Below are 144,179 nucleotides of genomic sequence, written 5' to 3'. Positions count from 1 at the left end.
TCAATCTAGGTTGACAGGGCTGGTTTGTTTGAAGTTATTTAATACGCTAAACAAGAAGGATCAGCTTTATGGATAAGATCAGGCAGTTGCATGGGCTTGGGAAGAATTCTCACCACCTCGCTGACCTTTTGCTCAGAAGCTATGGTTACATTTCAAATATCTTACTCCAAATTATTTCCAGTTTTCTGAATTTATTTATTGAAGCATTGCATTCCAGAAATTCTAGTTTGTTGGCATTTAAGCCATGGGATCACTGGTTTAAAGTGTCTTAATTTGCTTTAGAGAAAATGTCTCTATATATTGTATACACCTCTGTCTACAGAATCTCACATTATAAAATCAGGGTGAGTGGAAAGAAGCAAAAATATTTCTTTGGATTTAAAGAGTTGACAAAGCTCTTTCATTTCCCAGTTCTGTGGAAATTCCTCTTATGTTCAAGGAAGGATTTATGTGGTGGTGTTTTCTGTAGTAACAAGTGACAATTACAGGCTCAGGGGAACCCTTGGTATAATCTTCATTACTGTGAATCCCTAGTTCTATACTTAGCCCAGAAAAAGTGGGACAGTTACAGATATGGAAAGGTTTCTTGCTTAGCTTTGCTAAGGCTCCTTCTTACTTCCAGCTTTTGACTTGTTCCCTCCTGGACAACTGTGCATGAATAATATGTGCATCATGAGAACGTGTTTCAAGGGAAATGCACTACTTGGCAACTAAAAAGGAAGCACACACTGTGCTTAACGATTAGCTGGCACTTCACCACACATAAATCTATTATGGGATTAAAAATCTATCACAACATAAATCCGTTATGGGAATAAAAATCAATCACAATGCCAGCTGCAGGAAATGAAACGCATGGCTGCAGGGACTACTTGGTGAGCGTTCACATAGCCCCATCCCCCCGTGTTGTGATTATAGGTATGTGATCAATTTCCTGAGGTGTTCTCTGGGAAAATGAGGTACAAATGTTTAATTTTGGATTATATTTTAAAACACAGATTCAGGAAATCCCAAAAGTAAAACTTTAGGATAAGTAACAATAAAACTTTGTCAATATACAGACTGAGTCATTAACTATCACTCCTTGCATCTTACAACACAGAGAAGTGGCTGATTGTTTGTTAGTCTGAGACACCAAACCACCCCCACTGACTATCTCTTTTATCCTCACTTAAATGTCTTCCTTAGCTTTTTTTTCATTTATAAGTTTTCTTTTTTGGATAACTTCTTTTTAAATCTGACATCTAGGTCACTCTGGAAAGAGTCAGTATTATACTTTCTTTTTGGAGTTGTTGGTTGGAAGCGGGAGATGTTTTATGATATAACAGGTTTTCTCCTATTCACAAATAATTTTCTTGAAGTAAATCTGACCAGCTTGTATGCATCTGTTTGATAAATTTTTGTTCACATACATTTAGATGTGTAAGTTTGCCATTGTTTGCATCTGTGCTTAAAGGTGCACAAAGTATATAAAGTTATCTGTTACCGATGGTCTGGATGAATCACAGAATCATTGAGGTTGGCAGGGTTGTTGGTTCTCTTTGATGCAGAGACACTTGCAATATGAGGTGCAAATGTCCCTTGTGCCACTACTTTCCTTCCCTGCTAAAGAAAATAATAACTTCAAGCATCTTCTCTCCAGTCCTTGCTGACTGAGCATTAGAGACATCAATGCAGTACCTGGAATACCATCCCAAGGTGTTCTGTACACATCATTATCTTGGGAATTCCCATTACCACCATCAATACTTTGGGGAAAAAATGCATCAAAACAAAACAAAAACCAACATCAGTTATTAACCGATTGTCATTGTTATAAAATAACATCTTGATGAAAAACAAACTACATACATATGTTTTACAAGAAGTTTTTCCCATTCTTCCACAACATTTTAGACTATGTAAGCATCAAGACTGACAAGGTCAGAAAAAGAAGCAACAGAAAGTTCAGTTTTACATGCTTAAGTTTAAGAAATCAATGGATTCTCATCTTCTAGGTCCTGCTCAATATAACATTTGTAAGCAAGGTTAGGAGCATGAATGGGAAGCAAAACTATTCCAAAGAAGCAAAATTTAAGTATCTTCTTTAAATTCTGAGTAATAGGACAGAAAATATACAGTGCACAACAATGAAGTTTTCCTTAAACAAATGTCACTATACTTAGAGAAATAGGGATGAGATGAAGACATACAAGTAAAATAGTGATGTAGAGCCTAAAATAAAATATTTTTTCAGATAAAAATCTCAGCCAAAGTTGAATTTAGTAAGCCCTAAAAAATGTTTCAGCATTCATTTTTATTGCTAATTTGTATGTTATACAAAAGTTTATATTATTTAATGTAACTTTCAGCAAAGTGCAAGGACTCTAAGCATTTGAAAGCACCAGCATGCTCATCTTACCCTAAAAGAAAGATATGAAATAGGTCAGTGGACTCACACACCAAAAACAATGACTTCTCCCCATGGTGTGAAAAGCAAATGGGAAATCTTACAGATAACAGGGAGGAGAACAAACTTTAGACGTTGCAAGACAAGGTAGCATATTCTGTGACAGATGATGCCATTAATTTCTTGAAATACAACCACTTTCTTGACACCACATCCAATAAAGCCAGTCCAAATTCAATTATAATGTTAACTTTTCACCTACATCTGCTTAAGTCAGATGACTTTCTTTTCAAAAGAGCTTGAAACAGAAACACTTAACAGCCAAGAAAGAATGCAGTAGGCCTCAAATGAAAGATCTATTTAATTATTTTCTTAAAATTTCTCACAATGAACTTTATAATTTCTCAGCTTTTGCTTTACAGATACAGAAAATCTAAAACACAGTTCAGGACAAAAAAACATGAAAATTTTTGCTTGTGTGTGGTCAGCATAAAACCTAAGATATGAGAAAAGTATTTAATGAATGTAACTTTCCTGAATGTAATTCAAATGTCAGCTTGAAAAGTTACTGTAAATCAGACTTGCCTGAATTAGCAATTTGTATTGCAGCAACTTTACAACCTAACTGTGTAACAGAAATCTGTTAAGGATGTCACAAGCAAAAAATCCTGCATATAAAGAAAATGACTGTCCAGTTCATGGATGGATTTGCAATCTGATCATTCTCAAATACTCCGTGTTCTGCACTTTACAGGATAAAACTGCTATTCTGCCAGGAGTAAAACATTTATTTCTCAAGTCCAAGCTCAGACTCCTCAGAAACATCCAACTTCAGCCTCAACCCCAACTTCCATGCCTCCCTCCCAGAGCAGATTTATACCCCCTCCAGCAGCAGATTTATACGCCCTCTGGGGCTCAAGATTTCTGCCAGTTTTCATTCCAGGGCATACTACTTTTTATCCTTTCTGGTAGGAACATTTTTTCCTCTGTGGTAGGAATTGTTTCAGGTGAGGGTTTAGGGGTTTGGGGGATCTAATTTTGTTTGTGTTGTTTTTACACCTGGGTTATTCTGTGACTTCCCTGTTCAGCTGGAAAGAGAGGAAAACAGAAGTCTGCTTCCAGCCAGCAACTGAAGCCTACAAGTAAAGATCCTGTTGTGGCTCTGATAAAAGATTGTAAATTGTCTTCTCAGTGAGTTACAAGCCTCTCTGAGGGGATAAGTAGATTTATGTCTCAGCAATGCAGACCAGGGAAATTGAATGCAAAGACAAAGGGTTTTGTCCTTCTCACAGCCATTCTGATAGAGTAGAACCAGCATGGGAGGCATAACACAGAAGTTACCCTGTCTCTTGTGAGAAATTCAGTACAGTGGCTTGGCTCATGCCAATATATAGTAGGAAAAATTTTATATGGGTACTTCGTTACAATTCAGTGTTATCAAAAATGTATTAGTTTCTCATTCATAATGTGACTTACAGCAAGACTTTCTCCTGTGTACTTAATATTATAGTGATGTCTTGTGAAGGATGATCTAGAACAGAGTCTAGACAGAGCTAAAGAATAAAGATATTTATCAGAAGGCCTCAATGGGTCCACCTTGGGCAGTACAAGAGCCCAGCCAGGGCTACACCCAAGATGAACCCAAAATGGTCACAAAAAGGACGACTGGTCACAGGGTCTCACACTTTTATAAGTTTTGGTCCATTAGCATATTGGAGTTAATTGTCCAATTATAACTTTGGCTTATGACGTCCCATTCTTCCTGTTTTTCTCTCTTGAGTCCACATTGTTTATGCTCTTGGGCCTGAAATTTGGGTGACTGTCCTTGGTCCCTAGCTAGAGAAGGAATTTTTTTGTCTAGCTACTCTGTGAAGAGAGCTTACCATCCTTTAATATGAAGCTCAGAACTGTAAACTAAAGCAATACAGAATCTGAAAAATATAAAAGTTAATACCTAAGGCATCAATAGGACAAGACTGACTTGCAAATATGGTAGAGTTACGCTGCATTTGGCTTAGTATTCATAATAAATCATGTTGCAGACAGTTATCTCTCAAGAGACCATTGCTTATTTAACTGAAATTTTGCAGGTGGGATCCAAACATATGGTTGGAACTCTGAAAGCTCTTGTTGAAGTCCAGAGGATTTGACAGGCTGAATAGGGTGCCCAGATGGGCACACTGACAGAAATATCTACAGGTTCAAGCTGACAAGAGAATAATGAAATACAAGCTGAATTGCCAAAAGCATCATTCTCACTCTTTCTTTATTTTTTTTCCCTTCTGCATGCAGGTTTCACTGTTCTTCCCCAAGAATTCTGGAATGTTAGCAGAAAGAATTTGCTGGTTCAGATTCTTGGATAGAAATTCACTTCGATGAAAACTATTTACCTTGGCAAGAAGTTTTCAATTTTCCAACTATCACTAACACGTGTAGCCAACATCTAAACCAAAAAATACTTCATGTTTTAATGGTGCCAAAAAAACCAATAAAAACAAAACCAAAAATGTACAAATTAATTTTGCTACAAGTGTCAGTTCATGATACCGTTGATGTTCATCAACAGATACCACCATGTTTCCCATAAGAAGAAGCAAAGTTCTCTTTTCATCCATCAAATGGAAGCATATTTGGCTGTAATTATTGCAACTTATTTCTCTTAATTTAACATCCCACAGGAGAAACTGGACAGTTTCAAAAACACAAAAAGCAAAGAGTAAGCAAGCTGCTGCAGTCTTCATAGAAGCCTGTCTTGTCTGTTAATGAAGCCAAATGATTTGCAACATTGATTAAATGAATGAACGTTATGCTTCATGAAGAGAAATCAAAGACGTCTCAATTTCTAGCTGAAGATCAATAGAGCCCAGATTAGTGCAGTAAAAAATATGTTTGTTATTCTACTTGGGCTTTCTACAACGTGTTCTACTTAAAGAAGACAGTTTTGCACTCACTCCATAGCCTTTAACATCAAAAAAGAACCTTTTCATGTTCAGCAGCTTCATGAAATCAGTGAAGTCCAAAAAGAGTACATAGAGAAGAAACCATGAAAATAGAGCAAAGCAACTCCAGTAATTTATTTGAAATATTTCTTATATTAATCATAGAATTGTTTCGGTTGGAAAGACCTTTGAGATCATCAGGTCCAACTGTACATCTGGTACTGCTGAATCCCCACTAAAGCATGTCCCTAGATGTGCCACACCTACGGTTCTTGTAAATACCTTTCAGGGCAGTGACTCAAATCACCTCACTGGACAGCCTGTTCCAATACTTGACCACCCTTTCCACAGAGAGGTATTTCCTAATATCCAATCTAAAACACCCTTGGCAGAACCTGAGACCATTTCCACTTGTCCTATCACTTGTTACTTGGTAAAAGAGACCAATCCAACCTCAATACAGCCTCCATTCAGGCAGCTGTAGAGAGAAATAAGGTCCTTCCTGAGCCTCCTTTTCTCCAGGCTAAAAAACTCAGGATTCATCAGCAGCTCCTCAAAAGAGTTGTGCTCCAGACTCTTCACCAGCTTCATTGACCTTTTCTGGATATGCTCCAGTACTTCAAAGTCTTTCTTGTCATGAGGGGCCGAAAATTAAACATAGATGAAAAGATGAACATGTATTTTCCGTACCATAATTGTGAGGTAATAGTTTATTACAACTTCAGTTACGAATACTACATTTTGAGATGAAAATGTTTTAATTTTTTTACCTGAAAATAACAGATGGTTGTTAAGCAAATAAAAAAAGTACTTTTAAAAAAAAATTTAATGCTTTTTAATGTAAGAAGTCATAGAGTCACAGAATCTTAGAATAGTTTGTGTTAGAAAGAACCTTAAAATATCATTTAGCCCTGCAATAAGCAGGGACATCTTCAACTCGATCATGTTGCTCAAGAGCATCATCCAGCCTAACCTGAAGATTTCCAGGGTGGGGCATCCACCATCTCCCTGGGCAACCTCTCTGGGTTCCAGTGTTACACCAGACTCATTGTAAAAACTAATTCTGTGTATCTAATCTAAATCCACCCTCCTTCAGGTAAAATAATTTAAATGAGAGGGTGCAAAGACTTTTTGTTGTAGTTACTCTGTTTAATGAGACTCATTCTGAAACAGTTCTTTCTTGTAGACATCTGTCATGACTTTAATTCCCCGTTGCACTGGAGCAGTGAAGCACCAGAGGGAGCTCCAAGACAGGCTCAAAGCCAGTGCTCCCCAAAAAGAAGATGCTCAGGTGGGACGTGCCTGTGAGCACAAACTGCTACGGTTGTGAGGGTTGTATATGCCTTCAGTGCTGTCTTTCATTATTATCACTGGTGTCATCTTCTGATGTTGATAATACTGCAATTTGCAATAGCCAGGAGATTTCCTGGTGATGATACAACTGCGTTGTGCTGCCTCTTCAGGACCTTGTCAGAAGAGAGCTAAAAGCTGCTGTAGAATCAGGATAGGGCTTCCTGGTTGGGAGTTCAGAAAATTGAATGACTAAAGATAATTTTGTGCATATGGGCAAGAGCAAATAAAGGCTGAACAAAGTGTTTGAATTCATGGGGTGTTGCTGGGGGTTTTTAGTTTGTTCACATGGGTTGTTTTTTTTTGCTTCAAAAGGCTTGACTGTAATATTAATGGCATCATACCCAAAAGAGTGTAAGAGATATATTTCATTTTAGGAAATGAGCAGACATTTTGTAGGCCAAAACTGATGTTGAACTCCCAGAAGAGATACTGCAAAACGTTAGTGACAACTGGACTGTTTCAGTAATATATCACATGAAGAAAGTAAGCAGATCAACATGAAGTCTTGATTTGGTTGTTCTGAAAATTATGAGGTGTAATGCATGAGTGTAAAGTCCCATCTTTGGAATTCAGTCTCTTTAGAGGTGGTCTCAGGACCTTTCAGGATAAAGAACCAGGATTCTTTCTTTTTTTGTGAGGTTCTTTGTACAAAGACTCTGTCTCATTTGTACTGCAAATAAAAATGTAACTGCAGTTAGAGCCCACAGAGAGATGCTGTACAGCAAAGTGAAGGAAATTATTCACCTGCAGATGTAATATCTGCAGAAATGTATCCTTAGAGACTACTGCATCTAGTGATATGATTTTTCAGGAAAGTAGCAACTAGCAATCTTTTTAGGCAAAGAGAATTATCACAAGTAGTCTTGAAAACTTTGGGGTGAGATTGACATAGCTCACAGAAGGAACCACTTTACTCCAGGTTATTTCAGTCAGTGGTCAGTACTACCCACTGCAATGTAAAGGCTCCTAAAAGGTATTCATGACACGGAACCTCCTTTAGAGAATTTTTTCCACAAGTTAACAATTGCTTCCCTACACCATGAGAATTTATAGCAGTTAGCCTATAGAGTTTTAGTTCAGCACTAAACATGGAAGCTGGCATTGGCAAATCCTGAGGTCTTTTCAGATCTTTTATGTAAATAAAATTTTATCAATAACATCGGGGGGGAAGTGGAGAGAGGCATTTATCATTATTTTCAATTTTCAACCAATCGTCTTTCAATTCTGTTAGACCATATTAGGGGAAAAGATCTTAACAAAAAGACTATAAAAGAAGAAACTCAACAGTTCACCATTCTGCTTTCAAATGGTTCCCCCCCCGTAAATTTAACAGTTCCAAATTTACTCTTGCAGCCTTCAGAGACAAATATCTGAACAAGATTGTAATAATGCATGTCTCTCTTATTTTTGTCCAGGTTTTTAGACCCATCCTCAGAAAAGAAACTTCCCTTTCAAATTTCCTTCTGATCTTTTCACTATAAGTTTTGCCTGAGAAGTTCCTCTTCACCTAAGCTTCTGTGTAAAAGTTTGTTGCTCTCTAACAGCCGTCCATTGGATAATGACACCCTCCCAGTTTCATGAATAACACTTTCTACCAAGCCCTCAGCACAAAACCAACACTCCACATTCAAAGTTTCCATTTGAAATCAAGTCTTTAAAATAAAATGAGATTCACATTTAGACAGACCTCCAAGATAAACAAGCAGTTTTCCCATTTTATAATCTCTCCCAGGTGGTTTCACTCTTTTTCCTACTCTCTACCCCTTTACAGGCATACCACAACATTCTCTGACACTGCTTCATCTTATTTAGCATTCTCTGTAGGCAGCGCAGTGTGATCCTATCAGCCCTGCCTCCATCCAGGCCTCTCTGGAGATGACTGCTCCTCTACAGGGCTGTATAGGCATTCCTAACACAGTGAATTCATAATGTGATTTCCAACAGCCTCTTCCTCATGAAATCCACATTAAACTCATTAAAGCACTGATTTCCATAGACACTAGAATACTAGCATAATAACAATAAATCTAATTTCTCTATTCTCAGATTGGCTATCTCAGAGCTTTGATTATGTTTGAAAGCATCACCTTGTTCCTTCAGACAAAATCAATGCTCAAAAAATAAATTATCATCTGCATTTACTTTGGGGTCTTTTCCAAATGCCATTTTAAGGTTTCTACTCCCAAATGACTGCTGCTGCTACTGCATGCTATTTGAATATTACTAGTTCTTGCTTGCTATTACTAAGAATAAAAATTAAATATTTTGCATAACAAAAGTGTTCTCAGTAGTAAGACAGAATTTCATTACCTACAAAATTAAAGATAATAAAAAGAAATATTTCAGGATGAGTTAGAACTTTGAAACAAGTTCTGATCAGTTGATTTCCCAGGCATACCTCAAAAATACAGCAATCAAGGAATAAAACACTCCAGGCAGTGCATACTGGTATGATTACTGCATGCCTCATGTGGTTCTCTAAAACTTACAGTTTTGAACTTGAACCACCCAAGAAGAAGAATTACTCCATCAGCATTGCCTGGGAAGTTAGCATGCTGTTGGGGAGAAACTAAAACATACCTATTGTATGCATTCAGTTATAAGCAGCTTATGAAATATTACTTTCTGTTTTCGTTTTTTTTTTTTAAGAGATGTAATAAAACCATAAAACACACATTTTATGCGTGTAAAACTAGACAATGATTAGGGCACAGTGGTTTGAAATTACCTGTTTAAAGAAATAAAGAGCTAATCAGGAAGACATTGAATGTCCAGCATGGGACTCTAATGTGAGAGATCACTCTAATGTACTCCAACTGTGAGCTAATTGCAATTTCCAACAGAACAAGCCTGAGCTGGACTCAGTTCAGGAAAGGAGAGCTCTCTCTGGAGTGTACCTGAACTCCTGCTTAGTCTTGAGCAGAAAAACAGGTCTCCATTCTTTCCAAGAATAAAATTTAAAGCTCTGTTACATGACAGGACTTCAAATGGCAACAAACATTTGTGTTTGTGGTATGAGGCCATACTTGCTTTCAGAGCCTTTACTCTCAGTGCTTTGACTTTTAGATTAGAGGAGAAAGGAATTCTGATAGGATAGAAAGAAGGAGAGACACGACAAAGCTTAGAAAACCCCTGCTGACCTCCAGGATCATCTCCAGATTGCTCTGGGCACTTCCAGCTGCTCTTGTCTGATCTTAGTTCTCAACAGCTGTAGAGAGTAGAACACAAGATACTTCATGTGCAAGTACAGGTGCAAATATGAAAGTAAAGAGTCACTTGAGAAAATTGAGTAAAAGTCATTTGTCTCAGAGTCAAATAGTTCTTGATAGCATTTGGTACAACTGCATTAAATTAGAAGTAGTGCAACAAATGCAACAGCAAAAATACCAGGCCCTTCTTATTCACCAGAACCTATCAATTTAATAAAATAATAGAAAAATGGCAATGGCCCCTGCAAATCTCTTTTCATAGTGGGTTGATAAAAGTTGAATAAAGACTTTGCTGAATTAAACTCAGCCATCAAGTGACAAAAGCTATGCTGGCCTCTCCAGGATTATCAGCATTACTTGGTTTTCTATTCTCTTTGGCGCAAATTACAGTCTACTTCAATCTGCAATTATTTTCCACATGATGAGCGTCAAAAAAAAAAAAAACAAAGTGATATAAATCAATTAGATATTGGCATAAAAAGAAATCTTCAACATCTTAATATTTATTAAATTTGCACTCTAAGCAGGAAATTGGAGTCATATGAAAAAGAAAGTGAGAGTCATGGAAGCTAAGAACCTTGTTCAGCCTCCACATCCCTAGACAACTTGTTCCAATGTTTGACAACCATTTTGGTTAATAACTAATACCCTACCTAAACCTCCCCTGGCACAACTTTGCAGTATTTCTTCCCATCTTCTCACTTGTTACCTGGGATCCCCACCTGGCTACAACCTCCTGTCAGGCAGTTGTAGAGAGGTCTCTCGTGAGCCTCCTTTTCTCCAGACTAAATAATCACAGCTCCCTCAACCACCCCTTGTAAGACTTGTGCTCCAGACCCTCCACCAGTTCTGTTTCCCTTCTCTGGACATGCTCCAGCACCTCAAAGTCTTTTTCTGTAGTGAGGAGCCCAGAACTGAACACAGTTCTTGAGGTGTGGCCTCACCAGTACTGAGCACAAGGAATGACCTTTGCCTGTTCCTGCTGGCCATACCATTGCTGATATAGGCCAGGATGCCATTGGCCTTCTTGGCCACCTGGGCACAGCTGGATCATGTTCAGCTGCTGTTGACCAGCACCCTCAGGTCCTTTTCCACTGGGCAGCTTTCCAGCCACTCTGTCCCCAGCCTGTAGCACTGCCTTGGCTTGTTGTGACCCAAGTGCAGGACACAGCACTTAACCTTGTTGAACCTCTTATAATTGGCCTTGGCCCATTGATCAGCCCATCTAGACCCTTCTGGTCCTCCAGCAGATCTCCACTCCCACCAAAATTTAAGTGGATATTAACTCCATTCACCACCACCCTCTGGACCCAGACATCCAGCCAGTTTTTTATCTAGCAAACTGCACCTTTCCGAGCCATGAGCAGCCATTTTCTCAAGGAGAATGCTCAAGACGATGATGTTTCCTTAAAGTCCAGGAGAACAACACCCACAGCCTTTCCTTCACTCACTTGTCATAGAAGCAGATCAGGTTGGTCAGGTAGGACCTGACCTTCATAAACACAGACTGACTAGTGCCAGTCCCTTGTCCTGTATGTGCCATGTGATGACACTCAAGATAATTTGCTCTGTTATCTTCCTTGGCATTAGTGTCAGACTGACAGTGCCCTGGATCTTCATTCTTGTAGATGAGCATTACATTTGCTTTCTGTCACCTGGGATCCCGCCAGTTAGCCAGGTCCAATGACAAATTATTGCCTTTTTTAAAATTTTACCTTAATAGAGGAATGTTAGACAAATCAATTTGCAGCAGACTGATTTGGAGGAAAGGATTAAATTTTTTCATCATTTTTAAACTTTTTTAAATACTGTCTAAGCAAGCCAAGACATGTCACAACAAAATAGCTAAATGCCAGATTTCAGGCTATTTGTATCTCACCTGTACCATGCTAACCTTGAACTACCTGCTCAGGACCACAGCCAAGGATGCAGGGATAAGGATTAAAGGATGTGTACAGGGCCAACAAAAGGGTTTATTTTTTATAGTTGTATTGTTCACAACATTACAAGTGTGGGTCCTACCTAGGATTCTCATGCTTTCATGTAACTCTGGATAGAGAGGGGCATATTTGTATTTCCCTTCCTTCTTCATCAAATTAAAGATTCTAGCCTCTACAGCTCTGTGCAGTCACTTTTTTAATTTTTCACGCAATGAAACTCTGCATCATATTAATTATATCCATATTCATGCTTCCTTTGATCCTAGGATACAAGATTAACAGGTATATCAGAGAACGGGCAACAACTTGAATTAATCAGCAACATACAAAAGAATGAAATTCAAGGCTGTTTGAAATAAGCCAATTACTATAAATTATCACACAAGTTAACATTAGGCACAAATAAATAAGGAATCACATTCAACGGTCCATAGGCATGATCATCAGAAAATGGACAAGCCATGTTATGGCTCTTGTGAGTTATGGCTCTTATGAGTTCAAATGAATGTTGGTATGTGTCCTGTTAAACCATTTTCTTTGGTAGCATTCACATGCATGAACCACAAAAAGACTGATGTAAGTGCAGTGATGGTACATCCAAATTGCATTTCCTCCTGGGATACTGCAATCTGTTACTGATGATCTGTTGAGAAAATCTGCCATCACCAGCATGGTAGTTTCATCAGAGGACAGGACACAAAGGGACATGCAGTTCTGCAGAACATTTCATTAAATGAGAAGAGAATAACAGAAGTTTCAAGGTGTTCTGAAAAGGATAAATTAGTGAGAATTCTGATGCAAACACTGTGTGGATTGACAAATGCACTAGTCAAAAACGTCCTCAGCTCACCCCGATCATATTAGGTACTCTGGTTTCACAAGTAAGAAAGCCTGTTGGAGAAACAGCTGGACTGTTCTTACTCCATCTGACTCTCACTTTTTTTATCATAAGACTCCACCACCAGGTTCAGTTACCACATTTCAGTGAAATAAAGTGCCTCAGATGAGCTGCCAGAACAGGCCAGGAGCAACTTTCAAACTCTATCTTGCAGCAGTTAATTGTGTTCACTGGAACATCTTGATTACAGAATCACAGAACATTCTGAGTTGGAAAGGACCCACAAAGACCATCTCCTAAATGAATGGCCCATACAGGAATCAAGCCCACAACCTTGGCACAATTAGCACCATGCTCTGACCAACTGAGCAGATCTTCATCACAGTTTGAGGGCATTTTTTAGCTTGCATTTATGATGGGCTGGGAACACTCCCCAAAATGGGTGCTGCCATTCAGCTGATGGGATATGCAAGCACTCTAACTTCATCCAGTTTGAGTCCTGGAAGCTCTAGGACACAAACATCACTTAGTTTAAAAAACCCCAGCAAATAGTGATTACTGAACTCAAAGGTTATAGGAAAAGATTATAAATGGAAAGCAAAACCAGAGGAAATCTCAATATGTATGTGAAGCAAGAGTACTACGAGCAAAAAAAAAAGTGCATTCAGACTATTTATTTTTTGTACAGCAGCATACCAAGGAGATTCCCACTTCCACATCTCAGATGAAGGATGCTGAACTAGTTGCAACATCAGCAAAATAGAGAATAGAAAGAAGAATACTTTTCTCAGGGGTAAAGTAAGCCTTCTGTGCAGTAGATATATATTTTAAATGAAACAAACAATGAGGCCCTAGACAGGATTATAGTGGCCTAGGTGTAAAAAAGGCTGAGTTACACATTGGTCCTGCTATGGAGAGATTTTAGGAAACTGCAAACTCCAGCACACAATCCCTTAGTCAGTCTGTATGTAGGTACAGACTGTAAACATGTCAACAATGAATTAAGAAATTGACTGAGAAAATCCCCCATCTGTTGTTTCTTTTTTCTTCACCTTTGTTTCCTTAGATGCTACAAGATTATAAAGTTGCAAGTCTTTTGCTGCAAGGAATTTAATCAAAATTCAGGTTTGAAATCATTTAGCTTCTCTATCATCATCTTGCAATTACTCTGTTTAATCCATACTATGTTAACTAAGCACAGATGTTTCCCTTGGCTCATCAGTGATTCTTCCTGAACTTATGTTCCTCTTCAGAGGAGCTGAACCCTTCCTGGAAAGCAGAGCACAATTTCCATTTATCATGTTTCTCTCCAAGAAAGTGTTGCTGTTGATAAGTATCAGAGAACTTGACTGTTCAAACACCACATGTTCCTGCACTTTGCTCTGAAATTATGTTTTTCTAAACCAAAGCTTGGTTTCATTGACGATAACTTCAATTCAAAAAGATGATCTAAACTGTCAAAGATTGCATGACAAAGATAAGTATTTTATAGCTTCTTGTGGCATCTTTCAGGATGGGATCTTAGACCTTAAACCATTTATGCTTACTTAAACTTTACCCTTCTATGAGGGAACAAACACCTTAAAGATGAATAAGTGAAGACAAAAAACATTTACTGTCCATGAGATATGTGCAGCTTGAAAAGAAAATCAGTGAGATTGTGACAATTTGAGGAAAAATATCTCTTTTAAATGTGTAAGCCTGACCTCGAAGCATTTAGGAAGACTATTTAATTCCTAACATATTTTATTTTAATCACACACTGGTTTCAATCCATAAATAGTCAACATCCAGCTTGAGAAAAGGATTTCTTAAAAAGTATTCTTAAAATAAATGCACCACTTGCAGTCTCACTTGTTTGCCTCAATCTTTGGTTAATCAGAGGAAGACAAAGGATTCTTCAGACTAAAAAAGAAAACATGGAAGAAAAAAAATTGAAGAATTTTTTGCAGTCACCCATATCAATTCCAAACTGGCTTTTCCCCATGTTACCTTATATTTTTGATATATTGATATATTTCTTATAAATTTACATATCCTCACAAAACGTACAGAAAGTACAAGTGAAATAATTTTTCAATTTAACAGCAAGAGCTGATCATTAATGAGCCTTACCCTTATGAGCAGTCAAGTCTATCATTAACTATCTCTAAGGCAATAGAAGTACTCAGTTTGTTGCCAGCTGTTGGTGTTACTTGCTATCAAGTTGACTAATGAGAATCAAGCGCAAATAAATTCACTCCAGCACTGGAAAATAACAAGAGTGATATCTTTCTTTTCCTTTAAATAAGATACATCAATGAGAAAAAGAAGGGGAAAAAAAGGAAAGGGAGATTTGAAAAAGGGAGAAAAGTTTGAAATACAAACTAACATTATTCTCACATGTCATGGCAGAAATAATTACTACAGCACTACAATTGTATTTTCTTACACCAGAATACAGTGGGAGAGCATGTTGGCAATTTGTGATAGGGAATGCATTCTTAAATTTCTACTTAAAATCCACACGTCATTCCATTCTTACTGGCAGAAAATGGGATAAAGGCAATACATACTGACAAAACAAGGTCATGCCACACTAGTGTATTTTCCAAAGGAAGAAGGAAGTTGCACTTTATAAAAAAGCATATCTTGGCTTTTGTTAGTTATTTGTTAGTTATAATGCTAACATTCAGGCATGAAGAAATACAATACAGTGAAATTATTATAGGTTACATTAACTTGTTCAAGCTGTCATGAGAAAATAGAACATGTATGGGTTTGTTTGCAAGGACTTAAGGTATCACCCACAAAATAAAGAAGAAACCATTTCCTTATAAACAACATAGGAGCTGATTGCTTCAGCTGGCAGCTGCAGGTGGGATTAGAGAAAATTTAGTCTCAAACTAGTGTAAAGGAATGTCAGCTCTCTACTGAGAATGGAACTTGTAGCTACTGTCTGAAAACCTGATTAATCAGCCTGTTAAATGATTCTATAGTTTGCAAAGAGTTCTTAGAAAATCCTCTCTGGTGAAAGAGTAAGATGAGGTGATCCTTTGACACTAGATTAAAATAATGTGCGTGAATTCAACTGGCCATATAAATTCAGTTTTCCTAGTGAAAATCTGGGCTAACTTCACTGAGTTTTGGAAAGTTACACTCACATAACCAAAAGCTGCTGGCTGCCTACCTATGACTTAGGAGGCATGTCATAAGGAGGAAAGCAATCCATTATTTTTATCTGTCACTGACATCATAAACCATAGGCTTCAACTCATAGCAGAGACTAGTTTAAAATTTCACTTTATTAGTAGAAACAAATAACAAATACTCTATTGCCAATATTAATGTGGACTTTTTTATCTACAAGGGATTATTTCACAATAGGGGTTCATTAAAGAACCCATTTTCAGCTTTGTCCAGTCCAGTCTTAAAAGAAGGGTCCTCAAAGCTTCTGTCTCTTCAGGGTCTCTCAAGGAGTATATCTTTATGTACCAGGTTTTTACTGCTCCTGAAAAAGGAATTTGCAGTTTTATTATTAGTAGCCCAACTTTACATTCTTATATAATATATCAATTAAGGCACTTGATATAAAACTTGCAGCTATGTCTTTTGGCTGAGTTCCTGCTTAGAGCCCAAAGGCCCTCAAAAGGAGAGACATACTTCTCTGAAGTAACTTTCCGTATTTGAAGTTGCTGTCAACACATGTTGAAGTTTTTTTTCCACTGCTTTTTCCCTAGCAAGTGTGAAGGGCCTTAAAGCCATCAAGAGGAAGACTCAAAACAAACAAAAGTAGAGAGTTCATACACTAAATGTGTAAGTTACAAAACTGCTTAACGCAGGATAGTGACAGCCAGAAGTGTACATAGGGATAAAAAGGCACTGACATGTACATGCACAAGAATTTCACAAGGGGTATTAAACGCAGAAACCATTTCTGCCTCAGAAAATCCCTGTGCCACAAGCCATTGTCAGCTGGGACCTTTCTCAGAGCAATTTTCATTGCATCATTTCTCTAATCTTATCTTTTTTTCCTAGACATGTGCTTGAGACCATTGCTCAAGACAAGAGAGTGACCTAATACAGCCTCAGTTCTCTGATGTCCATTGGTTTTTCACATAAAAAGCATAAAATGGGATTTAAAACAACAAATACTAGAACAGATGCTTAAGTCATGGCCTGCTTCTCCTCTCTTCCCAAGACTTATCTGTTCTGTACATCAAGTGAGATACCTTCTAAGTCCAGACTCCTCAGTTTCTGGGCTTTCTTTCCTTGGAAGGAGTTAAGAGGGAGGTCAAGCCCTCTTCTCTCTTGGTTATGTAACTGTCTTTAAATGTTTACCAAGATATGGCTTATCTCTGGCAGTTTTTTCTTCATTTGGTCTTCTTAGAGCCCAGTGTTTAACTAAACAAAGAGCCCAACAGTCATCCCAACGGTCATGTCAATACAGTGTATTCATTAACTACTTTTGCAGCTCCTCATCCATCACTGTGGTTCCTAGAGCTTGACCTGGACATGGAAGTCATTGCCTTTAAGGACAAGCATCTGTGTGGTTTCATGCTCATTCAACGGAGTGGGTTTGAAGTGATGATAAGCACAGCTGGGCTTATTTAAATGTGGAAGATTCTAATCTAAAACACACTTCAAATAAGCAGGTTCAGATCTTCATTTTTCAGAAGTGCAATTAACTACTGAAAATGGGCTAGCAAAGGAAGTAAGAGACTGTCTGTTTCCTGGGAACTTTATGGCTAGTTAGATGGGAATGGTTCAGTCAAACATTTGAGATACAAATGTTATTTGTATCACAGGAGGAAAGGGATGAAGGGGTAAGATGACTGATGCATTATGCTTTACCACAGGGGACATTGAAATGATCCATTCTGGCCTAAATAAAATATTTTGATTTTAAAATCATGTTAGTATAATGTAACAACAATATGTGAGATTTCTAAGTGTATTTTTCTTGCACTAGGGAGTTGCATATGATGAAACAGAATGAAAAAAGCTTTTTTTTTTTTTTTTTCATTTTACTGTAAGTGGAAACAGCATTTGCACCCGCAACACTGCTCAATACTTGCTCTTTAAACTTTCACATGAGGCAGGAGATCATCCTTCCTCAGCTAAGGGAGTGCTCCAGTACAACCCAACTAGAACTAACTGCACTGGAGTGGGCAGGAGCAGGGACACAGCTCCATATCCCAGTCACTGGTGTCTTCCAGGCACCCAAGACTGGACTGGACTGGGGAAGGGACAAGTCATGTGCCAATTAGCAGAAAAATTTGACGAGAAAGGGTTAGAAATCCACAGGGAGTAAAAAACTGAAAATGGCACCGTGTACATAATAAATAGAGCATAATGGAAATAGAGGCAAAAGTTGGGTTCTAATAGTAGGTTATGAGATTTATTTAGATGTCACTAAAATGAAATATGATTTTTTTCCTTTTGAGGAGAAGGATTATGTGTGTTTGTTCTACAAACCAAAAAGAAATCAAAATTTACACCCTTATCAAAGCATAGTATCCAAAGGAATTCCAACCCAAAGACTATTTTCTTACTTTCTACTATTAAATATATCGTATTTTTTCTAAAACTGTGAAAAAACAAATACTTCACATTTCCATAGTGGAAAATACTTAATGTGAATAGGTCCTTGAAGTGCAATCTAGTTCAATGGCAGATATTCCAAAACAGTCATATATTGAAAAATATATTTATACCTACTCTGTAATGAAGTACAGATAATAAATGTGCTTTACTTCTGTATTTTATTAAATCTTAAGTATTCATAGATGAAGCCATGCTGTGCAGATTTCTCATTACAAAAATACCTTTTAGGGAAAAGCATTTTTCCTGTGTACAGCCAAGAGGGAACGTCTTGGCACAGCAAAAGAACTGGAGAAGCATTAATTTTCTATTCGTCCATACACTTAACAGTGATAACTGTTTTCTGACAACGAGTTCCTTGCCAGACATGCCTCTTCTTGTGAGTCTGACCTGTGCTTTTTAACCCATTGCACTAAATTCAATCCTGAGCAAAGCTCACAGGCCTGAGCATTGACATGTTGGGCTTTGATTTACTTGCTCTGAGGGCAGAATTTCTGATCCATTGACCCAAACAATGCTCCCCACCGAAGTGAGAAACAGCCTGGTGCACTCTGGCCAGTTCCAGGTCAGCATGCATGACACCAGGGCAGTGGAGACTGGGACAAGGTGACTGACCCTCAGCTGGTGTGTCACTGCATCTGTTGTGCCACTGGCTGCAGGGATTCAGCACACAAGTCACAAGGCACCATGTCTGCAGAAAGAGAAAGCCCTGGCCAGAAACACATCTACAGCCTTCTCCTGCAGAGCTCTGTTGTGCTGATGACAGTCACTCAGAAGTGTCCCTGCCCCAGCCTTGGTGGCCTGCTGCCACAGTTCCCTTAGGGGTGTCCATATCCTCCCCCACAGCAGCACTCCATTCTGATTCCAAAAGACACCTGCTGAGGGGCCCATGGGCTCCTCCAGCTGCCCTAAGTTGTGGCACACACCGGGGCGTTCATGCCAGTCCCAGAACCATCTGTGGCTGGCACAGGGCAGTTCACGGCCCCCAGAGCCTCCTGCTGCCCACACCCTGCCAATCATGGCCAGCAAAGCATCTGTAAAATGGCCAAACTGAAGAGCAAAAGAAAAGTGACCCTTTCTTAATGGCGGGATCAAGCAAAGGAGCGTGGTTGTGCCGTGATCACCCAGCTCAGGGACATGGATCTCCCATGGTCACCCAGCTCCTGCTGTATTTATGAAGGGACTCTCCTCAGCCTGTTCTTCAAGACTCCAGAGCAGTTCAGGCTTATTCAGTGGTCCCAGCTGATGCCCCATGGCCTCAGGAGGGATTACTGAGAAGAAGTATTAATGGGCTTTGATAATCTGGAAATTAATTACAAAGTAATATAATTTATTGCTAAACTAGGACTGAAACTATGTGGTCGTGGCTGGTATACAGTACTCCAAGGCTGCCAATGTCACTGACACATGATATCATCTTCTGGGCCAGAGGGAAGCTTTCAAAAGTAGACTCAGAAATTACAATTTTTATTTTAATAATTCATCACAGTTTTCTTCATGGTCAAGAATGCCTTGTGTGAATGATCACATTGTGGGGATAATTAGAACAATATGAAATAAATGGGATGAGTAAATGTGTTTTTCTAACAAAAATCAGAGTTGAACAAGGAATACTCTTTTTTGACTGGGTTTCTACATACAGCAAGGGTGTTTATAGCAGTACAAATGGCTTGTGATTCAACCTTAATTTATGTTTCTGGCTGGATCATACTCTGTATCAACAGGAATTATAGTTTTAATACCGGTCCTGTATTTAATTCCAAAACTGGTGGAGTTGTGTGTTTGTTTACATATTTTGATCCAAGATAAAATCTCAATGACAGTAAATAAACAGTGTCATGAAATCACTATTTATTTATCACTGCTAAGAGAATTCATTTGTGTTGAACTGTTTTTCTAAAAGGGTTTTTAAGGGTTTTGTGGGTTGCTTTTATTTTGTTTTCTGTTGGTTTCTTTTTTTTCTTTTACAAGTATTTTAACCTTATTACCATGTTACTGAAAATGCTGGCTTTGCAGTGAATACTGCTCTCACTTGTGTACTCCTGTGACTTTTAGTTAGTAAACACACTTTGAAAATAAGTGTTCCAAGTACTGGTATTTGCTTACAATCTCACCTTTGGAGAAAATATTTATTGGGGTAGGGCATCCTGTGGAAATTTTCTTTTCTCCTTCTGCAAAATATATCATTTTAATAGTTTTAGTCTACTATTTTGTTCTGCTATTTTTATAGGGCAATTATTGCATATAGATACATGATGGGAATATACACCAGGAAGAAGGAAAACTTGCTTAAACTGTAACAACATTAGTGATACCCAAGAACAACTGGGTACAACTGAGCTATGAAATTTGGAAATAACCTTAGTTTCAAAATCTTAACCATCAGAAAACCAAGGTTATGCTTATTTTTGCAATAAATAATAGAGGGCAAAAAGACAAATTTATTTTAAGACACAAACTGGCAGAAAATTTTGACAACAGATGAGTTTTCTTGGAGGAGGAGGAGATGATTTTACGGGATAAATGAAACAGGTTTCTTCCATGGTAGCAGTTTCCAAACTAACCTGTACAAAGAGCCAAGACTTTTCTGAATATGAACTGGGAGGCCATGTTTTTAAGCCCTTATAGCTTCAATCTCCACAACTGAGTATGAAATAGACTTTTACAAAGGCTTGTAAAAAGGAGGGCGGAAGACGTAAGTTTCACAATGACACAAAGATGGGAATTTAAGGAGGCATAATTCAGTAGTTTCATAGTCTATGCTATGTTTTCCCTGGATATGAAGGTAGGAAAAAGAGGAGTTCAACAGAGCTAAGAATGCCTTAAACAGCCTGTGCTAAGGATATAAACTATTGCATTGAGAAAGAAGAAAAAAATGCACCAAGATCACTCCAGGCAGATCAAAAGCTCTCGAATGTCTTCAAAATACAAGGAAGCATCCAAATAAGGCCAAACTGCCACCAGTATTAACTAATAGTGTAAGGATTTAGGCCCAATTCATGGAATAAAATATCTCTTGCTCTTGTTAGTTATGTCAAAGGTTATCAGAAGATAGTTTTAGTTGAAATTATGAAGCAGGGGCTATTCATTCATTCTGCTCAGTTCTGCTTTTTCTGTTAAAGGTAGCAAAGAGAAGTTTTTAAGGAGCCATACCTTCTATTCCTCCGCATACACCAAATCATTCAGACTGCAGAAATTAAAGGAAAAATAGTGTATCATATGTAAAAATTCTCTGTTTTAAACATGACCATTAAAGTTCATATTCTAACAGAGGGACTACCATTTGGAAAATCATCTAGTGTTTTCTTAAAGATACTTAGGCAAACAGTGTGGAGTCACTGACACTTGAGAAAATTATGCAAATGTCTTACCCAAACACTGTTGACCATAAGCCATGTATTTGTACTGAGCTCCTTTCAATAAAGCACAGTGACCACACTTCATCAGCAGAAATTCAAGTGTAGGCAAGTAAACTCCCTAAACATTTGGCATGTCTGAGCTAGAAAGGAAAATTCCACTAGTTGCACTCATCTGAAATTTAGCTGTCTCACAAGTTATACAAAGTAAAATAAATAGCACCTGTAGGAGCTTACTGACCTTTCCTCCAGCTTGAGGAAGGAGTCAATTTATGTTCCCAAACAGCTAACTATCTCTTCTGGTGCTTGGGGATTTTTCAATCTATCCTATGTTCAATATTTCTTTGAAAGTGCAGAAGTGAAAATTTTTAAAGTACAAACTAGAGAAGTAAGCATTTGCACTGCTGTAGAGTCTTCCACCAGGTGATGATCTGGGACAATGGTAGAATGATTGAAATACTATTGCTAAGTATTTTAAAATACTTCCTAATCAGACCACTTAAATGACTTGAGTAAGACCCACTGATAAAAAAATTTACAATTGTTTCCCAGTGAATCACCTGGCAAAGGTTTAATATTAAGATTTTCTGAATATGAGAGTCAAAAGATAAACCACAAAAATGTTAGTGCAACTATAAAAGAAATAAAATTTTCCATAATGTGAAAACTTTCACACTTTCTGTGTGAAGTGAAACATCTCCTTTTGGGTAAGGAGATCACCCATCTACCGATCCCTGCCTTACTGTGCTCTCTCAGATATGCCCATATAAGCAATTGGTTTAAGGAATTTTACATTTGTAAATAACCTGATTCTAAACCTTATCTGTCTAAATAGACCACATTAGATATGTGGTCCATATATGTGGACATCAACTGTGGACCTGATTCAGATGTCCTAACTTCCCACAGTCTTACTGAGTCAGATGAGAGCTGTAAGTTCTCACAGGTTTTAAGACATAAACTCATTAATTCTAACAGGCAGTCTCAAACAGACCATTGTATTACAGATGAAGTATTCATGATACTAAATGTATCTCTGTAATTTAATGTCTGAAAAATTGCCATTTTCTTTTGCAGATTACCTCACAAAACTTGTAGTTATAAATATAAGTGGTGGAATTGGAGCCTACAGTGTTGAAATAAGTCAAAAAATATGCATATGTTTTCCTCGTGGAAAGCTAGTCAGTACCAAAACTATCTGTTGCATCAATTATAGCTGATGCCGAGCAGCTACTATTACTAAAACCATGCTTCAGAGCACATAAAGCTTGATAAATTCTTTGCTTTCTTGAGCTCAGCAAGCAAGGTGGCCATGAAGGCCAATGGCATCCTGGCCTGTATCAAAAATAGTGATGCCAGCAGGACCAGAGCAGTGATCATCCCTTTGTATTTGGAACTGGTGAGGCCACACCTTAAATATTGTGTGGAGTTTGGGGTCACTCACTACAAGAAAGGCATTGAGGTGCAGGAGCGTGTCCAGAGAAGGGCAATGAAGCTGGTGGAAGGTCTGGAGGACAAGTCTTACAAGGAGCAGCTGCAGTTGTTTAGCCTGGAGAAAAGGAGTCTCAGGGAGGACCTAAAACTACCTGAAAGGCAGTGCTAACAAAGCAAGATGGGGGTCAGTCTCTTCTCCCAAGTAATAAGTGATAGGACAAGAGAAAATCGCCTCAAGTTGCACTGGGGGAGCTTCTTGGGCTATTGGGAAAAACTTTTTCATTGAAGGAGTAGTCAAGAACTGGAGCAGACCGCCTAGGGAAGGGCTGAGTCACCATCCCTGGGAGTATTTAAATATGTATAGGTGTTAAACTCAGGGACATGGCCTGGTGGTGGACTTGGCAGTGCTGGTTTAACAGTTGGATTCGATGATCTTAAAGGTCTTTTCCAACCTAAACGATTCTACCTAAACTTTACACAAAGTGTCTACAGCCAGCAGGAGCCTGGGGAGCGGCAGGTTATACAGCAAACAGCCCAGATTAGAACCAGTCCTGTACAAACAAACATGAGATGAAGGACTGCAGTGTAGGAGAACAAAACTACTTTTGAGGCAAGGTCGTGTGGTGAGATTAATTATAATACATGAAAAAACATAAAATTTGGTAATACCTAATAAATTGTTAATGGAGGCAAACAGGGAAATTACTGCTATCTTGAATTAGTGTTTTCAGCTGTAACTGAAGTACAGAATCTCTAGTTAAACAGAGTCATTATGGAATGAGTCAATGAACCAGGTAATAATAATGCTTGTCTCCTCACATATTTCATCCCCAGCAGAGGTGTTCAGATAAACTGTCATGCACAGAAAGCAAAGTCTCTACTCCTTCATCAACAGGCAACATCTTGTGATTGCATTTCCTTCTCAACACCAATGTACACATTGAAGTTTAGCACTTTATCATGCTTGGGCTTATTTTTTAATTAAAAGCCAAACTAAAAAAACCAAATGAAGCATAAACCTTAGGATATCAGTATATTTTAATATAATATCCCATTTATATTTCTATATAAAATTGTATTTATTTATAGAAATATATATATAGATATCTTTATGTAATTATATATCTATTCCCTCCTCTCACCAAGAGGTCCTTTCTGAGTCTCCATTACTACCTTCCCTGTCCCTTTTCTCTCCCATAAAATCATGGTGCTGAAGCAGGTCAGTGTGAAGCGTGAGGCTAAAGACCACATTTCAGAATTAATTCTTGATGAGAGCAGAGTATGAATATGATTTTCTTCACAAATACATCTTCATTTTCCATACAAATTTAAGAAAAACTTTTCCCTGATTCCAGAACTCCCTGTGTAAGTTTTCTCCAATACATTACCCCTGGACTAACAACTGGTACAGTCATTCATAATGTGTCAACACCAAGGTACTCTCTAAATCCAAGTTAGACAGAGATGCTAGGAACACATTTGACATCTATCTGCAACCAGCTTGAGGGACTTCTGAGTTCAATCGTAGCCACTTCTTGCATTGGGTTTGAAGCTTGGTTTGCTTCTCCTCCCACTTGTCACAGAGGGCTGTTGGATTGCAATGAGCCTCTTTCAGCTGCTGCTGGACTTCCACTTCTGTGGGTTGCTGTGGGTGTGGAACTGCAGCCTCAGCCAATGTAGCCAATGTTGCTGTTCTGCCAGCCACTTTGGGAGTATTTCCATCTCTTACTTTGTATGAAAAAGACACTGTTAATTTCTTATAACACACAAGAGGCAGAATTCTTATCCAATATGCTTTACCTAAGAAAAATAAATAAGCAGAGTTGTTTTTTGTATATTATATATATATATATATGTATGTATGTATGCATAAAAGAGAAATATGTTATCTTTTTATTTGCTGGAGCTTCCTTGTATCACAGTTACAATGGGCAGTTAGCAACAGAAAAATTAAGTCAGCTATAGATTTTTGGTTCTCTTTCAAATCCAAAGAATAAAAAAATTTATGATGCTGTTCTGGAATCAGTCCTAAACATACATTCTTGGACTTGTTTTAAAAGAATTCTTTATTCCAAAAATAACTCCATATTCCAAAAATTTTGACTCAGTATATACTGCCCATATTAAAAGCTTACACTGCTTTTAATATATTAAGTTATGCATATTTCCTTTGCTTCAGAAAGATACCGTACAGCTTTCATTGTCTCTTAACAAATAGGTTGATTAAAACAAAACTTGTCAAGGCAAAGTTGTAAAATGTGATTCATGGCATAATGACTTTAAAATCAAATTCAGATCCCATGTAAGTAGATGCACCACTACATTTTTCATAGCAATGACTCATTCCAGTTCTGAATTTGGCTCTCTGTTAGAAACTGAAATCTTGATACCTCCATTACTGCAACATCAGCCAATTTTGTTTCCTCTGTAAATTTTAGTAGATTCTGTGTTTTAGAGCTGTCTTTAATTCAGAACAATAGAAAGGTGCACAAATTCTTAAGGTGCAAAACTTGGACAAAGAGCATCTGGCACAGACTTCCTGTGAGATCTTTGTCTCTGGAAGTATTTCTGTTTGAAGACCTAAAAATTCAAACAATAGGTCTTTCTATTTTTACTGCCTCTGACTCTGGGATGCAATCCAGACCTCTAATTTGAATTTTTCTAGTTTGGTGTCTAGGCTTGTGTAAAGGTGTTTGAGGAGAGTTACATAGTTCAAAACATATGCTTTCACAGTACCTGTCTGAACAGTGATCCAACTTAAATATCTGTATCAGGAAGCTGGCTTCACTATGTATTCAACTGAGACAGATATTTCTTCTTCCTTTCATTGATTTCAGTTGTACAGTTGAAGTGAGTTACAACAGTATGTCCTCAGAAGCAGCAATCCAAAAGCCTCTCTCCACCTGCAGAAAAGCCACCCAGAGCTTAGATCACAAGTCACACTGATGGAACTTCTCTGGACAGTTTTTCCTTGGTTTCATTTAGGCTCCAGAGTCTGCAATTCCTTCCTTTCCCCAAACCTGTGTTATGTACCTAAAGACATCCTTTCCAAGACCTTTATATTTGCCAGCTCCTTCTGGCTTTTAAACATAACTGGCAGAGGAAGCTGTGTGGCAGGCCCTGCTCTCCATCAAGATGCTGAGTGACTGACAGTCTCAGCCTCCACATGTCCAAACTACCTTTTGTCAAAGGAATGGCCTCTGATTTCTGAAAACGCAGATGTGATTTGCGCTGAGAAAGACGGAGCCTGACTCTGCAACCTACTGCACAGGGCCTGTATCTATGAGGGAGGAATTTTGGTCTCTACCACCGTTTTACCTATTTCCAATACCAAGTGAGGGAGAAGGACTCCACTTTCTGTAAGGTGAATGCCTCAGCCAGCAGGTGACAGAAGCAGTGGTCCCCTCCCATCTGGTCTGGCCCTATGAATGCTCTGTTTTCTGCTGCTTACAGAAACACAGGCATCATCTGCTTAAACAAGTTAGGCAACCTTTCTGAAACAAGCCTTAAATAAGCAATTTTCAGGATGGCAATTGTTTCTCAACAGCTAAAGCTTTCTATTCAGTCCAAATGCAGTAGCATTCACATTCTGATCTGGATGATCAGCTAACATGAAGCAACAAATATGTTTGTGTATATTCTCAAGTCCCTACAGTCATGATGTAACCAATGTTTTCAAATACCCTTATAATGCTATCAGAGTAAATAAGGAAAAGGGAACACATCTCCTCATGGCAGGGGAGTTGGAACTAGATGCTCTTTAAAGTTCCTTGCGACCCAAAATTTTGTATGATTCTACAATTACATGACTTTTTCATAATTTTACCTTTATAAATGAAAATTTATTTTATAAAGGCAAGTAATACTGTAAAATACATAATTCTCAATTAGCCACTTTTAGCAAATGAAATATGAAAGGGATAAATAGAGATACTATAGTGTATATGTTTATACAATAATAATATATATTAGTATATATCAAGTAGATTCATACTGACTTATGTTATTTTGTGTTAGCTTACACAATACACTTTTATATAATTATTTATGAGTGTTTAAAACTGTAGTAAATACTAATGCTGATGTAAAACACAAAAAGAGTTAGACCTTCAGCTCTGCAAATTCCAACAGATTCTTCCCCCAACACTAAGCTTATCCACAGCCTAAATATTTTATGGTGCAACATTTTTAACTTCACATTAAATTAAGCACCATGATTGTAACTTAGAAAGGAAAACAGAAATAAAAAGGCTATTGAAGTATTGTATGAGTGAGTTAACAGTATTGTAAGAACTCTGGCTTCTGGAATTTCCTGAGTTTTGAGTGCCTGACTTTATGACTTGGTACTGCACCAAAACTAAAACTTTCTTTGTAAAGAAAAGAGGCAACAAAACCCAGCATATTTTCTTTGGGATTTTTCTACATGCTTTTGACTTCCTCAGTACATCTTATAAATTGCCTAAGCACAACCTTACACTTCTGTCTAACATTGGCTAAACAGAGAGATAAGGAGGCCTCAGCAAACAATAATCTGTCATACACCATATTGCAGAGCACAGTGCTCTCCAGCTAGCTAGACCCACTACTTTTCACCTACTTTCCATCTGCTGCTCTCTCTAATTCTCATGCATTAGGGCATGCCAGTCTGCTCTCTAAATCTTGCACCTTGCTCCTATAAAATTCAGACTTAAGTAAAAAATGCCTTTAAAAATGTGACATGCAAAAGTGGATGCATGGCTTTGTGAATCTGGACAAGGAATTTATACTTACTGAACTTACCTTTGTATTCACTGTTGCCTCTTCTCTGTTTAGACATAAGTTTTCCACTGCAAGAGCTCTGTGCACACTTCTGATTAATGCTAGAGCATAAGGCCACTTCAAAGTTGGTGCACAGACTACAGTGTCATAATCTCCTGACACTCAAACCCTACCAGCTGTCTACTTATCCTAGCAGCTTCCCTGACTTTCAAAATACTGAGAGGCAATGCACACAAGCCTCACTTACTGATATTTATTCCTCTGCTTAACAAGGAAGGAGGCCCAATACAGACTCCTACAGTGCAAGAAAAAAAAGGGGGGCCTTAGCTCATGGCGAGACTAATACACATTTAGTCTCACCAAGGACAATGTCAGTGTGAACACAGCTTATGTGCTTGCCATGCACCTTACAGAAAGGAGTCCCAGCTGCTGCAGCTCAACAATGAATCAGGAACACACCCAGAAGTAAGGGGGGGTTGGATTTTTGGATTTTTTCTTTTAATGGATTAATAGAAAGTAAAAAACCTGCTTGCCCTCCTCATATTTTTACTTTTTTTTTTTTTTTAACTTTATCAAATAGCTTCTGTTGGACCTCATAGATATATACAGCTCAGACAGACAACCAAAGAAAATGTCATTGTTACTTGCTGTTTCCATATATATCCAAATCAATCTTTAAACTGGTTTAAAACTGTTCAAGGGCTTCTCTCCTTGAATAGCATCGGAGTCCTTACAGCAATACTGTGTAATTCTCAAATGTGCTTTGTTTTATAGCCACAGAAGATATAAACCAGACTAGAATGTGGCCTTAGAATCAATGTTTATTGTGTGGGTCCTACATAAAGATATTAAATATATCTGATGCATGATATGAGAGCAAATAGTAAATGAAAACTAGAAGATTGCTTCAGTACCCAATCAAAATAGTATCCAGAGCTACCAGAAAGAAAAAAAGCTAGGTTGAAAAGAAATTTTGCAAGCACAAAAGCTATCTTGCACAAAGAGCCAAATGCAGCATGTGTGCTTCTAAATCTCATCCTATTTTCAGGAATTTAATCATGGATAAGCCTTTTGCTGCCACCTGTACAGAAATCAATGCACAGAGTACTTCAGGGTAGTGAAAATAAGTAGGATACCAAACAGCTGAACTCACAGACATGAATCAAACCAGGGATCCAAACTTTTCTGCAATAAAAGTTTCATCCATGCTCATTCTTACAGATGCAAGTTTAATTGCTGTTTAGTAACATTCATTTTTAGGTGAAATATTATTTCAACTTTGGCCTCTCATTTACCCAGTATAGAAACTACACAAGCATAAGTAGCAGGTGTCAGAAAACAAACCTGTGGTAGAACCACGCAGCTGTTTCCAGAGCTCTGGAGAGACTGCTAGTGCACTGAGGGTGCTCACAACCCTCTTATGCTGAGATCACAAACTTTTTCTCTGTGAAAAGTAGTTCTCCTGCCTCAGAGGCATGCCAGAGCAGAGTCCTGGAGGACCACTGACATCTGGTGGCCACTTCACTCTAAAGAAGACAAAGTCATATATATTTAATTTTACTGTGACTTGATCAAATTACATTTTACAGGTGGTCTGACAGAAATACATGCCAGGGAAGCATTAAGTTACAGGTCTTACTCTGTCTTTATTAACTTAGTGGAATTTGATAGCTACAAGTAAATGCAGATGAACTGCAATACACAAACAACAAACTCAGTTAAAGCTGCCAGTACATTAATAGTATTGTTGGATTAAACCCACTCTAGAGATAATAAATCTTTTCCAAATAGAGCACATTTAATTCAACAAGTTCTTGAGAACCACTGGATCATGAAATAGAATTATATAAAACTATCTTTTTTACAAATAAAAAAGCACATTTTCTCCTAGGTAAGATGTTTCTTATTACTGAAAAGGAGTAATGAGATTTAGGTCTACTTTTGCTAGACAACTAGCACAATATTAATTAATAAGCAGGAGTATCCAATAATTTTATCCATATTGATATGTGTTAGATGGTGATCCTGCCCAGCCAGATACTGCCTCAGTTCTCTCCAGCAAACTTGAGATGATCTTCTTGACACTTAAATGCACTTGTGCAGAGAGACCACACCCACCAGCACTGGACCTAAAATGTACTTAGGCCTGTTAGCACTGATTTTTGATAAGCAAACACTTAAAGCTATGCTTTCTTTGTGGCATCTATGTACAACTTGTAAACAAAACTCGGAGGCTTTCAAACATTCATCAAGCATACAAAAGTTTTATGAAACTGTCATGAGAATTTTCAGCCCTTCCCAAATGCTTTTTTGATGCAAAATGATTCAAAGTCTACCTTCAGGTAAATGTACATTTCTTATTGAAATGGGAGCTCAGTTCAAAACTAATAAAACTCACAGCATCTATTGAGTAATAGGAAGTAATCAAATTGTTTTTCTACACCTTTCCTCCATGCTACAATAGGGCAGTTTTGCAAAAAATCAGCAGTACAAATTGTCTCAAAACTTTCTGTATTTTTCACTTACCATCAACATGACCCCATCCATAAGTAAACAGATTGCTAAATTACAGCTTTACCTTCAATCTAGGCTACCTAACCAGACTGATAAATAGTGAACTATTTTTAATTACTTATACAAAAAGGCATTCCTCTGCGTATGTTTTCTAGTTGGCTGTGGCACGTTGTGGGCAAGCATTTTATACAGACATGTGCAATTGCTAATGCTGCCAAAAAGTGTGCAAAAAATAGCCAGTGCTCAGAGTGAAACACAGTACACAGGACACTCACATGGAGGCAACCGTATCAAGCCACCCCAAAGAAAGCAGCAAATGTGCACCAAGACAGTTTGATTTGATTATGCCAGAATTTGAGGTTGAGCCCAAAAGGCTTTCAAAGGACAAGTGTCAGGGGTTTTGCTTCCATTTGTATTTCAGCAAAATTGTAGTATCTGTTGTCCAGTGATGCCTCTGGAGAATTTCTCTTGCATGGCACACAAACCACTGATGTTCTTACCTGCTTCAGGTCTTTTCCTGAACTGCTGCATGAACATACACTGACAAAAGTGGCTTTACAAGATTATTTTTAACACATTCCTAAAGGTCCAACTGCAAATTAGCAGACAATAATCAGTACAGAGAAACTTGGTCCTGTACACAACAGGCACAATGTTCCAATTAAATCTTACTCTGAGCATTTAAAGTAAGAGCTATTTTCAGTATTTTAACAATGCTGGTTTCTTTACAATAATGCATTTCATCTACAGTGAAAAGCTGTCACATTGCTGCATATCTATTAAATAACAGCATTTTAATTAGGTCAGCTACTGGGTATAGGAGACAATAACCACTTTAACAAAGCACTGTCACAGTTATAGGCCCTTGGCTGAAAAGTACGTCTCTTCTTTCCTTTGTCATCCTCCCAACAAATATTTTTGAAAAATATCTCAGCATTGCCAACCCAATTAAACAGCAGCAGGAGATGATTACTCTATGGCAATGTTCTAATTTGCAGACATAATCGTTCTTCTACATTTATATTTATTGAAGATATTTTCCTGGGGGCAGAGATGCCCTCCACTCACCACCAGGGACAGAGAAAGTCTAAAAATAGTTTTGCCTGGTTCGAATCGATAGCACCATGTTGGCAAATCTCTTCCGAAGACAGAGGAAAGCAAGGTAACCCAGCCCTGCCAGCATGCTGACCAGCAGGGTGGAGCCAAGAACCCTGGGAGCCCTTTTCTTGGCCACACGGAATGCTGTTGGCAGGACAGCTGAGATTAATATATTGTTGACGTGTCCCAAAACTTTGTAAAATGCTTTTCTCTTCACGACACGCTCATAATAAGCTTCCAAGTTGGGCCGCTTTCCATTTCCCCAGTTTCTTCTTGCTAATCCCAGAAACTTCAGGCGATGTAATGTGACAGCAAGTGACACATCTGCCAGACTGAAGAAATCACCACAGAGCCAAGGCTGATTTCCATCTTCTAAGCAGAGATAAAACATAAAGCATTAGGAACTAATGGAATATAAGCACATTTAGTTTAGTTGCTACTTCAAAGTAGCATCTAATAAAGAGCAACGACACTTCAGCTAAAATATTACTTTAATCAATAAATATTTTACTAATTCCTGTCCACTCTTTGCACAATCTTGTAAAGTCTTAGGCTCAGCAGCCTGACCTACATTTGTTAAGGGAAAAAAAAGATCCACATTCCAGGTTCATAAATTAAAACCCACAGTAAACACTTATTTTGCTCAACTAGATTTCTCAAATCTGGATTAAATTAAACAGGATTGGAAAGGAGGAAAGCAGTTTAGCTTTTACTGAAAAGCTATCACTTGTCTGAAGAATTTATCTTGCCTGTGTCACTCAGCTCAATGGCATTCACTCAAGAACTAACTCCAGCTAGCTTGTTGGAGGCTTTCAAGTCAAAAAGAAATGGATCAGATGACTGACTTGCACCAAACATATCAGCTCATTGAGATGACAGAATCTGTCTACCTGACCCTCTTTTGTGTCTCTTTGACCCCAAATCATGGGGGTTTTACACTGAGATGTTTGAGAAATGACTAATATTCATACTGCTCACCACTAGTCAGGAGCACAGATGGAGACCCCAGGTACCCTCTCCAGTCAAAGGAAAGAGGTGAATCTTCCTGGGATGGCTCAGAGCAGGCACTGCCAGGCAGCATCACACTTTACTGTCAGTGATCTGAACCACCACCACCTGAAAGGGCTCACATGTACTGACTATACCAAGAGCTTTTGAAACCCAGGATATGAAACTTGATAGCCAGCACAGCTATCATAGCTGCCAGCAAAGTACTCTGCTCTAGCCTAGATCTCAAATAGAGAGGACTATGCTGTTCCTGTCTCATTTGTAGCTTTTGCAGTTCGTCCCACACAGCAGGCATGGAAAAATGCTGGCATGAACACTCAGCAGCACCTCTCTGGAAACAGAGAAATTTTGCAATCTCCTTTCCAACACATTTTCCACTAGAGAAAAGCAACAGCTTGGCACAAAGTTGGTACCAGTCCTTTTTGACTGGTTACACAGGTCTGGAAGAAAGGCCTCTGTAGAAAAGGAGCTTATCCTAGGTTGCTGAAAGGATACCTGGGAATTCATCCAGTGCATTAAATAAGATGATGGAAAAGACCAACAAATCTATCCTGCGTGAAAGAAAGATGCCTGCAGTGGCAGCAGTAGCAGTTGAGGGATTCAAGAAATTGCAAGAGAAGCAGGATCTCTGAGTTTTACTAGAATGTGGAGAAGTACAGACCACAAACCTCCAAAGTGGGACTACCTCAGACAAAATTCCAAGAGGCAATAGTCCCATGTTTCACAAAATCCAGAAATCCCAGAAGCTTTCATAAGCTCATCAATACTGCACCAGTTGACTCCTTGGAAAGGCTACTTAGCAGAGAAAGGAAAGGGCTTGCTGGAAATGGTGGCAGACATAGTTTGCTGAACAAAATCCTTCCATCCTTTATGAGTTAAAATATTTTCTGTGACTCTTTCACTGTTGAGTCAGTAGAAAATTTAATCTGGATTTTCAACTGCTGGTTCAAACCTACAGTTGTCATAGCAATCAGTAGTTATTACAACAGCTATTTATAGAGCCAAATGCAAAAAGTTATTGATTTGAGCAGATGCAGTTGATATTGACTGATGCTTCATGCAGTTTCCAGTGAAGTCAGGGGAAGGACTCCTACTAGCACCACTAGGAGTTGAACCACACTGAGAAAAAGAAGAAGGCTAATCCCATTTAAACAGAATTTAGGATGCTGACATGGTTAAGTGCCTGTGGGTATAGATCAGGGGGAAGGTCAGCATTGCAGATGTCCTTGCAGGAGTGTGTTACAGACCTGCTAGCCACCATGAAGAGGCAGATGATGCACTCTACAGGAGGCTGGCAGAAGTCTCTCAATTTCCAGCCCTTGTACTTGTGGGGACTTCAGCCTGCCAGATGCCAGCTGAAAATACAACACAGTGGAGAGGGGGCAGTCTAGGTGATTCCTGGAGTGTGTGGAGGAAAACTTACTCTCAACTGGAGAAGAACTCATGGGTGATGTGGTGGTCAGTGGCCATCTTGGCCACAGCAACCACGAAATTATGGAGTTTTCAGTTCTGGGTGAAGTAAGGAAAGGCATCAGCAGAACTGCCACCTTGGATCTCTGCCAGGCAGACTTTGGACTGCTTAGGAGTTTGATTGACAGAGTTCCTTGGGAGTCAGTTCTGAAAGGCAAAGTCGTACAGGAAGGACAGGCAAGATTTAAGGAGGAATTCTTAACGGTACAGCAACAGATTGTCCTCATATGCTCTCAGGGACAAAGACCAGTGTGGGTAAACAGGGAGCTTAGGCTGGAACTCAGGGTAAAAAGGACTGTGTCTCACCTGTGGAAGGAAGGGGATAACTACAAGGATGCCATGAGATTATGCAGGAGAAAATCAGAAAGCCAAACGAACTTAATTTGGCACTGCAGTTAAAGACAACAAAAACAGTTTCAGTAAATACACTGGCAGCAAAAGGAGGGCTAAGGATTCTCAACCCTTTGCTGGATGAAAGGGAAAACATAATAGGGATAAGGAAAAGGCTGAAGTACTTAATGCCTTCTTTGCCACAGTCTTTAACATTAAAACCCATGGTCCTCAGGCTTTCCAGCTCCCAGAGCTGGAAGTTGTTGACTGGGACCTGAGTGAAGCACCTACAACCCAGGAGAAAATGGTTAGCAACCTGTCATGTCATTTAGATATTCAGAAGTCTATGGGTCAAGATGGGATGTGCCCAAGAGTAAGACGAGAGCTGCCAAAACCTTGCCAATTATTTCAATCATTTACCAGCAATTCTGGTTAACCACAGAAATCTCTGTTGCCTGGAAATTAACAAATGTCATACCCATCTACAAGAATGGTCAAGACCCAGGAAACTACAGACCTGTCATCCTGACCTTGGTACTGGGAAGCATCATGGAGCAGATTGTCCTGAGTGTCACTACATGGCATGTGCAAGACAACCAGGGGAACAGGCCCAGCCAGCATGAGTTTACAAAGGCAGGTCTTGTTTGGCCAACCTGACCTCCTTCCATGACCAGTGACATGTTTACTGGATGAGGGAAAGGCTGTGCATGTTATCTAAATAAAGATTTTGACCTGTCTCCCAGAGCATTCTCCTGGGAAAACTGGCATGGGTGGGTACATTCTTCATTGACTGAAAAACTGGCTGGATGTCCAGGCCCAGGGAGTGGTGGTAAATGGAGTGACATCCAGTTGGTGGCTGGTCACTGGTGGAGTTCCCCAGGGCTCTGTATTTGGGCCAGAACTTTCTAACAGAATGAGAGGAAATGGCCCTAAGTTGAGCCAGAAGAGGTTCAGATTAGATATTAGAAATGTTTTTCACTGAGAGTGGTCAGGCATTGGAATATGTTGCCCAGGGCAGCAGACAGCAGGATATGGTTAGGTGTGGTTATGATGGTGCTGGGTTGACAGTCAGACTAGATCATCTTGAAAGTCTCTTGCAACATTGATGATTCTATGATTGTGTGAATAATTTGACTTTCATTTGGGTGGAAGCAGGTAAACAGGACTGCTTTCCAAGAGGGTGAGAGAAGAGGGTTGCCTAATGATTAAAGCAATTATTCAGACTGCTTATTCTGCATATACCACAAATATCAGCAGAGTATCTGCCCAAGATTATAATAAACCTGTGTTAGACATTAGGGTTGTGATCATTATAGTGAACTGAAGCCTACACCTATAACAACAACATTCTGTAGTAAATTTTTTTCTGATTTTGTTGATAAAAATACTAAAAAAAATGTACAGCTAATTATACTAATTTTCCTGAAAATGTGATCAAGCACTCTCATGAGACAGTGAGAACTCACTGACTGAAACAGAAAAGTAAGCTAGTATTTAAAACAGTATTGATCCCTTCTGTGATGTATAGATCAATACATACTAAAAGTACCAAATCAAACACATTAAAAATTGCTTTATAATGGTGCTGTCAACAAGTTTACTCAGTATCCTCAAACAGAAATATTAACAGGATTTAGCAAAAAAAATTCCTTACCTGGTGTTTCCTCATTTCGCCGCTGCAATTCAGTCTCAACCTGATCCAAAACTTTTTCCAGTTCATCCAGTATTTTCTTTAGGTATTTTATATTATCATGATCCAGCAGTTTAGACTAAATAAACATACAGGTTAGTGTTTAATCATTGTACAGAGTTTATACTTTTATCAGAGAAGCTTATATTTAGGATAATACACAGTGTTTGTTCATAAACTGTGATCATTTTCTCCACATAGTCAGATGGATACTACATGGATGCTGGTGACAATTCAGAAAACAGAAGAAAACTTTAGAGATACCAGATATTAAGGTTTGCCTACCCCTGCAGGGTGCGCAACAGCCCAACACCAGCACTGATGTGTACTTACCTTTGAAGTCAGTGGGACCAGTCCAGTACTTCAGCACACACTTGAAGTGTGTAGCTGATCTGAGGACAGACTGTTTCATGCCTTGAAGGGTTAAACCACTGCATGACATTACTGGTAATGACAAGTGAAACAAATGTTTATATTATGACCAAAAAATCTAACACTAACAAGCTCATAATAAAGGGGCCCATACAAAGGGGTTTCTTACCTTAAGGCGCTTCTGTTTTGCTATATAGGCATCTTGAAGGTCTGGATTTTCTTCTGCAAGTTTCTTCAATTCTGATTCTGTGTTACTTATTTGGCCTAATTTAAAAATATTTTAAAAAAAGAAGAAAAAAAAACCACAAAGGCAGACAAAAAAAGGAATGACAAATATTAGATATCCAAACATACTCATAATTCAATCCACAGGAACTGATCGATAGCCTGTGTACAAATATCATACCAAGGAAATCGGAAGTGCTGCTTCAATACAGCAACTACACTAGGTTGGGATTTAAATACATCACATTTTGGAAAACTTGAATGCTTTTTAAACTGACCCACCATACCTTCAGCTCATCAGTTGTGACAGAGCTGGTAGGCCCACACTGAGATTTCTTGTCACTGTAGGCCATAGGCATAATTTCACAGCAAAAGCCTAAATGCCACTGAATATGGAGCCAAGGTGTTTTCATTTAGCTAAAACCTGATGCCAGAGTCTGTGATCCTTTTGGAAATGTTCTTCAAGAACTGCATGCATGTCCTAGAAGAACATGATTTAAAGAAGGAATGATGTGAAAAATTTAAGTTAATTTTACTGATTTCTACTATGCGTGTATAGCCTTTTCCTTAAAATGGGGCTTTACTTGAAAATGCCATACTCATAAACCAAAAATACCAAAAGACAGTGATTTATAAATCTTCTAAAAATAAGTATTTCTAATCACAAACCGAGAACAAAAGAATAATTATAGAGCATGAATCACCTCTCACTTGTACTTGATAATAAAGTTTAGTTACAATTAAGTCTAATAAATTAAACTGATAAAAATTCTTTCTAGAGAATAACAAACTCACTTTTTTATATATTCATTTCAACATGACTGTGAAAGCCATCCTTCAATACAGTGTATGAAGAAATTGAAGGATGTACTCATACAACTAAAATTTTACATATGCAATTAATTACTTACTTGGATTTGGTATGCATGAACATAATACACAACTGGCTCATGCCTTATTATATCTAGCAGTCTGAAAATAAAGGTGTTTCAAGCTTAAAATGAAACCATCTCCAACCAGGAGAAGTTTGAACATGGAAAGGAATTGTTAAGAAACATCTACAGGCTTTTCAAAAAAATGTTTCAAATCAAAAAATTAGGCTATGCTTTAAGCATGAAAAGATAAGAAAACATCCCAAGTTAGATAAGCAATAATCTTAGCTCTGCCAGTATGGACATGTGCAAACTGAGAACAATTTACATGAACTAGAAGCTTGAGAAGAATACATACAGCAAGAAAAGCAGAGGACAATGTTGTAAAGTGAACTGTAATAAAAGCACTGATTATTACCATGTGAAAACAGAAAAACTACCCATAATGCCTATGAGTAAAGCACAATTGTTCAATAAACAGTTAGCATCCACATTTGGGAAAAAAAAAAATTAAAACCACCAAACGAGACAATGCACTGATTAAGAGAATAATTCATGTTCTTGGACAAGGGGAAGTGGCTTTAAACTGAAGGAAGTAGATTTAGATTAGATATGAAGGTGAAATTCTTTCCTGTGAGGGTGGTGAGGCACTGGAACAGATTGCCCAGAGAAGCTGTGGACTCCCTATCCCTGGAAGTGTCCAAGGCCAGGCTGGATGGGGCTTGGAACAGGCTGATCTAGAGGAAGATGTTGAAACTGGGTGATCTTTAAGGTCCCTTCCAACCTAGGCCATTCTATGATTTCATGATCCTGTGATTCTATGTTACTTCAGGAACATCATGCAACAATATGGAAAATGAACTGCCTGCCTTCACTTGTAACAACATAATAGTGTGTTACCAGAAATTTTAAGGAAGAGGATAAGACATTTTGTTGGAAATATTATTTCACAAGCTAACACAATATTACTATTTATGATATCATGGACTTACTAATAGTATAGATGTATTACATTTCAAAGACTCTGCAGTATTTGACGTTGTTCTACAGAGCATTCTAAAGCATCATACAAAAAAAAAAGAATCAACACTATATAAACCACTGATGTTGACAAAAAAAAATCAGAGATCCCAGAATGTAATAGTAAACTGGGAATCATCATCCAGCCATGCTGTCAGGAGTTGATACTTGTCCTGGAACTACTTAGTCTTTTGTAATACATTGAAGGAAGCATAAAGGTACCAATTAAAAGGTAGCTGTGGTACAAAAAATTATCTCCACAGACACCTCAAAAACAACATTTCCTCTTTCCCATTTCCAAATCCCAACAGAATACACAATCAATAAAAGTATATGCACAAATCGTCAAGGACTGCAACTGAAATAAACTGTGCTCGGTATTTTGTATTTAAGGTGGACTTAAGGAAGATGACTGTAATGCAGCAACCTACTAAGTCAGAGACATTCAGAGCTACACCAGTACATACTACGGATTCTGCTGGTAGCATAGGCTGGAATCATGGAGTCCACTGTTAACTCAGGGTGCAGGATGCAGCCATGTGTGTAGGCATCCATAGGCAAGGAATCTAAAAGCTCCCTGTAGTGCTGCACCCTTGGATAATACATGCTCCCCTCTTCTGGCATTAATCTTGGTACTTCCTCTGCAAAACAAAGTTAAAAAGAAAGTTAAGAAAAGAAGAATCATCTAATTGACCAAAGTTCATTCAGTCATGACCAGCTGGGACAGGTGACACAGCCACAGGTAAGAAAGCTTCACTTGTTCCCCAGCATAACTCAGTGGTGTGATTGCAGCACAGAGAAATGTATATTTGTAGCTCATTTTAAATGTTTTATAATTCCAATTATAAATGGATGCAAATGCAGCAACCCACACAAACATGTATTTAAGAGGCTTTCAAATCAGAAAACCACACTCAGCTCTGTTATGTACATCTAGGAATGCATGACCATGACATTCAACCCTATAATGCTCTCACAGCTGGGGACAGCTGAGATTCCAGGAAATTGTTATGGCTGAAATGTTACTGCTTCTGCAATGGTGTAAAAATTACAGCACAGGAATCCTGCACAAAGCGTGGCTGGAAGTATTCCTGCACATCAATGAGTTTTACCCTATCCTTGATCTACCTAGGCCCCAACTCCTTTTTTGACTAAAAGACAGCCCAAATCATGTCCACTCAACATTGAAGTTTTCTTCATGCCTCAGAAATCGCAGTGCTAAATCCCTGGAATACAAAATGCTGCCATCTTCACACCTATCAAAAAACCAGCTCTTCATTTCCTTCAAAAATTGAGGCAGTTTTTTTTGTTGGTGTTTGGTTTTTTGAGGTTTTTTAACAGTACAGGCACAAAGAACTTCAAAACCCTGCACATTATCACTTCGGAGGCTTCTCTTCCTGCTCTTTTACCTCTTAATTCCATTTTGTCACACCACGGTCAGTGCAGCATGGTGCTGCTGCCATTTCTGGCCTCTCCATCCTTCCTGAAGGGCTAAGGAGGACAGTGGTAGGTTTTACTTATAAAGCTTCACTCATGAAGGTGCTGGAAAGCCTTCAGCTCATTTTAGAGGAACATGTTTTCAACCCAAACTGCTAGCTATTAAGAGAGCCTGTTTACTTGTGCGACTATAAACATATTCTGCCCCGAACGGAGAGTCCTGCAGTGACACAGAGCTGCCCCCAGCATTGCTGCAGCCTCCGGGGTGAGGGGAAGAACCACACACTGAAATGCCCGTGGGATTACCATCTACAAACGTCGCTTCAAGGTAATCAATAATCTGTGTTGCCTCACAAATGACGTTTTCCCCATGGATCAGGACGGGTACTTCTCCAGAGGAGCTCAAGCGCATGAACCACGGCTCATTGTGCTCGCTCAGGGGCAGGTTCACATCGCGCTCTTCGCATTTCAGCGCCTTCTCGGCTATTGCCAGCCGCACCTGGAACGGCACCACCGGGGTCACCCGGGCAGCACCCCCGCCCGGGAGGCATCCCCGCCCGGCCCGCATCCCCGCCCGGCCCGCATCCCCGCCCGGGCACCATCCCCGCCCGGCCAGCATCCCCGTCCGGCCCGCATCCCCGCCCGGGCACCATCCCTGCCCGGCCAGCATCCCTGCCCGGGCACCATCCCTGCCCGGACAGCATTCCCGCCCGGGCACCATCCCTGCCCGGGCACCATCCCTGCCCGGGCACCATCCCCGCCCGGCCGCTCTCCAGCCCCGCCTCGGCGCACCCACGGCCGCCCCCCTCCATCCTCCATCTCTCCATCCCTCCATCCCCCATCCCTCCATCCTCCACCCCTCCCGCCCCGGGGCCACGGCGGGCGCGCAGGGGCTGTGGGCACGGCGGGAAGCGGCGATCCAGGGCCCGGCTCCCTCGCCCACCCCTCACCTTCTGCGAGGAGAAGGACTGCGTCCAGTGGTACAGCACCAGCGGCGCCATGCCCGGCTCGGCTCGGCTCGGCCCGGCTCGGCCCACGGCGCCAGGCGGGGCAGGAGGCAGCGCGGAGCGGCGGCCGTGCCCGCCCCACGCCGATCCGCTCTTGGAAATTACCCGAAGGGGATGCCCGGGGGATGCGGGGGACAGCCCTCACTGCTCGGAGGACAGCCCTTCCGAAGGGGAAACCGCCTGCAAAGCCGTCTGCAGCATCCCCTAAGGAAGCGCAGGAAGATGGATGCGCAAGTAGGGAAGGTCACATGGCAGGATTTAGCCTTTTATATTTATTTGGGTTTGTTTTGTTTTGTTTTTCTTTTGGTTTTTTGTTTTGTTTTGTTTTGTTTTTTTAACCAGTGCTTCCAGTATGAATTTCAGCATTTCAACATCGGCAACACGCGCCTGAGGAAAAAAAATTAAAAAAAAAAAAAAAATTACCGTAAATCATCCTGAATTGAACCCCTCGGGCAAAATGAGTCTATTGCAAAATGAGTCATAGCAAGAAGGAACAAAGCTTTTTAATAACTTCTTTTGCTTCCAGATGTGTTCTTTCAATCTAAAGAGAGAAAGTTTCTTAATTATTTTTTTCTTAGACAAAATTAGAAAATCTAACCATTTTGCAGGGTTTTTTTTATTTTCCCTGTGTGAAGCAAGGTCCTTTCTGAAAAGCATTTGATAACAAACAATGGCTTACATCATCAGGAAATGCCTCCTCTGTATCTTACACTGGAGATAGTTTAGAAATGCAATTGCTGATAGTACCATTAGACACTACCAGCAACAGCAGGCAGATTTTAGCAAAGTACAAAAGCACAGTGAGATTACAGAATGCAGAGTATTGTTCTCTTCATTCTGACTGCTCAGTTCCCAGTAAAGGTGACTACTCCAGGTAAGCCTGATAACTCAGTCCCACATGCCATTTCTATATAAGAGATGAACCTCATGATGAGTATCTTAGAGATCTGAAAATAGTATATTGAGAGCTGTAACCCAATAACAAGAACATCAAGGGAAATTTTTACTAATGTCAAGCAAAGGAATGGATTTAAGTCACTGAGACAAGGTATTGGACAAATCTTATAAATAAAAAGGAAAGAAACAAAAAGCCCTGTGCTGATCATGGGAGTGGGCACAAGGGCAGGCCCATACCTTCCTCAGAGACCACTCCCTACTCCCTGCTCACAAGCCAAAATAATCTCTTCAGAAGGTCATTCATGGTGAGAGGCTTCTCACAAATCCCAGCTGATAGCAATCTGTTACTGATGGTAAATCCCACATTTGGGGGAATTTAATTTAATTGTTATTCTTCAAAAAGTTAGAGAATGTGCTTAGAACTGACACCAAGAATGCAGTCGATGGCATTATGGCTGGATTAACTTCTCTTTAAGATACATGTCTAAGGTAAGAGTGATGGAATATCCTTTCATGCACAATGGCTTTAACCTGTGACTCACCAATACATGGGAATTCTCACAGATCCCTGCCTAGGCTGCTGTACAGCTGATCCTCACTGCTAGATCTTACAGTAACTCAAGGGGAAAAACTAGGGAACTGGGTTTTTTTTTAAATTTACATGAACTAGGTTTTGCTTTTTTTTTCCCTTCATTTTGCCTTTAAATCAAAATGTTGTGTAGTCATTTTGTCAATTACCATATAGACCACTACCCTGCTTCTCTTAGTACAGCTAATTAATTTCATATCACACATGGACTACTGTGTTTGAGTTACATAGTGTTACCTGGTTTAAAGGTCTAGAAAGGCAAGGAAATGTATCTATCTTATAACACAATAAAGAAAGAAGGACTGAGCAGCTGCAATCATATACAGGTGATCCTTCTTCCTAACCTAGTCACTGATATTGCTATGAAATACAGGAAGGATACTGACCAGCTGGAGCGGGTCCAGAGGGACAGATGATTAGGGGGATGGAGCACCTCTCCTATGAGGAAATGGTAGAAGGATTAGGATTGTTCTCCCTGGAACAAAGAAGGCTCACAGCTTGCCAAATTGTGGCCTTCAGTACCTGAAGGGAGCCTACAGAAAAGACTAAGAGGGACTTTTTACAAAAGCATGTAGTGACAGGACAAGGGGGAATGGCTTCAAACCGAAAAGAGCGTAGGTTTAGGATAAGATTCTTTACTGTGAGGGTGGTGAGGCACTGGAATAGGTTGCCCAGAGAAGCTGGGAACTCTCCATCCCAAGAAATGTTAAGGCCAGATTGGAAGTGGCTCTGAACAACCTGGTCTAGTGAAGGTGTCCCTGCCCACGGCAGAGGTGTTGGAAGTGGATGATCTTTAAGGTCCCTTCCACCCTAAGCCATTCTATGATTCCCTGATAAATCCCACCCGATGTCCATGTTTATAGTCCTGGTTCCGCTGAAGGAGGGGGTGCCGGCGGCTGGGATCCCTCCAGCCCGACAGGGCTGTTCCCACGGCTGACCACACGAGGCCTCCCTTTTCCAAAACACGGCGCATAGAACCTTCCTTCTTCCAGAGATGAAGAAAAAGGGACGAATGATTCCTTTCTCTTCAGAACCAGCCCCTATCCATCCACCTATGTTTGCCCCTCCACCTTCTCATACCCACAGAAAAGCAAGCAAAAGGGCCAGATCATGAAAAAGCTCACCACAACCTGGAACACCTTGTTCCACAGGCATTTCCTCAAGGCTTTACCTAAGTGAAAGAAGAGTCTCCTTAAGGCATGTTTAATTTGTGCCATAAATACACTAGCAGCACAAATGCAAATCTGACTGGCATCTTGGCAGCTTGTGGCTTCAAGCAGACCCCTAGCTCTGTGTGATAAATAATTTTTCCTACCACACTGATGTTCTTGCCCTGTTTCTCTGCATGGCCTCTCTTGGGCCTTTTTTAGCATCCTATACATGTTTACAAAAATATATGTATATATGCATGCCCCTCTACAAGTTTTTTTAATGCGCATATTTTTACATCATGGAAATAAACTAACATTTACAGCTAATGCTAAAAATAAAGAGCATTTTGATAAACAGTTATATAAAATGGGTGAAAGATCTGGAAATCAGTATTCTGGTAATCAGTTTTCTTCTTTACTTCACCTTTCACTCCATGTTATTAACAGGAAACACATAGGTCAGATGTGTCATTAAAGTAATATTTATGCAAGTTAAAAAACAACTTTTTTTTTTTTTCTTATCAGATCAATTCATTATGCATATTGAAACCCAAATGTATTAGACTACAGGAGGGAAAAAAAAATCTTTTTTATTTTTCCTTTTCTATGCAGCCAGAGCCATTATAGCTGAAAATTAGCTAGATTCTGTTTATGAATCATTAGCAGATGAATTGGTTCTGTTCCAAGTGCAGAACCAGCCTAATTGACAGTGTTGCAGGAGTTAATACTCGTTGGGAAAGTAAGGGCAGGTTCTGTTCTGGACCTTCTGTCATCAGTGGTTATTGAACTAAATTCCACTGGCAGATGCTGCTTTACTGGTGGTGATATGAGTTGAAACAACATAGCACTGAACTCAGGTACACAGCTGAGACTTAATACTGACACAAGAATGCACAAGAACTTTCTTTAACATGACTGAAAAAACAGATATGCAACTATTTAGAAAGAGTGAGAGCAGCATTATGTCTTGATAGTCACAGCTGAGACTATCTGTGCCCTAATTTAACTGTATATAAAACCATAGAGCGATGGCAATTGTAGATAGCTGATTCATGTTCTCAGGAAATATAATTTGTCAGTTACCATTTTACATCCAACAAAATCAACTTATAATAGAATTTATTTAGTCACTTTCAAAGTTACTTAACACATCATATTAGTTTTTTTTTAGGGATTTCACCACAAAATTCTGCCAAATTTTCCCTAAATATATATTATTCCTGTTCCATGCAGGAGTTTCATATGTAAATGCTTCAGAAATACTGTTTAATAATTAATTTTTATATAACATTTTTAGAATTTTTATAGTAAGACTATTTCAAAAGAGTTATTAGTGATTTTGATGTAACAAATATATTAATTGTTCTAATGATATATAAATCTCAACAGTTTTGATTATTGCAATGAATTTTCCTGAAGTATTAGGCTTTTAATCCACACACAGAAAGAGATTTAATATATTTTCATAAGGTGAAAAAAATGCAGATTCTTAGACTTAAACCTTAAAATCTAGGTATTAACATTAAAGATGTATTGAGTCTATCCCTTCTCAAGCTTTTATGTAAACAGCATCTTTACTATAAATTCTAACATATCAGCCAAATTCAAACAATTTAAAACTTTTTTTTATACTTGCCCATGTTTGTTGTCTCCGTGCACATGTGTAATATGCTGGCTCACAAAATTGGATCATTACTAAGCTTTTAGGAACAATTCTGTGTCATCACTTCACATGTTTCTTCTTCCCTCACACTAATTTAGATGAGCAACCCAAAACAGTGAAAACCTTGTACTCCTGTGCATACCATCCAGGTGTTGATTTTTATTCTGGTTTTAATCTAACAGTGATGACATTTTGTTTGCACAGCACTGTCTGGCACAGTGGATTTTGGCTGCCCATTAAAATTCACATATTACCAGAACACAAACAATGACTATAAGAAATATTCCAGCTTCCAGCTATTATTGCCTGTGGCCAAACCCAGAGTGCACAACTTTGACCTTGTAAAATAGATTGGACAGATGCTGAAGCAAAGTCCACCAAAGTTAGAGAGGTGATTTGTACTTGCTTAGTGGGTCCTGTACCAGCTCTTAGAACAGTTCAAATTCTATTACACTGTAAAATATAAATATTCAGTAACTGGATGATACCCAAAGACAGAAAATCTTAAGAAAATCTAAGGAGTTAAATACAATTTTGTACAATAACATTTGAAGTCTTGTAGGTTTTTTCCATTTTTTGACTGGAAAACATTTTTTAAAATCTTTCCTGAAAAATTATAGAAATCAGATTCTTTCCATACCTTAAACAAACCCAAACTTTAATAATTTTCAAAAATTTCTAAAAAAACTTGTTAAACTTTCTATTGGAAATGTGAACACTTTGATAAATTATTTAGTAAGTAAGTTTAAACATTTAATATTTTTCCAGCAAACTGCTCAGAAAAATAGCTTTCGGATGCTTTAAAGCATAATCATGTACTTCCCCACCTTGTGATTGACAAGTAAAAAAATAGAGACCAATAAGGAAGATCCATTTCTTTAAACAACATTAATCAGGGTGACAACATAGAAATATAGCTCTTATTTAAATAAGGAAATTCTTGTTTCTTCAGCCTTAGTTCTTGCTATTTGCTCATTAAATTTGCGCAAGCTGGACTAAAACAGTAACACACAAAATACTTCAATTAGACTCCTTGAAATCTCACTTCACGTCAGACACCTGTGTTAGACAGAAGTAAAAAAAAAAAAAAAAAAAGGTGTTTTGAAAAGCTTAGATCATCATCTGTCCCAGAGCACCCTGCACCAGCACAGCAGCAGGGATGGAGGCTGTTCTGTCCTGGGCCATCATGGGCTCCACACCACCACAGGAAAATCATGGTCACAAGTGCTCATGCTGGGGTGGGAGCCATAAGTGTGTGTAGAATATTTTTTCTTAGTAAGACTTTTTTCCCCTCCATCTAAATCACATAATTTGTGCATCACTATTGCATTGTGTTTTCAAATTATAGTACAGCAGAAACAACAAGGAAATTGTGGTCAATTATGATACATCAATTTACGGTACATTTACTGACTTTTGAAAACTAATTAATTCTTATATCTTGAAATAAAAGAACAGCAGACTATAAAACAGCTGATTAAATTCACTATCAAATAGCATGCAAACATAACATTCACCTAACTCCTCTCAATAAGCAAGACCCTCATTTGCTAAAGTAAAAATAGGACAAGATACAGTTTTGGGCAGCAATAGATCTGGGCACTGAATCACTGTCTATGTTCTTTTGGCACTGACTGAAACATGCTGGCATGATTTTTTCTCAACTGCATAACGTCACTCACAAATAGAGAACAAATACCAGAGCTACTGCTCTGAAAACACACTTCCCCTATCACATTTAAAGAAATCCCAAATAGATTTTCTTCAGAAAAACAGAGGTAGGATATTAGTGCCAGCTGAAGGCAGGAATATTTGCAATTTAGCATTTATTGAGTTATCTGGAGAGAGAGAAAAAAAAAGCACTATACAGAGAGAGGGATGAATTTAAATCCCGTGTGTGTAACTGATACAAATGAAAGTATGAAGTTGTCCCTGTGCCCTGTGCGAGCTCAGGGGAGAAGTGAGGGCAGCAGGCGATGGTATGTGTCTGAAATAACAAACCCTCTCCACTAACACCCCAGCTAATGCACCAGTGCGGGGGCAAAGCCAGAGGAGAGAAGCTGCAGAAGCTGAAACGAGCTTTTCAAATTTTACAGAGACGTGCAAACTGGTGGGGGGTGGAGGAAGACATGGAGCCTTGGCTTAATTCCTGTAGTGTCCCGTCAAGTGCATGGGGCAGAACACAAAGGCAGAAGTTGACCTGTATGTTACAGTCCTCAGAGAAAAATACAAACATTATAAAAGCACAGCAGTTACATTAACTTGAGTCAATATGAACAGAGCTTTGGGACCAGGCGGTAAGAATATTCTTTTGGCCCAGCGGGATAATCTGTCTTTTCAAGATGAAGAAATTGATAGGGTTTAATTCTTGGCCTTGAATAATGAAAATTTTGCCTCTAACATGCTAGATAGGCCACTGCCACAGACCTTCAGGGCTATCTAAATTCATTTCAATATACTGCACAAAGTGAGAAATAACTGAAACTGGAAAAAAATTTTTAATCTCAGCTTCTCTCTGATTTCGCTTTACAAGATATTTTAATTCCAGTTTTGACATTGTGTGTGACCCAAGACAGTTGAACAAAGAGCTATTTTTCAGTTCACCTTTCCTCCTCTACAAAAGCTTCATGCTTTAGCAGTTCTAAGTCACTGGAAACAAGCAAACATGAAATGGGAGTTTTAACAAGTACAGGGTTCATATCTTGGAACAGTGTTTTCATACTGTGATTAAATTTGTATTCCCCCTAAACTGCGTTTTGTTTGAACTCCATGCCTTGTGATCCCGTTTCCTCCCGTTTTCTTGATGTCAGCTACTTCAGTGCTGGCAGAAGATCCCTCTGAACTGCAGCTGCATTTGTAAATGTTTCATCAAAGGCCTGAAGGTCTGGTAAGCAGCAGAGCCGGTGGGTGCTACGAATGTGATCTGGGTCTATCTCGGGGAGGAACAGCATGACCGTATTTACTGCCGATGCTATTCTGGGGGCTGGATGACGTGCGTCTCCCCTCTGCCTGAGCAACACTTGCCCGTTCGTCTTTCAACACTCACTCCCAGCATGACAGGATGAAATAAAACAAAATTTACTGGTAGCGAGCGTACTTGCATATTGAAGACTTCCATTCTAACAACTTCATGCACACACATGTAGTCTTATTGAAATAATCATGTTAAAGATTTTGTACTCTAGGTAGATACAATTTTAGGTTCCATTTAAAAAAATAAAACCATAAGAAGATAAAGAAAAGTATTACCTCATAAAATAATTCAAATTATTATGGGGGCACAAGCTTATTTGTCCCCATAAATGAACTCCTAACTCAGGACGTGGCAACACAGTAGCTCCAGCTCTACACAACACTTCCAAATGTGGACAGCAGCTGTGTATCTCAAAAACTGTGAAAATAGGGGGGAAAATACTGTATTTGTTAAAACAATTGTGCAATTTTTTAAGCAATCGTGCACCTCTTCCAAAATCAGGCAAATAGTTTATAAACTGAAACTCATTCAATAGCCTGCAGAATGAGCCAGGCACTTCCAGTCATTGATTAAACCCGACCTATCTGTGCTAGACTTTGTAAGAGAAAGGAGGAAAAAATTTAAAAACCCAAACAAGTGAAAAACACGACAAAATTTCTGATTAAAATAACATGCACATTTTTCACACTTTTAAAGGGTTATCATTTTGTCTATATTTTTTTAAATCTAGAAACATGCCACTGACACCAAATGGCACAGAAAAGATCACATTTCCTTTTTTTTTTTTTCTATTAAACCTATACAAATAATTTTCAGCAGTAGAACTGGAGAATCACAAAGCTGCATGATGCCAGATTCATTCCCTTTCTGGTTACTGAAATTTAAGGTAAGAACATCCTGACATCATAAATTTTCAAAATTGGCTGAAATTTTTTAACTATTTCATTTGGCTCAATTTTGAAAATATGCAACCAGCTGGTAAAAATAAAATATGATTTAAAGTTTCGTTAGACAGAACCTGCAGTCTCAAACTTAGATAAAACCAAAACTATATCCCTTTACAAGTGAAGACAAAACTGCAACCCTCAGCTTCTAACTTTAGCATGTTGTATCACAGAAATAGTCCTCTAGCTCTATTAAATTTTTGTTTTCAGGGCAGAACTTCTTATAAGCAAAAACAGCAGATAGATAAATGTGGGTGAATTAACATAATTTTTGCAATATTATCACATGAAATAAGGGAATTTCAAAATCAATTTTTCTTCTCAAATCGGCTGAAAAAAAACTTTGTACCTAACATAAAAAAATACTTTGTACCTAACATAATGAAATACCACGCAGGTTAATGACAAATTTTTAAATTAACAACCTAAAACAGAAACTAAGGTGATCTCCACAATGGTGATTTTAGGCACACCTACAAGTGAACAATTTAGTGATGAATACATGCCCAACTAAACACAAATTATTATTCTGTAAGTCAATTACATTTATTATACATTCAGACATAAGAGAACATCATATAATTGTTTTTCAAATACATTGTGTTATTAGGAACACATACATTCCCTGACTAGAGCAGACACTGTCCGAGATATTTTTATATTCTGCAGAAATCTTAGACTAAATTCCACCATTACATACTTAATACAAAGTATAGGTGATTTACAAAAACTCAAATAATGGATAATTTTTCATAAAGGACCTTTTGTACAAGACCATAAGCTTCTACATAAAAAGGATTTTACTTACTATGACAACCGCAGTTTCTAAAGGATGATATTTTGATAAAAATCAAAGTACATACAAAAGTACATACAAAAAAATCTAAGTACATACAAAGATAAAAAATCTGGTTTAGACTCCACCTAGAGAAAAAAAAGAAGAAAAGATTACCTTTGAACAAAACTTAAGGCTTAAAATCCTCCAAATCACACAGTTTGTTTTTAGGAAAAAAATACTGCAAACACTAATTTATCCAATGTCTATCTTGTACTTGCCAGAAACACTCAACACAGATATACATAACTTATTCACATGCAGAGCAGCAAACACAGAATCACGTGAATTCACCAAGAGCATAAAAACTGTTCTGCACCTGCACAACACAGAGACAGACATTCAAAATTCTGCATTGTTGGTTGTGTCTTCCAAAGTGCAGAATCTATTCTTTAAGTGAAATTTCAGTGGACAAATAGAAAACCATTTTACAGCAAGAAAGCCAGTTTTCAAGATGCAGGGGGGGTCGATACTGTAATCCACACAGGGAAAGGGTTTCTTCATCATATAAAAACATCATGACATTATGTTATAAACAATGAAATGGCCAACAGAAGAGGAGCAAATGACGAATAAATGAAATCTCATACCAGCTGGGAGGTTTAATTAATTGGTTAGGCTGATTATGATGCACTCACCCTTGCTATATTCTTTTATATAAACTTAAATATCAAAATACATTAAGGTATTTGACTTGAATGTTAGCTGTGGTGAGAAAAATTTTCTTCCCTGGGACAAATATTCCTGAAGAAGCAGAAGAAACTTATCAACAGGGTGCACTTCTCAACTCAGGCATAACAAGCATCTGTTTGTCTTTTACTGTTTTATCAAAAATCAGTTAGAGTAAGCCGCATTATCCTCACCAAAGTTTAAGCAGATTGAGGGAGTGGCTTTCTATTAATGGTCTTTGCAGCACAGCCTGCTTAGCCCTATGGTAATGTCCTCTAAAGCTCAATTCCTCCATTGCAGACTTTGTTAATGGAAACATATCTCAAAATGACTATACTGTGCCCAAAATATCCATATTACATTCAGTATCAAACAGCAAAACCCTCAGCTTTTGCACCTCTGGTAGCATTTGTCTTGTTTTCTCCATCTAAATTGAAAAAAAACAAACAAGATAAAAAACCCCAAAACTAAAACAACCACCAACAGACCCAGAACACTGTCATATTTAGAATGACAATGACAATGATTGTCAATTAATTTTGCAAATAGATTCACTCAGAAGAACCAATTATCTGAGGTATAAGAAGCACCAACACCAATTCATTGGTGAAATGCAACAGTTGTTTGTTCTGATCCAGTACAGCAAAACAGGAGTGTGACATCAGCCAGAACCTTCAAAAGGTCTTTTAAAATTAGAAATATCATATCTAATTGCTATTTTAACATTAATTTATCACCACTCAATTACCAAAAAAATCCATTTTTATAAGAAAAAAAACCAAAGAAATTCATAGGACATCCTGTGTTAAGACAAGATTAGGTATGAGTGCAGACAGACATACAGACTCATCCCTATGTCTGATAAAATCTGCCTGATAAAATCAAGGCAGATCATAAGGAACTGCAAGCTCCAGGGCGTAGCTGAAGAACTGTGGTCCCTATGGAAGCTGGGATGGGTGCCTTCTTTGAGGTGCACTACCATTGCAAAGGTCTCCTGGTGTGACCTGCAGAGCTCTGGTCTCCTTCACTGGAGTCACATGAGACAGAAACACTGCAGAGCTGTCTGTCTGGTGAAGGAATTCTCTTTACCAGAACTCTCTGAAGGTCTGTAATCAGTGGTGATGAAAATGCTAACTAATAAAGGAGGACTTTCAATTAATAAGTGGCCTAAAACATGGCAAAAAGCCTAGATTTCTGGGAAGATATAAGTGGTATATAACTCTCAATAGAGGTATTCAGAAAAATAGCACCATGGTGAGCAGGAAGGCCACAGAACTGTTTTTTCCTAAGGTATTAAAGCAGCATGTATGAAAATTATTTAATTCACTAGCTAATTTACATGAAAATTACCAGAGAAATTAAGATCTCAAAAGAATGTTATTCCTACAACTTAAAAATAGCAAAGCCACAAAGTACACATCCAGGCAGAAGAGAGACGCTTTGCACATCACTAACAAATAAACATTAAACAACCCCAATTCCTACCTGATGTGAGAGTTAATATGAATCCTCCAAACAATTAGAACAGCCTCAATCAGGTTTTGGTCCTCCTCAGGCGCCTTGAAAATCTGTAGGACATGGCAATGCAGGACTCAAGAGCTTTGGGTGCTGCTGCTAAATCGTCACAGCCCAGAAAAGGGTGAACATGGGGGGGGACTTCAACAACCGAGGGACCTGTTGGGAAGGTCCTACAGGATCATTACAGTACAGAATCATAAAATGGCTTGGGTTGGAAGGGTCCTTAAAAGACCACCCAGTTGCAGCCTCCCTGCCATGGGGAGAGGCACCTTCCACTAGACCAGGTTGCTCAGAGCCACTTCCAACCTGGCCTTGAACATTTCTGAGGATGGGGATTCCACAGCTCCTCTGGGCAACCTGTTCCAGTGCCTCACCAACCTCACAGTAAAGAATTTCTTCCTATATCTAACTTAAACCTACTTTCTTTCAGTTTGAAGCCATTCCCCCTTGTCCTGTCAATACATACTCTAAGATAGTGTCCATGTTTCTTGTAGCCTTCCTTCAGGTACTGGAAGGCCATTGTACACAGAAAAGTTTTGTTACTGAGCAGATAAGTGACTACATCAAATCTGAAATATCTACTTTTTTTTAATCAACAGCGGGCAAACTGACTGGAAGTGCAAGACTGAGGGCAACTTGGGTGAAAGATTGTGGGGGAAATGTTATTTGTAATTCCTAGAAAAAGAGAATGGAATTACAAATAAACAAGGTGAACAGCCAGCTTTTCTGTATGCTTTGAATTGCATTAGGGCAATTGTTTGCATAGATGTTCTGCAAACAGAGCAAAGGATTCAGCTTTAGGAGCAAAATAAAAATAAATCTTTTTGCTGGATTATTTTTAAGCTGGATTGGTTTCCTGTTCCAAATCACAGCTCACTGAAGAAACAGTTGTGCTGGCAGCACAGAGGGTTGGGGGCATGAGAATATCTCAAGCCAATGTCTGGCCAAGACAGCCAAGACTGCCCTGTAAAAAAGACAAACTTAAGATTTGCTCTCTACTAGGCTTTATTTTATTATAAATTCCAAAGAGAGAAATCTGTAAATATAATGTGAATATAATGTGAAAATAGTGTGAAGGGCATAAACAGAAACTACCTCGATGAAAAGGAAAAATAAGATGAGTATCATAAGATAAACTTGACTAAATTGAGAGCTCTTCAAGGATCCCGAAACACTAGAAGGAAGTATACACGAGTAAAAAGTAGGTCAGATTACTAAAGAATGAATTTTAGGGAAGAGTGCAAATATGTAGGGGCAAAATCAGAAAGGCCAAATCACAGAATGAGCCTTAGTTAGGAACAGAAAAGGAAACTGAGACAGCCCTAGAGGAGGAGGAGGACGGCGAAGGGAAGGGCTGTGCCACTGCTCAGTGGGGAGAAAAAGCTTTCAGCCACACCTGTGAGATAAAGCAAAGTGCTAAAAGCTTTTCTGTTTTAGCCTTCACTAAAAAAGATATTGTGTATTTTGACTTCAGCAAAGCTGCTGCTGTTTGTTAAACATTATCTAAGTAAAGCTGTAAGAGAGTACACATTGTTTATAGCTATTAAGTAATGGTTATTAATTATTAAGTCCCAAGCCTGAAGGATGTATGAAATGCTAAATTTGTACCAAATGCCTTAATATTCAATACCTTCATGAATAACTTTGATCTTGGAAAAGTTCAGTTATTGCACATGCAAATGTGCAAACTGTTAAAAACCTGTGAGGAACTGCAATGTGGAATTAAAACTGAATATTAACTTAATTTAGGAATGTAATTTCAAAGGGGAAAAAAAGAGTGTGCTGGTGAAAGCCTGCTAAGTGAAATTCAACTTCACTAATAGAAAGTGGGAAGCAACTAGTTAAGCAGTATTCCATAGGAAAGGATTAGGACAACAGCAAATCACAAACTGAAGATGCATTTTTACACATCATCCTGTTGTATGGAGGAGAACAGAACCACCATCCTGCTGATTCCTGGCACCAGTGTAAAAAGACTAATGTCTTTTGGGAGTCACACAGAATTATTCTATTTTAATATGACACAGTATTAGCCAAATAGTGTGGTTTGTATTTGAAATCGGACTTCAGCAACTAATAACATAACATAATTAGATAAAGTCCAGACAACAGCAACTGTGACAATCATGAGGTCTACAAGAAAATAATGCATCACAGAGCCTCCTTAGGCTAAAGAAGAATACTCAAACAAGACTAGACAAGCCATCTTCAGAACTGGGAATTTACTCCAAAGGAGAAATCCATAAACCTTTCTCATCCTCCTCAAGGAAGCTGCACAATTCCTATCACCATTTAGGAAAAATTTACTTGGGATAAATCTGATTTTCTAGATATCTTCCTATAATAATAACCTATATAATGTGAATGCTAATTTAGGGTAATCACTGATACAACATTTTTCCTTATATCAAGTCTTATAAAATAAAACACTTTTGGAGTTGTTGTTTTTTTTTTTTTCTTTATAAATGGACTGAGGTATAGTGATCCACTCATTTTTGTTCTGTAGATATATATATATAAAAAGACCCCAAACCAACCAACAACAGAACTCCAAATGTTGACAAGATCCAGGAACACTATATCATATTTTCCCACTATAATAGAATATTTTAATATCTTTAAACTTAAAAAAAAAATCAACACTTTGTGCCTTATTTGCATAGACAGTTCTGTTACTGTTACTGTTAAAATCACTTCAGAGATGAAGGTGTTCAACATAAATGCTGCATTTCCTTAAAAAAATAAACTGCATTTTTATTTCAAATCTAATTCAGTTGCTTGGAACAATGCTGAAAATAGAAGTCTGGGTACAGAACATACTCATCCTGTTTTCAAGTTAGAAGAGGATCTGTATTTTTGTTTTTTATAAACTTTATCAGCACTCTTGCAATGAAAATAATAACTGTATTCACTCAGTAAGCACAATATCTCTAGAATTAAATATACTGCCTTACTGGCTAGGTCCCAGCTTCAACTGAGAGGTAGAACTGACACTGATACACCTAGGAGAGCAGATTCATAACACAGCGTTGCTCCAATATTATAGCAGATTTTTTTTTAAAAAATTCCTCTAGAATTACTGCTTCAGTATTTACACTAACTTACATGGATTTACAGTGTATAAGGAAAAAGTGTTATGTTCCTGTTCTAGAAGTCAGACAAAATTATTTTTGTTAAACTTATACAGAACAATGTTTAAAAACTTTAACATAGACTCCAAACACAAAACTTGGAAAAAAATTGTGTCTGCTCCTACAGAGCCAGAAAAGACCTATTTGCCTTTGAAATTTCTACACTGTGATTTTTGTACTACCTTTACTTCTGTATTTCTGCCTCCCACACAGCAGTTATGTGTGTGAACTCCTCCAATACAACATGTGAAGCGTGGAGCTCATCAGTGAAACATCCTGCCTCCCTTCTGCAAAACACTTGAGAACAGACTTCAGAGCTTTGCTTTATTTGAGCACAGATATCTTGCAGATGTTTAATTTAAAGCTTGTGTGTAGTCCCACTGAAGTAAATGGGATTACTAAAGTACTTAAAGTAATTCCCTGCTGAATCGGGTTTTTAAGAGTAAGAATAAATGTGCCTAATTTTTATTCATGCATCAGATATCTATAGACTAATAGTTTAAACTCAGCAGTTGTGTATCCAATTAGTATTAGATGTCTGGAGTTAGTGTGTCTTCACCTGCTGCACCTACCATCCCTACAGCGAGGACCTTTGTAAATATAACCCTGCAGCACAGTTTTTGCATACATACCATGTCATCAGGCACTCATGTTTTGCATACATATAATGTCATCAGACCTAGTGCTGTGATGACTTTTTGTAAATAATAAATTAACTGCACCTGGACCTTGTATTTTTTGAGTGTTACATGCATGAAAGATTTCAGAAAAGAACTTCTGTAATGTAGATTAAAAAAGTAGTGGAATTAATTCCATTTACTTTGGACAAAAGAGCAACACATTCATACCCATAACTGCTTACTTCCTGCATCTATGGAGCTGTAGAATAATTTTAAATTTAATTCTGGGAAGAAGGAAAGGAAACAAAATCTGTGGATCCAAGGTATTTAACATATACATGCTAAAGGTTGAATATGAGCATTACTTACACTGTGGCCAGAAGCAAATATGATGTGGCCTGAACTAAAGTTGAGGCTTGTCAATGCAAAATCTGCCAGCAAAAAAAGAAATCCCAACCAAAAAAAAACAAATAATAAATCTACAGCCTCATCAGCAATGAGACACCTGTGGCTTCTTACATCATCAGACCTGGCTAAGTGATGCTGGGAGTTCTCTGCAAAGCACTTCTATTCTCACATCTATAAAAATGTATCCCCTGCTGAAAGTATAAGAGAAGGCTGGCAGTGATGAATTCATCTTGTCATCAAGCATCAAGTTCATTTAAACTGATCACCTCATTCAAATAAGCACACCTGGAAATATCAACCACATGCAAAATTACCACTGATTTTAGCATCATTTGCAGGTCACTGAAAAAGGACCCACTGACACGCATGTGATAACAAAAGAAAAATAATATGATTCCTTCCTGAAATTTTCACTGTTCATCTCTGGCCCACTTGATCTTGTTGGTTCAGCTCATCTAGGTTTAAAACCTGGAAAATTTAAACCAAAGGCAGACACCTATTTAATTTTTGCAATGGTACAACATCCTCCACTGTACACATGTAAGAACTTAAGGCAGCCTCAATTAGCTATAGGTTTGGGATACCCTAAGAGACAGAACATCAACAGCTTTAGGGATAAACAATTCATCACTAAGTAACAGTACAGTAACACATCAGGAGTGCAATTACCCAAGTCTTTACAACAGCAAATCCAGTTATTCACCAATACTGAGCCAAAAGTGATACCCAGCTTGGCAAAGGACTTGCACAACCATGATTATTGTCTAGGCTATTGGGCAAAGGGACACAGCTGGTCCTTCAAAGAGACAGCTCAGACCCACAGAGCAGCTGGGCAATAATGTCCCATTCCCTCACCAGACCCACCTCTTCCACTGCTGAGGTGCAGCAGTGTTGTCTGGATTTGCTAATCCATTTTCACACCCCACCTCTGCTCCACTCTGTGCTGGTTGCGTTCCAGCTGCGCACAAGGCACAGAATTGCTGTCCAAGGCAATTCTGGCTTTACACCTCATTTATGCACACTGCACCCAGAAACACCATGCAAAGCAAGAGTAGCCCCATAACAAACATACCCAGTGCTCAGCAGCTCCAGTTCAATCATGACAACTTCAAAAAAGTCTACTCATACAATAATATGCACTTATGAACAGGCAACATCAATGCCTAGAAAATTTTACACCAGTATCCCCTATCAGGCATGATGATCTCCAACAGGTGGTTCCCCAAACCATATAAAGAGTTTCACTCTTCCGTAATTCTGTTCAAACATTACAGGGCTTTATCTTCTGTCAGAAGAAGGAAACAGGAAATAAATTAATAGAATGAAAATAGTAAACTCCTCAAAGCACATGTGTTGTCAGCACTACTGTTTCCATTTTTCTTGAGGAAGAAATCCAAGACATGTAGGGCATAAAACTCAGTAAGCTTAAGCAATACTCAAAGAATACTGCGCTGTATCTTCTTCAGAAATCCCACCCACTGCAACATTTTCAGACTTCCCCTCCATTCTCAATAACAGCTTTCCAAAAAGACCATGTTGCATTGAAGGTCTGTCCTTAACTCCAGCACACTTCCTAGCCTTGTCCAATGATACGTGGAAGACTGCATGTCTGTGTTAGAGAAACATTTTTGTCTGGTTTTCTACACTTCTGGGCTCAAAGGGGCATTGAAAACTTCTCCATCTTCTTGTGAAAAGGCACAAGTCTTTGACTGTGTCTTATTCTCTTTGTATGTATATGTCCAAATGTGTTGCACTGACTTCCACCTCCACATGTTCAAGCAGAACTAGAAATCCTCTTACAGCACAGAAAGCAGGCTTTGAAGCACACACTTCTTATTGTGACAGGAGACAGCAGTATCAGTTATGGTGCCCAATCCTCCCCTAGAAAGAGCAGAAATACTTTGGCACTAAACTGTGTAAATGTGGCATAGAAATGTACACAGAAAACTGTGTAAAGCACAAAGTTTGAAAATTCATTCAAGTATGTTTAGTATGTGCAATACTTAATTTTCACTTAGGTTTAAGTCAAAACTCCTTACATTTCAGCTGAATTTTGTAGATTTCTGAAGCGTAACTGTTTCAATTTCTAAAGTCTTGAATTCAAATCTTCCACTTGCAATTATATTTCTGCTTTTATTCATCACTACTAACATAGCCATTGTTATTTCTCCGCTTTTCCAAATAAGCTGTGTCCAGATAGTACCATGACCCACGATTAACAAATATGATTCATGCTTCTAACAAAATCCCCATTGAAGAGGAACGTTTTCTTTCATGTTTCAGTCCTGGTCTGTAACTGTGAAGGAACAAAAAGCTAGGACACCGTGACAGCAGCTCTCAATCCCTTCCCTGCTATTCTCTCTGCACTTTCTACGCTTATGTGTTTCTCCTGTCATTTGCCCTTACAATTTTTTATCTGATTATCAAATATCTGGCAAAGAAGTACTTGGCAGGATTTAGAGCTCTTCAGTCGCCTGATGACCGCGCAGCTGATGGCATAATGAGAGGCTCCTAATGAAGTTCCCAGCCGTGATGTCCCTGAAAAGCCTCGATACCACCCACGTTCTTTTCGCCCCGTATTTCTCCACCCGTGGAACTTGGTGGTCTCCACACATGATTTGGAAAAGGGACAAAACACAACTCAGTTGTGCTCCTCATGCACAATTTCGGCTTAAACGTCGTCTTCAAGCTCAGGGCAAGTAAGAAATGAAAAAGAAAAAACCAAAACCGAAACAAAGAATCACAAGTAGCACTCGGAAGCCCTCTGGTTTTGCCTACTTGTTGCAGGTGCTAGCAGGTGTAGCAGCAACCTGCCCGGGAGCCCGAGGGGCGGGCAGCGCCGAGGCGAGGCGAGGCGGGGCACGGAGCCACCTCCGCCCCCCGGGCATCGCGGGGGCTCCGGCCCGGCCCGGCCTGCGCGCTCCCGGCTCGGCTCGCCCCGCCCCGGGCCGCGCGCCCCCGACCAGCGGGGGGCAGCTTTTCCCGGGAGCAGAAGGCACACGGAGACCTCCCCGCGAGAGAGCGAGCGGGTGAAGGCGGCTGCTCCCGCGGGCGCGGCCCCAGCCCCAGCCCGCCCCAGGGGCGCGCACCTGCCCCGCGGCAGCGGCGCGGCCACACCAGGGGCGGGCCCGGGCGGGAGCGGAGGGGCGGGCGGGGAGGAGCGGGGGGCGGGCGCCGCTCGCCGCCGCGGGGCTGCGGCTGGGCTGGGCTGGGCGCGGGTGGCCGGCCGGCGGAGCGCTCGCAGTCGCGGGGAACGCCGGGGCTGTCGGTCGGGCGGCGGGCGGGAAGGGAAGGCAAGGCAAGGCAGGGCAGGCGGAGCAGGGAAGGGAGCGGAAGGCGGGCGGGAGGCGGCGGCGGCGCCGCGCTCGCCCCGCTGCCCTGGATGACGGGCGGCCGGTTCGACTTCGACGATGGCGGCACCTACTGCGGCGGCTGGGAGGACGGGAAAGCCCACGGGCACGGCATTTGCACCGGGCCCAAGGGGCAGGGCGAGTATGCCGGCTCCTGGTCCCACGGCTTCGAGGTGGCGGGCGGCTACACCTGGCCCAGCGGCAACACCTACCTGGGCTACTGGGCGCAGGGCAAGCGCCACGGGCTGGGCGTGGAGACGAAGGGCAGGTGGATGTACCGCGGCGAGTGGTCTCACGGTTTCAAGGGGCGCTACGGGGTGCGGCAGAGCCTCAGCACGCCGGCCCGCTACGAGGGCACCTGGAGCAACGGGCTGCAGGACGGATACGGCGTGGAGACCTACGGGGACGGAGGTGGGCGCCGGCGGGGGGCGCCCCGCGCGCGGCGGCGCCGGGGGGCGGGCGGGAATGGGGGTGGGGGGTGCGCGCCTGCGTGGGCGCGCCGCGGGAAGGGCCCCTCCTTCCAGCCCCGCGCTCTCACCGCCGCCCTCACACCGGGGGCGCTTCTCCTGCCCCTGCCCGCGGCCGTGCGCCTTTCCCGGCGCCCTTCGCTCGGCGCCCCCGAGGCTCCGCTGGCGGCCGGGGAGCGCCACAGGTGCCTGGCGGCCGCCCCGCCCCACTCTGTGAGGAGCCGCCTGGCCCAGGCTGCGCTCCGAGCGCGCTGAGCTGTCCGGGCTCAGCGCTTTCTCCCGGCCAGCTGGTAGAAATCCGCATTACGGCCGCCTGCAGACGGCTTTCCTTTCTCCCCGCCGAGGCGGCTCACGGGCTCCCTGCCCGAAGTGGCGATGGCCGGGTGGCCGCGCCCGGCTTGGGGAGCGAGCGAGGCGGGCGAGCCCCGGCAGCTTACCCCCTGAGCGCCGCGTTCGTGCGGGAACGGCAGGAACTTGTTCTAATAGAGCCCTTGTGCCCCGCTGATATGCGGGCTTTGTGCGCTCGATGCGCTCGGCTTGTAAACAGGAGGCTGGAGCTAATGGAGTGGGGACGCAGCTCGCGTAAAATCAATGAAACTTGGGTCCACCCTCATGTAATAACTCCCGTTTTTACAAAAATACGGGGTAGTTTAAAGCATCCTGCTCAAAGCAGGAGGTGTACAGTGCACTCACGCAGACCTGCCTCTCACACCCTTCCCCCGGCAAAGCCAATGTCCCATGGCTGAGCCTCACCGCGGTGGGCGTGCGGAGCGGCCGCGGCGATCCGCCCTCCGCTGAAGTCGGGAGCGGTCAAGTCAGGGTTCAGCGAGGTTAACGAGGGCCGGAGCTCACTTACAGTTCTTGTACCTCTGTCACTTCATGCTCCGCACGATGAATAAGCCTGATACTCTTTAATTCAGCCTTTGCTGGTGTAATGTCATTGGCTTCGCTGGAAGTGCCACCTGCAACTTCTGCAGAGTTGTTCTTCAGCTAGGAACAAGGGAGCGGGTTTGGTCTGTTCTAACAGGAGGAAAAACGGGTCTCAGTTTTAGGACTAGACAGTCGCTGGGATTTTCTGACAGAAATGCTGGTTGCTTCAGCGTTCAGAAGCATGTTCAGTTAACAGGCAGGTAATAGAATTTACCAAAATCAGAGATACTGTTCACGTGATGTGACTAAAGGACTAACCCATGTATCAGCTCTCAACTGATGCTTTTGCTGGTTTCTTCTAGGAATTTTGTCACATCATCTCTGGTCAAACTTTCAGGAGAATGGGTATTTTTGTATTAAGCAGAAAATTAGATATTTGCAGTTGGGCTCCTATTTTTTTCTTTTCCAAAATAGAAAATGTAGCAAGTTGGTAAGATTCAGTTCCTTCAGACAAGGAAGTGTGCAGTGGGTTTTCTACCTTTCTGTCTCCTTGTTTAGAGATATTTGTAGCTGTCCAAAAATTGTTTCCTGGTGTGGAAATTTGTGATAATCAAAGACAGCTATGTTTTTGGATTAATAAAAACAACAACAACAAAAAAAAAACCACCACCAAAATCAAAGTATGGAAGAGATCAGAATTTCAATTTCTCTTTCATCGCACAATGCACTTTTCAATTTTTATTATATTTGTTTTGGCTAAATACAAGCAGTGGCTTTCCTTTTTTTCCTCCCTTCCCTTTTGGAAAAGTAAATTGCCATTCCATTAAATCTTCTAGAAAATATTTTCTTAAAATAAAATTGATTTTATCCTTTTTTCTTTAGGCTTCTTGCAGCTTTTTAGAAAAGTCTTATATAGAATTGGTTATTGGAGATAAATTCTCTCAATATTTAGACTTGGAACAACATGTGAAGGATCCAGTTCACACTGTTAGCTGGAATCTGTTGTCATGACTCCAGTCTTTTGCATGTTGCAGCTCATACGAACAGAGGGTGTGAAGTCCCATTGATTTTAATGAAAGTACTCATGAATGAAGCAGAGCAGTACGTCATAGATGTTTGCAGATGTGCTTTTGTTTTCATGCTCTGGGAACAATAGATGTATTTGCACACCAGAGCAACATCTGAAATGGGTTTATAAGGAAACCAGATTTACACATGCATCTTTAACATAATTTAAAACAGTTGCAGGAAAGCTCTCTCTTCATGAATACCAGTGTAGAGAAATTACTCATTAGACTATGCCAACTGCCAGTTTATTTTCAAACTCACTATAATGCAGATTTCTTTGCTGCTAGCTTTTTCTGTGTTTTGGTTTGGTTTCGTTTGGTTTTTTTTTTTTTTTATATCCCCAGTACATTGCTTTAAAGTGTATTGGTGCATTGGTGGTATTATGAGATGTCATTGAAGGAGGGAAAAGGAAAATGAGCATTGTCAGTGTTCCTCAGTTTTTGCACACAACACTTTTCATGACATGAGTAATACGTGTCATGCTGTGTTTAGATGCTTAAAATTGTCACTCAGTCAAATCTCTGAGGAAAACACTGTGAATTATAAACCATGATGCTTCATTCATTGCATGTGATTACATTGGGCTTTCAAGTGGCCCATCTATCTGTCCCCTGCAGCAATCTGGATTTTTGTGCCTCCTTTAAACTCCCTAGGTTTTGTTAATCTGTGTGAAGATGCCAAACCTACCGGAGGAGTGACTGTGGCCTTATTTGAAACTTCAGTATGTCTAAATTGGTTATTTATGGTCATTCCAACAACAGGAAAAACCAATTGCATGTTGTCATTCCACAAAGGGAGATCAGGGGAAAAAGCACCCTGAAGCAAAGGTCACATATGCTCATTGATTTCTGAGAGGTCTTCTTTCTAGGTCTACACTTAGTTAACATTTGAGTGAGAAAAGCATGCAAAAATCTTAATGTAACAACAACTTTTTTAAACCACAGAATATCTGAGTAAAGGATAAGAGCAAGCAGAGTAGTTAAACTCCCAGGTTTTTTCACAGTGTAGTTTTAAATTTTAGCTGCGAGTGGGCAATGGCATTTACAGCTGTAAGATGTGCCAAGGGTGTTTTAGAAGGGATGGCACACTGTAACTAAGGAAACAGATTATGAAATTATATCTTAGAACAACTTGCCAACAAAAAGAAAAGGAAAAAAATACACTTTCTAATAGCTCCCAGGCTTAAAATATGAACACCTTTCCAAGAGAACCAATTAAACACCAGATGGATGGTCAGCAGTTGTGGCTAAATGTTTCTTCAGTTACAAAGGATAGCAAGCCCAGCTTTTGAAAAATTAGTGCTGAACAATGTTACTATTTTATGGTCAAATACAGTTTTAAGTTATCTTGGTAACTGCAGTTTTAATAAAAATTTTAATAATTGACTTTTAGAGGAACTGCTTTGAATAGTCAACTATGGTATAAGGTGAAACAGAATGTGGTGTGTTTGTTGATGTATCGTTCCTGTTTATCTCTATCTAGAGAGATAGGTAAATACTGCATATGTTTTCATCTTCATATATGGGAAAAGCTTTTTCATCATCTCTTATACATTGTTGTGTTTAGTTATATTGCAGTATTGACATGTCTTGCTTGTTTAAAGATTTCTAAAATTCATTGAATAAGGTGATGCAGTTCAAGTCTGATATAGTCAGTCAAATTACTGTACAAGGTTCTTGTATTTACATTCTGGACACTGCTCTCCGTATTTCATTAAAATACTTTTCCTTTAAAATGTGAGTTGAAAAACCAAGGAAAATGAGTTGGCTTTTTAGCATTAGTATCAGAAGCGTTTCCATTGAGACATCTGTAATAATAGAAATCATAAGAGTTACCTGCTACACTGCATAAAATTCACCCTAAATATCTCATACTTTTTAAGGATGAAATGAGTACAAATCTTCCATTTTCTTTTTTACTATTTTCTCTTTAGAAGAAGCTGGCATTGATTTTATTTCCCCAGTAGAAAGGAAAATTGGACTGGTGGATAGCAGCACATTAATTGTTCTTGTTTTAATACCCTTAAGGGCAGCTGCAAACACTTCCCTTCCTTCTAGAGTAGTGAAAAATACAAGTCCTTAATTAAGTATTTTTGAGCATTTCATTAAACACATGTTTATTAATTAAAATATTAGTAAGAAAAAGATGCTGACCTTTTATTCTTCTTTAAAATTCTGTACTGAAATAGTAGATTATGCTTGAAGTCTGATGTTGTAAGCAGCATGGAGAGCCATAATTATGAGATGCTACTCTAATGTAATATTGTGGTATAATCAAAATTAGACTTAGATTTATTATTTCAAAATTAAATTAACTAGTGCAGAACAATAAAGGGGTTATAATATGTAGCAATAAGTGTATGTAGCCAGATTCTTAGTTCCAGCACATCATTACAGATCCCAGAATAATTAGGGACAAAATGAACTAATTTGTGCTCATAAAATATTAATGTATTTCCAGGAATTTTCTGTTTAACAAAACAAAAATTAGATTGTGGCTGTATATTTGCAGTATTTACAGAACATGTCATACCAGTGCTTTGTGCTCATGTTTCTATTTGTTCTTCCCCATATGCTGAGTTTTTTAAAATAGTCATGTTCCTAGATTCAGCACCCTTACAACCAGTGCAGTAGTAGGTATCCAGGATACAGAGAATGAGAAAGAAACTAAGAAAGTTATTTGTTTGTGTCAGCAGCCATCTGTTAAAAACCTTCCACTTGGTAGAATTTTCTACCAACACGAAATAGTTACGTTTTGGAACCTATCTAGTATTATATAATAGTGAAAACAGACTTAGCAAATTTAATTGTGTGTTAACACTGAAATACACATTAGCAGAAGAGGTAATGAGTAAGGCAGTACTTGATAAATGGTGGACACGTACACAACCAAACCAGTATGTGTGTATGGTAGAGATTGAATCTCAAAGCAAATTAATCTTGGATCTACATCTTTAACTGCAGGTACTGCATAAATATTTTCACAAAAATTTTATCAATCACTAAATTTGACATTTGATATTTAGTTCTCTGAATAGTTAATAGATGCTCCAATTGAAGTAGATCAAAATTTTAAAAAATAATTAAAGATTACTTATTCTCTGAAAAAATATTCAAAGTAGCTTTAAAAAAAAAAAAAACAACCCAGCACTAGGTGAGTGAGCAACTTCATTTTGAGGAGCTTAAAGTAGTTTAAAGGGAATTAGAGTAAAATTACATCACAGAATAAGTTATCTTCTACTTGCTAGTTACGGTATCCATGCAACCTTCCTTTGGAGCCTCTGGTAGAAATGGCCTTCAGAGAGCAGACACTGGAAAGTGTCAAAATGAAAATGCCGTTCAAAAATACAAGAAGAACAATTACTGTAGTAATCTGATAAAGGTGGGGTTTAGCTCCAGTGCAACTTTGCATGGCATCCATGACTTTTCATACCGGGTACCATCTTCCCTCCTTACATTGCTGTTTAAAACTTTTTACAAGAGTAGTTATGATTAAATGTTTGCTAGAACATTGTGCAGTACTGTGTTACTGCCTTGCCTTTCTTATACACTGCAGAACAAAAGAAAGGCAAAAAAAAAGGGCTAAAGAATTCATGCTTTTGATCCCTCTGTCGGAACATAAGGCAGAATGCAGTGCATATTTATGTGCTGGGGATACTAGAAAGTGTTCGTATGAAGAGTTCATAAAGAGAAAGGAGTCCTAAGGTTTTGCTCTTTCATTCAAATCCACACAAAAATTTTAAAATATTTAATTTTACAATGGAGGTTTATGACAGTGGATCCAAAAGCCCATCTGCAGACCATCTGTCAAATAGCTCCTGACAAGGAGAGGTCTATAGTCACCTTAAACCCACGATAACAGAATGGTTACTTTTCCTACTTGCTCTTTCTGTGGGCAGCTGGGCACAAGAGCTGTAAGTGTCCGGCTCTCTCCCTTCTCAGCTGACTACATATAATGTGTCTCTGTTTCTGCTGGCCACCTTCCTATCAGTCCATCTTAAAAAAATGTTGAGGGATTCCTGCTTTAGAAATTTCTCTCAATTTTTTCCCCGGAACAGATCCATTAAAAAAAATGCTTATTATTATAGTTACTGTGTCTTAGTTACCAAAATAAATCAGCTGCGAAAGTGAAGGATTTGCTTCAAAATAATTTACAAGAAAAACATGTAACAAAAGTAGTTTATCTGTCTGTGTCGTGTGCATCTCTTCTTACCAAAATCAGAGCTTACAGTGTAGTGTTGCCTGTAGCATATTGGATGGAGTGGGCTAGGTCTTCTACAGCTTCCTAAATTTAACTTCTTATTACTTTAAAAGGTACGTACCAGGGGCAGTGGACAGGAGGGATGAGACATGGATACGGTGTACGTCAGAGTGTACCCTATGGCATGGCCACTGTGATCCGTTCACCTCTGCGAACATCTCTGGCGTCACTTCGAAGTGAGCAGAGCAATGGCACTGTTCTGCATGACGTCACTTCAGACAGTCCGGCTGGAACAAGAGGAGGATTTGTGCTCAATTTTCACAGTGATCCAGAAGCCATGGGCATTAAGAAGAAAGGAGGCTTATTCAGAAGAGGATCCCTTCTTGGTAGTATAAAACTTAGAAAATCGGAGTCTAGGTCATCGATATCTAGCAAACGGAGCTCTGTAAGGAGCGATGCTGCTATGAGCAGGATTAGTTCTAGTGATGCCAACTCTACTATTAGTTTTGGAGATGGTGACTGTGATTATAGCCCCTTGGAAGACCACGTTGATGCTACCACTACAGAAGCCTACATGGGTGAATGGAAGAACGACAAGCGCAGCGGTTTTGGTATCAGTGAGCGATCAAATGGTATGAAATATGAAGGAGAGTGGCTGAATAACAGGAGGCATGGATATGGATGTACCATGTTTCCAGATGGCACCAAAGAAGAGGGAAAGTACAAAAATAACATTTTGGTCCGTGGAATAAGAAAGCAACTTATACCAATACGAAACACAAAAACTAGAGAAAAGGTGGATAGAGCAATAGAGGGTGCACAGCGAGCAGCTGCCATGGCAAGAACCAAAGTGGAAATTGCAACCTCAAGGTAAGTTATCAAATTGAAGGTTGTAAACCTTTGTGGTAGTGAGCACTTGAGCACCTCTCAGTTTCATGTGTGTAGCTCTGTTGACTTTAGTGGCATTATGCATATGGAACTTAGAGCTTCAACTGGTTTGAGTAAAGAGTTGGTGTTTGTTCTGTAATATACTGTAAAAGTAAATTTCCATTCTTGATATATTTCTGCTTTCTCTCAAGAGCTGCTGCATTATGCCTTTAAAGCTGTTTGGAAAATAAAATTGGTGAGAAATGTAATGAATTATTCAGGGGAGATGAGGTAAAGTTTTAATCTTTTCCCATAACCATCCTCCAGTTATACTTACTGTATTGCCAATTCTTTTGGTAGCATCTGAAACTGACTGAAGTTGCCCGTTTGGGAATAGGCATCTTAAGATGCATCTCTTTGTCTGAGAAACTCTTGGTAGGAACAGCCTAAGAATAATGGTCAAGGATGTTGTGCTTAGAGGCTGCTGATTTGGTTGCCAGGGCAGTATCCACCAAAAGAGTTCTTCATGAGGGCTCTTCCATTTTGGAGCATGCTTCTCCTCAGCTCATCTGATCATACAACCACCACCTGAAATAGGGGTAGTCAGCTTCTCCCTCTGCCTCTGCCAAATGTTTGAGATGGGAGAAGTGTGTGGGTATTGGTAGTGGAGGAAAGTCATTTTCACTTTCAACTGCTAACCAACAACCAAGCAAAGTTTCTTGAAATGGAATTGTTACAAATTAAATCAGTGCAAACAATTTTAATTGGTTATATTCTTAAGTTTGAGAACTCTTTAAAAAGCTATTTCATTTTTATTGCCTTCCAGTAAGTTTCTGTGGCAGTTTCTCTATTGATGACTTTAGTTTGTTTCCTCAGGCAGGCTTTTCTTGAAATATGCTTTGAATAAAAAAAAAGAGTCCAGAATGTGCATGAAAGAAAATCTTCATGCTATTTTAGAAAGAGGATGTCACATTACTCTTTGAGCTGAACAACTGATTCCTAATTTAGTGTGGTCACTAGTGTGTCCCCAGTGACTACCCTTTTCCTGACAGTCATAAGAAGTACAGAAAATACAAAAAACTGCTTAAGTAGGAGAGCTTGAATATATAAAATGCTCATAGCAAGAAGTAGTTGAGACACTAAGATGAAGAAGGTAGCATACCATTAAAGGATTTTTCTGATAACTGGTCATGTAAGTAACTAAAGGGTGGCATATATTTGGTTACTTCTATAAATATATGTAAGGCATTATATGACAGCATACTGTATTAGTAAGGCAGGTCAGTAATACCTAACTTTAAGAAAGTACTGGATCCCATTCATGTTCTGTCAGTACATAATAAGCCCTAGTTTTTTTAAAAAAATAGGTGGGATGTATAGTAAGGGGGAGTCACCCCTTTGAGTCTGTATAAAACTATTAAAAAGCTGTCATCTGAGACCATTACATTGCAAGGCACAGTGAATGCACTTCCTCTTCAAGAAGTGTCTCTGAAGTGTTTTGTTTGCTTTTCCTTCCCTTTGATTTTTAGGTGGAGGACAGAGTTCAAATTGCATCTTTTGGAACAATTCACCAAAACAATGTTGATTTCTTGAAAATATGTTTTTGAAAGTGCAGTAGACATTGTAGTGCAGCTGTGACCAGGGGCAGTCTCTCCCTTTGGTTTCTGAGCTAAAAATCTCTCTGAAACACTCCCATGACTACCAGGATAGACAGCAAGATGGCAGATTCAGGTGTTCTCTCTTTTTAGTAGCCACTGCACCAACTGTACTGGCACTGATTCAAAGGCCAAGAGACCTGACACCAAGCTGGGCAACATCAGGCATGAAGATAATATTAACTTCACTTCTAAGGGCATGTTGGGCTCCCCTAGTAAGAATGGCAAGACCTTTCCTATCTTGCAAATTTCAGAGTTGTTTTGAGTATGTACCAGTATTTGAGCAAGGCTATGAGCACTGGTGTACTAAAGAACTGTCTTTACCAAGTTTTTACCAAACTGATATATTAATAGTATAATAATTCTTTGGACCATAGCATTCTTGCAACGTCTTCCTAGATGAATATGAGGATGGTGGTCCTGTCTGTTTCCCGACAATTACTACTGCACAAAAAAGTCTAGTCTGCCTTCTGTAATTTCTCTAGTGTGTAATAAATACAAAGGTGGTTCTGCCCATATGGCATCACCTCACTGCACAGTGGCCTTCTGTGTTTCAGACTGGACAGATGTCACCAGCACTGTGTGCTTGCTGTTGATTTCCATTCCATTAGTTGAAGAACTCACTAGATACACCTTTTCTCACACCAAAACCATCGAACCAAAGTGCTAGAAAATCCTTACTCTCATCCACATACCTTCCTTTTCAGTGCAGCTTGGAGTTGCTATTCTTCCTGCATACAGGAAGAATATTCCCAAAATGTTTGTTCAGCCAAATGGAAACAGACCATACTCCTCTTCATAGCTCCCTGCTGGTCCTGACAGGCTTGGCTGGTAGTTTGACCTGTGACAGATGTCCACACAGTCTTCAACGAGACCAACCACTGTTTTGCTTTATATTCCCAATGTCTTTTTATGTCTGAAAGTCATCTCTAGTAATCTGTGTAATCTTCCTTTGTCTAAAGTGGCAGTTTTGTACACAAAGGAAAATATAAAAGTTGGGATAAGTAGTGCTTGTCTGAACCTGAATTTACATTGGCTCTCCTGACTTAGCCTTTGGGTTTTTGAGGTATTTGTACTGAGGTGTTTTGAAAATTACAACAGCATTTCTCAAAAGATAGCAAATTGCAACATTATGTGATGTATAAAAAGCTGCTGTATCAGGAAAATTATTACTAGCTTCTACTACACAGATGTGTATTCAAAACAGATTAGAAATTAGCAATGAATAAAAATTCTTTTAAAATTACAGTTCAACTTAATAGATTTGATTGTGTACTAGTTTTACCAGCTGTATTTAAGGAAAAAATGTTTTGGCATAAATATAAAAATCCCAGAATTTGAGAAACTTCAAAATTATGCTCATTACTTTCCCTTTTCAAAACTTCTAAGGTGCCTTTTAAAAATATCATTATTATGGGGAGTATTAATTCAAATACATCTTTAATGCATTGTGCTAAAAGCAGTCAGGTTTATATGCCTTATTTGAGGTCCTCCTGTCTAAGAGGAGAAGCTGCTTTCCAGAAATGTTTGAGTCTTCTCTATACATGTGAAGTGCTTTTAATGCTGGAAGATGTATGTTTGGAAGAGCCTTTTGGATGATATTAAAAAGCCCCTATGTACAAGAGTCAAGTGGAAACTCATTTTGAGGATATCATGTAATTCTCACTGTAGGGATTTTGAACTTCCTTTTCATCACTGTCATGTGTCTCATTCAAAGGAGATATCCCTCTGCAGTTTGATGTAAACTGGAATCACATTAGAGCACTTCTTTCCTAGTAAGAAAATTACTTAAGTTTTCATTATTCTGTATTATATTAACTTTGCCTTCATCAATACTTATGTACAATATAACACTGTATTGTTTCTGGAATTCATTTTCAGAGTTTGAACATAAACTTACCTTATAATACTCAGTGCCACTGGGTGTTTTTAAAATACATCAGTCCTCTAAGTAAATGTGAGGCAGTGGAAGCAGAAGGAATGATGTTTGTTTACTAACAACCCTTCATGTTCCATATTCTTTCAGAAAAGTCAGTTTTCTGCATTCAGAATTGAGCGTTCTGAGCCAGGCCTTTTTCTTTTTTTTTTTTTTCCTTTTAAATATTTTCTAGCTAATTCTCCCCTTAAAAGATATTTTCCTCTAAGTGTTGACTCTCTGAGGAAGAACAAACTTTGCAAGGACACAGAGACACAGAGGGACATGATAAAAATATAGTAAGGGTAAGAAATATGAACCAGAAGGTTGTGTATGAAGGAAAAGAGAGAAAGAAATCAAAAGAGAAAAATATTTCCTTGTTGATACTTTCCTTACATTTCATTGATCTTTCAGGTCATAAAACAGATTCAAGAATTAAAACTTCTTGTTCTTTCTCCTTTTCACAAGAGCGAAATACTTTTAATTAGTTTGAAGTTTTGAGTGAGTTTTAAGTGAAGTGTATGTATTGTCATAGTATGCCATGAGAACTTGTGTCCACCTTAAAAGCAATATTGTAATGGGCTCTCATTACAGGAGCACCTGAGATTTGGTGAAGCATAATGGTTCCTTTGTGTTAGGCACTGCACAAACAAATTATGCTGTCTGGAGACCTTGCAGTCTGGGAAAATGGCAGTGCCCAACAGATGAAAAGAAGCTGGCAAAAGACTGGGTCAGAGAACAAGATAACAGTAAAATCAATATCTTGCTACTAATAATATGCAGCAGTTCCTCCTTGTTAATTAGCTGTCTGTGCTCAGACAGCAGTGACTAGCAAGCCTCTAGTCACTCTAGTGCTCTTTTTAAGTGGAGCACTGAAGGGGGATTAACTGGCATCTTCTGCAGTGATTTCTTTTTCAGAGCAGCTTTTTTAGACAGCTCAATTTTATTTTTAACATGTTTGCGTCCAAGTCCACAGATGCTAGAGCTAAATTTCAGCTTTTATTTTTTTAATAGAAACTGCTGAAACTCTGCTTGTGATCCTGTCTCACAACCAGGCGAACTGCTTTGTTCTGCATGGCTCCCAAGGAGTCTTGAGTTGTTAGAAGTGGATGCAGGAGGAAGGTGCAGCAGGATCAACTTGGTAGTAGAGACCCAGAATAACTATTTTGTTTGGGAGTGAACCCACCTTCCCAACATGGACTTTGTTTGGGACCCTGCTATCCCTTGCTGTCATTGTGGCCTGGAGCCAGTAGTGACTTGTGTGATGTCCAGTGCTAGGATGAGTCAGAGAACTCCAGTTTACCCTGAGTCCTGGCCTGGTGCTGCCCCAGCCTGGGCTTGGGCACTTAGCATTGCCTTCAGGTTGCTGGGCAGCACCTCTGGCTCAGCTGTCCACCCCAGAGCACCCATGTCCACAGTACAGCAATTACTTAAGAACCCACTGCTTACATTTTTCATAGCCTTGATTCAGAGTAAGCTTCACCATGCTGTGTTGCATGGTGGGGTCATATGGAGCATGTGGAAGTCTCAGGAAGCAGTACTAGGTGGTTTATTAGGCAGCTCCTTTGTTGTGTTCATTGCCTTGTGTGACCAGTGTGCTCAGCTTGACCTGAACAAACTGTGATTTCTAGGGAGAGCTGAAATGACACACATGTGATAGTACAGTTTGTGTCCACACTAGAAGGCAGCTGCCCATCATTCCAAGCAGCATTGAATTATTTGTGCCACACACAGCTTTCCATGAGGGATTTAGCTGACTCTGCCACTCTCACTTTACTCAAGAAACTAAACTGGACACTTGCAAGCCTGGTGCCTCACACGCCTTGGAGATGCTTTACTTATTATAGCTGAAATATGAACATTGTGTTTAGGAATAGGATCCAGCAAATACCAAAGGTATTTATATAAGACTGCTTGCTTCAGTACAAAAAGCTGCCTGAGGTTCAAAATGAAATCACTTTGAATCATTTTGCTACATAGTTTGTTTGAAGATAACAAGTGAAATGCTGTGGTAAAACTTAAAATAGGTCTTGAACTACTATAGATAGTAATTTTAAAGTTAATTCTGCATTCTTTATAGAAAACCATATGTTCTTTGAATCCTGTGGGAGTTACACCACTAACTTCATTGGGGCACATATTCCCTCAGATTTCACTAACAACTCATTGGTAAAAGAATATAATCTTGGACTATTCCTCAGTTATTTGCTGGGGAATGAATAATACAGCTGTTTGAAATATACAAATCGTATAAACATCATTACACAGATTTTTTTTTACTTTCTTAGTATTTAATGCACCAAGATTACGTGGCTGAAAATATGCGAAATTAGTCCTGTACCATATCTCAGTTTGAAATTTTAGAAGTGTTTAGTATTTAATTTTATCTAGTATTTAGTTTTTTATCACATACCTATATCCAAATATACCTACCTACAGCCATAAACTTAATAGGACTTTAAGTTTTTTTAAAGCAGTTCTGGTGCGTATCCAGTCTTACCTTGTGTTTGTATTAGATACAGAATTGTTACTTGAGAGTAGCTTTTCTAAATTGTTTAAAATCAGGAGATTGCTAGTGTAAGATTGGAAATATTCAGTGCTTTCAGAACATAAATGAAACAATGCTGCACCACTGCTTTTAAAATAACCTTCTAATAAAGCCTTTTCTGCTGTACAAACATTCTTGAAATATATTCTTTTTTTCAGATGATAAGGGGGGTTTTCCCCAATTTCCAGAACACTTAATTGAGAAGCAGAGATGATTTTTGCAGTAGTAGCCCAGCAGATGTACGTGACAACATTAAGGCTTTTTTTTAATGGTACTGGGATAGACAAAGAGACTAGTATTTTTTTGTAGTCACAGAAGATGAGTTGTTAGGCAGAGTCTCCCCTTATTTTTTATATAGCATGTCAGTTTTGATCTGTATTACAACAATTGTTCAAAAGCTAAATTGCAAATAGCATCTGTCTTTACTGACTTGTAGGAGAGTTTCCGTGATGGAAATAAATACGAATTAAAGTAACAAAATAGAACATTCCCAGCTTATTTCTTCAAAGAGATAAGAAAACTTGCCATCATCTAACTGTAACATTGTCAAAGAGTATTCTGTAGAGTAGCATGTTTCTCACTAAACAACTACAGCAGAAAAATACTCATTTAAACTATTAATTCATGCCCCCTACATTGATCTAATTCTATATTTTCCTAATAACAATTGATTCATTTTCTCAAAACTGATGTAGTTCAATGAGTGGTGCTGTTTGTTTGAATACTAATGGATCAGTGATACATATTATGACTTTTCTTCATGTTTCTGATGATTAATACATTTTTCTGCTTTATGTATGTAACATATTTCAGTACATGCTTCTGTACACTGACCTGCATTCTTTCGCTTATCTCACTATGATCTTCTTCTTTCAGTACTCCTAAATTTGCACTTTGTTTTTCTGCTTTGTTTGTTCTTCTGCAGTTTTTTGCTCTCATTGTCTGTGGAGGTGGAGGCAAAATCTCTTTGTGGCTAGGGTCCAGGAATAAATTTCTCCACTAAAGTTTGCCTCCCTCAAACCCATGTCAGCGTTTAACATCTGAAACAACCTATTGATTATTCCTGTTGTCCTCTCAAGATTTACTATTCCCAGATCTGCTGAATAGCGGTAGCAGTCTCCCAGGAGCTCATTCCCAAGGTCACCTTAAAGCCACTCATAAATAAAGTTGGGGTTGTTCTGCTTTACACATCACTCTTACACTTAAATTGAACTTCATTCGCCGTTAAGAGTGATCAGTGAGTTTTGTGCAGCCCTTCGTTGCAGTTGTGCCTCAGACTTCTCTGATGCTGCCATTCACAAATTCAGTCACTTGGCTGTTCAAGCTTTTCCTTGGCATTTAAGAATAACATGAGTTCTCAGCCCTGAGCCCTTATGAGTGTCCAGCACTAAACCACAGCTGGGAGAACCAGTCATTTAGTCTGTCCTAGTATATTCTGTTTCTGAATTAATTTTTTGTTCACTTAAGCACTTCTTCTTTCTCTTGATTTTTTTAATCTTTATTTCCAGACTTTTTGGTGAGAAATGCTATACTTTGGGTTTACTACATTAAAAGTAAGGATTGATGAGAAGTGATGGTATTACTGTTTTGCATTTAAAAGTCAGAAATTTCCTTCTAGTATCTGACTAAAATGAAATCAGTTAAATGTAAATTTTCAGCTCTTTTGTTCTAGGAGGTTAAGAAGACAGGTATCTACATCTCTTTTCTCTTACCACACTGAATCAGGTGGGTAAGGCTTGTTTAGTTGCCTTATTGCTATAATGCAGCACTTCCACTTCGTGTTTGCCTCAGGTGTTACTGGCATATATAAAAAGAGGCAGAGGTCATTTTGCTGCTGCCTTAGCTTTCCTTTCTGGCTTTGGGGTGAATAATTTCAAAGATATTTTTTCTCTGAATTTTTAGACTACTTCATAAATAAAGGTATTGGATCATGACACTCTTAGTTCTGCAGAAGAACTCAAAATCCAAATGTGGAAACAGGCAAGACCCAAAAGATTGTCACTGTTGAGGTGGCCTGTGGGCAGATATGAGCGTGCTGGTTAAAAACTTGATTTCCAAAGGGAAAAGAAAGAAGACCAAGAAATCTGGGTGACCACTAAACTGAAGTGACTTCCTAGGATGTGGCTGTGTGTGTGTGCACACATGTGTCTGTGTGTTCTGCCCAAGTTCACTTTTCAAGCTCTTTCACTTGCAGGAATTTGTGATGTCAGTTGTATAAGCATCTTAGGAATATCCTAAAAACAAAGAATATAGTGCCAACTGCTAAGATACAAAATGTATTTCAGGAAAAATAAGGGAATCATCCCTAAAAGTGCATAAAAGACGTGTAGATGTGGTACTTAGGGACTTGGTTTAGTGGTAGACTTGGCAGTGGTGGATTAACCTTTGGAGTTGATGATCTTTGGTTTTTCATGTTTTAAATGTTTCTAAATTTATTACCATTCACAACATCATTTTGTGCTTCAGAGAAGAGTTCAGTTTTGGAAATCACAGATTAGCAATAAAGGTTGGAATGGCATCACTTCCATAAAAATCAACAGAACAGCTAAGTTGGTGACTTACTGTGATATTCAGAAATGTTTGATTTCTGCAGATCTGTTGAAGTATTAGTGGTTTCTGGTGAAGAGGCTTTCTCTTTATTCCAGTGGTGACTAGATTGCTTGTGCAAAACTTAACTCACCTTGAGAGGTCTAATGTTGCCCAGCATTCACAATTTCTTAAAGGTGCAATGTACGGGTATAAATATTGTTTTATATTCTCAGTTGATAATGAAATATGAGAAAAAAATCATCATGATATGTTCCAATCCCAAGCACTGTTTGATAGTATAGGCCATATCGGTGAAGAGTGCCATTTTATTTCCTAATTCAGAGTTTATACCTGTTCCAGAAATTTATTTTAAGACAGAAATGGGACAGATAAAAATTAGTGTATATTTTGTATTTTTAAAATTTAGACCACCTGCAAGAGATGTAGTTATAGTATTTGCTCATAATTGAGCATTATACAACCACTTGTTACCAGGAGAAGTCACTAAACATTTTCACCTCAATGTCTTTGACTGTGACATGCACAAATATGATGCATTTCTGGTGAAAAAATTGTTGATGGAGCTCTGAGGGTGAACCTTTTTTAGCAGAAGGATTAAAGTACATAGCATTTAGCTTTTAGCTTTGCTGGGTTGATGAACAATAAATGCAGAGATCAATTAGTCAAAATTGTAGTTCTGAATAAATTTACCAAGGAGTTTGGGCTAAATCTTATTTGATGTTTTCTTCAAATTTTAGTTGATCAGGGTATTCTTTGAATGGCTTTTAACAGTTCACTTGTTAGTTCCATCTTTGTAATGTAACAGATACTTGATTTGAATTCACTTGCTCCTTACACATGTGGTTAGATCATTATGAAAGTGATCATGAAGTCTGTGTAGCAGTTAAGTTGTGAGTTACCTGCTTGAGAGGTGACGTGCTGCATAACATGAGGAACTTTGGCTGCAGACCTCCGTGGTGAGTGAGCAATGTGAAGGAGCTGGTGTCTCTTTCAGGAAGGTCTGCATACAGTACAGAGAGACCATCAGAGGTCTCACACACTTGTCTGCACACCTAGATTTCTCCTGTTCCTAACAAGGATGAAGCCAGACTGGAATTCTTTCAGTATAGAATACTATTACATTTTGGACATTAAAAGTCCTCAGAAATGTTGAATTGTGCCCTGGTATTTGAGTAGGGGTTGCACAAGACTTGGGTCTGTGAAATGCATGAGCTCATTTCCTCTTAATGAAAGTTCTCCCGTTTATTTGCTATTTCACAACATATTTAATCAGCTCTTTGTAACAATGAAGGCATTTTTGGTTGATGGTTCAAAGAACATACTGACTGGGTCTTCATAGGTCAGTCTGAAAAAACTCAGCTTAAACTGTCTTCAGAAGCCCTGCCTGCTTGTTCAAGGTCCCTGAAAATTTAAGAACACTGTTCTTCTTTTAGTGTATCTAATGTGATACTTAAAAAGATACTTTTTTTGAAAAATATGACTAATTTCCCTGGAATTTGCTGGTGCATGAAAATGTAGTTTTGGGCAGATGTATAACCTAGCTCTGCTTAATCCATTCAAGAAAATAGTTCTGGTTTTGCAGAAGAAATTCACTTTGCAGAATTAGGGTGACAGTTTCCTCTTGGATTTTCTGCTTTTATATGCTCACTGTTAAACTTAAAACCATTTCCTATCTCTCTGACTGTGACCGTGTTCACAGGGGTTCTTGGATGAGGGAAGAGATGAGAATGTTGACTCCATGTTCAGAAGGCTTGATTTATTATTTTATTATATATATATATATTACATTATAACTTTACTAAAAAGAAATAGGAAAGGAAAAGGTTTTCTCAGAAGCTAACTAGCTAAGAATAGAAAACAAAGAACGATAACAAAGGCGGCTCTCGCGGACTCTGTCCAAGATAGCTCGGTCTTTGATTAGCCATTAATTATAAACATCCAAGATGAGCTAATCACAGGTAGACCTGTTGCATTCCACAGCAGCAGATAACCATTGTTTACATTCTGTCTCTGAGGCTTCTTAGCTTCTCAGTAGGAAAAATCCTAAAGAAAAGATTTTTAGTGAAAAGATGTCTGCGACATCTGACTCTGAAACCATTTATTGTCTTTTCATTAGTGAAACTAATTCACACCTTTGCATCTTTTTCTCTGTTCTTTGACACTGAGTTGTCTCATTTTGCAAGTAGCAGTTTCAAGGGAGGCAGAAATTGAGCCTGCTGAGGTGCAAGTCCGCTGAGGAAACATTTTGTGCACAACTTCAACACGTCCATCTCTTAATAAATGAAACTTTGAAGTGGATTGGGACCTTTTAACATTAAGTCTGCTGTAGTTTGTTACACTAAGGAGTGGTTTAACATCTTTTTTCAAGAATATTTGCTGTTTATAAAAATACTTTTGTTGTCCTTTGGTTGTCCTATTCCCATATTTTCAGATTAAATATGCTTTGTTTCTCTCAAGATTAATATGAAATAGAATGTAAGGGGAAATTTTTCTTTTCTGTTGTTTTTGAAAAAATTATCTTCTAGAAAAGATAGAAGTTTCTTCAGGTTTCCCAGACAGCATAAAATATGTACCACCCAGAAATTGTCTATACACTTAATTTTCTATTTGTTTGATTCTCTTGAGGTGTCACCAGCTGGTTTTCCATTATAAGATTCCTATTTGAAGTGTTTCTGTGAAAGTTTTCATTCTTTGTTTTGGTTTTCTCTTTAATTACTTATATGTAAGTGTCACCCATTCCCAATCCTTCTTTAGGAATGGATGCTGTTAAAAATAATTTGAGATAATTTTTTATTTTCTAGAAGATGCAAATTACTTGTCAATATCCTCCTGTTTTGACCCTGTTATTGCTATCAGTGTAATGCATTTTCTTCTCTTGGAAAGAAATGCATTAGATGGATTAGCAAAGCACTAAAAATATCTTTGCTTAACCACCAAATTATATAACCATCCGATTTCTGTTGTCTGCTGGTCTCACGCTGTGGTACAGTTTAGAAATCTACATTTTACAATCTACATCAAGTGAAAAAAGTTTTTGATTAACATCAGATCTTCTTTCAGAGTATCAAATATCTCTTTTTTTAATACATCATTCTTTATTCAAAAAGTAGGGTTTACTGAAAGCTTTTGATAACTCTACTCAAAATTTGACAATGATGCTACTTTTACACCATATATTTCTTCTATTTTTTGATCACTCTAGGGTGGTATGTCTCATATTTGCTTTGGGTCTGTTGCTTGTTTTGGCAGAGGGGTATTTTTAAATGAATAGTAATTTAGATCAGATGCCCTGCTTAGGGCCATGGTACTCTGAAATAGGATGAATAGCTTTTCTAGAAAGTTCTTTATGTACACGAGAGAAAATTTGATCACCATGACCTGGTTTAAAACTAAATGTCACCTTTTTCTGCACTTGCTGTATCATGTATAATAAAGGGTTTTCCAAAGCTAATCTATCTCAGAGACCCCTGTAAGGAGAGAACAAGACTGAAGTTATTAATCTTCCCTTACATGAATTAAATGTTTGTAATATTTCCAGTATTTTTTTCTAAATTTACTGTGAAGATCTAAAGTGATTTATCTTTTAGTTTGCTATAGCAGTATTTGACTGTACAAGTAGGACTATAGTAAATCGATGCTGTAACTCAGTTTGCAGCAGTGAGTGAAGAAAAAAGAGGCTCAATTTAAACCTGTAGATAAATAACTGAAATGCTCATCATAAATGTTTGTGATGAGATTACTTTGTTTGATGGCAGTATTTTATTTCTCTGTGTCCAGAAGATCATGTTGTATTGCAGTGGAGCTGTTGCCTGTGGTCAGGTTCCCTGCAAAAGGGCTGAAAGTGTTTGTTCCTTGTGAATGTGACAAGACAAGTCCCCTTGTATCCTAAGGTCAACCAAGTGTCACCTTAGTCTGCAGTTACATCCTTTCCTGCTGTTTGTTTTTCTATTGTGTAACTTTAATTGAAAAGAAAAAAACTTGAATGCATGAAAAAAGGAAATGATGCCATCAGAGCAATCACTTTACATCTAAGGGAAAAGACTCCACGTATAATCAGCTGTCTAAAGGGCATGAGAACATCCTGAAAGGTAATTGGGCACCTCTTTTTGAAGTACTCTGATATATCCCATTAACTTGTTCAATGTTGCTCAGAAACAGTTTTTATAGACAGAGGCACATTACAGTGCCTTTGTTCAGGGCCAAAAGCTGCAGTGTACAGCATCATCTTAAAGCTGGTGCTGTTCATGTGTTGCTTCTGGAAGGGTACCTACACAATGGGTTCAGACTTCTCATGACCTGTTTTTTTGTGTTCTCACCCATGATGTTCTTTACAACTGAGTGGGAGAAATGTATGGCTTTTTCAGGTCCCTCTCTGAATGACTTCATACCTGCAGTAATTTTTCTTGTAGAGTATGAATAGAGATCTGAAGATGGTACCAGTTGTTTCTGATGGCACAACTTAATACTGCACTTTAATATATTTTTACTCCATTCAGGCTGGAATATTTGTCTCCACATGTTCCATCTCATCTTTTAAGTTGCATAGACTCTAGGGCCTTTTTATCATCTGTGTTTTAAATCACTGAAATGGTGGAACTTAGTCTACTTGTGATCATGCAATTATTAGGAAAATGTATTCACTAATAATAAGAAGAGCAATGAAAAGATTAATTCCTGTAGAGGTTCTTTGGAATGCTGTTGTTCTTTTTCACTTCAATAATACTGTCTTTATAAGCATTCTGCTGATAAGAAGAAACATGTTTGTTTGGGATTTTTTTCTCCCACTTTTACCCATGACTTACCAGGAAAGAAATTACAGATTTCTAGTATTCAAGTGTGTAGTTTCTTCTCAAAAAGAAGTAATTGGCCATGGCCCATGGATGTTGTGATGTATGCAGTTGCTTCTAGCCACTAGGGAGAGTGGTATGGAGGCATAGTTTTGGTCTCTTCTGTCTTTCTGCTACTAAAATATAGCTTAATATTTATGCCAAAAAATAGGCACAGATTTTATAACAAAAGCCCACAAACATAGATAAAAGCATTATGTTGAATATAGTGAAAAAAGCAGGAACTTAAAGAGTGAGCATATTACAGTGGAAGCCTTACATTCTTCAGCAGCAAGAACAAGGAAAGATTGGCATTATTCAGATTATGGTATTTCAGAGTGAAAGCAGGAGGGTTTTAGCAGGGGGGATCCTTGCATACATAGGAGTGTATTCATAACATTAATATGAGAAAATAATTTTCTTATTAAATTGATTTGAAGTAGACAACCAGAAGGACAATAATATTGTGGGATTTTAATAGGAAAATAGGCAAATTCTTTCATATTATAACTAGAAATAGCCTAGCCTTCCATGACCCTGAAGGATACTTTAAAGTGTGCTTTATTAATCCTAGAGGGTAGTTATGAAATAAAGTTTTAGTGAGACTATAGTAGTAATGTAAGGTGTTTGGTTTTTATTGCACCTGCCACTCTGAAGGAATGAGGTGACATTTCATGCTCTGATCAGCAACCCCTCATAGCTGTTACTTGGCAAATTCTGAAATGAAGAGAAGCTGTAAAGGAGCATGTGGCTTGCTGCTCAGTAGATAAAGGGAGAAAATTGGTCAAGACTTGAAAACATTCACCTTACTACTTAAATAATTGCTGTGGTGTTACTTTCTTTAGGAGCAGAGAAAACATCCCTTTCTAATCAAAGAGCAGACAAATGGCTTGTAGTCCATTTGCTTTGGACTTTACTTATTCCTGTTGCTTTGGAGGATAAAAGTGTGAGCTGATTGTAGCTTTTAATTTATCCTTTACTTAGGCTGCTGGTGAAATACAAAATGTTGACCATGCTGACATCAACAGCAGAACTCCCACTGGTTCCAGTGATAGCAGGGTATCACTGATGGAACGATGCTCTTTGTGAGCTGCATGTTTTGTGGGAGTCACAGGCAGTTACAAGGCCAAAGTCAAGATACTGGAAGTTCCCAGATGGATCAGGAAGGAATAATCAAATACAGAGACAGTTCAGTTACCACTGAAGGAAACTTTTAGATTCTCAGTATGCTGTCCACTTCTCCTAATTTCCAGAAAAACTAAAATTCAATTCTTTTATGAATTCCAGAGGAACTAATGGTACCTTCTGAGATTTAGTCTTTACCCTTTGCAAATAATGAAGCTTCTGTAATGAATCCATATGTCACATACATTCTGTCTGCTGTTACTCATGCTGAATGCTGTTCTGCATACTGTCCTCAAAACCTGAGATTTGAGTATGATACAGCTCAATATGAATAGGGGTGACAGAATTTATTCTAGAAAGACATGTCAGCTCACTTGCTGAGGAAATCCATATTTCTGGAAATCAGGTGAAGGTTTGCTCTGAAAAGTAACTGGTTTGTGCTTTATTGCTCTACTAGTGAATCTGATTTCTGCATTTACATACATGTAAGAAGTACTGCTAACAGATTACATGGTTTGCAGTAGCTGATTGTAGAGGTTACTGCTTCTTTATTCTTTTTGTAGTATAGCTTCTTCTGTGTTGGAAATATCCCCAGTGTACTAGCTAACCAGGTAAAGGCATTTCTTATGTGAGTGAGTTTTAATCCTGATTTGTTTTCCTCAGCTTTACTTGCTCAGCCCCTGTTCTGGAAGGTCATCTAGGAAGGTCATCAGTGATGCCAAACTTCCCTGGCTAGATGCTTGTGTCATTTACCTCGTGGCAGGGAGAGAGCTAGGTGGGTTATTGCATGTGCAATGCATTAGAGGCTTCCAAGGAGAAGAGGGTGTTGAAGCCATTCAGACAGCTGGCTCCCGGCTGTGCTTTTCCCCAAAGGATCTTTAGAAGCGGGTGTGGAATGTGCTGTGAAATTCTGGTAGAGTCAGCCAGACAGCCCTGTGGTAGAGGCAGCAGCTCTGGGAAGGATAATGATCAGGAGTGGGCTGCTGTTGCTTCCAGAATAATTGAGTTGGTGATCCATCTGTGCTGCTCCTCCCTGGGTATTTGTCCTATCAAAAGCCAGCCCTGGGTGTGGTGAATTGTCCTAGTGAGGTGCATGTGCTCCCAGGCCACAGGCAGGGCATTCATCCAATGGATCTGAACAACAGAACTTGGTTATGTGGGTTTGCTTTCCAAGCATGACATAAACATTAGTGTGACCTTTCAGCAAGAGTTAGTTACAGTGGGGTGCCATGTTAGAAATACCTGACCTGGGAGCAACTGCTCCTTTTGGTTTGTATGAAGGAGAGCCAGAGGGATGTGGTGAGTGTATAAGCACAGGTTTTTGTTGTATGTCCAGCTTGTGCACCAGCTCTCTGTGCGTACCAAGAAAAGTGCAGCCTAGTCCAGATGATCTGCTCTAAAGATAAAATCTGATGAAGACTAGTGTTCATCTGCAGCATTGAAAGCCATATTGCCTTCTCTAAAGAAAAGCAGGATATTAACTGAGTGTTTTAGCTAACATAATTAATGGCACTATACAATGCAGAGTGAGTTTTCATAGAATATATTGTGATTGTTCTAAAGGAATATATGTGACATTGAATGGGCCTCCTGTATTCAAGAGCTGACCTTTTGGCAGTAGCAGTGAGATAATATACAGCAGAATCTTGTTAATTCACACTAATGACTTAAAAGACCTATCACAGATTACTTGATTTTACAACTTAGCAAGTAAGTGAAACATGATGACAAAACTTCAGGGATGCACACTTTAGCAGTATGTGCTCTGCTAATTTACCTCTATAGTAGCAGTTATGTTGTAAATATATTTGTATTAGATGAGTTAATGGACAGTACTGCTATTAATTAGAGCAGTGATGATTTCCTGAAATGACACTGTAGTACAGCAGCCTATTATTAAATTGTTTCAGTGAAACAGGACTAATCTACTAGTTCTGCAAGTGTGAGGCCACTGAAATGGTTCTGAAAGTAACAGATGTTGGCTTTTAATATTAATAAAAATGTTTTCTCCTCATATGTGTCATGTCATTTAGAATAAAAGTAACTAAAGTTACTTGGGAAAAGAGTTATCCTATCACAGTAATAGTATACAGGTATATATGTAAATAAAAAATTCATAATTTTTTTTTATTTTCAGGTTGAATTACTTCTAGAGCCCTAAGCCCAATTTAGCCTATGCTCATTCTTAAAATAGTAATTCCCAAATGATGGGCTCATGAAACATCACATATGTTCCAGTAAATTTCTTAGTCTTCAAAATACAGAGTAAATGTCTCCATTATGAGAAAGTCTGCATTTTTTTCTGGCCATTCTATTTCAGTCTACATCGTGTTCCCCCATTAAGTATGACAAAGAATGCAGTTTTGTTACTGACAGTGTATTCTGAAATGAGAAAATAAGACTTTTTCAGTTGGCCTTAGAAAAGGACACAAAGCCATTTAATATTTGTTATGCTCTGAGTGAATGAAGGAGCTGAAGTCTGTATTGGAATCATCATATGCACTTGTTACTGTGCATTGGTGTGTCAGCAGAGAAGTCTGACTAAATAAGGCAATGCATGAGTAGAGCTTATCAGTGTTTGACAGGAGTACAGTCCACTAACAGCTGATACAGTAGCCCATCTTTTCTGTGCTATCATCCTCTCTCTGCATGGCACACAGATGTACATTTATCATCTGCTTGGCTGCTGATAGTGCTCAAAACAGCCCTCCACCTTTTCTTTTTAGTTAGTGTATGCTCAAAGTAATACAAGTGAGCTAAAACCCTTAGAAAGCCAATTTTTTTTTTATTTATATAAAAACGTATGTGAAGTTGTCAGCTTTCAAACTTTAGAGAAGTACACTGTGCCTTCTGCTTCTTCTCCCACCAGGTAGTGTAGAGTATTGTGAATATTGTTTGATAATATAAATAAAAACTTCAGGAAACTTCATGCATTTTTGTGCCCCTATGGTACTACTGGGCACTAAGCAATGCTTGTATAAATTATCCATAACTTCATGAAAGCAAGTCCTGACTGATGGTGCCTTCTTCACTCAGAGGGTCTGGTACTGCTCAAATGAGTTTCTAAGCTCCCAGGTCTTTTTGGGAATAGTATTGCACCTTGAATGTTCGTAGGTGCTTTTAAAAACATCCAGAGTAACCCTTAACACTGTTTCAGTATCATTTTTTCCATTATGCTGAGCTTGGTTGTCAGACTTTGTCCCTGTATCGTGCAAGAGTTTGGCATCTGACAATTTTATCCATAAAATTACTAGGCCCATAAATGCATTTTAAGATTTGTTAGCACCTTGCCTGCTACAGAGTGTCCCAAAACAATCAAACTGGTGACCTGCAAATGTGCTTTGATACTGGGTGGGGGTGTAAATGTTTTTGCCTGTGTGGCCTTTTTCTAAGGGATTTCTGAAAAATATCAGACATTAATATCTTATTCTGTACTATAAAGACAGGTCAGTGATTTGAGAATTCCTCCTTTTCTTGCAAATTCAAGTAATTAAACTGCAAGGCCAAGGCTGTTGAATTTCTGGCAAAAGTTTCTGTTAAAAAGGTGATCAATACTTTTTTTATCAAGCATGAAAAACCCTCTTTATTTCTCTATGGTACACTTTTTTGTTCTCCTACTGACTGTCTTCTCAAGTCAAGCAAAAAGGGAGAAAGGGATGGATGGATGGATGGATGGATGGATGGATGGATGGATGGATGGATGGATGGATGGATGGATGGATGGACTGTCATCTTTATTTGTGTCACTGATTTGAGTCTTTTCTCATTAATCCCTTTACACCTGCCTATCAAAGGTGTGCCCAAATTGCTTTTTGCATATTCGGGTAAAAGTAGTCTTGATAAATTAGTTACTCTGATGTTACTGTAAATGGGAAACAGGATTTATAAACTTCTGCTAATAAAATCAGATCCAGTGAACTTCTACCTTTTTACCATTATTTGTATGTACTCTCTGCCACCCAGTACTCTACTTTGGCAGCTCAATATCTTGCTTATTTGTTCTTCCATATTCCTCCATTACTGTTTTCCTGTTTTGAGAGCAGCATCATCAGTATTCACCCTCCCCCCCCCTTGTCCTCCTCTGTACAGGAAGCTTGCTGAGGAATGGAGAGTGCTTGGCATGACCTTGAGAGCATTCTGAAGGTTCCAGCTTTGTTTTGTGGGAACTTCACGTTCTGTTTAAGTGTTTGACATACTGTATGCAAGAGAAAGACTAAAATTCCCATAACAGTTTAGGAAAGAGTTTTCTGGTAACAGTCCTGGGAAAGCATAACAGATAAATCTGAAAAGAAAGACAGTGAGGCTTTTTGTTCTGATGTGTTCTTCCTGCTGTCTCTTCCCTAAGCTTGGAATGAAGAATCAGGTTTCTTTCCTTCAAGATTTACTTTCCAGTCAGAACAAAGAAGGGACTTGCAATTCTGCCATGTGGAGAATGCTTACCTCTTGTACTTTCTATCAGGATATGTGCTTGAAGTACTAGTTTCTTGCACACCACTTAGTGTCACAGAAATACAATGTGCCATTTCCTAATCAGGAACTTGTAAATCCTATTGGCCCAGCAAGCACTCTTCCAAAGTTGGTTGTTTTCAAAATGTCTTTTCTTCTTGCCCAGTGCGATGTTTTAGAAACCCAAACCCTGCAATTTTAGCTGACATCCATCTTCAGTTCAGTAAGCTGGCTTAAATGCCCTAATGTGAGTTCACACATCAGTAGCGTTGCTGTATGCAATATGTGTAACAGAGATGTCATTCTGTGCTCTGAGTCCATCTCTGATAATGGTCCTGGGAGAATAAGCAGTTCATTGGGATGTTTGCCAGTAGAGCACGTTGGGAGGGTTCACAGGAGATGCACAGTGTAATGGACTGTTTGCCATGTGTGTAATAGCTCCCCTCCAAAATAAGAGACTTCTGCAGTGCAAGTAAGGACACTTTCAGGCTGCCTTTTTGGCACTTTCCTGCTGTGCCCAAAATACTCCATTAGTTTTCTGGAGTGTGTCTATCATACACCTGTGTGATCTGTATGGAAAGAAATATGATGTGTCCAGAGAAATAGAGAAGCTGTATAGCCCTGATTTTAAGTGCTGTGACAAGCATAATAAAGCTTATATTGCATATTATGCAGACAAGCATAAGAAAGCTATTAAAATTTTGTAGTCATTCAGGGCTACTTTATTTTGAGGAATTTTATTAATTACTTTCATCTTTTTAATTTTAGAAAATGCATTTTGAAAATACTTTTAATTGTTGTAGTCATACTAATTGTGCAGACTTACAATTTCATGTTTTCTGGTTCTTTTAACATACTTACTCTTTATAAATATTTTATTATGTTTTCCTAGCACACAAATTTAATGAAGTATGTATCAGTTAAAAAAAGCTTGAAGCAGTCCAGAGCTCTACAAAACAGTCCTCGTAGCACCTGAATATACTTCTATATCACAGCAAGTGTTTGGCAAGCTGTACTACTATATTATGTATTATTAATTTATATTATCATGGAAACGAAATGTTGATAAATAATGAACTTGAACTTCTAGGGAATAACTCATTCAATAGCAGTCTTTTAAACTGCTAAATGAGGTGACATGATCAGCCTTTGTAGAAGTTTAGTTAATGTCTACACTAGTTAAGAAATGCATCAGCTTGGGCTATGGGCTCATTACAAATTTTTAGCCAGTGTGTTTCATGGTAGGTGTGTTTGGCATACATCAAAAACTCATAGAGCTTAAATTTAGTGTATTTTATACATGTATTCTCTCTAGTTTTATGCTGAACAGTAACTCAGAAAACAAGTGCCTCTGAGAAGGGAGTTTAGTTATCAGAGATGGTCAACCAGACCCCACTCACACTATTGTATTTTCTTTGTAATAATTACTTCAGGTTTAAACAAATATTTACACTAAAAAGCCAAATGCATATATTGGAAAATATCCATGAATTATTTAATCTTTAAAAAAAAAAATCAACTTTCAGGACTTCTGCTGGGAAGTTTAGAATTTGAAACTTAGCGGCAGAGAAGGATGGCCATAAAATTACAGTTTTTAACTGTGGAAAGACATTTTTATATTGAGATGAAACACTTAACTTTGCTATGATGAGACTATATTTTCGACATCTTATTAAAGTTTATTCTGTACTTTTATACAGTTACTGTATAACTGTGTAACTTCCAGTAAGCTGTAAATTTCAGCTTTTCTTGGGAGATTCTAACTTTATTGTTCATTAACTATGATTTAGCTTTTGGATCACATTATATGTTAACGAAGTGAAGTCCCACATGTGTAATAGATAATCCATTCAGAATTTCCTTCATTACATTGCAGTGTTTACTGCTCATCCTGCAACTCCAGAAGCAGAGTCTATGATACACAGATGTGACTTCATCTTCTTAAAATGAGTATTTTGAAGGCTTTCATTCTGAAATTTATTTTAAAAAATTGATTTATACTTTTGAAACATTAGTTCACATTCCTTTATAGTTTTGTTAGAACAAATAAATAAGTTTTATGGGAAATAAATCTCTTTCAATACGTTTTACCAGCTACTCATGGACAATATTAGAATCATAGGATGGTTTGGGTTGGAATGGACCTTAATGATCATGTAGTTCCAAACCACATGCCATGGACAGGGAGATCTTCCACTAGACCAGGTTGCTCAGAGCTCCCTTCAGCCTGGCCTTGAGGGACAGGACATCCACAGACCTTCCCTGTTCCACTGCTTCACCATCCTCTGAGTAGAGAATTTCTTCCTGATAGTTAATCTAAATCTGCTCTCTTTCAGTTTAAAGCCATTCCCCCTTATCCTATCACTCTCTGCCAGTATACAAAGTCCCTCTTCCTCCTTTTTATAAGCCTCCTTAAAGGTACTGGGAGGCCACAATGGGGTTTCCACAAAACCTTCTCTTTTCCAGGTTGAAGAGCCACAGCTCTCTCAGCCTGTCTTTGTAGGAAAGGTGCTCCAGCCCTCTGATGGTTTTTGTGATCCATTATTGTCTCTAATGAAACGTCTAAGCTCTTGATGGATGCAGTTTTCAGCTTGTAAGTTCAAACTCTGGTTTGTGGCACCAAAGGATTTCTCCTAGGTGACCAAGTGCTACTTTGTCTAACTAGACCAAGGACCTGACATTTCCTGCTGCATGTATTGAAAGCTATAGTAAAGGAGAGGGACAAGTCCTGAGTGTATAGTCTGTGTAATAAAGAGGCTGAGATCTGTTTTCTATATGTAAATGTGTACTTTTCTGAACGTGAAATTGCTCCAAATCTGTGGTGACTTGTTATTATTTTCTCCTACAAACTGCCATAATTTGAAATATTTTGTCTGTTTCTGCTCAAGCTGAAATTAGCAGAAGAAATCTCATTGTTTTTGTGATAAAAATATCAAACGTCTATAATTATTTGTCTTCCTTGGTATAGTTGATACTGAGGGGTGAACATTCCGGTATTTTCTGTAAGGACTTTAAAGGGAAATCATTAAGAAACTTGAGTAGTTCTTTGAAATGTATGTGGGAGAGGTAATCTCTGTGAAGAACCTATTCCTCCTAAGAGAAAGAGCAGTCTTCTCCTTCGCTATGAAAAGTATGTGAGGTTTGTAAGGGTTGTCTGTAATGTGCTAATATGAAGAGGTACTTTTTCTCTCCTATGCTCAAGTTACAGTATGCTAAGCAAATATTTATTAACAGACCTTTAGGAGGCTGTGCAATGTCAGCAACTGCACTCGACACATCCTGGGTAACTAGGAAGCTCAGTTGCTTCCTGCCTCTCTCACAAATACCACCGTAGTTGCCTCATTGTATCCCAACACCATACATTAGCTCTTTGCTACACTCCCAGCAAATAAACTGTACTTATAGATACTGATATTCATAATCTGCCCCTTATTGCTAATTCTTTCCCTGTGTCTCTGGGAATTTTTTTAGCACTTTAACAACCACGGCACCATCTCGTAGCTAGGCTTCACAGAAGCACAGAACACCCTGGGTTGGAAGGGACCAGAAAGATCGAGTCCAACTCCTGGCCCTGCACAGGACAGCCACAAGAGTTCTGACCGCATTGCCCAAACACTTCTTGAACTCTTGTTGAGCTCAGTGTTTGACTGCTTCCCTGGGGAGCCTGTTCCAGTGCCCAGCCTTTTCCTAACATCCACCATAAACCTCCCCTTACACAACTGCAGGCCATTCCCTTAGGTCCTGTCACTGGTCACCACAGAGAAGATCAATGTCTGTCCCTCCTCTTCCCCTCACAAGGAAGCTGTAGACTGCAGTGAGGTCTCCCCTCAGTCTCCTCTTTGCCAGGCTGAACAGACCTAGGGACTTGTGGCTGTGTTACTTGCTGATGGGTTTTGGCTAATCATGTAACAAATTACTGTGGGGGTTTTTTGCTTCTCTGCCCTGGTATTTCAAACAAATGCAGCATTTTATTTATAATTATTTATTTACCATGGTTTTATCTATAATATAGTGTGTTTGAGAATAATCTTTCCTTTATGAAGCCTTACTGCCTTACCTGTCTGTTGTGGTCCCTTTCAGTCTTGGTGTGTGGTGGCTTGCTATGTTATAGGCTGTCTCGGTTGTTGAGGTTTTAAATAACCAGGGTAACTGAAGAGATGCTTGCTTGTGTTTTCCTGGAATTTTTAATTTTCAGGGATTCATTGCATTGTCATTCTATGTTTCTGTCACTATTTCTGTTGGCTTATTTGTAGACCCTGGTAAGATGGGTACAGCAATGTGCACCTGTTCCTCTAAATCTTTCTCCTCTTTTGCATCTTGTCCTTTCTTGAAAATGCAGGGTGAGAAGGGGTGAAGGAAAGAAGATCTGCCGAAGGAATTTCTCTTTCAGTGTTGTATTTCACTTTCAAGTTTTTACCTTTGTCGCTGTAAGATCATGTGCCGAAGTCTTGGCGATGCAAAAGCCAGAAGTTGTTAAGAATATACTTGAGAGTGGGGGTGACCATTCAGCCTGTCTGCAGCTGCCTCCTCAGTGTCCTTGAACAACAGGGCTTAGGAGTAGGCTGAAGGGATTGTCTTGCCAATAGCAGCCCTCCCCTGGCTCCCAAGGGTTCTCAGACACAGCTGGGAGTGGGTAGGGATTTACTGGGTGGAAATAATGCGGATGGGAAACATCAGACTGGATGAAATACACGTTCTGCAGTGACAGTCTCTGTCTGTCTAGCAGTGTAGTGGAGTGAGGAGCCACTACTGCCAGGTGCCTTGGTGACATGGTCCCTGCCCTGCCACGGTGGGGCATTTAGACGCCATTACTCCATGGCAGACGCAGTTACTTAGCAGCAATAGGAGAGCGGGGAAAGCATTTTTCTCTGCTTTTCCATTCCCTGATTTCCTGAGTATCAAGTGGTGGGCAGCAGGTTGTTGCCAAGCAGGAAGGAGCTTGCATCTGCACACACAGAGGAGGCCCTGCTGTGTCCTTAGGCCAAGTGCCATGCCATGCCTCAACTGTGCCTGTGCTGATCTGCCCAAAACCAGGAATGGGCTTCAGGCATAAGTAATGTGGTGTGTTTATTCTGGAAGATCTCAGCTATTATGCTGCAGCCATATCTATATCTACGGTTCAGGATATTTGAGTGCTGTGGCAGATAATGACTTATTTGCATGCGGTTTTTGTGTGACAGCGTGAGCACTGTTGATCCTTTTTCCCTGGGGCTGCTTTTATGCAGCCCTGCTACTGACACTCATGAGTGCTTTATGTTGGCTCTTTTATGTAGTGGTTTTTGTAGTGTTTTCTTCAGCTTTTGGAAGTGATTAAACCCTTTGTACATTAATATCTCCTTTATGTTTCTGACATAGTACTGCTAGCTAGCTTTTTTTTTTTCTGCTTTCTCTTAAGGCACTTTGATCATCAGGACTAGTCTGGCACCTCCTTCTTGTAGGGAGAGTGCTTTAAGAAGTCCTTTATCATTTTTGCTGTTCTTGGCTGCATCATTCCTGACTCTTCTGAGCTGTCTTCAGAGTAATTAACCAACTCTGCACAGATTTGCATTCTCCTGTAACTGAATTTAGACTTTTACATCCTGTGTGTTGTAGGTAAAATTTAAAGACTTGTTTTTCCACTTTTGGATCATTTTTAGGTAAAGCTTTTTCTGTCAAAAGCTTTACTGTTCTGCACACACCCTCTGGTATGTAGGTAGTACAGATTTAAACTGGAAGCAGGCACCCACAATTCATGTTTCACACTTCCTGAGTTGGTGTCCTAATTATCAGCAGAGACACAAAGGATGTGCGGGACTGCAAACTCTGCCTTTGGCAGTGTTTTCTGAATACTGACCATAAGCCACTCCTCTGTATTTAAATGCATGAATTTAGAGCTTAAATTCTTGAAAATTGTTATGGCCTGAAACTCATTATCACAGAGCTGCAGAAGTACAGATGAGAGGATGTATTTTGAAGATGTCTCTAAGAATTTCCTTTAGGCAAGTTGAATTTTCCTAGTGTTTCAAGTGCTGCCCAGTACCTAATCTGTACATCAGATTCTCCTCCATTCATTGTGAGAGTATGTAAGTGTTATTTCTAAGTATTAGGATTTTTACTCCTCGTATCTAAACACAGCAGTGTTGAGCTTCATAATGCTTTGCTTCTGATCCTGTGCAGTGTAAAATGAGAGCAGTTTAAATATCCCTTTTACCATGGCACTTTGAGAATAAAGTGTGCATGCTGCAGAGATGGGGGGGGGTATAAGGAGGAAGTAAAATAATGGGTGGGTGAATGAACTTTGTGCCTGCCTCAAAAGCTGAGTACCCAACACAGCTAATGAAGACTCCAGTGTCATTCAGTTTGTCTTCAATGGCTGCTGAACAATTCATTGCTCACTGAATGAATGAGCAAGGAAAAACAGTTTTCATCTTAATATATCTGAACAGCATGGACAATATTGAAGATGACTGAGGTAAACTTCAAGGTGAGGCAAGTTACAGGTGTTGAGGGGTTCTTGTGTGCATGGAGAGGAGTGGTGGAGCAGACACAGGAAAAACAGTTAAAGTGTATTTCATTTATATACATTCTTTTTATATCACATGACAAATAAAGAAGGGTAGGAAAGCACATTTAAATCATATTTTTTAAATTATCCAGAGCAGTAATAGATAATGTTATATATACATATGCAGTCTGTATTTCTTCTAACAAAAAGATTTATTTTAAAATAAGTTGATAATATAATTCAGGTTTTCTTGTAATATGTGAACATTGCTAAAATCAAGCAATTTATATTTTTGATTTGCTACTTCACTGGAATGTTTTATTCCTCATTGAGACAAGCTTTTCCATGACAGCTTATGTTACTAAGGAGAATTTTTAATTAAAACCATCATTATATTTTTTCTGGTACTGATTTTCTTGTCTTTGCCAATAGGACTGACATATGATCCTGAATATAATGCTGTAGTACTATATAATACAATTTTCACTTTATTTTTTACTGAAAGAACAGAATAAGTCACTGAACTTGAGAATTTTGAACCAATCCTGTTTACATGTGCAAGTAGGAAGGAATGATGCCCCCTTCCCCCTTCATTGTTAAGTGGTAAATTGTTGCTATGGTGATCATTCTTTCCATCTCATCAGCTATAACCTGGTTTTCCACATCAACTGAATAGCTTCAAGCAATGCATGATCTTTATTTTTTTATATATATCAGTTAATATTGTTTTGCTACATAGTTGTTGTCTTGGGACTTAATGTCAGCAAGATGCAGTGAATGTAAGCAAGATAGTTCTAATTTTGTTGTGCATAAATCTGTGTACTCATTAAAAGAATCTTCATGTAGCTGCCAAGAAGTTTTAAGCAGATTTATGAAAGGAAGCTTATTTTTGGTGTGTACAGCTGATTATTTTCCTTTCATTATTTCAGAGTCTATAGGCTTCTGTAGTAAATATGTGGAAAATCTGGTAAATCTCTGTATAATGTCTCAGTTAAGCAATATGTTGTTTGTTACCTAAGGTGATGGAAACAGGATAGTTGTAGTTTTAGTAAAATTTCACATAGCAGTTTTGTTTTCTTTCAGTGAGAATTGGTACATATGGTTTAAGTGCAGAGAGATGCCTGCATTGTAGTGAGAGTAAGCCAGGTTATCTGTTTCAGAGTCACCAGAGGTAAAAATGGATTAATATGGTCTGTATGGGGTCTTATGCATATACACAGCAGATTTGTGTCAAGAGAAAGGGCAGAATGAGCATGTGGCCCATCACAATATTGCCTTGAAGCCAGATGTGCCTTCCCTTATCACCAGCACCATGTTTTTCAGGAATTGGGCAAGCTTTATGTTATGGCAAGCTTTGGAGCCATAAGTAGGACACTGGTGTATAGAATGATAAACATGGATCTTAGAATAACTTCTGTGAACTTAAGTTAATGCTTTTAAAAGACTGTTTGTCTAAACTTACTTAGGTATTGTTCATTACAGTCAGTCTTCCCTTTTCTTTTAAGATGTCCAGCCCTTAAAAATATAACCATATTGTGTCCTGCATTGCTGGACAGCATATGAACAACTCTTGTGTTTCTGATTTTACTCATGTTCTAGATTTTGGTGGAATTTTTTTGGTTTTAGAGGTTTTTTTTTGGTGCAGACTTTTTCCTCAACTTCTCATCTGCATCGCTTGTGCCTGTTTTAAGTTGTGTGTCAATAAAGCAGCAAGATCATATCTTCTCTCAAATGAAATTTTACATTTATTACTGGGTTTAAGGTCCACAAGAGGCCCTGAACAACAGAGAAGTATTTGAGTATGTAATATCCTGTAAAATGATTCTTAATTATCTTATATGAAAATGCAAGTAGAATCTTGGTTTCTGTCCTAGTGATCTTTTTGGCTTCTCTATAGGAAAGAGTGTTTTTCATGTCTCAAAATACTGTGCTGCCATAGGCAAATTTCTATGAGATGTTCCTGACCTAAATTTGCAGTAAGGGATGTTTTGCTAAAGAATGTCAAAGATCGTCTTTCAGTAGATCAGCCTCTTAAAGGATATGGTGAGAGTTATAGTATAAACATAAATGCTCTACCTATGGAGGCAAACTAGGAACTGGATTGATATTCCAAGTAAGCAGGGTATCTGTGCCCACTCTAAGTCTGGAGGACAGTGTCTTGAATTACTGAATTGCTTAGATCTTTTGAAGGTATTTACTGCATGACTCCTAAAGTATTAATCCTTTGGCCAAAACACTGTTCACTAAGTAGCCTGAGAGAAAGTGTGCCATGGAAGTGAGGAATGCCATATTTCCTTCCAGCTGCAGAGGATGAGAAGTAAGTTACTGAGAAAGTATATTGTACAGTTGCCTGAGCCAAAACAGCCATTACAGGCTTCTTGCAGTTACTGTTTTGCTTTGCCTGATTTTATTAAGTAGTGTCATATTTTAGTTTGTGAATCTGCTCACCTTCGTTTCATGAGCTACCTCATTCCCTCACCAGTATAATAGTGCAAACTGAGCACCTGTAAAAGAATATACCCTGTGAGGTACAAAGTCCTTTCACATATTTCACAATCACACAGATAGACCAGAGAAAGGCTTTGTCGTCATGTACCCATCTTTTTTTTTTTTTTTTTTTTGTTGACAGAGAGATGCAAACAAACCAGCATTTGGAGCAAAAACTGGGGAAAGAGATGCAGCTGCTTCATGTTTTGTTGTTGCATTTTCTGGGGTAGTGTTTCCTACAAAGCCAGAAATAATTCTTCTCTGAACAGGAGCTGAATGACCCAAGACTCAGTAGCCCCCAGAGCCAAAAAAATAGCTGAGTATTCTTTATACCAATCCCTTTTATTTGCTTTAGCTTCTCACTTCCTTATTTCTTTCTAGAAGCCTGTGGTTTCAAGTATGTTTTAGCCTGCAGTACCCGGAACCAGTACCGGGTATCAGCAGCAAACATGAGACACAGGCTGATCCGAGTTCAGGAATGGCTGGCTGAGACTGGGGGAAGAAAAGATGGTTCCTTTCAGCTGTGCTTTTCCTTAGATTTAAGCATACATGGAACTATAGCCTTGTTTTACCTCATTTTTTTCCCCTACACAGTCCCTTAAAGGGATCTAGTGTTTTCCTTTGTTGTATGAGTGTAATCTGGAATTTGATGACCTGGAAAAAATGTATTCAGGCAAAATGCCAGCCAGAGAAGAGAATCCTCTGAACAGTAGGACTGTGCACATGGGACCTAGTATTTCTTTCTATATTATTTCCCTTTAAAGCAATAGCAGGGTGTGTTTTAATGCTTCAGTTGCTATTGTTTCTAAAACCATGTACATGTTTTTATAGTATAAGATTAGTTCACTAAAACACAAATATAATTTAAAATCAAAACAAACTCATAATTGCCACATCAAAGGCCATAAGATAACTGAACCTCATTCCTCTCAAATTGTGAAAGTGAGCACAGGTTGCCCTCTTTATTCTTGGTAAATTCTGTTTGTTTTCTGTAGGCAATATGCTCTTTATTTTGCCATTCATTAATTCAAATTCAAATTCTCATGGATATAGTGGTGAATAGACTTTGGGGCTGTGATATGTAAAGATTATTTCTAACCTATTTCTTGGTGGCATTGAAATAGATTAGAAAATATGGCTACAATAGTTAACAAGTTCCATATATTAATTTATTATCCATATCATTATATATTATCCATATGTTAATTTAATGTCTGTGCAGAAAAATTAAAATTTTTTTAAATTACTAATTTGATCATTTTAAGGATAAATGTGCTCACAAGGAGATTGTTCTTTCATTGACACCCATGTAAGTAAAGATAAAGAAGCTGTTGGTGCTTGGCAGTCTGTTTCTGTAGGTTGAAATGTATAGCGTCAAACAGCTTAAGCTAGAAATTTTGGTGTTTAAAAAAAAAAATCAACACAAAAACCACCACCATCGCCACCTAAAAAATCCCCAAACATACACAAAAACCTATTTCCCACTGGACCCTTGTCAAGAATTGAATTTTTTCCTTTACCCTGAGTGTTAAGTATGCAGTGTTCTGTTTGAGTGGATGTAGCACAACTCCAGAATTCAGAGACTGTTCTTAATGCTTTTCTCGCCTCCATAATTCACAAGGATAAGAACAAAAATGGCCCATATCAAAGATCATATGGCTACTAAGGAATTTTCTAAGGTCTATCTTTTTTTTTAGATTTATTGGTAAAATTAATCAAAAGGCTACAGTTTTCTGATTTGTACTTTTTATTTGCTTCATATGCACCTAGTTTCTCTCTCAGATACTTTCATTTCTGCTGTTTGTCCCCATGTATAGCAATTAGCTGCTTTCACAGTTTAATTGTTGCTAAGCATGTTTTGTTTCCTTACTACCCTGTTTGTCTTCTTGCCTTTTAGCATTTCTGATCTCTGACACAAGCCTGACACTGTTAAGAGGCAAATAGCATTGTTCAGGGAACTTGCTTAAACAACATATGCTTTGTTCCTTTTAAGCACTCTGAAAAAACGTCGTCTGAAGGATAACAGAGAGAAAAATTGTCAGATCTTTCCTAAATATTTTTATCTGAAATGAGTGGTACTGCTTCTGTGTTCCACAGCCTTTCATCACAGCAAATTGCGAGAGAGAAGCATTATTTTTTCCATACAAAAAGCATTATAATAAGGGAAAGAAAAAAGTGTTTTATTTAAAAAAAGAAATGTGATTTGGAGTCAGTAAATCAACAGACAACACCAATGCAGAGATTGTTTTCCTTACTAAATTATTTTTTTAGCTGTGTAAAATTTCCTATATATAAAATACTCTGGAATAACTATGTATAGTTCATTCATGCACTTTCAGAATAACAGTGCCTTTTCCTAGTGTGTTTTGAAAATGCTTGATGCAGAGAAGGCAGTTGGCTTCATTATTTGCTCAAATTAATTGTTACATTTTACAATGAAAACAAACCTTATTCTGAAATAATTTTCAGATGTAGGAAAGAAGACCACTCAAGGGAGTAGAAGGGTAGCATTAGTACTGATTAATAGGCATTATACCATATTGATTGATCCAAATGACATACTTTTTTTACTTCAGTTTAGTTCAAGGACAGGTGGATATCAAATATCTCTTTAAAAAAATTAAAAAGTAAGGGTATTTAAGTTTCTGGATTCCAAAGTTTGCTTTTTCAAAGTTTCTAAAGCTTGTGTTAGATGTAATTCATACTCTTTAATTCAGATATACTGTAGGAGGAAAAGTAATTAGCTGGAGGTGGACTCTTCTTTGCTTAATTATCCCATCTCCAACAGGGCTAAATTCAGCTCTGACATACTCTGGCAAAAATCTCATTCACACAGTAGAAATACTGCAGTACATCCTGCTCCAGTCTCACCAGATGGCACTTCTTCTTCAGGTGTGTGTCACTGTAGGCACATACACACCTCAGCCAGGTCAGACAGTGGGAGCTGTCAGTTGGCTTTGAATAGCTGCTGATTTTCTGAACCTACATCCATCTTAGCCCCGTTATAGTTCCATGTAGAATAGCTAAGTACAAGGTGTGTAAAGCTTCCAAGTAGAAGGATAGCATAGAAGGGGCCTTATTTCCCTCTCACTATGAGAAAATGTGATGGATATTGAAAATGCTTGTTATCAACCCAAAGGTTCCCAAAACCTTCCAGAACATACAGAATCATGACTCTGCCCTGATCTATTATTCCCTGATTCAAATGCCCCAGTTAGATAGTCATAAACTTTAAATTTAGTCTGCCTTTCAATTAACATACACTTCCTGCACAATAAAAGGTCAACAGTTCTTCTGCTAGGGAAACTGCATGTTCAGATGTTCTGTATGTCTGCCCTTATCTGCTGTAATTCACAGAATGTGAGGTTGATGGCTGAAACTGTCTTCTGCAGCAGCTCATGGCCTCATCAAACCCTAAGCAAGCTCCAGCATTTCGATTGCAAGCAATTACTGTCCATTAAGTACACCACTGAGAGGACTAATACCCAACTGCCAGAGCAAAATGTCACAGAATAATAAAGAGTTAGCAACATACTGATGCCCTTACACCCTGCTGAGGTACAAAAATTTCAGAATGACGGTACCACTGATGCTTCCAGCATGGACATCAGTAGCCATAGTTACTACAGCATGGGTAACTCATCATTGATCCCAGTTACAGGAGACAGATCCACTTAATCTGGTCCATCACTGAATTGGAGACAGCAGCTAGCCCAAATAAAAATTGTAGTACCAAGTGCGCTTTGCCCTCCCCACTGAACAGGAACTCTTCCCCTGTGCTGAGTTTTCTACCCAACCCCAGCTTTTTTGGCACCTTGTAAGAGTGTCTTGTGAGTGTTTCTCAGGATTGATTGAAAGTGGGCAATTTAGCCATCAACTGCTGTTTCACTTTTTCCACTGTCTTTTAAGAATTGGTCTGCACCAATGAGAGACAACAGTCTTACCCTGTCATCTTCTGAGGGCTTTACCATTGAGGAATGTGTGTGTAGAAGAACTGGGTCTCGTGACACATCATTAATGAGTGTGGAGATTCAGAAGACTGAGGCATACATGGACAGTTAGCATCAGGGAAGTCATGTAAACTTCTTATTCATGCAGGGTTATCTTCCATACTAATGGGTGACTGCTAGATTCAGTGAAAACAGTGTAGTAGGCATGAGCCAAAGAGATGAAATTTGTAGAGCAAGGCAATAAAAAAGAGCTTGAATATTTTTAGAGTGACTCCAGTTGAGCCTCCTAAGTGGTGTTAGAGGCATTCTGACAAGCAGAGGCCTCTAAGAACAAGGACCCCAAATAACTTGACCTTTCTGTGTGGAAACTGTACTTCAGCTTTGCTACAGCTCTTTGGCTGACTGCTTAGTCTTGCAGGCAAGAAATCACCATTTCATGTAGGGTGGGAAGACACCTTGTTCACATGACAGAAGAGAGCTCAGTTTTGGTGAAACAGAAGGTCCAGCATTAGCCAAGTACCTTTGCAGGAAGACATGGACACATTGGATATCCTGACCATTTTTCATAAAACTGTGTAGCTTCAGGTGCTCTGGAGGAAGTGGGACCTTTTTAGAGCATGGAGATTTGGTACTGTGGACTCACTGAAAGAACTGGGATCTCTCACCCTGGGCAGTGGAGGAGCAACACACCTTCCCTAACCTGGACTGTATAGTTAGCAAAACAATTGTCCCAGCACTGCAAACATTATTACAAATGTTTCTGTGTTGCTGCTGTGGGAGTCAGCTTTCCATGTTCTTTGGCAGTATTCTTGTTTCTGGGGTAACCTGATAGATTGAACAAAAAATCATGTAACTCTTTTTAACCAACACTAGAAAATACAGGCTCTCAGACCCCATCTTGCCCCGTTCCCTCAAGACTAATTGTTAGGATCTCAGATGGCTGGGTCTTTAAATGCCATTTTTCCTGACTAATCCATTCAGTTTCAATTTTCCATGCTAAAATCAGTTTTCTTTTCCTACTCCAAAGACTTTTTTTTTCTCTGTGAAGTCTTTCTCAAACAAAATTGACCCTTTTGTTTCATGTAAGATCTCTAGATGAGGGTCCTGCTTTCTTGGCACTGGAATCTGTCTTTTCTCAAGGTAGATAAGAAAGATAATTTCTTTCCTCTCCAAAGAAAAATCCAAAGTTCTCCCTATGCGGTCTCACTTGTAGGCTGGTAATGCCTAATTTTATCATACCATGTTGAAAGTGTAAGATTAATGCTTTTTTTCTGGCATTTTTACAGAGGTAGTGCAGGATATGTCTGAAATTATCAATAAAGGATGCTGCATCTAGATCTTTCCCATGATGCTCAAACTCTCTATAAAACATATGATGTGTTTCAAATAAGAAACTCACTTCTGGTTTTGCCCAGTCAGCTAGGTGATAAGAGAGAAATACAGTGCAGTGATACATGATACAGTGTAACCTGTATGTTTTCTGTCCAGATATTACAGAGTTGAACAGCACTGCCATTTAAATTGTTATTCAAATCTTTTAAAAGTGAATAAAAGATACTGTTTTTCTCTGCAGTGAGGGCTTTCCTAACAAAATTAGAGAAAGGTTGAGTTTTTGCACGTATAAACTCTGATCAAAGTACATGAAGATCCTATGCCTAAGAAGTCCTAAAAGCTTTCTTTGTATGTCTGCCCATTCTGTGGAAAGCCAGGCTTGATTGTCAGGTAGAAATCTAGCTCCCATACTGACCCTTTAAAAAGAGGCCATTTTTATCATATTTTCTCAGTATTTGAATACTGAAACCAGGGTGCTGCTAGTAGAAATGTCTGTCATTAAAGAAAAAGTAGTTTGCAAGATTTTGTAGCTGCATACTTGCATAAGAGGTAGAAAAAGAAACTGCCAAAAGCAAATTTCTGCCTCTGCTGAAGGATCTCTTCATAACTGCTGGCAAACTAACCCATTGCAGTAGTTCAGCAAGTGTTCTAAGCACTGGAGTTTGTAGCTAAAGTTTGGTTCATTTCAGGAGGACTTCTACTGCACATCTATCTCACAGAGAGTGAAAATGTTATTTATTTACTTATTTAACAAGATTGCAGAGTAAGTCTCTCCTTGTTAAAAAATGGTTTCACCTTTCCAATGAGAGATTATATTCCATGTGCATCCACTTGCTGCTGGAGCACGCTCGTGCCAGAGCAGCAAGACTGCTACGTGGAACACACCCTCACATTTTGTTCAATAGTGGCAGCTAAGCATAACATGAGGTCATATTCCATGTTCAGTAGACATGCACTGCATCAGTAGATCTAGCTGGAATTCTGACATTTGTTGAGGGAGAAATTTTTATTACTGTTATTATTTTGCTAATTACATAAAATGGGTTAATCTCTGATATACCTTGTACTGATCATACTGAATTATCAAATTCTCCAAGAAAGCATGTGTTCATTTTCCCTGCCCTTCCAGTGGCTCTTAAAGTATGTCCTCCATTCCTCCTTTAAGCCCCCAGCAATGCAGGCTTCAGCAGAAGATCTGAGGCATGACTGAAGCCTTCCCAGTTGATGACCTTTATATTTCCCCCTGGGACTCATAAAATAAGATATATATTCAGGTGAAGGTGGATCAGTACAGGCTCTAGGAAGGACCATCTTGGTGTACAACCTGACAAAATAAGTTGTTGTTTTGGTGATTTAACCCAGGGACAACAAAGGTACAGGAAAATCTTAAAGCAGATTTCCAGTACCCAGAAGGGGCCTACAGGAAAGGTGGGGAGGAACATTTTACCAGTGAGTGTAGTGATAAGACAGAGGGTTTCAAATGGAAGGTTTATGTAGTGTAGTTTTGGGGTAGATTCAGATTATGTATTTAAAAGAAATTCTTTACTGTGAGGGCGGTCAGATGATGGAACAGGTGGCTCAGAGAAGTTATGGATGCCCCATCCCTGGAAGTGTCCAAGATGAGGCTGGATGGGGCTTTGAGGAGCCTGGTCCGGTGGAAGGTGACCCTGGCCATGGCAGGGGGTTGAAGCTGGATGATTTTTAAGGTCTCTTCCAACCCAAACCACTCTATGATTCTGTGATCCTAGGATAATTCATCCAGCCCACAGGGTTATTCCAGGACACTGCTTTCCTAGGATTTATCAGCCCTTTCCCTGCCAAGATACATGCCCTTGACATGGTGAGGCTCCTTTAATGTCCTCAAGAAAAGTAGCAGGTGCAAATATTTTCCTGTCACTCCCTGGTGTTCAGACCCTTGCAGTTACCACTGGCTGTCAGCAGCATGAATTGCTGTAGTAGCAGCACTTACTGCTGTACTGTTATTTATTGAAGACACAACAAGTGCAGGACTTAGATGGGTGTGTATTTTGCCATGGCCAAAACTTTTGGGAAACACTGCCATGTGTGTACAGCACCACTATTCAGTGCAGATAGAGCAGGTCTGGTGCTTTTGGCAAGCCTTGGTGGCCCTGCTGTGCAAAAGGGAGCAACATGTGGCCCTTCTCTGATTCTCTTAAAAGCTCAAATACCTGCAGTTTAGAAAGGTGGCTTTACTAAGAGACTTGTGTTTGAGGCTCAGGAATTGTTTGCCAGTCCTGATCTCAAGATTGGGCCTCAGTAGGAAGAGCTTTTTGGTGGGACAGGGAGCACATGGTATTGCCTGATAGAAGATTCTTGTCTTACCAGCTGCTCCAGTGTCACAGTTGTGTCAGTGAAACCCATCAATCTTTAGATAGTCTTGGAAAGTCTGATAAATCTGTGCTTGTGTGAAGAGAGGTCAAAGAGATATTAGGACTGATTATTTTGGGATTTGCTTTCTTTTTCGTGGCATGCAGTAGTGTTTACACTAAAATTCTGCTATTAGTGACTCAGAGAAGTAAGAGCTTGCTTTTCAGAGGAGGCTGGAATAAAATGTCAGGGCTCCAGACAAGGCCTGTGGTAAGAAGGAAAAGAAAAAAAAAAAAGGAGCAAAGGAGCAAATAGACCATGATCAGCTCTGTTCAGAGGGTCTAAAACAGTAGACTTTCATAAGTCTGCAGTAAGTTGTTGCTCTCATGAATGGTTACTGCTAACTATGTAATACAACAACAAATCCTCAACTTTACTGTGTAGATCTGCCTGACTTCAGCTGAACAAAGAAGTCAAGGACTGCTCTAAGCAGGAACAAATAAGCTGCTGTGAACTCTCAGCAGTTTCTGGATGCCACAAAAGCCTTCTGGACCTGTAGGCAAGATCATCAGCCCTATGTGAACCAGAACAGAGAAACATTCCTGGGTTTTTAATTTTTCTGGTAGCTGATAGGACATGCATGGTGGCTGTTTATTCAAAGCTATATTGGCAGCATTATGGATAACTACAGAGAGTAAACATATGCATAGATGTTTGTTGGAGGGGGGTTTGTATATGAGAGAAGACTATTTTAAAGCTGTTAACTGCATTTGTCATAAACTCAGGTTTTGCATTTCCTTCATGCTGGAGATAGCAAAACCTGTGAAATAGCTGTCAGCTGCCCTGTGTCTGAAATGATCTGGTGTTATTTTCAATCTGCAGTGCTCTTGAGTTAAGAGGAATTACATGTTTACAGATGGAAGGATCATCAAAGGCTTTCCTCTGCTTGTTTAACCTGTTTGGTTTCTTGATGTTTAATATATAATGTGAACAGCCTGATTCATATCTGTTAGCCTGGAGAAAAGGCAAATTACTTACAACCATCCCTACACTTGAGTACTTGTCTTTCATGGAGAGCTTAGGCCCTTTTTAATTAAGCTGCTCAATTGTAATATATGTGTGCTTTCTGTTATTCACATATTCCTGTGAATTTTGTAACAGTTATCTTTAAATAACTGAAAAAGGAAGAACTTATTCCAGAGTGGTTTGCTAGACATTTTTCTATCAATGCTTTTCTTCTGGACATCTGGCACCTAATCAGGGAACAGAAACGAACCATGCGAAGAAAGATAAGCCCAATTTAGTTTTGGCTCTTAGATTGCTAAGGACACAAGAAAGTAAATTTAAACACAGTTAATGCCTTTAAAAGGCTGAGAGTTTTACACTAGATTTTAATGCCCAAAGATTTTTAAAAGCTGTTAAAAAAAAAAAAACTGTAACATTGCCACAGATTATTTGAATTCATGGCACTATATTTGTCATTTAAATAGTTTCATTACACCACATTTTTTTTTTAGTTACAAGTGCATAAATGCAACTGTTTTATCTCATAAAAATTTATTTTGTTCATAACTAAGTTCTAGGCAGTATTTTCATTTTGTATTATTTTCTAGACAATTTTGTGCAATGCACGAAGCTCTTCTATGTTTATTCTATGGTCAGTCTATCCTTTCTGTTCTCATTTGTTATGAAGATTTTAATTTCATAATATTACTTTATTTTGAGAAAATGTAAGCAAATGTGTGTGCTGAAGCTTTTGTAAGGGAGAAAACCAAATAAGCACCAAGACACTAAGCATGTACTAAAACTGCAATCTAATAAGTACAGACTGCCAAAGTCACTTAGAAGAAGCATGAAGCATGCTCCTAGAAGTACTCATGACTGGGGAGTTTATCATGCACTTTTTGAAGCCAGTAAACCCCACAGAATTTTAACTAATTTTTCACATTTTCCCTCTCATTTCTGGGAATGTAGTTTTCATGCAACAAGTGTGTTGCAAGTTACATATTTTTTAATTTTCAGAGAGATCAGATGTTGGTCTGTTGGTCTTATATTACACATGCTACTCTCCAAAAGCTTTGGTATTCTTTGCTAAAATATCTCTAACACTGTGGACTTATTTTTCCTTGAAATTTAAAAAAAATTTTAAAAAAAGAACGCATCAACTCTGTATAAGGGAGAGATTAAGGAATACAGACATTGTAATGGATGACATCTGACATAGTTTTCCTAAGTTTACTGATTAATAGAGCTTCCAAAGGTTTTCTAACGAGAACTATTCTAACAAAAAAAAGTCTAAATAATGACACTTGATATCATATTTTCTGATTTTTTTAAAGTAATTTATAGTGGTAACAATCAGTAGAACACTGAAAACCATAATGTTTTGAAAGGAAAAAAACAGTCAGTTTGTATACAAAAGAAAATCCCAATCTCCTCTTGCAAGCTTTTCTTACTTTTCATCTAGTTGTATCCCTGGAACAATGTTACTGCTTTCTTATACTTAGAGTGTAGAACAGCTTCCAGGTATTGGTACTGATGATAGCAGTCATCATACTTAACGTTTTATTTTATTTGTCCCAGATGGAGAACAGTTAAAAAAAAAAATCAGTCTATGGTGGGGGGAAGTGCAATGCACTAAACATACCTTAAAAATTATCTAACAAGTGATCACAGTGGTCCATGCATTCCTATTTCCTTGAGTAGAATTGCCTTTACTGTGCAGAATCATTATTACATTAACTTCTTCTTTTCATGAAGCTTGTATGCTGTGATGAAGGGAGGAGAAACATATTTATCTCCTTTTTGTTTTTCTTCACTTAACCATGTCATCAGGAGCAGCTGAAGCTCAAGTGGTTATCTTTTTTCATGCTTCTAGTTAGATTCAGAAACTCTCTTCAGCCAAACAATATAATTTGCTTTAGTGATTGGAAACAGCAAATTGTGTGCAGCTATTCCCTTATCCCTTTCAAAAAATAGTCCCTTCCTGTCTGCAGGAATTAATATTATGGGGTCAGGGAACTGGAAGAAAATACTGCTCACTAAGGAGGCTTGGTAGTAAAATAGAATAATAATACAGTCTGTCCTATAAAAGAAGATAGAGAAATGCACATCAAGATCTATGTGACAAAAAAAAAATACTGTCAATGACTCACCATTGGCAAAAATGGGGGAAAACCCCCAGTGACTATAGTACACAAAAGTGTATTTTGTCCAAAGTGTAAATTTTCCCACAGGAAGACTTGCATTCTGCTTGAAGGAATGGTGCTGATCTTGATGAAATTGAGGACTGTGCCATCTGTAATATATAGTGAGGTGGGTGTCAGTCTTTTCTCACAGGTAACAAGCAGTAAGACAAGAGGAAACAACCTCAGGCTATGACAGGGAGGTATAGATTAGATACTAGGAAGAATTCTTTCACCTAAAGGTTGCCAGCCATTGGAAGAGGCTGCTCAGGGATGTGGCTGAGTCACTATCCCTGGTGGTATTTAAAGGACTTCTGGATGTGGGGCACTCAGAGATGTGGTTTAGTGGCAAATTTGGAAGTCCTTTGTTAATGGTTGGAGTTGATGGTCTTAAATGTGTTTTCCTGCCTAAATGATTCTATGATTTCTGTGGTGCCAGTGCTATAGTCAGGTAAATCAATATGAAAGCAAAACTCATTCATTCAAACTACTGACAGAGTAATTCAAGTACCATCACATGAAGAGCCATCTCCTTTTTACAGCAGCAGAGTATCTGGTGTGCATATAAATAATGCTAGGCTAGTGGGACACCTGAAGTTAAAGAGAGTGCCACGTAAAGCAGCCTCTCTAGTGATGCTAACAGCAATTCAAAAAAACTTTGTAAATTCAGACATCTGCATGTGAGTCTTTTTCCAAACACGTGACCAAGAGTGAGGGCCTGAAAGACAGACTAGGAAGATTGAACTAATTTATGTCAATTGTTGAAAGTGGATTTTCAGAAATACATTCTTTTGAGGCTGCTGTCCTTCATTGACCTAAAAAATCTTTCTGAACCACTGTTTATATGTGACTAGAATTACAGAAGTGAGTACCTTGAGTTGCTGAGCTGTTCTGGGTTTATTGATATGGACCCTAAAGGTCTGAAGGAGAATACAAATATGTTCTAAATATTGGCATAAGAAGGCAGCTGATTCCTCAGCAAGCACATAGATTGATGTTTGCCATATTTATAGGCACAGCAGGGCACGTGTAAATATGCCTACAAACATGCTGACCACTGCAGGAGTCTGACATTTGTACAGTTCAGAGGTCCAGACTGAAAAAGTTTCTTATTTTAATGGAGTAAGATGGGTGTTTCCAAGGAGCTGATTAGAGCCCTTATGTCAGCTGTGTGAAATACCTAATGTAAACAGTCCCCAAATCAACTAATCTCACTTCCTGTAAACAAAAATCTATGTAATTCTTTTCTCAGAAAATGGATTAAAGAGCACTTTTATTACAGTGCCTAATATCATTGCAAAGGCTTGGAAATATCCATCGTTTTCTCTCTAAAATACACCCAAAAGATTTCAAGGTTGACTGCCAAATTCAGCTTCTAACCATGGGAGCAGTTATGTCTTTATCTGAAGCACTTTCCTTCCCCATTATGTCTTCCCCATATTCCACTGTCAGATACCTGGCTGTACATCTTGTTAAGTGGCTTCTCAGTGGTTTTTTTTTTTCAATGATGAGTAGATAGGAGGATCAAGAAGTGTAAGTCAAAAAGCTTGTCTTTTTAGATCCACAGTTATTATGTGGTCCTGACATTACTTTTTCCTTCTTGGGATGTGGATGAGCTGGGCATTGTTCCCTTAGTGGTTTTATGGGTGCTGGATTATGCAGTACAGCAAAAACAAATTCCTTGGTTTATACTCGATTTTTGTCTCTAAATGTATCAAGTGTACATTAACACTTCCTTTTGCAGCAGTGTGTGGGACCAGCCAGCAGGGTGTCATCTGCTTTTGTGCTGCTTTCCATGACCTTCTCCAATGCTGGCTAGATTTTTGTTTCCCAGTGGTTTGTTTTGGTACACTTAAACACAGTGAGGTTTGGAGCTGCTATGATTGAACTTCATGTTGCAGTAAACTGTAGATTACAGTAACTTTAGGTTACAGTAAATTGTCTTGAGGGTTTTTCAGAAGTCAGAAGTTGTGTAACTTGCCAGCTCTACCACAGTATGTTTTAGCTTGTATTGAGACATTCTAAAAGTGAAATATTAAATAATTCTGGAACAAGAAACTAGCTCCTAAGGTAAAAAGCATGTGGTCAGCCATTTTCTTTGATGTTTTCTGCATTAAGCTTTGAAATGTGTCACAGTTAGCTTTTAATCTATTCTGATGTACTTCACTAATTGCATGTAATCTATGCTATTGTTTGAATACTTTGCCATAGGGTACAAAATCAGAAAACTTAAAAAAAATTAGTCCAAGTATGTTAAATCAAGGCAAACAAGATAAGGTGTAGGACCCATAATATTTACAGGTATATGAAGTGTTTGGCAAAATACTTTGTTAAAGTATGATGTCTGGCACAATACACTGTTAGCCTATAAATCTCTGTGGACATAGACCCAATTTATTTATGCTGTTATTTATGCCTAAAACTGACATCTAGTTTACCAGTCATTAGCCCCAGGTTATGTTTTCAAGTACTGAAAACAAGTCGGCTGCTTGCCAAGTGTAAGGAATTTCCTCAGTTCTTCAGGCATTACTAACTAAAGGTTAGTATTTTTGAAGTTCCTCTGAGTAAGGACTGAAAAATAGAGAAATTTATTTAGGCTGGGAAGGAGGAGTTTTAAGCAGCAAAATCCATTAGGTAAGGTGATACAGATTGATGTGCCAGCAGTGTTTGCATAATAGACCTGCTCATGATTTACTACATCAGACTTCACTGGTAGTACCAAGCTAGTCCAGTTAGTGACTGAAGTCACTTCATAAAGAAGCAGTGGCTGGTTGAGATTAAAAATCAGTAAAGCTCAAAGGAGATTGATAAAGTAAAGTTAGTTGAGGGCATATATCTCATTTTGTTAATTCAATCTGGAGTTTAAGATTGCTTTAAATTACTTACTGATGTGAAGATCTTGTATTGCATTATCTATTAGTCAGTCTTTTTCCTCTTTCAGTTTCTCCCAGACACCCCCATTTCTTGCTGGTGTTCAGCAAGCGACCTACCCTCACTTCTAAGCTATCACAGCAATGAGTTGCTGAGCTTTATGAAGCCAGGAGCTCTTAGGTAGCTCTACATAGTCATGCAAGTATGTATTTTTAATTCTGCCATAGCAGAATATTGGTTTTCACCCAGTATTATCACTGAAAGAAGCTAAGAATGACTACAGCACTTGATAAATGCCAGTCTCTCCCTTGCAATGTTAAAAAATGCATAGATGTTCTATATATATTAAACATTCATTCCTGATATATAATATGAGGAGAATATAGAAATAAAATGGGGGCAAGGAAAAAATTCATCTAGCAAAGAACTTCCCTTGAAGTCTTTCTCACCGGTTCATTTTACCTGGAAATGCTATGGATCTCTGTACCAATTTTACCAACACTTGATTTTGCAGATTGTAAAGTTTTTCTCTGACAGATAGAAACAAATGTGAAGATGTTGGAAAGTTTTATACTTGGGAAAAAGCCCCAAGACAATACTCTCTGTTTCCTAGAACAACCACTGCATTTTAGAATTTAGGAAGGTAGGATTCTTTTTAGAGAATTCCAGGTTCAAGAAGGATGGTAATTGGCAACATTACATACACAATATATAATGTTACACAGATAAACCTGATACCTGTCATTAATAAAAAATATCTCTTGAGAACTTCATGTAGGTTTGGCCATTACTGATATTTTTATTCTTACAATACAGAAATCTGTTAATTTAACATTGTAAATATTATTAGTTTAGGATAATGTGATAGGAGCATAATTGTGTGTCATATACTTGGCAAATGGAAAGCAGAATTATTTTTACAATTTTAAGAAATAGAAAGCAAGCTCCTGGAAAGCTTTATGCTGGATTCAGTGTGTTTAATAAAATCTGAAGAAAGAAACAAAGTAAACATATGCTGCTTACATTTTTAGTTGACTCTGAATGAGGCAGCATTACAAGTGTGTTGAAGGATACCATGGAAATACAAAATAATCTGGAGGGTAATGGACAGTTCTAAATGGGTTTTAAATTTAGATAAACATTACATAATGCATTCCAGACACATGGCATTATATATAAGCATTGTTGCTGCAGAAGGGGAGATAATATTGTTTAAGCTCTTCAAACCTCAGCACTCCTCCTTCAAGTTATTTTTCATACATGAATAGATAGAAATCTGACCATAGTATTGCTGAAAGAGGGAGCTGCTTGTAAGAAGCCTCTGGCTCTGTGTTTACAATTTTTGAGTGTAGTTAATATGATGTGTTCCTGTTTACCTACCCAGTGAAACACAGAAAAGAAAGACATCAGTGGTGATACCAGTTGTCCCACAGTCTAGAAAAACTTAGGCTTCTCTAAAAATCAGACCCTGGTATGTAGTGTCTCAGGTTTTCAGTCAGGCATTGGTCCCTGAGCCCTCACTCACTGATCACAGAGACTGGTGCTATCTGTGTCTGGTACCTACCAGGTGTCAGATATATTGGCATCTACCAGGTATCTACAGGGACTCCACATGATGCCATGTGGTACCAGGACTCCCCAGGAGCTATAGCTACAAATTCTTTTTAATGTAAGTACAGTTTGATTCCTGCTACAGATACAACTTAATTTGAAGCCCCTGTCTCTGTGCATTCATTAGTGAGGTGTTAGATTGTCCCTCTAAATATTAATTGATTTTGGTAAATACTTTATTTTTGTATTCATTTGAAAGCTTTCAAGGATGTGTTTGTCACATCATGTTGAATATTAATGATAGTCCTGATACTTTCCAGGAGAAATGCACATATAACCACACAGTAATTAGAAAGTTACTAGTATGTATTAGGTAGTACAGTTGCTGAGAAATCATTTTTTACAAAGAGCCGCCTATTCACTTCAAATAAAAAAATCCTTAAAGGTCCTTTGCTATGAATTAGAATGCAGCATTGCAAAGCAGGTTACTTATCTTTCTGTACTGTTTTGCAGTCTGTGGATTGCTGCCTTCTTTCGTGCATAATTTCTATTTTGCTGCTGAAACATGAGCTCAATCCTTCCTGGAAAAAAAACTACCGCAGTCTTTTTCTTGGCTGGGGATAGGAAAGGAGACCTTTTTTTTTTTTTAAGTTTTGCTTTCAAGAGTTCTCATAAAGATCTCTTGTTGTAGCAAAGGACATAGAGTTCCCTGGAGGAAAAAACCAGCTCTCAAGTAGGTAGCGGTCCTTCAGTTGTGGGTCATTTTGACGTGATATATCATAGACTTAAATTTCTATGAATAATTGCTGAGAGCAAACAAAACTTGTTTACCCCCAAAATGAAAGGTAAAGAAACTTTTCCAAAACTGTAGGAAGCATAAATGGAGCAAATGAATTCTATTTCTGCTTGGATAGTTCTTCTTTACAAACATTGTCATTCAAAACTAAAATATTTCTCCATAGTTTCTGATAATACTAGTCTGATAGTGTGCAGGTCAGTTCAAGGCAGAATAAAACAAGTACAGACAAAATGTAATATCAAGCAGCAGTAATTGTAAGCAAGTCATCTGGAAAACATACAGGCAGATTGTATTGGTTTGACAGGAAATGTGTTTTTTGGGATGCTGTGTTTTTGGCCAATGCTTTGCTTATTCCTGGTCACATCTCACAGCAGAAACCAGGGAGAAGGTATCTTCATGGGGGCACTGGCATTGTGCCAGCGTCAAACCATGACACAGATCAAATGTGGAGGTCAGAATAAAAAAAAATAACAGGGAAATAAATAGCAACAGAACAATTATTTGAGTCTGACACTTAGAATTAAGCATGCAAGAAGTTAAATTTTATCTAAGTATGCAGTTGCAAATGGAGATGATAAAACACGTTGCTGAAGTTAGCCAGAGAAGCAGCCAAATGCCAAGGTGATAAATAGCAAACAATTGCACGGAGCTAAGAGCCTGCATTTGGGGCAGGGCACGGAGCTCCTCTTCTGTGCAGGAGGATCAGCTCTGCCACTTTCCCGTTTCTTGTCACTTTTGTCGCCGCTCATGAGCGGTGAGGAGGCTGTCAGGAAAGTGTCTCAGCACAGCCATGTGCACACTCTTCAGTCTGGCTGTCAAAGGCCTGCTCAGGAGCATAAACATGTTCTTGTGCCTTGCCCTGCGGTGCTGGCCTCAGCACTGAGCTCTGCTCCCGTGTGTCACTGCTGGGACATGCCTTGGCAGTGCTCACTCCTGTTCTGCTCTGCTGGAGCTCCTCACTGGGAGTACAAAAGGGGCAGAATAGCAGGAAGTGTGAGTTGAAAAAAGAGGTGTGAGATAAGGCAGCCAAGGAAAGCTGTGCTCATTTACCTTCTGTTCCTTTGGCTTCCTCCTGTTGTGACCTGCTCTGCCCAGCTTCATGTGACAAAGTTTCACTGGCTTCTTACTCATGTCACCACTTAATTCCTTAACTAATTGATACTGTACTTTTCATCAGAATGTCTGTTTTGCTTCCTGTATATAACAATATAGAAAATTCATAGGCATCAATCAATAAATAAATGTATTATCCTGGCAGTATGTTTTACTGGTGCTGGTTGATTGGTATATTAGATTTTAAAATGTCTGTCTTAGTGGTAGCAATAGTATTAGACTATTTTTATATGGGAGTCGTCTGGTTGTTCTTTCATCACAAAAAGATGACCAGTGTCTAGTTTATCTATGAGCAGACTACATTATTGTCTCACAAAACAATGTCCCAGTGCTAGGACTGCTTCATTAGGTTTATGCTACATAGACATAATTATGCAGGAGCTAAGAATAGCTCATGTAATTGAAAATAATGATTCTAGAGAAAGAACGGGTTTGATTACTGTTACTAAGCAGGCACATACCATGCACCCATTCATGAACTGCACAGAACACATATGGGATTATACAGTGTATTTGTTTTTATTAACAGTTTCTTTCCCCCATCCTGAGTACAGAGCAAAGGTGTTACAATTCATTTGCTCATTATCTTTTTTCTCACAGACCTAGGGGGATCTTCAAGAAGGTAGCATAAGATAATATTTATCCAGTAAATTATGACAAGCTAAGCTTTGAAAGAACATCCAACATTTATCCCCACACACATTTTAGGGAGGATGTAACTTAAATAAATCTTCTCCAGGCACCACAGATGAAACTGTCTATGTGGTTTTTTTTATGTCTGTGTTTGTACTAGTACCCTATGGGATTAAACATCCTTTTAGAAATGCAAAGTCTGCCATACTGTTAATCTCTCAATGCTCATTCTGGTTAATGCTAATGTTTAATTCTTCTTTTATCTAAAACACAGAGAACCCTTCATTATGTCTTGAAAATAAAACTGAATTTTTACAGTGAAGTTGTTAGAAATTTTCATTTATTTAATTGCTACTCATTGCTATTACTAGGCACATGGGATAAAATTTGATGCTATTGTCCTGTTAATTAAGTCTTTTCTTACTTCTGTGTCAGTTTTCTATTAGAATGTTATGAGAAAAGTGATGAGATCACGAAATTTAATGTTTTTGGTTTAAAAATGTTATTAATATCTTTAGAGCCTCAAAATATTCTGCTGGTTTGCCATGTTTAGCTTCCCCTCTATTCTAACCAGCCATTTCATAGCTCTAGGCTATGTGCTGATGCGGTAGAGGCACAGAGAGATCACTACCATCAGGAATTTTTAAACAGATGACTGTTTGGAAAATGAAGTGGAGAGGGAAGATGGGACATGCAATGATGTAAACCTGCAGTAACACAACTATCAGTTTGCAGTCTGGAACCAGAGGCCTTCGCAGAAGCTGTTCTTGAAGGTTTTTGAGAAATAGCAAAAAGAAAAAAGAGGAAGCAGAGTGCAGATTACTTTACCAAAGTATTCCATACTGTTGTCTTGACTTCAGAAAAGTTGCCTTTTCAGACTGTTTTTGGATTTGAAATTCAGAGAGTTACAAGAATTTAGGACAGTTAAGTTCCCGTTTCTACAAAAGCCTATTGAAATGTTAAACACATTTTCCAGGCTATTCCTTACCAACATGATCTGATTGTGGAAGACATTTTCTATTTTTTGGGCTAATATACTTGAATTTTGCCCTTCAGAAATTTCCACATGGCACCCAGCACTGACCCAGCATTAGCTTTGAAATGTGGTAAAGGTGGTAACATTCCTCAGTTCCTTTGAGCACCATGTGTCCTGAACTCCCAGAATCCTGTTTAGGAGTCAGTCCGGTGGCCAGTCTGACCTTCTGTGCACTTCTGTACACATTCTGGTAACATGTAAATAAACCCTAATCCTGTGTTTCTGTCAGATACTATTCTTTCCCTCTCTTTAGGAATTTTAATTACAAGCTTGGGCTGTAAATTGTGTTCCTGCAAATAAATGGGATCCAAGGATGAATAGGACTGAAGAGCTGAGAGGAATAGTGATTTGATCCTGAAATACTTCCCTGATTTGCAGTTCCTCACAACAATTTGTCTAAGAGTGCCCTGTACAGGACAGTGTATGATAGCTGGGGTTCTTTGCTCTCACATGCTTGATGCACCTGATGCAAGATCCTCTGCATATAAACTCTTTTCTGCTTTGTACAGAACCGCACACGCAAGAGCTAAAGCTGATGCTGCGGATCAGGCTGCTCAGGCTGCTCGCCAGGAATGTGATATTGCAAGAGCAGTTGCCAGAGAACTTTCACCAAATTTCTACCAACCAGGTAATTGTAGATTGGGGTTTTATGGGGCTATTTGTTTTATAGCAGTGAAAACATTTTGTGTTAACTTCAAGTGTTGATTCCATCTTGAATGTTGTCTTTTATACAGAAGTAAGTCATGTGTATGTCATGAAGAGTGCACATTGTTCAAGGAGATTTTGTTCTGTGTTTTTAATAATTTGGTGACTATTTCTTTGTATGAAAACAGTTGAGTGTTGAAAAGTCAGTATCAAGTATATAACTTTGCCTCAGATTAATAGTTTATTCAGGACAGTATCAAAGACTTTAGTAATGATAAATCAACAGAAATTTGGATTCATTCTATAGTGTGTTTATTAGTGGGAAGATCTATAGGTTTTTTACTGTCCAGTAGAATTCCTGACAGTCTTGGTTAGCGAAGGTCTAAATTTTGGAGAATATTTTACCATTAGACATACATAACCTGCAAGTGAAGCTTCCTCTGTTATGCCTGGGGTGCTCTGTAGAACATTAGTTCTATATTCACAGTGGCATAGAATTAGGTCTGTCCCACCTACATCAGCATTGCAGCCCGTTTTCATCTGTCACGGGCTTTGGAAAGTTGCTGCAGGAAGAAGCAAACTTGGTTTTGCATTGTTTTTCTGTTGTCTTTCCATGAGGTTCATATTTCTGTGTACTGCTCTTTAGCTTAAAATTGGATAGATGAAATGGAACTCCATTTGCCAGTTTAATGTCTTTTCATGTCTGCCCTTTCTTTCACCTGTCAAATTGAGTTGAGTCATATCTTGTTATTACTTCTCAAGGATCTGCCTGTACTCGCATGCTAATAGAGATTATAGCTCTGAGATTCATTTTCACTTACTGTCATTTTCTGCTCATCCTTGTTTCAGACACAAACTTACTTAAATGCACCCATATAGTGAATGCAGGCTATAATGACCCAAAAAAGCAAAGAACAGCATTCTGCAACATTTTCTAATAACGCACCTATTTACTTCAATTTTTAGTTCAAGTGGTCACTATATATAACTTGTTACTAAATCCTTACTGTCAGTTACCTTAGAGAATGCTTGATTTCTTCTTTATTCCGAAGTATTTAGTTGTAGAGAGAGAATGTGTTTTGGGGTTGGGTGCATTGAGGACCTCTTTTTGTATTAATTTAGTGCCTAAGTCAAGGATTATTCACCTGATTGGAATTTTCATTCCCTTTACCAGTCTTGCAGACTTTCTTTGTACACATCCTGATATAAATTCATCTTTTCTGAACATGGCAGTCTAGAACTGTTGGCAAAACTCAACAGAACTATTTCCAGTAGTAAGAATTTACTAGCTTTAAAACAGTATAAATATGTACTTTTCACTGTTGGGAATGACCTCAGTACTACCTCTCCTGTGCATTTATATTATTGGCCCATATTTACTGCTATCATAGTCAAGTCGTTTTCATTATTTCATTATTTCATTATTTCATTCTCCACCAGCTGAAGAAATCCCAGTTTACAGCAGCAGACCATCTTGCCATTCATAAGTTAAGAAGTTATAACCTTAGCCACACAAATAATTGAAGCATTTGGAAAGAAACTACTAAAAAGCTGCCAAACCCTTCAAATAAAGCAATTACGAGAGTACTTGAGTGAAAATGCCAACATCTGACAGTGTGAAATTTGACACCAAGAAATCACTCAGATCAAGAAGGTGTCTTTTTACTCCCTGCCACAGGAATTGAAGTAGCATTGCTGACAGATCAGCTGAGATATGGGAGAGAAGGTGTGGGATCTTATTTTCCTCTCATTTGAAACTTTTATTCTATTTACAAAAGAGGAGAGTTTGTATCTCGTCCTCAAGTGAAGCTGGATATGTGTGCAATGACACAGCCAAGCATTTCTCAAAGTTTACTTACTCTGTTCTCTGTGTGGAAATATCTCTTGGTTAGCTAGCTCCTAGCAAAAGATAAATATGTTTTCTGGACTCCAAATTTTGAATTCTCTAATTTTTCCCAAGATAGTTAAATACAGCATATTTCTATACATTTGAAAAAAAAATCTCCTCCCATTATGCAAACAACTTTTAAATACCAAGGTGTTAACTAAATCTCAGTTATCCCAAATAAACTCCTGCAGGTTCACAAATCATTGTGATGATTTCAAGTACTGCCATGCCTGAGATGTTTTCCAGGCTTGGTGTATGTGATACTTTTCTCAGATGCACTTTTTCTGTGTGGTACCAGTTAACCCACTCACTTGTACACATACTTGTTTGTTTAAGCATTTCCCAAGAGTCATACCAAGAGTAACTGGACAGTGTTACTGTTAGCTTTTGTCATTTATGGTAATAAAATAGATAACTATTTCCAAGTATTTACGTTCACTCACACAAACAGAAGTAAATATCTGCTTTTCATATAGCATTTTTTCATGTATTTGAATGAAAAGAAGGTAACTGTTATTGCTTCCTAATAGCAACTTCTTGGTTTTCTTTTGTTGCTTGAGCTTTTTATTTTTACAGTATCTGTAAGTGCTGCTAAAAGGTATCAGTAAGTGTTCTCTCTCATTCTCTGAAACTATAGTTAAGTGAACCTTTCCATTGTACCAAATAGTCTTGAAAATAGATTATGATGAGAAAGTGTAATTTTTCTCTTCTTTCTTTAACTGTTTAGTAGGGTAGGTAAGCATGCTATCAGCAGTAAATATGTGTAGCATATCAACAAGCCTCTTGAAACAGAGACAAAAAGAAGTGAAATACAAATACCTCTCTCTAAATAACAGAAGCATTCTTTTCTGTCTTAATGAGTGATCTCTTAATGAGTGATCTCTTAATTACTTGTAGCCTAAAACCATTTCAATATTTGAAAACCTTTTGATAAAGCTCTTAAATTTCAGGTTCTTAAAAAGCAACTTTCTGAGGCATATAGCCTAATATTACACACAAATTATAATTACAGTGAATATTCATTATTCATTGTACCATGGCAGTTCATACTTCCCAAATCCTTTCTCTCATATTTCACCTTTATGTTCATTAAGGCATTCATCAGAAGCTGCCAAGAGGCTCTACCTTTGTAGTGTAGTTTAAAAGGAGACTCAGAGGAGAACAAAGCAGTAGGAAGTAAAGTAGCATCCAGCAGGTAAGAATAATAATGAGGTACCATAGAAATCTTGAGATTCAGCTCTCCCAGTGATTGATTGCCTTACTATTTGCATATAAGGAAAGCCAAGTATGATTGAAAGGCCAGAGCCATGGTGTAAGGACTCACAAGGTTGCACAGAGCTGTTTTCCCTGAGTTTGTTCATGCTGTTCTCAGGCAAGAAGACCCTGCTTCTACTTTTGCTGTAGCAGATATTTGGCTAGTCATTAATAATTAGGAGGATGTGTGTCTTTGCAGAGCCCTAAACACAAGGCTCTACATTTTGTAGATTTAACAAATGTTGTACTCTTTTTAGAGACCATACTTTTCTGGCCTTTTTATCAAGAAATAAATTCTGAGAAATCCCAGCTCTGACCTGTTTATTTTCTCCAGGCATCACTAAACTCGTGGATGTGTCAAAAGAGAGCACACCAGGACAGGAAACAAATGAAACCTGAGTCATAGCCTCATTCAGGGGAGTCATCCAGGGACAATTTGAGATTTGTCTTCACTTAGAGAAAAAATAAGTGCTTTTTTGTGTCTCTTGTAGAACTTAGAGAAGAACAAATGACTGATGGGAATACTGTATCAAAGATGTAACAGAAAAGAAAGGTTTTTGATACTCAGTGAAAAGGGGGAGTATTGTTCTAACCTTGCAAAAGGTTAGTGGATGCTTTGACTGACACATTCATTCTAAATTCTCAGACTGTCTTTAGGATGTGGACTTGTAAACACACTATCAGGAGGTAAACTGAAGTATGGACTTGCACAGATTAGACAGCTAAGCCATAATTGTCTGTGTGCATATATATCCTGCAGCAAATGGACACTGCTCTTTCATTCAGTTTGAATGAATAACATTTGATTAAATGAAAGAAGGGTACAACTACTTTGCTGCAGGGTAAGAGCAGTCTGGGCACTTTACCACAGAGCAGTTAAGGTCTGGAAATTCAGATCTGAATTGTTTTCTGGCAGATTATTTGTCAGGCCAGCCAGCTGCCAGATGAACATACATGGGTCACCAAAACAATTCATTCAGCCTTTGACCTCCTAAACAAGGCATGAGAGAAATCAAGGAGCAGTTTATAAATTAAAGCTGTCCAAGTTTAGAGATGGACAGAATTTCTTTAGGGGAAATATATGAGCAAAGACTTCCTAATGATAAGAGTAAGAATTTGGCAAGGTTTACTAGTATATTTTACTATAAGATTTGGCTACTGTTAAAGCTTCAATATTAACATACTGAACATTACTAGTTTCAGAAATAAGCATTTTAAGTTTATTACAGGGCAATTTGTAATGGCCACTAATGCCTCAAAGAGGAACCGTGGTTTACATTCTCTTTTGACCGGTGGTAGATATCTGTAGCTTAAGGAAAAAAACATCCTTCCCATCTTCCTCTTTTCTGCCATCACCACCTCCTCGAGTTCTCAAAATGCAAACTCCATATGGACAGGAAAGAGAGATTTCTGGCTGATGCTAATTAACTGGAATGTCCTGGCTAAATGCATGTGTGCCAGACCAGATAGTTTTATTTCAAAAGCCAATTACAATGAGCATTTTGCCTGATAAAGTTACCAGCCATTCCATCAGTTTGTGCCTTAAAGCATACGGAAGCTCTTTCATTATTCTTAGTCATACAAGAGCCTGTTCATTTTCTGAATTTATTCTACATATGATTTCATCATCCTCACAGATCTGTTACTAGGTTTCTTGCTGTGCCATTTTTTCTCTACAATTTATTGCTTCTATCCTCTTTCTACAGAACTCTGGAGAAGGCAGAGCCTGTAGATGTATCCTAATGCACTTCTGTTGTATCCAGAAATCAAAGAAAGAAGGTGCATTGAAAGAAAAAGTGCCAGTTTCAAGCTTTATTCTTGTTCTCCCCTTTCTTTTTATAAGTCATGTCATACCAGTCTTCACAGCATGACTTCCAGATTTATCACCTGTCTCAGCAAGTCCTGGGTACAGATGCCCCCACCCTTCTTTCCACATTTTTCCTCTTGCCCAGGGTGAGGGCCATCCAGCTTGCTGGGAGTCTGTCCTGCTGCACTGCCTGACACACCTGCTGGCTCAACCCACTCCTCAGTCTTCCTGCAATGCAACTGGGACAGGAGAGCCTGCTTGGGAGAAGGCAAAGCAAAGGGAGTTTGCAGAGGCATAGCCTTAATTATTCAGGATGCTTTCTCAGTCTCTCAAAGATACTTTTGAGTCACATAATCAAATTATTTGCTTAGGAAAAAATATGCCTTATTAGTTTTGAGCAAATAAACTTTTAAAACTAATAACAGAGAACCAGTTTCCGGTAGAAAGATAAAGCTGTCACAATCACTATAATTTTCACAGACTTGCATAAGTAGTGAGCTAGGTAATTTGCATTCAGATGAAATTCATGGTAGCTTAGTAAAGGCTGCAGGATCTGACTATGAAACTAGTTGAAGCCTGGACTAACTTCAGTGCTGTGTTGCTATCTCAGAATAACTTTTCATATTCTAGCCTGGGTGTACATATCTAATCTGGCACTATGGGAGTGTTAGTTACAGGTGTGTCTGAGAGAAAGAGGTGAGTGCTCCCTTTCTCCTGTTAAAAATTGTTCATTTGCTCTGAAAAAGAACCATTCCTTCCAGGACACTCTTGGCCTGCTCCAGTGAATTTCTATATTGGTCTGTCATGGTGTCCAGCCAAGGACAAGATGAAGTAGGGTCTATCACATGGGAGTATTATCACAGTGTCAAAATTTCCATTATAAATCCTATTTATAACTGTGTCATAAATATTTGTTCCATGTTGAAATTCAGCTAACAAAGAACTGAGAACTTTACTTACAGTGCTAATTTTCAGTTGAGTATGATGATCTATTTTGAAAGGATTTTATTATACTAGTGGAGATTTAAATTATGTTTAAAAGGTTAGGTTTCTCCTGTTACACTTTTAACATGTGATGTTGGCCATTAGAGAAAAATAATCTTTGCAGCTGCATTCTGTGTTTGTCAAGGCCACAGAAATAGATGGGTAATGTAGATGCCCTTTTATTCCAAGAAAGTGTGCAAAATTTAAGACTTACTTAAAATTAGAGAGAATCTAGGGAGATGCCCAAAAAGTATTACAGACCTGAATAATGTAGAATAATGTTCAGTGTGATTCATCAGAATCTCAACGTGGTAGACCATGTTGAGAATTTGGAGGAGATGAAGATTTCTGCCTATTAGTTCAGTAATAGTGATTCATTCAGATTATTGTCTGAGCAGGAGTAAAACCTGGAACTGAAACACAGCCAGCATGGAATTGGTATTTTTTGTATGGTGAAATTAAACAGGATGAAAATTGTAAAAGAAAGGTAGAGAGTCCAAGAACAGAATAATTGGAGGTTATTTTCCTTGAAAGTATGGTTTAAAAATGAAAGAAAAATATGGATGAATTAAAAGGATAAATCACAAATGTTAACAGGTGAGACTTGTTCCAGAAGAGGAGAATGGTTGCCTGTGTCAAAAGAGGGTAGTAGTGTAGTGCTGATACTGAAATGTGGCTAAGAAAATCACAGAGGTTCCTCAAAAAGTATCAGATGAAGAGCAGAAAGTATTTTGCCAGGGGCAGTTGCCAAACTGAAGAGTATGGGATAGATTTGGAGGAGAGAGCAGTAAATGGATATTGCAAACTTAGACTTTAGAAACGAAAACTTAAAGCACTAATGGGAAGGGGAAGAAATGACACTGTGTGAGGTCAGAATGGTAAGTGGCATGGTAAGTGGGGTTTCTCTTAAAGTACAAAAGAATAAGAACATATTGGAAAGAAGCCAGATTTGGATGAAAGACTAAGCAGCTCATATACCCTAGTTTTAGCAGAATTAAATTGATTGTTGTGTTTCTCCAGTTCTGTCATTTGCAGTGCAGCAGTCACTCCAGGCTCTTACACTTTGCAATTAATTTCAATGCTAGATACAAGAAATTAATTTTGCTGGAAGTGTGGTACAGCTTAATGAGTACTGGTTTTGAAAAATATTGGATTAACCCTCAACCCTCCAAGAAAATTCATAAAGCCATATATTTCAAAAGCAGTAAATTTCAAATCTCTTTATTTTACTCCTGTTCATAATTTCCAGTGTATTTTCTAGAAATACAAGGTGATAAAGGAGACTTCTAAAAAAATTAAGTCTGACATCATATCATATAATCATTAATCCCTTAGAATTATCTGGAGTTTTAATTTTAGGTAGTAATGCATCTCTAGATCTGTAGAATCAGTGGAGTCTGAAGCTGTCTAGTTTTTCCATGTTATTTCACCTATCTGTATCTATGCCTGTATATTCAAAATTAATGTTGGTTGGTTGTTTGCTGACACACATGTATTTACTGTCTTTCCGGTTTTGAGCCTTTTTGGAAGATATTCCACAGGCATAAGAAATGTTGACATCTACAACCCAAGCCCTGAGTGCATATCCTAGGCTCTGCTTTTTTCTGTAGTGGAAGAACAGAAGGGTGTTCTCAGAAAAACAGGCACTGTCTCTTTATGAAATAAGGATTTTTAAAGGTAAAGATTAGAAGGGCTTTGACAAAAAATTCACTTGTTTATTGAATTTACTGGAAAACAGTTCTTAAGACAGGCTGACAGACTTGGCCAGTTGGACAGCAGACATGAACCTGCTCCTGTTAAGGTCAGTTGCCAAAGTCCCATGGAGCAGGATGATAGCCATGCACTTGAAATGTGATAAGAGAAGTAGCTAATACCCTTCCAGGCTGTATATACAGAAGCACGTCATGGAGAATGGTCCCTTCTCTGCATGATCCCAGTGACAGACACAGAGTCTGAAATACTGTGTAGAACGTTGGGGATCATCATGTCAGAAAGATCTGGACCTGCTGGGAGAAATGTAAAGAAGTGTGAATTCTAGTGAGTAAAGACAGTTATTATGCCACATTAACAGTCTCTCTCTATATTTAAAATTCATCTTCCAGAGAAGATGCACTTGCAATGAGAATAGGATTACAGCCTTTCACTTCTGCCCATCCTTTAAGAGCTTAAAAAATCCTACTTTTGCAGTTAACAGCTGCCCCAGTGCAGTTCAGATGAAGTAAAGTAGTCTCTAGGTTTTCTGTGAAAAAGCTAAAATTTTACCTTCTGAGTTATCGCCTGTTAAACAGCCTGCAGGCTTAGAAGCATTCAAGTAGATTATAGTGCATGTGTTATTTGGCTGGGATCATTCACATTAAATACAATGTCTACATATTATCTACCCTGGAAAAATGAAGCCTGTCCTAGATACAGGAGTCATATGCATCACCATGTAATCTTGAAGATATTTTTTGAAGTTCTGTCAGTATTCATCAACAGAAAGGCTGGGTAAGTAAAGCAAGCCATAATTAAGATTGCTGGTCACGGGCAGTTTCTGTGTCCATAAGCTGATGTGCCAGTGAGGTGTTAGAGATACTTGTGCAGCACTCATAGTGCCCTCTACCAGGTAAGATAAATTTGTTGCATTTTTCAGATGGTATTGAATCCAGAAGTATAAAGGCTTACAGACTGCTATGCAGATACAGTTAGGAAATGTTGCCCTGTTTTGGAAATACCACAGCTACTTCAGTCACCTGCTAAAGCAATTACAGGAATGGAGCAGAGATTGGGTACATAAGAATAAATTAATAGGTGCTGATGCCAGGCAGTTTTTGAAATTCATTAGTGTGTATGTGTCTGCACTTTAATGATGCATTTATAAACCATTAGAGGAAGAAAATCTTTTTTTTAGGGATTCTTTTATCTTTAATGATTCTTTAGTTATTGGATAATACAAAAGAGCAAATTACAAAAACACTGTTTAGGTTCTGAATGCAGGTGTGTTAATGGTAGGGTAACTCAAATTAATTTCAGATTGGAGGAACTGACATGGAGAGAAGAGGCAGTCTGGTTTTTGTACCAGTAGGAATTGCATTAATATCTGTTTCATCATCCTACTGCTAGACTCACAAGTTTGTGATGTTACCTATGATGTGAATTGTTTGGCTGAAGTCCATTTCCTTTTCTGTTGCCATTGCTGTTGCTGGCAGCTCAAGTGTGCTTGAGTTGACGTTGTGATACTTTCCAAAAGCATTGTGAGATAACATGGTGTCATATGCTTTTCAACAAATACCTGTGCAAAATGCAGAGACACTGGCAGTAAAGTAGTCAGGTCACACCAAGAACTGTATTGTGCTGTGTAAATATCACAGCAGAGTAAACACAGAGGCATAAAAACTTGGGTTTGGCCAAAGTCTGTGTGTGTGTGTCTCTCTGTACGTGGGGCTAGTAAATAAGTAACTCAAGGCTTTTGATCTCCGTCTAGTCCATGTCAGGAAGCATTTGGTGGGGGTTTTGAGAAGGCTGTGTCATTTTCACTGATGTCACAGTCAGGAAAATAAAGCATTGGCAGATATTTTAAATATGGTAGATAGATATTCTAGCAAAACTATGCAGAAGTTGTTCGGGATACTGCACAAAACTGTTCCCTGAGCAGGTATAAAGTAGCAACCTTGATGTGCAAGAATTTTGTGGTTTGGGTTCTTCTGAACAAGATACTTAATAAGCAATTTCTACCAGCAAATACTTTCTGTAGGTCCTTATCTTTACTTAGCAAGAAGGAAAATTTGCATTTCCATTTGCTTTGAACCCTGCTTGTATTCAGTGATGCTAGCTTTTAAAGTTAGTCCTAGGTGGACTAGGACTCCTTGGGAAGATATTCTGACTTTTACATTGCTGGATGATGATGTGGCTTTGTCAGGTTGTGGCAATAGTAAAATATCACCTTATATTCTATCTCTTTGTCATATGTTTCAGTCATGTTGGTAGCTCATGGTTTCAAAGACAGCAGGCTGCCAGATCAAATCAGAACAATTCCATAAACTAAACACATGTAGGCATCAATCTCCATGATGCTCATGGATTTAGTGAGTAGCTGTGGGCACATGCTAGCTGCAGTCTTGCCTCTAGTCCAGCATGACAAGGAAGACCACCAGGAATACTGCTAAAGGAAGCAGCAATGCTAGCAACAGAATGAGAAGCCCTGAAAGTGTAAGCTGGAGAAAACTTCGGCAAAGGGAAGGTATCTTCAAAGAGGGAGGAGTAGGAAATGCGGATTTGCAATTAAGAGTGAATTAAGAAATATCCTAAATAATAAACATTATATTTTGGAGTAATTTTTGGATTGTGAAAAAAAATGGACTTCTCTCCCTCTTGTTTGCATTGTAGTAGTTTGCTTTCCTAGGCCACCATGATACTTCCATGCTGGTATATTAAGTCCAGGGGGGAAAAAAAAAAAAAGAATTTTAAGGCAGCCAAATGGAGTTTTAAAATTGATTCAGGAAAGATTTTTTATTTGTCCTTAGCTAGGGAAGCTGCTTAATAGCATTTAAAATGCTGGTCATACCTCACCAAAATGCAGTTGCCATCAGAGGCTAAAAGTTAAATCAGCCATCCAGAGTTTGGTTTCTTCTGCATTTCACAAGACAGTGTCAACAATCCCTTCCATTCCAATTTTTTTTTTCTCTTTTGTGACATGCTTTATTTTTAAGCCTTAGCTAATGTGGTTTTTTATTCTCTAAAGCGTTCTCAAGTACAGTTAAAGAAAAGCATTATTCCAGGTGGCATATCCAACTTCAGATGCAGCTGAAACAGGGCAGCCAGGCCTGCCTATGTGTTTTTGAATTAAGGAATTCTTAAAAAACTTATCCATGCATCACTAGGAGTAAGACCATTCTTATGTTGCTGCACATTGACCCAGCCATGGTGGAGCTGCACTATTCCATGCCCTACTGCTGGATCACTGCATCCATCAGAAGGGTACTGCACACACCTGGAGTGAGAACCTCTTAAAATACCATTAGGAAGACTTTCTCTACGAGGAGGGTGGTCAAACACTGGAACAGGCTTTTCTAGAGAGGTGATTGATGCCTCAGGATTGTCAGTGTTCTAGAGGTATTTGGACAATGCCCTTAGTAACAGGCTTTAACTTTTGCTCAGCTCTGAATTAGTCAGTGACTTGGACAAGATGATTGTTCTAAGTCCCTTTCGACTGAAATGTCCTGTTCTATTCTACTCATACCTAAGTCAAGCAGAGCTGTTCTCTCAGAGCCCTCTTGCTCTTTAAGCACCTTGCCTTAAATCCTTTCATTTCTCTGGCAATAATTTTTAATTTCCAGACCTATTCAGTCCCAGTTCAGTCTATCAAACATTACTAAAAACATAACCATATCTCTGCTGCAGTGAATTCATCAACACATTTTGCACATGGCATTGCCCAGCCCTCCATTCAGTTGGGCTGAATTCAAGCCAGCAGCCTAGCACTTAGCAGGGGTTTTTTTGTTCCCTGTTACCAGTATAACCACCAGAAAATTAAGAACAAAACAGAGGAAGTACTAATGATATTAATTATAGTTCTTCTCCCTCCTTTCATATCTCCCCAATGAAGAAATAATAATAAACCCTATATTTCTAAAATTTACTGAATATAGTTATTTGCACTTCCATAATGACTCACTGAATCATTTATTTTAAGAGATTGATAATTGATTATTTATATTTCTTCACCTACATTTACCATCCTGAGGAATTCTTTTATACTGGATGTCCTATCCTTAGAAAGCCTAACATAAGGAAGAAAGGTCCTATATTAATTGATCCTCTGATTGATCACTTGGCTTTTCACAGTTTTATTAAGTTCATCAGAATAGCAAAGCAGTGTTACTGTGAGAGCATGCCTATTGTTGCTGACAGTGGCATATTAGAAAACCATCAAAAACATCAGAAGATAAACCAAATTGTTTTCACTGGCTTATTTCATGAACAGTATCTATCAACCTGCAGTGCCAACACTAAAGTATACACTTTCTTTTTTTAGTACAGTTCCTTTAAATACAAAAGTCTTAAGCTTTTGCTTCAACCATCTCATGCTCTGGATTTGTATTACGGTATAATCTGCAGTAAGAAACTTATTTGTCATTTATTATTTCCTTCTCTCTTTGAATGTTGATTTGGTAGATCAGCTCTCAGCTTTTTCAGCAAGAAGACATTTGTGGTAGGCAACAAACTTATGGCCAAAGTGCTGGGTGGAGTTTTCTTTACTCAGGAGACTTACACTCCATTCCTAGTTTTGACAAAGGCTTTCTCAGCACCTTTAAGTTTGTCAAAGATTTAGAAAAGCTTTAAGCATGTTGGTACTTTATTCACAGCTGAGCACTAAATTCAGAAAGGTTATTCAGATGAAACATGTGCTTTGGGTCATTATTTCCTGTTGGGTTAGCTTCCCCTTCACTAAAATGGGCTATTGGTATAAGCTTTAGTTTTGTACTTCTAGACTGTGAACTTTTCAGATCAGGAATTCTCTTCTTTTTTTGTACAAGTGTTGAGTAGTTCAGTAAAAAGAGGCCTCTAATCTTGGAAGGTTTGCATATAGACTGCAGTGTTCTGGTTGAGCAAGTAACTTTGATGGTGTCACCATTACCCCACAGACAGTTGTTAAACATTACAGTGAAAATGGAGCATCCTTCCACTAACAGTTCATACATGTGAACAAAATTAGGAGGTGAGTTATGTGCTTCACATTTGGAATTTATCTATAAGCACAACATGAATTTTCTCATAATGATGAAATTATAGTATTGTTTCTTATTTGGATTACTCTTTATAGCCCTATTTGTTAACTCTCTATGTGGCACTAAAGATAGGTTATATACATGTACCAGAAATAAGCATATGTTTATCTAATAAGTACTTCCAACATACCTTGAAATTGAATCACATCACTCAGCATCAATAGTACTTTAAATATTATATTCTTAAAAGAATGTTCCGGAGCCTGCATTAGTGGCATTACAGTCTTCTTTTGCTTTCAGTTGATAAAAAAAAATGCAATATGAAATGCTTATTTTTCCTGAATTGGTAAGCATGGTAAGATATTTAAAAAATCACTGATGCAATTTCATGTGTGCCTTTTCCCTCACTATCTTAGATGTGTTCTACCATCCCTCTCAAGCTTCGGCTTTCATTCTGATCTGATGAGGCACAAGGTCTCTTCTCAGCCTTCTTGGGAAGCAGTGGCTGCATTTACAGTGTCCTGCAAGATGACATTTTCAGATGCTCCTTGAGCCACAATCCTGCCACAGCCCTATGCTGCCAATACGTGTGCCTCACTAGGCCATGGGGGAAAGCATGTGGCTGTCACCTCCTTAAAAATGCTGTGGCAGAACCAGGGCATCCTTCTCTTCTCATTTACAGGGCTGGCCGTGCTGTCACATCACTTACTGGAGCCCTTCCAGGAGGAAGGACATATTACATAAGAAATTCACAAGAAATCCTAGATTTAGAGCAACCATGAGTGCATCTTCAACCAAAGCAAAGCTTCCCTCACCCCACAGCCATCACTGAAATGCTGTTCAAGCTGACCATCAGGCTGTGTGAGATTCTGTGCACACATCCACACAGTCCTTTGGCTTTCAGAGGCTATTCTCCCCAAGTACTGGCTAACTCACACTTCAGTGGTGCCATCCAGTTGCTGGCATCACAACAGGTGTGTGAGCCAAAACCACCCTGTGGCTGACCTTGACTGAGTAAAGGAGCATCAGTTTTGATCCAATGGTAGCACAGCCAGCATGTCACCATGAGAAAACACACAAGTTCATCTTACCTTGGTTAGATAACACTTCTTGGTTCTACATTCCAGACCAGGTTCTCCTTAGGCATTCAGATGTATCATATCTAGATCTACTGCTTGCTTGAACTGCAGACTGAAGAACCAGAGTGCCGTGTTTATTTCCTGGTCAGATAATGCCACTTTGCCCTCAAATTCTATTCTCTTCCTCATTAAGATCAGCCAGCTAAGAAATGTTACCCGAAAGGATGTGACTCTTGGCCCTTGGTTCTTTAAACTTGTGCTGTAGATTGCTCTTATGATGAAGGACTCCCTTACCCATGTCTGTAGAGTCATGTCTTTAACAAAGGGGACAGGTTAAATCCTGGCAGCTCTTAGTTCTTGGAAGGAGTGGGAGCTGAGTTCTTGCTGCTTGGAGTCAGTGGTTGGGACAGGTGCACAATCCAATTGTATTGGATACAGTGAACAGATGTTTAAAAAGGATTTGGACAATCTCCAAAGGGAACTTCAGCAAAGGGCCAAGAATTTCAGTGTTGGAAAGACTTGCCTGACAAGACTGGAGGCAAGGGATGTATCTCTAATATCCATATGTGATGTTCTGGGGGTGGGAGGGAGGGCTGCTGTGCTGTGTTAAGGCAATGGCTGAACGTCTGGTCAGACACCCTCAGATGTTACCTGGATGCAGCATTCTCTGGTGGAGCTCAGTGTCAGATAGCATCAAATATTTCCAAATACCCAGTGAAAGTGTGGCATTGTTAGCCTGTTGAAACTTAACTTCTTTGGGAAGCTCCAGATTATATTTTTATTTTGCTTTTAAGTTTTTTACTCTTCACTCCACCAGTCTCTTGGTGAGACAAGGGCAGCTGAGACCATGGGTTCCCTTCTGTTTTCAAAAATTCCAATAGCTTGGAGGTCTCTTGATGAGAGGGATTTTCTCTGGCCAACTTTGGGAGGCTTTTAGTTGGTTGCAGGAAGGGGTGGAGAGGAATGACATTTCTGAAGTAATTTCTGATGTCATTTTCTGATGTTTTCCTTATGAAAGTGTCTTCAGTTTGTGAAGTGCTGTCAGATATTAGTAAAAGTCAAGTCTTTACATAAATGAGGCAGTGCAGAGCTGTCACAGTATGTGAATTTTTAGACTTTAGGCAGCATTGTAGGACTTAAGAGATGGTGTTCCAATTAGATGCTTTAGCCACAGCAGTCATAAAGAGCAAGCTAATGTGAATATGGTCTGTCCATAATGAATAATCATTGCAATTTGACAGCTCTGTGGCTTGGGCTTAAAGATTAGTCAGAGCTCTTTTAGGTATCCTTTTTTCTTTACACCCCTAATTATATCCAATGTGAAAAGATATAAAAAATAAAGTTTATGCATGTTAAACCCTTCAGCATTACCTTATGTATCTCAGCAAAGATGGAAGGAAATCCCTGACACGATGGAGAATTTTTTGAATGGCGATCATACCTGTAACTTTATATATGGAAACTCTTAATTTGTGTTGTGCTGGCTTTCCCTTTTACCAGGAAGATTATAAAAAGCTGTGAATCAAGCCTCTAGTTCTCTCTCTCTGTGCAGGCTTAACTCCTCAAAACTTCCTCCTCAAATGTCATTTGAGAACAAATCCTGGCTTGTCTGTGTCTAGCCTTCTTTCTTAACAGCTGCCTGTTTCCACCCCTGGTTTTCAGATATGGCAAAAATGTTTCCTGCTCAAAAGACCTTGCATGCCGAGTAATTCTTCTTCTCAGCAATGCTTACTTACCAGATGACTCAGTAACTTCCAAAGGCTTCATGCTGCTCTTCCTTCCTCTCATCTTCGCACTGCGTAGATATGCATATGCTTCTGGCATCTGTAAAAACACTGTATCTGCCTAGCACAGTTAGAGCCTCCTCTAAACTCAAAAGCAGAAAAATGTGTGCAGACATTCTTCTCTGGGCACAGAATTTCTCTATGACTTAAAGCACAGATAAGGCTCACTTAGAGAAGGGTAAAGAAATCAAAGGAAAGTTGTGGTGCTAGCAAAGACAGAAGTGAGGAAACAAGTTGCAATGCATTTTTCAGAAGCCATTGTTGAAAATACAGGAAGATTGTCAGCAGTTCTTCAATCACAGAGCTCCCCAACTTCTGACTTTTTAGGGAAACTGATCCTGAAATCTGAAATGTGACCTCTAGGATGTAAAGCAGAAAACATTGCCTACAGTGCATACAGATTTACCCCAATTTTGTTTCTTCAGCAGTGTTTGCTGAGGTCTTACCATTAAAAAATTAAATCTGAGAACCAAAACTTGGAGCAGAGCATGTCAGCCAGTTTCTGTTTATGTTAACAGCTGTACAGACATGCACTTTGATGAGTCCTAGTAATGAACTTCCATGGGGGTGTTTAGCTAGAATTTGGGGAGAGGATGTTCTTCACACTTGCTATTCTGTGAGTATTTTCCTGGTGAATGTAAAAGAATTTGTATTCCTGCCTTCTAAGCAGGAATTGTATTAGTGACTCGAGTGGTTAACCTGGGTCTTCATGTGGGAGTGATTGGTTCTGGAAGACAAAGCCAGCATTGAGAGTTTAAGGCACTTACATGTGTATGTAAGACAAGCTGACATTCACCCAAAGGGGGAAAAAAGTGATTGAAGCTCTTTTTCCTGTAGCTTATAAGAACAGAAGAGACATTTCATTCTCATGGTTAACTATCTACATATCAAACAGGTACTCTGATCATGAGAAGTTAAATCAGTGGGGGTAATTAAGCAAAACATACCTCAAAACTTGCCTCTCAGAAAAGGAATGGTAGGTGATGTAAGGTTAGACAATCTTCAGTCACTCAGACTTCACTCAAGAGCAGTTTACATACTGTGGCCCTTTTAAAAGCTGAAGATATAGAGTGACTGAGCCAAGTTAGTAAGTAGTTCCAGCAATTACCAAAAAACTACAGTAATTCCTGTGTCTGAGCAATTTGGAGTAAATCACTGTGGATGTCAATGAACTGTTGGTAACATATACCCCTGCCTGCATTTTAGCAAGGCAGTACATCCCAGTGCAATAGTTTCATTGTGAACTTTGTTTTGATCTTAGTATTTCTGTTACACTATTTTTCAGGCCCTGATTATATCAAACAAAAATTTCAAGAAGGAATGGATGCAAAAGAAAAATCTGAAGAAAAAGGTCAGGAAAAACCACCCTCCCCAAAAGAGTCACCTCACTTTTATCGAAAAGGTACTACACCCCCTCGAACCCCAGAAGCAAGCCCAAGAAATAGTCCTCCTCTCTCTTCTGATACTTCTCCTTCAAAACAACTGAAAAGGCAAAGCTCCACTTCTGGAGCAAGACTCAGTCAAGAAAAAAAGCTTTTAGCAACTGAGAATATAACACCCACAACTAACAAGCCTTTATATTCAAAAGCACCAGTGAAGGAGGAAGCAGCTGGGAAACACCAGCCAAAGTTCTCAGCCCAGCACAATGCCAGCAGCACAGAGAATGGGGAGCTGCATGGTCACTACCATGGCTATTATGTAAAAACAAATCCAACAGCGCTTCCACAGGAGCTCAGGGAAGAAGATGAATATGCCAACCCTTCACCATCAACACTTGCACGGATACCACCCTCTCAGAAGCCAAGTCCTGCTAGATCTGGGGGTAAGCCAGATGCCAAAGAAAACAAGCCTGACATAAAAATTAAGAAACCAGAATTTGCTGCACCAAAGAACCCAGCTAATAATGAGTCCCATTCAGCAATGGAGAAAGAAGTAGGAAACAGCTCGGTAAGTACTACAAGAAACATTTTCACTTTCACTGCCCTTGTGCTTCCAAGTGCTGAGCTTTGCAATCTAAGTAAGCACTGTCAAATCTTCATCTGGATACAGTCTGCTAGCTAACACATGCTTCACCTGGAGTGAGGAAGAAATATTCCAATCTGGAATGAGCAAAGGAGTTCTTAAAATACCCTTTCAGATCAGTGTGACTCTTAATTTCATTATTATTTACAAATAATAAAATTATTAATAGCTATGCAGAACAGGAGCGATGACTAATAGCATTTCTATTTCATGTTAGAAGAAAAAGCCAGGTATGAAATTCAGAATCTCTGATGATGTTTCCGTGATTTTTGGGCTAAGAGAAACTCAGGAAAGCATTAGTTTTGCATACTAAAGTTAGCCTTTAGTGAATGAAGAGTTCTAGGTAAAAGTCATAATGTTTCTCTTTTACAAGCATTGTTTCTTTGAGTCATTTTTGGTGGTACTCTACAGAACAAACAGTGTGTCATTATTGATGGGATAAACAGAATGACCCATTTAAAGAGATCCAGATTGCCTAGTACCAATTGCATGCAAAACACTTGAATAATTGACATCAGACTTCATTAATAATAAATCTAGATAATAAAGAGGAAGAGTAATTTCCCATCAACATGAATTGGAAGTGATCTTGTCAAACAAGTTTGGCATCTTCAGGTGTGGGAAAAGAATCATCATCTCAATCAAGAAGGTCACTTGATTTGCTTTTACATGGTCATGTGTTCTGACAAGGAAAACGGAGTAATGCAAAGGCTAAATGTCACATTAAAAGAATTTTTTTAAACTGGCTGATGGTTCTCAAAAAGTAATTAGAAAACCATCAGTTGTTTGATATTATTCTGGTGAGGTCATTCTTACATTAATTCTGTTACTCTGATCACATTCTTGTAAATGACATACAAAAGGGCATGAGAGTATTGTCCATGAAGTTTATAGAAGACACAGAGACCAGGAGAGTGGTCTATAATGAAGGCAAATACAAGCTCATACAAATCAACTGCTGAGAAGGCTGAAAATATAATTATCCATGGCAGCACAGCAAAATATAATATTGTATATGAAAGACAATTTCTAGAGCCTGGCACTGTTGGATCAGAACTGAAAAAGGTTGGTGGATCAGGAGCAAGAGAGGAAACTGAACATGAGCTCCCAGTCTGCTGTTGTTGTACAGAGATGCTAATATAATCCTTAGATTTATCAACAGAAAAGATTAAGCAAGAGTACATGGGAGTCTGTTCTATTTGCTTTTGGCACAGGTGCAACCACTTCTGGGATAAAATAGTGTCTGTAAATCAGGGATTTAAAATCAAAAAAAACCTTGAGGTGAAGTCACACAAAGAACTGCAAGAATGATTAAAACATATCTTACAACGAAAAATTCAAGGCACAAAAACCCCTGATGTACTAAATCTGTAAGTGTGTTTTATAAAACAGTTTCCCAGGCTAACAAGCAAATGTGTCAGAAGATCCAACAGCTAAAGATTCAGATAAAAGTCTTGTTTTAAGTTGATTTTAAGGATCTTGATTAAATGTGCCATCAGTTTTCAGATGCCAGGGTTTTGGAGCCATCACTGTGTAGTTTGATAATGAACATTTTGCCAAGATGATATTCTCTAGTTCTGCTTGAAGCTTTTATTCTGTTTTGTGCGGATCAAAGTAAATGTTCACAGAGGTTTTGTAATCTGCAAATCTGTATTACAGCTGATATCAGCCCTTTAACCTTTCAAATCTCACAGATATTACTCCTATGTAGGGTAACACAAAGCTGACAGGCTTGTAAATGTTGAGTGAGCATCTACAATTTTTAAGCTGAATTGGAATTGTTTTTTAGCTCTGGTGAAAATAAGTCACTAGAAATAGTCCTTATTTTTCCTTCATTCCAAATAATATTTTGTAGCTGAGGGTGGCTTCATCTTAACAAGTAAGCTATCTGAACAGCAGTTTATTTACCTTCTAGAATAATCAGGATAAGGACCATGAACCTACAGCCTGTTATCACAAAAGGTGTAAAAATGATGAGATATTTTGCATTAGCTACTGTTTGTTCACTGATACTGCAGTTGCATCTGTGTGCTCCACTCTAGGTCACTCTACTTCATTTATAGCATCCTAACTGCATTATTCTCATTGCCAGCATTCCAGTATGGAAGGAAGGTAGATTTTAGGAATTCATTTTTACTGTAACAGTATCTTAAGATGTATGTAGATGTATGTGGGTGTTTTTCAAAGATTCTAGTCTTCTATATGTGTTTGTAAATTTGCCCTTATAGACTAAATTTCCTACATGCTTATTTCTTCAAAATGCTGAGAGTAAAAATACTAAACTGATTAAAGCAAAAAAGAGTGGCCTACTGGCCCAGCAGTCTGAGGGAGAAACAGTACAGAATGACTGTTAACTTTGCTAGAGACTTCTAATTTTCAGCATCACCTTTCAGCTTCAGAAAAACAGTAGCCTGTTCTGCAGTGCTCCTGGACTGAGCTCAACAGTGTTGGAATTAAGCAGTGAATAAGTTAAGAGAGCACAGTTACTGAGGAGAAGCCAGATTCATGGAATCATAGAATAGTTTGGGTTGGAAGGGACCTTGAAAGATCATCTAGCTTCACAACTCTTCTGCCAAGGGCAGGGACACATTCTACTGGACCAGGTTGTTCAGAACCCCATCCAGCCTGGTCTTGAACATTTTCAGGGATGAGGCATCCACAGCTCCTCTGGGCAACCTGTGCCAGTGCTTCACCACCATCACAGTAAAGAATTTCTTCATAATATTTAATCTAAACTTAATCTTTTCTAGTTTAAATCCCTTTTCCCTCTTCCTAATTAATGTACTTCTCCTTATCTCAGATGTTTCTGAATGTTGAGAGACTTCAGAATTCTAGAGTTGCATTGGGGAATTATTTTATTTCAGTAAGAAACTGCAATTGCTTTTTAGTCATTCTGACATACGACTTTGTTATGCTTTGAAAGTAAGTCTGCCTTAGATCCTCCATAAAAGTTCTAAAATGTATTTGTTAAGGAATATAAAGAGAAAAGAACTCTCACTCTCATGAAAAGAGAATGATAAAACATGGTTTTGGAATGCAAAAAAATGAATCTATTAACATTTACCAAGCACTTTTGTTAGATTATCTGAAAGTGCTCTATAAAATTGTTCTATGCTTTTTCCAGGTTTCCAATGATAATGCATTAAGAGCACAGATACAGAAGGGAAGATTTTCAATTCTTCCTTCTCTGTGTCTAAATCAAAGCCATTTCTCATATCTGAATGAAACATCAGCTTTCATTTGGATTAAGAACTTTAAATGACTTTATTTGCAGCAAAGCTTGTAGCAGCTTGTTTTAGTTTTCAAATTCAGGTTTCATACTTTTTGTGAATGTTACATCCTCAAGAATGCCTTTGAGTATCATCTGTGCAATAAGTTAGTTATAGGAACAGTCTTGATTCTCTAGATATCCCCATTCCTGGCATTATACTTTAAAAATATCAGCACATACTTCTCATGCCACACATTTAAGTGTGTTTCTCTGTTTACTTATTCCCTGATATTCAAAAATCAAAGTTTTAAATTATTCTGGAACTCATAAGAGTCACAGTTTTATCGAGGTGAAATCCTGCATAAAGCACTATGACAAAGTCACCTGTCATTTCTGAGAGATAAATCATCCCTCTTTCACTGAGAATGAGGCTCCTTTACATTACCTTAAATTTAGCACAGTGTGAAGTGTTCACAGAGACCCTTGACCACAAACCAGTACTGTTGTTTCTGACTGCTCATTAGCAGCTTCTAGCCCCAGTTTCAGCTTATACACTGTTGTCCCACTTTGAATATGAGCTGATTGGAGATTCTCTTGGATTTAAGTGAAAAATAGGATTGAATTTCACAAAACACCATTGTAGCGTACATTCATGAATACACGTTTTTTCTTGTCTGATATGTGTCCATGTGCTGCCATAGGACAAGTAACAAGCCTGGGCTCAAGTGTTTTACTAAACTGTAATTTTTTTTTTTCATTTGGCAGGTAGCAAAGATTTTCAAACACACAGTGTTTAGCCTGGTTTTTACCTGAATGTTACCCAGTGATTCTACTCCCATCTTTTTGTTCGATTCTCATCTTTTCGTTCACCTAACATCCATTTAGTAAGGGCTGAAAATACCATGATGTTTGAAAAATAGATCAGTATTTGCCTGATCCTAAAAAAACCTCTGAGCAAGAACTTTAGGCTAAATTTAATGAACATTCCTAATGCATTGGAATTACTAGCCTAGTCTTTTATTTCCTGGAACTACATTTTAGGAAAATAACTTTTTTTCTTCCCCAGATGAAAACTAATCATATGGTTGTACTTTGAACTACATAAATGTCTGACTTGCAAGAAGCTGAAAGGGTAAATTCAAGCAGGACTGAAGGTTTTCTACTACAGCTTCTTTAGTAAGAACAGCACCTGTTCTAGTCACTCTAGGACTGTTCAAACTAATTTTGGCTTTTGCTATTTTTAGCCCTTGTGGGACACTAAAGTCTTACTTGTAGTATTTGTCTTAAAGCATTAAATGCTTATTTCAAAGGTGTCTCCAAAACAGGTGGTAGTTCATTGCATAATAACTGTGTGCTTCATAAATGTTGTTTGATCATGTTTTAGTGTATCAGGAAATCCTGCTTTTGGCTGAAAGGTATAGTTATCAGAAGGTGAAACCTAAGGCACATAGCAGGTCAAAGAATATGAGCTTTACTTCTTTGTATAAAGAGATAATCTTTATAATATTTCATTATCATAAAGGGATAACATATTTTTCTATGATCTTCATGTGAACTCAACAGCCCAGTTCTTAAGCTGTCACTTGCTTCTGTTTTGTAGATGATTCTTGATTCAGAGCATAGCCCCTGAGGTTTTCAGCCTAATTTTTCTAATTTTATTGTGGTGAGATTGTTACACCTAACCTAGCTGACAGATGCATCAAAAGAGAAGTCACTTTCCCCTCCAACAAGCTTAATTACCTGAGACTGTGCACTAATGATACTGAGCTGCCATTAGAGCTGCAGTGCCAATTTGGCAATCAGCAAAAATCTGTCTTGCACCTACCAGGATTCTGTTCCATGATGTATTTCAGGTAATTAACAAGTGCTTGACTCCTCTGAAGACACCATAGGTTCCAATTTTTTTTTCAGTTGCAATAAATCAATATGATTTTCATAGATGTTATTTTCAAATATGCAAAGTACTAGATGGCCAAAACCTGAAAAATTTTAATGGTACTTGGCAACGATCTTCACAGTTCCTTGCAATTCCTGGAGCAGTATAACTGTAAAATCTTTAGGTGGGATTCCAGCCTATAAAGGAACCATTGACCTGATTTGAATCACATGGGCAATCCCTATTAGAATCATAGGATTATGGAACCATAGAGTGTTTGGCTTGGAAGGGACATGTAAAGACTGTCTGGTTCCAACCCCTGTGCCATGGGCAGAGACACCTTCCACTAGACCAGGTTGCTCAAAACCCCATCCAGCCCTTCCAGTCATGGGGCAACCACAGCTTCTCTGGGCAACCTGTTCCAGTGCTAACACCAGAAAGAAAGATGTTGAACTGACATCTTAGTGGAAATGAATAGTGTAATGAAATCACACTTCTGTAGAGAGCAAGTCTGCTCACAGTGCTGTGGTAACCATATCTGGAGCTGTGCTTTATTTTATGGCTGTTCTCTGCCCCTGAGCATCTCGTATGCTTTGGCACATGGTGAGTCACTTCCACTGAGAAGGAAGGAACATGGTTCCACTTCTGTTCTGTGACCTGATGGTTGAAACACACCACTGGTAAGTGGGAGCTTGTTATTCAAAATCACTTGGACTAAGGTGTCATTAAACCTGGTCTTCAATTTCCTAGTGAATATTTTAAACATTCCGCCATTAAGCAAAATGTGGGTGCTACTGCCAATCCCATTACCCCTATGGCATAAATTAATTGGCATTCTGATAATCTCAGTCACTGAACTTGAACATGTGCTTCTCAGCATGTGAACAGACACCTCTGAGTTGGTGCAAAGGGAACTTGATGGCTGTTAGGGATAGAGATGCTGATGAGGTTTAGGCTCACCAGAGATTTAAGCAGTACCTGACGTAATGTGTTTTGTGACTTACTCAACATCTGGCCTGCCATCTAAACCACTGTGTAAAGCTGTGTTCTGACTAAAGGTGTTCAATGAGACTGTTTCAGGAGACCATGTGATATAATAATGACACAAGTACTATTCCATAGCTTCCCACTTACACTGTTGCAGCAAATTACTAATAGTAATTTCTTACACCTTAGCATTCCAGAAATTACATAGATGTTAGCAATATGTAGTCATGAAGCATAATGAACTTCTCCAAGGCATGCCTCATGTGAAAAGTGAAAACACTGAATCATTTCTCATTCAATATATACCTTCAAGTGATTCTTGTGTAGCTCACAAGATAGTTTTCTGCACAGATTTTCTAATGGGCTTCATGATTTGTGATTTAGGAAAGTATTGTCTAAATTAAAAATTTCTGCTTACAGTGCAACTGTAAAATAAAAAGAGTATTAAAATCTTTGTAAAATCATGTTGTAGTAAATATGATATGTTAAGGGCAAATATGTTAAGGGCAGAAGACAATTGAAAAGTTCTCATATTTTCAAGCTGATCATTAGAAAGCATCCATTTAAAAAATAAAAAATATTCAAAATTGCTAAAAATAATTAAAAACCATTCTCTGGCTTCACAGAAATACTAAAATGGTGTAATGATTTAAACTTTCTAGCTAATTTTAGCTCTAGCTAGGAATGGAAGGAGTTTTTTGACTCTTCAGTTCTTCAGTGCATTAGTCTTTAAGATAAGTGTCTAAGTGGATCAATACAAGTTTAATTTTGCAGCCGCAAAATGCATTTTAATCTGTGTCATGGTTTGACACTGGCACAATGCCAGTGCCCCCATGAAGATACCTTCTCCCTGGTTTCTGCTGTGAGATGTGACCAGGAATAAGCAAAGCAGGCTCCTACTTAGGGAAAAAAGAACCAGAACTTTATTAACTACTCTACAACTACAGATAAAAAGGAACACACACACAGGGAAAATGAAAACCTCACAAATGCATTTCCTCCTCCCCCCACCAAATTTCCAACACAATACATTTATTCCTCAAATCACCAACTCTCGGTCCAGCAGCACCTTTTAGACAATCAATCCTCAGTTCATGAAGAGGAGAGGAGTCCTTCTTGTACCATGGGCTTCCCCTGGAAACACAGTCGAAGCCTCGTGTGTTTCTGTGTCACTCGTGGCACCGCCCGGAGTACATCTGCCGTCGTGACCTCTTCCTTTCATGTCCAGTGCTCTCACCACTGAACACGGACCAGAACTGTTTCTAGGGTTGTCTTTTAAGGATGCTCTGTCCCGATCCGAAAAAGGCACAGTCTCTCCTTTGGGACACCTGTCCCCACAATCTCTCCTTTGGGACACCTGTCCCCCCCATATTTTTTCACCCCCTGGGGCCGAGGGGCATCAACACTGAACCCTCTTGGTTCTGAGGCCATTGCCTCCCCCTAGAATGCAGTCTCTGTATCACAAGGAACATGGGTCTGTCCATGGCTGTACAAAAAGAGTCCAGCAAAAGCCACTCCATCATCTCTTCCCACTAGGATTCTTCTCTATTCTTCTACTATCTCTCACTCGCCCAGACCTCTCTCACACTGGCCCATTTCCTTCCTCATCTTCCACTCTATCTTCTAGGAGAGGTCAATGATCTGTAAAGTTCTCATTCTCCAAAAAGGGGTTAAAAGCTCCTACAAGTGGCTGGCTGAACCCCCCCCTTCTTCTCCGTCCCAGCCGTGCTGCCGGCACAGGCCCATGTTTATCAAGCTTCAAGGTTACAGTCTCAGGCAGCGGCTCTCCCTCTCTCAGGGGGGGCTGCCCAGTGGCTCCCGGTCTCTCTCTCTCTCGCTCTCTCTCTCTCTCTCTCTCTCTCTCTCTCTCTCTCTCTCTCTCTCTCTCTCTCTCTCTCGCTCTCTCTCGCTCTCTCTCTCGCTCTCTCTCTCGCTCTCTCTCTCTCTCTCTTCCACCCTTCTACTCCCGGGCTCAGGCCTACCTCTCCCGGCCACATGGCTTTCCCCTCCCCCTGCCCAGCCAGCAGCTGGGCCGGGGGAGAGACCCGAACTCTTTCCCGCCGGAAACCCAAGAGGACCCTCCCAGGGGAGAGCTCTGCTTTTAACCCCGTGTTCTCAGAGGCGTGTCCATGTCCCAATGGCCAGGTTAAATGCCAATATTAAAATCAGAATATCCATTGGCCAAAAACACAGCATCCCAAAAAACACATTTCCTGTCAAACCACCACAATCTGTAATGGAAACAGGTTTGTTAGTGCAATGGTAAGTAAATTTTCTTTTCTATTTGGGTTATCAAAGAAGTGTATTCTTTCTCTAAAGCATCTTTGTTATATCTGTTTTGAAATGGGTTGGAACTGAAAAAGGAACCCTCTGTAAGGATGAAGAGTAGCACTCTGGCTTTCCTAAAGTAGTTCACATTCTTTGTTTTGCTTTATTTTAAGCTGACCCCTTTTTTTGTGTTGATGGATTTGTTTTCATTTGTTGATGCAGTTGTATTTGTCGGGTGGCCTAATCTCGGTGTGATTAGGAACAGAGAAGTAATGTACTCTCACCTGTATTTATCGAGCTCATTTTTACACAGGTGATATTTATCTTACCTGAATATCAAGGGTGGTGGCTGTGTTTCAGCAGCAGGGTCTGTTTCCTTCAGACCAAGATCAAAACCTATAGAAATTGTGAAGTCGGGTCTTGTTCATTGCTGTGCCTATGTGGGAGGTTGCATTAATTCTAATATCTCTATTTTATTTTCAGGGCCCTAACTCAGTCATGATCGCCCTGGTAATGCTGTTGAATATTGGTTTAGCCATTCTTTTTGTCCATTTTCTAACTTGATTGGAATTAGGAAAGGTAAGAAAGGTCTCACTTTCATATTAAATCACCGTATCCACCCCACCTTAAAAAATAAAGATTTAATTTCTTCACATACTTTTAACGTTCCCCACTTTAATTTTAGCTATGCCTGAATGTGATTCAACATAGTTATTTAATATTGTAACTGTTTTGACCCTTCAGTGAAGTCATGACAACTAGTGGTGTTAGCCCACAGTTCTCTGCAGTTGTGTCATCAGCCTTTTAAATGGCACCTGTCATACTCAGACACAGGGAAGGAGGCTTGGAATTAGGATGGGACGCAAGAGAGATGAAACTTGGAAAATTCAGCCAGGGGCCCAGATCAGTTTCTCTGCTGGTGGCTCGTGGCTTTGGGGTCCTCTGAAAGCTGAAGCAAGCAGCCATGTTGGAAAACAAACAAAATAATCTGCTGAAGCAGCCCCGCCAGTGAAGCGCGTTGGCTTGTCCATCTGTTCCAGCAGAGTGTGACTAAAGTGGAAATGTACGGAGCTGCACTTTTTGTTGATGGAAGTTAACAGCTGCCTTACTATTTTACCGTCTGATGTTTTTAGTGGGGAGATGGGAAAACGACTGCCAGAGGAATGTGGTCAGAGGATTCTGTTGCTGTGGAAGTGATTCCAGCGTTCACTCCTATCTCATTAGAAGAAATAGTTAGCAACATCAGTCACCAGTCTTATTCCATTACCTGCTGCTTTTAACATCTCCTGCAGTGTTCTGGGAGATCGAATTTCATTTGCCTGTGCATGATTCTGTTCATTTGTTGTTTATGAAATTTGATGTATAGCCATAAGTAGTGTTTAGTCCAACCTGGAGAAAGCTACCAGTTCTGCCTAGCAGCCGAAGCCTAAAATCAAATATATTTTCATAGTCCAGGGATAAAATTCTTAAATTCATTCTCTTAAACCTGAAGAGTCATTTTGCATGAAGGTTCAGTAAATAATACACCATTACTGCAAAACTTAAAGATACTGCTATCTTCCTTAAAATGCTCAAATACTTATGCAAATACCAAGCAAAATTTTTCATAATCAAAAAAAAAGAAAATCTTACATTGGTAGAAGTACATTCTAAACAGGGTATAGAATATCAAAATAACCCAAGAAAGGTGAGATTTAGGGTTTGCATGTTGACTTTTTTTTCTTTTTTTCTTAATTTTGGTGCTGTGGTAATTGGTGATTTAAATTATTATGTTGCAACACTGAGGTATTTTGACAGCAGTTAAAATAAAGTCTTGTCTGGGTGCACATTAATGCCAATGACAGTTAGCTAATGCTCATAATAAATAATAACTTTAAAAATGCTAGATTTGTGTTGAATACATTCAGGTAGAGCATTTAAAAATGTTAAGTGACTGTTTATCGATTTGATGCCTTCAGTGTCTTTAAAGTCCACTTATAATTTTACCTCAGCATTAAAAAAGCCTCAAAATTTTTCATTTGGAAAGTTTGTCTTAAGTAGTTTCATAGCCCTTTGTTCAAACGAGGTGATCACGTTTCTTTTTATGTGCCATTATACTGTAATTATTGTACCCTATCTTAATGAAATGCATGCTTATTTATTGAAGATATGTGGTGTGATCATTTGGCAAGCAAACATTTTAATTTAAAGCTGCAAAAAGCAAAGGGCTTGTATTACAGTTTATTTTATCTCTATTAGAGAATCTTTCATACAGTATAGTTTTTGAACCTGTTTGTAAACTTTCTAAGTTTTTGCATGTTTTAATGGGCAACATTCTTACAAAATACATTAGCTATTTTTTGATGCAGCCTAGTAAAGTACCATAGGTATGGACTGAATGTTGTGCAGCGAAGCAGCTCCGAGCAGGGCAGTAACACCGTGGTGTTTTTTACAGAAGTATGTTGAGAATCCTGTGTTTTGGCCAGTGTGGATAAAGAAGAAAGCAGAAAGAGAGCAAATGAAAATAAAACTTGTATATTTATTTTTAAATAAAATAAAACAGCAAAGTTTTAATTGTGTTTTAAATTTAGGAAAATAATTTTTAAATAAGAACAAAATTTTAAAAGTTACTGTGTAAGCGTTGAATTAATGGATGAAATGTTCCATCCCACTGTTAAATCACCCCCTGTCTCCTTACGTGGAGAGGTAATTTTGTAACTGACATATTTAATTCCTATTAAATGTTTATTTAAAATACTTTATGCTCTGGAAATAATGGGTAACAAAGCTTATGAAAAATGTTTATAAATTTAAGTAAGCATGTTAGTACCATTTATAAATATGTATGATTTATAAGCTTTTTTAAAACAAAGCTCAAACAAATTGTTGGTATTTTTCTAAAATGTGCACAGTTGTATTTTACATGAGAGGCTATTTATAATTGGTTGTTATACTGTACACTACATTTTGGACAGCACAATGAAGCCTGCCAATGTACTTAAAAATGTCATTTTGTCTATTTAAAGTTTCTTGCTGTCAAAGAATGAACTCTTTATCTATGAGTTTCTCTATTTATAATTCTTGACCCAAAATGTACAATGTACAGTTTTCACAACTGTATTTGCTCTAATAAAAATAAGTTGGTTATTAATAGAGTTTCAGACTACTTTTTCCTGTTTATGAATTACTTTGTTCACTCTTTGGAAGCAATTTTTTCTAACTAATCAAATAAACAGGAGTGAAGCAGGAAAATGGGTGAAATTCTAGTCCCTTTGATATAATTGTGAGTTACTGTTTTCAACAAAAGTGATTCTGGGAAACAATTAAAAATAAATTAAAACTAAAGAAGTCAAGCTTCCCTTTGTGTCTTCTTTTATCTTCCAATATAGGATTTTGTGTCTTTATAAGTGTAGTGTCTTAAATACCCTCCCACTACAAGATGGTTTGATTAATTTTGTTTTAATTTGTGAGTAACAGGTCCATTAACAGCTGCTCTTGTAGGGGAATTAATTTTTTTGGGCCTCACTACTCAGGATCTTCACAGATTCAAAATTAACATGAAGTTTGTGAGCCAATATTTACACAAAGAAAATGTCCTTTCCCCTTTGTCTTAAAACCACAATATTTGCTGAACTACTCAATCAGCTGCAAATTTTATTTTCCATTATTCCAGTTCATACTAGTAGCCAACTGTGCTGAAATCCTAAGGTTTAGTTGAAGAGGAGAGCGATTTTTATTTGTAGTTCTATTTAATGGAAATATATTTTTAGGAAGTCATCATTTCTCTTGTC

At 38.6% G+C, this 144,179-nt stretch overlaps 2 protein-coding genes across 5 annotated transcripts; one reads left to right on the top strand and one right to left on the bottom strand.

Annotated features, from left to right (window-relative positions):
- Window positions 1-29,425: 29,425 nt before the first annotated feature.
- Window positions 29,426-41,036, bottom strand: GDAP1 (ganglioside induced differentiation associated protein 1). The gene is made up of 6 exons (XM_066564037.1): window positions 40,786-41,036; window positions 40,142-40,334; window positions 38,866-39,039; window positions 36,451-36,545; window positions 35,874-35,988; window positions 29,426-31,783 (listed from the first exon to the last, which is right to left on the bottom strand). Exons 1-6 carry the CDS (start codon window positions 40,834-40,836, stop codon window positions 31,401-31,403), a joined length of 1,011 nt encoding a protein of 336 aa, XP_066420134.1. The 5' UTR covers window positions 40,837-41,036; the 3' UTR covers window positions 29,426-31,400.
- Window positions 41,037-59,563: 18,527 nt separating this feature from the next.
- JPH1 (junctophilin 1) lies at window positions 59,564-143,736 on the top strand. Of its 4 annotated transcripts, none has more exons than XM_066564024.1 (6): window positions 59,564-60,002; window positions 66,310-67,066; window positions 114,407-114,525; window positions 131,331-131,992; window positions 140,893-140,988; window positions 142,844-143,736. In XM_066564024.1, exons 1-5 carry the CDS (start codon window positions 59,624-59,626, stop codon window positions 140,971-140,973), a joined length of 1,998 nt encoding a protein of 665 aa, XP_066420121.1. In that variant the 5' UTR covers window positions 59,564-59,623; the 3' UTR covers window positions 140,974-140,988; window positions 142,844-143,736. The 4 variants fall into 4 exon arrangements, with proteins under 4 accessions (XP_066420121.1, XP_066420113.1, XP_066420097.1 ...); XM_066564016.1 differs by having other exon boundaries at window positions 141,543-143,736; XM_066564000.1 differs by having other exon boundaries at window positions 141,154-143,736.
- The last annotated feature ends 443 nt before the right edge of the window (window positions 143,737-144,179 follow it).

The sequence above is a fragment of the Molothrus aeneus genome, chromosome 1 (assembly GCF_037042795.1).
Source record: "Molothrus aeneus isolate 106 chromosome 1, BPBGC_Maene_1.0, whole genome shotgun sequence".
In the NCBI taxonomy this organism is placed as follows: Eukaryota; Metazoa; Chordata; class Aves; order Passeriformes; family Icteridae; genus Molothrus; species Molothrus aeneus.
The sequence above is the reverse complement of the archived record's forward strand: the minus strand, read 5'-3'. Positions and strand labels throughout refer to the sequence as shown.

Bases quoted from the DNA above. Each gene is read 5' to 3' on its own strand.
- GDAP1 (XM_066564037.1), bottom strand. From the start codon at position 40,836: ATGGCGCCGCTGGTGCTGTACCACTGGACGCAGTCCTTCTCCTCGCAG. The intron at 35,989-36,450 runs GTAAGAAACCCC...ATGTTTATTTAG, and splicing joins CAAAACAGAAGCGCCTTAAG to TCTAAACTGCTGGATCATGA. The intron at 31,784-35,873 runs GTAAGGAATTTT...ATCTCTGCTTAG, and splicing joins GCGAAATGAGGAAACACCAG to AAGATGGAAATCAGCCTTGG.
- JPH1 (XM_066564024.1), top strand. From the start codon at position 59,624: ATGACGGGCGGCCGGTTCGACTTCGACGATGGCGGCACCTACTGCGGC. The intron at 114,526-131,330 runs GTAATTGTAGAT...ACTATTTTTCAG, and splicing joins ACCAAATTTCTACCAACCAG to GCCCTGATTATATCAAACAA. The intron at 131,993-140,892 runs GTAAGTACTACA...TTTTATTTTCAG, and splicing joins AAGAAGTAGGAAACAGCTCG to GGCCCTAACTCAGTCATGAT.